Source organism: Oryzias latipes, chromosome 24, assembly GCF_002234675.1.
Source record: "Oryzias latipes chromosome 24, ASM223467v1".
Lineage (NCBI taxonomy): Eukaryota > Metazoa > Chordata > Actinopteri > Beloniformes > Adrianichthyidae > Oryzias > Oryzias latipes.
This window is the reverse complement of record NC_019882.2, coordinates 14,814,036-14,940,205: the sequence shown is the minus strand read 5'-3', so window position 1 is coordinate 14,940,205 and position 126,170 is coordinate 14,814,036. Positions and strand designations below refer to the sequence as shown.

Here is a 126,170-nt window from a genome sequence, read left to right as displayed (position 1 = left end):
TAAATAATCTTCGAACAGCATGTGGGTTTAAGTGGAAAGCATTAGCAGGGGGGCACTGGAGGCAAAGTCAGATGAGGCAAAGGACATGCGGTTGAGAGACTTCTGCAAGAGGGGGAACCACCTGACTTGGCAAAAGTTAGATACCCCATACTACATTTGTTTATACCGTACTGCCCCCCTGTGGCCATGGGGTAAATGCTTTAAAATCAAAAAGATTTTGTCATTTTTATTTTGTTGTCCTTATAAAAAAGGTGTGGATGTAATGTACCAGAGTGCATCAGAGATGATAACATCTGATGATCTCGCAGGTGTTCTTTCACCTCTTAAGGCAAGCAGCTGTCAGGGAGGAAGAACGGGCGGCTGAAGATAAAGCAGGTTTGATTGAGTACCTGGTTGACACTGTGAGTCATTTACAGTTACTGTACGTGACACTTTTCACACATAACTGCTTGAGCTGGCCCAAATGTTCCCTGACACTGCAACACAGGGGGGGGGGGGGGGGGACTTCTGTGTCACCACTTTGACAAGTAGTTCCTTTCTTCACTACATACAAAGCCTTAACTGTGCTCACAATAGAGAAAATGAACAGCTGCTGCCATGTCTGCAGCAGAAGAAAGCTGCAAAAGTCAGCGAGGACCCACTGTGGGTGTGGGCACCCGAACACAGTTGGAGGTAGGTCTACAGGTGTGCACCTGCTGCTGGAAAGGCAGACCTTGGCCTCACCGGGTCTATTCAACAGGTGCTTCATGCATCCTGAACTCAGTGGCAGGGGCAGGAATTCATTAAAACTGAGATAAAGATTTCCCCCTATCTCAATGTGAAAAAGAAACAAGATTTAGGTTTCTCCACTTTCACCTCCAGCTGTGCGAAACACAGAAATGTGACACCCTCGTCTTTATGAAGCCTTGCGCAACAGGTGGATGCGTCTACATGCTTCCAAACGGGAGAAAAAGGCCCACATTAATTTCAGCTCCATTAGACAAAACTGTGCAGAGACTCCAGAGTTAATGTTTAGACGCATTATGCTTGCTGAGATACACGCAGCAGGCGGGGGCGCCGGGCTGAAGGTCAGCCCCTCGCGTCTGTGCCAAATGACATGGATTTGAAGACCGGTGGTGTGGGGTGGGCAGGAGCGAGGGGGGGGGGGGTTCTTCTACAGGGCTAAAGATCCTAAACAGCTGGCCGATCGAACACATGTGCTGTTGTGTGACCTTTTCAAACATGTCCTGTGTGATATTTCCAAGCATTTCCAAATGACACAGTCCAAGTCCCACCAGCTGACTAAGTCAATAATGCAGGTCGGCTGATTGCAGCGTGTCCAAGGTATTATTTGAGCTGTTGCCATGCAGAGTTGGAATGTCATATTGATTTCAAGTCAGCTCTTTCTCAGTTAATAAAGTAAGAGAAGTGAAGAAAAAAACATTTTCCCAATACTAGTAATTTTTATGGTTATGAAATATTAAAAATATAGTGTGCTGTTTAAGGAAGTGAACTTTTCTGTTGCATACTAGTGCCATCGTTTAGTACCATTTAAACGTTGCTACTTTTTAAAGAAAACTAAGTAATTAGGTATACCAACCACTAGTTTATCAAAATATAATTTTAGGAGCACCTCCTCTGAAGGTTATTTTGAAATAAAAATCAATTCCAGCGGATTTAATGTTAGTTTTATTTGAACTTTTGCTCAATTTAGTTGCACTGAAACTGAAATTATATGCTGGAAATGAAGTGATGTATTTTCCTCAGCTATCTCCTCCTTGGCTTTCTCAGCCGTCGTTTTCAACTGCCAGTTGGAGAAATAATCTCCTGTTTTTGATACACCAGGGTAGCTGGGAGGTCAAGTGCAGATAGTGTCTGGATGTCATTTTCCCAATACCCTGAAGAAGTTGGGTGTTTCCTAGTTTTGTGGTAGAAGTTTCCAAATGTCATTATTTATTGGTCATACATAGAAAGTCTAGTGTCTATTTATTTATTTTATTACCGCCAAACTTCTGTAGAAGCCGCTTTTATGTAGGTTTAAGACTTCACTGCAAAATTTTATTGTTGTTTCTGGTTTATAAGCAAGCAGGACACCTTAAGGAGAAAATCCCAAAACATGAAGCCGTGTTGGACTTTCCTGGCAGCCAGATATACACGTACAGCTTTTATTACCCACAATGAATGATAATAGCCTTGTTTTTCAATAGCATTAAATTACCCCGCACATGGGTACAAACCCTGGTGCAGTAGTGTGTCATGAAAAGTACTAAACCAGATAAAACAAAAAAATGACATGAAGAGCTGCAGAACATTTCTCAAAGAGAGTATTGGATGACGCTTTTTAATTTCCATCTCCTGGATCTTTTTTGGTGTCAGGAAGGAACAATTCTGAATGAATAGGAGTAGGACCAGGTGCTCAGGTCACTTTAATCCTTTGTCACTGTCAGGCTCTAATTTCGGTGACATCAATTTGTCCACACATCCATTATCTCTGCCTACTTTGTCCTGGTTGGGGTCCCTGGGGGGTGCTGGAACCTATCCTGCCTGTCTTTGGGCAAAGGAAGGAACTTCCGGATGGAAGTCACAGGGCTGCGCATTCACTCTCACAAGCTCCAATAAACAATTTATCAAACCAAATGCAGCTTTGGCTCTTATCTTACTAGACCTACTGGAGGTTTTGATGGCAAATCATGGCATCAGTCTATCTCTACTGTCAGAGATTGGCATACCAGTCATGACGTATGCATTAAACGTCACTAGATATCATAAGGTATTATGGCAAGAAGAAGTATGTACAGCCATCTCTACTGTGAGATTGTCCAAGCAAGGTGCTGGAGCAGCTTCTGTCTGCACTTTAAATTATCTCCTTAAAACTTTTCTTGTAACTCTACGACGGACTTGTTTTAACTGTGTTGACATCACACTTCTGAGAGCAGACCACCAGCTTTCAAGCAGCTACAACGCTAGTTTATGCAATATTGACCGGAACAATCCCTGATGAGAAAAAAAAAATAAATAGAAATAAAATCCAGTAACTGCAAGGTGCTTTAAAATTTTCCTCTGACCATTGCTATATCAAAAGGAGCAGCTTTTTAACTCTATGTTGACTTTGGGGAACTAAAGTCCTCATCGTCAGGCAGACCAGAGTTTAGATACATTTCCGCAATAGACATATTAAAACTGGATGGTATATTCTAAAGTCATCCTTTGGATTTTGCTAGGAGACAAAAAAAGTGACTGGAGTTTACTCTGAAAACAGCAATTTTAGCTAAATGAGCTTCAATGAAACCAAAACAACATATTTGAACCCCCTTGAGCCATCATAAACAGTGAATATAGTAATATACATCAAAAGAGATCATTGACTTTAAATACATGTCTGACATGTCATACAAAGTCTGACTTTCTAACTTGGGAATTAAAGGAAAATTGCTCCTTTTTGCAACCTGGAGCTGCATACTCACTAGACGGGTCACATTTGGCAACGAAGGATGGGGGCTTGGTTTTCACATTTAGCCAACTAAATAAACACTACAAGGAAGCTACTCTGACATTTGAACTCTTGTGTCTCTAATTTCTACTGTATGGATTTTCTTTTACACTTAAACATCCTCCCATTTCCAAAAAGTATTTTTATCCTTTTTAACCGTCTCCATATCTGGTCTTTCCTTGCTAATTACCTACACATTTTCTGTCCAGAGAAAGATGAAGGTAATGGTTTTTTTTTCCCCAGATATTGCATTATTTCCCTGTCATGTCACTTAGTGTTAAACACTATAGAAAAAAAGGACCCATGCAACTTAGCAAAAAACCCAGTTCGTGAGGGAGACGCAGGCACGTCACATGGATATTTCTTTTTTTACCCCCCCAAATTCAGTAGATTGCGATAGGAGCCCATTAGCTTAATTGATACATGTGCACTAATTGCGTGTTTTCTAGCATAAAACTGACTGTAAATGAGGAAATTAGACAGAGTGTAGTTTAGAGGAACAGCTAGAGAGGTGGAGGTTTGCTCTGGAAAGAAGAGGTATGAAGGTCAGTCGTACTAAGACAGAATACATGTGTCTGAACGAGAGGGATCAAGGTAGAAGCGTTAGGTTACAGGGGACTGAGGTGAAGAAGGTGCAGGAGTTTAAGTACTTGGGGTCAACAGTTCAGTGTGATGGGGATTGTGGAAAAGAGGTGAAGAGGCGAGTGCAGGCAGGTTGGAGCGGTTGGAGGAAAGTGTCAGGAGTGTTGTGTGACAGAAGAGTGTCAGCAAGACTCAAAGGAAAGGTGTACAAGACAGTGGTGAGACCAGCTCTGCTCTATGGGTTAGAGACGGTAGCAGTGAGACAGAGACAAGAGGCTGAGATGGAGGTAGCGGAGATGAAGATGTTGAGGTTCTCCTTAGGAGTGACCAGGTTAGACAGGATAAGGAACGAGTACATCAGAGGGACGGCTCATGTTGCCTGTGTCAGCGACAAAGTCAGAGAAGCCAGACTGAGATGGTTTGGACATGTTCAGAGGAGGGATAGTGGATATATTGGTAGAAGGATGTTGGAGATGGAGCTGCCTGGCAGGAGGGCAAGAGGACGGCCAAAGAGGAGATACATGGATGTCTTAACAGAGGACATGAAGTTGGCTAATGTTAGGGTAGAAGATGTCCATGATAGAGTGAGGTGGAAAAGGATGATTCGCTGTGGCGACCCCTGATGGGAAAAGCCGAAAGAGAAAGAAAGAAGAAGAGACAGAGTGTAGTTTGTGAGAGCACTAATGCGTCATGTGCACACCCCGTGCATGCAGCATGTGTGTGCGTGCGGTCAGTAAAGAGCAAGTGCACGCACCTTAGTGTGTCGCAAGTACACCACAAAACAGCATGACCCATGCTTCATAAGGGCAGGCAACTTCCATTTCCTTACAATTTTTTTTTATTCAAATTTGTTTCAAACATGGTGAAAATCATAATACAATCAATACGAAACAAACTTAAGGATGAGAACAATAATATTTATAATAACAATGATACAGACATGTTTGCTGGCAGAAGCTAAGCTTATTGAAACTTACGACTTCACTAACCACACAGACGATAATCGTACATTCCATTTTCATGACGTACCTTAAGGTGACCATACGAGCCCTGGTCTGGGACCAGGGGCCGCTCTCTGACCCAAGGTGGTCTTGGTTTGTTTCCAATCGGACTGAGCTTCGGTTCGCTCTGAGATTCCTCAGTCTCAATGTGCTGCGTGCTCTTGGCGAAACAGCTGAACCAAACAACCACCGTAGCCGGACTTCACGTCGTGTGAACAAAGTAAGAACCTAGCAACCATGATGATAAGACACAGCAACTCATTGAAATGTGGTTGGATGTATGCAGCCTCATTAAAACATTTGCTTTTAACATGATACTCAATGCTTCTCACTGTTATCCCGAGGATCTCTATTATTCACTTATCAGGGTACCTTTTTAGCCTTCTTAAAGGTTTTTCAATCGTAACCTTGGTTAAGACCATTTTCATCTGTCCACCCAAAAACCACATCAAATCAAAGCTAATGACTAAGTGTACACGTTAATAAAATTGTCATTGCAAATACCATCTTGTGGCCAGTTTATCAAAATACTCAATCACAACAACTGACAAGAGCTATGGATAAGCAGACAAACAAACAGTCAGAGATGACAATCATGAAGGCTGAGGAATCCTGCTACAGAAAAAAGGAGAAGGTCCAAATGCTGATAGACACAAACAAAAATAGACAGAAAATCATGCACACACATACTCAGACCAGAGTAAAGGTTACGAGAAGCACAGTTGACCGACATGCCTCTATTTTTATTGACCTACCCTTACAGGTCTTTTTTTTTCTTTTGGGAATTCATCCGGACAAAGTTTTCTTCAGCACCATGCTGTTTGTTGGGCTTTACCCCTCTAAATAGAGCTGTTATCGGAAGCAGGTCATGTTACTCAAGAAACTGCTGCTGTGCAAATGCTTATCAGATATCTGCAGGAGATCTGGCAAGCCTGTTTAAACCTTGCCACATACACACTTGAAAATCTTTTTTATACAAACATACATTTTGCCTGAGGACTCCACCTGCTCTTTCCAGTTCTCAACAGCCATTCTTTGTGAAACCATCTTCAGCCAAATCCTGCTGCTGTGTTGGCTGTGCTCGGCTCCAGCCACAGAAACTAAAGATGGGTTTTGTTCTGTTGCCCAGAAAGGCATTAGAATCTGAGGAGGGAACTTCAGACAGTGTGGTTACTGAGGGAATGGAATGACCACACACACTCTTGCAGATGTAAAACAGTCTGGAGGAGAGTGTTCGGACTAGCATGTGTGGTCCTGGATGTGGAGATGGATCTATAAAGACAGGAGAAACGTATGACAGAGAAAAAATGTTTTAGCACTTCAGCAGTGACTTTGTCAAATTTGAAAAACATTTAAATAGAAGGAAATTAGTTTAAAGGTGAAGCATGAGATCATAATACAGTGTGTGTGTGTGTGTGTGTGAGTGCACAGGAGAGAAAGCACTTTTGGCCACAGTCTCTTACTTGTTGACCCACACAAGCTGCCAGTGGGAAGGCAGCTGACATATTGGCCAGTTGCCATGCAAACTCTACAGCTCAGCAACGTGCTGCCTGCCTCGTACACAGCAGCGTCATGGAAACAGTTACCAGGCGCCCCTGTTTCTCCTGAGTCAACAGCAGCCACTGGTGGACGGTCCAGACATTCATTCATAAAAAATAGCATCCACGGGGGGAGTCACACATACAGTTTGGTAGAATCAGACAGGAAATGCGAAAGTCTAAAACTCCAGTGAGGCATGAAGGAATGAGTCACTATTCTCACTTCCTTTATATGACATAATAAGTTCTGCATTTACTCAGAGTTTGCATGGTCCCCTGCAGAGATATGCATTTTTTTGGATTCCAGCTGAAATAACAGGGTATCAAAAGTGTCAGAAAGACATTTTCTGCTGTTCTGCGAAACAGAACAGATCAACCCCTACCAGCAAAAGCCAGATCAATCAGCAGCCTTTTGGATTCAAGGAGGAGCTAAATCAAACAGACAATCGTTGGTGTGCACATTTTCTGCTTGTCAGGTCACAGAGTCCAACAGAGGACAAGTGCGTGTAACCAAACCAATGCGGCGAGGAGAGGGGGTGTCTGGTCATCTGCAAACACAAGAGCGAGTAAAACTAGAAGAGAAAAAAGGATGTCAAGGCCACGCAGTGGGAGGCCTTTAGTGAGAAATTCCTGTTAACGTCAGTTAGACTTTCCAACTTTGCTTAAATTGCAATGGGATATCTTGCCTGGACTTGAAGTAAGCTAAGCAGACAGGAAGTGAGAAATCAGTGATCCATAAAAGATAAATATTACCCAACTTCAATTGTAAAATCGAAGTGCCACGTATTTCAGAAGAAACCTGCATTAATGGAACAACTGGTGGAAACAGTAAGATTAAGCGTCATTGACAATGGTTTGGGCAAACAAGAAAAAAACAGAAAAAAAAGTTTTTCTTTTTTTCTTACTAATTGCGGCGCCTTCCGTCCGTGAAACCCGGGTTCGACTCCAGGCTGCTCCCTGTTCCCTTCTCTACCTCTGCCGGTTCCAAGCCCGGTTAGAGAAGGTTGCGTCAGGAAGGGCATCCGGCGTAAAACATTGCCAAATTTACCATGCGACTTGTTCGCTGTGGCGATCCCTGATGGGAGAAGCCGAAAGTGGAAGAAGAATTTCAGTAGAAAATAGTCTATTTTGATTCAATAACATTTGGGAAATGTTAACACCCTACCCTTTATGTTGTGTTATAATCATAGTAACCTAAGTTTTTACTATATAAGGAAGCAAATTATTATTAATATCATTTTTATTCTTATTTTTTATCTTAGAACAGAGGTCTATCCACTATAGCCACACATTTTAGTATTGTCATAGACAACCCCTTCAATCAGTTACAAAAACGTCTTCAAAAACCAAAAACTTGATGAACACTAGACCTTTTTTTTCTCCTCAGGACAGTCAAGTCAAAAACTGGACCTTTCAAAGTAAAAATAGGGACAAAAATTCAAACAAATCCTCAGCTTTGTAGTGGGTGACTTTTAAACATTAAAAGCTACAAGATCTTATTTTAGAATTTTTTTCATCTAAGTCTGGTTTAATGAAACGGTTTTTACCTCAAAAACATTTCTATTTTCAGTTCCATGTCAGAATGGCTGGTCTTTAAATCTTTCAAAAGTGTTTTGATGATGTTGCAAAAGAGATTTATAAGAGTTTTGATGTTAAAAGTCCATTATTTGTTTTTAATAAGTGTAATTTCTGGAAACTTGCAAGCATAGTGATATTAATGTGAACTCTGAACACATCCTCTGGTTTGTTTTACAACTTTAATACATGCTTGACACAGGTCAAGTCAGTGACTTGTATAATAGAGAAGGTGGGTAGAAAATCAGGTATTTGCATACAGAGTGATAATTTATCAAGTCTTGTTTCTTTCATTGAGGTCAAATAATAGTTGCAATTTGCTGTAGTCCCCTTTTACCAGTCCTTCCATTATTTTTTACAATCAGAAATAGAAATACATAATATGATGTTACATTTAAAGTAAATGCATGTTTGTATATATTTACAGTGATGCACAAAGCTGTGACAGCATCATATGTACAGTTTTATCTTGGGCATGTTAAAGATAATTAAATGCACTTGGATTCCACCAGAGGCTCTGGGTTCAAAGTGGATCAAAACAATACGATGAATGGAGTGGGATGGGATTACAGAGTGCAACAGCCTTCGTGCATTGGATCAGATTATGGGGTGGTAATGGAATGACCTGGCAGCATCACAGGGCGATGATTTCACTCCGGAGGAGTCGAGATGCAGTGACATACTGTCTGCTTCTCTTGGAACGAGTTCCCGTGGCCTCAGACCGATACTTTCCCTGCAAAACTGCAGATGTCATGACATTGTCCCCTTTCTGTTTTGCTGCCGCTGCAAACTGTTTTTTTTTTATTTGCAGTTTCCTGTATATAATATAATTTCCTGTATATAATGCCTGGGATGCAGGCATTTATAAATGTCTGCATCCCAGCTGCCCCAGTGCAGCTATAAGTCCTCAAAAACCTTTTTATCTGCATTGGATTTTGGAGGCGCAAGGCAGGGAGTGTGACTAGCAGCGTGACAAAACTAAAAGGGGGAGCTGAAGGAGGGGTAGGTCAGCAGATCCGAGTTAGGGGTGTTGGTGCGCCACAAAGACGTGGCAACTGCGCCTCTCTGCAGCTGTGGGCCTACGTGAGCATCGGCAGGAACGCTCTCCTCACCCCTCCCTTATCCGCTCCCTTGCTTTCTCTCACCCCCCCCCCCCCCCCTCTCTTTGCTCATTTGCACCTTCTCATAGACTTTTGAGGTTCCCCTCCTTCCCCTGCCCAAATCCTCCATGCACTGTTCTCTCATTATCTCGGTCATAACTCCCCTCACTCTTCTCCCATGACACGCTGCCAAGCGGTGCAGACCAGGACAGGGAGAGGTGTGTTGTATGCGGCCAGCAAACGGATATCTGAGCCGACTGAAAGGAGAAGAGAAGAAGGCAAAGATCTCCTTTCCCACACAGCCGATCTGGCCTGAAGTGAACTAGAAGAGACATGCACGTATGCATGCCCCAAAGCTAACTCCCTTTTGCATACATGTGTCTGCAAGCCGCACACTTGTACACCAGCGTGTGAAGAGTTTGGGCAAACAGTGGGCTTTAAGGCCAAGGTCAGAGGTGACGTGCAGAAGGTGGGAGGAGGACGAGGAGAAAAAAGGGAGGAGTGAAAACGAAGAGGCAGAATGAATACAATGAAAACGATGAAGAAATCAAGGACAAATTAAAACAAAAAAGGTTTGCAATAATGTAATGCACGATGATAAAACATAGGTCAGATAAAGCAGTGAACTGAATGAGCCGATTGTGCTTTTGCTCATGAGCAGGTGCATTTCTTTTTTCTTTTTTTTTTGCTAGTGAATGAATCTGTAGTTGTTACTGGACAGTTTAAAGGCCAGTGCTGCCCTCTACTGGTAAAGAAAAAGTCTGGAAAAAATGAAACACGAGGTTGATTTTTTGAAATGTTGGAAAGAATAAATAACACGTGAAGCCACCTGGAGACGTAAAGTCTCCACACCAAAAATAAAACTCCCGATGGCATTCACTTATACATGACTGTAATGGTTCCATTACTGCTTTTCAAAGGAAGAAACATCCACTGTCAGCCATAATAAATACAAACTCAAGAACCAGACGCTGTGGATGCCTTCACGTGTTTATATTGGCTGAATTTTCTTCATTTTTCTCGATTTTTTTTGGGTTTTGCACCAGAACATCTGCTACTATCTCACCAAGCTGAATACTAAATCAACCATATTAAATTTGAGTTTGAAGAAAATGTTTTGAAGATCAAAAAAAAAAACAAAGCAAAGTGACTGCAAGTAATGTTGCTTACTGTATATCAAACAAAAAATGGCTGAATTAAAGCTACAACAAAAAAAAAAAAAAATTTAATTTTAAGTAAAGGACTTTATGAAATGTTTACATAGTGATCAACTTTTGCTAAATATAAGGATTAAAAACTGGAACAATAAAAGTGATGTCAGAGCAGTACGATCATCTGAAAGAATGGGTTTTTCTGTAAGGCTCTTTTATGTCACATTATATAAAATCAACAGCCTAAATCTAATAAAAGATTTGGAAAAAATTGTCATAACTAGGTTTAATTGACAACTTAGTATTTCTTTGAATTGTAGTCAAAGAAAGAAAAGTTTTCGTTTTTTTCATTTATCATCTTTGTGTTATGTAAGAGAAAATCTCTGATACAGGAACATCGTACACAGATCATTGTCGTGTTTATTGAATTAGACTGTCTGCAGAAACAGAATCCAAAAGTTGTCAAAATTTCAATTTGTTTTTTGCTTTTTAGTGATGAAATCCTATTATTTTTCAGCAAAAAGTTATAAGGGCTGCAATATCATAATAGAAAAAGCTCAAATCAGCTTACCCCAGACAACAGGCAGCTGATATTACTTAAAACATTGTAACTTATAACAAAATAGAATAGACATTAGTATGTATTATATATTGCATTACAAAACGCAGCAACATTTGTCACAAAATACTGACGCCTGATTACATTTCACATTATTTATTTTAAAAAAGTGAGGGCTGTTGAGTCCCAATCCTGAGTTAAGATTAACTGTAAACACAAGAACTAAAAAAAAAAAATCAAAAGTACTTCTGTGTAAAAATAATTCATAATTTATAAAAAAGAATTTACAGAAAGTGAGAAAAAAAAAAGCATTTGAAAGTGCTCAGATCTCATTTTCTTTCAGCGAGCAGGAGAAAAAAACCTCCACTTGATTTGGAAGATGCTAAATCATGGAAAGTAAAGATCTTTCAAAGGAAAACATAAGGAATAAAGTTCTCCTCAGCAACTCTGTGGGCTTCCTGGCCTCTACGGAGGTGGTTGAGGTTTGTTCTTGCAGGTGCAGAGACATACCACATGACCACACCTGTGGGGTTTACCGACACCACAAAATCAGTGGAGTCTTTCAGGGAGGCCATCTTGCCTGTGAAGACATCAATGATCTACAGAGGAGCAAATAAAAAAAGATTAAACGGATATATGAGGCAACTTGGGTGGAGCTGTTGGGCTTTTAGAGACACACCTTGTAGCTGCCTGTGGTGAAGTTGAGCTGGCGCAGGGAGGACGTGTAGCGGTAGGGCATGTCAGTACGCCTGCTGAAGAATACCAACGCACTAGCATTGTTGGACAAGGGGCGCCAGAACACCTCGATACCACTTTTCTCCTGCAATTCGGTTATTTTAAAAACATGTTTTATCTCAACCAACCAAAAAAAGATCCAAATAAAAATGTCCTACCTTTAAAATGCGTCTTCCCGGCATGCCCATGGCGTCCTGGTTGATGCCAATGGCGATTTTGTTCTGCAGGATGCTCCGAGCTCCACTGCTGATGGTGCGAAGGTCATTGGACATGAAAAGAGGAGCGGCCATGATTGACCAGAGCGCCATTTGAGAACGAGACTGGTCCAAGCTGAGACCAAAGTCACCAATGATGAGCTGGGGTGGGAGGATAAAGCCTGTAATTAATACACTACATATTTAGCTTTGGAGTTTAAAAAAAAAAACTCAAAGGAAACTGCTATTTGTTTTGTTTAATTTGTTGGTTGGAGAGCTGATCCAAACCATATCAGGGTCGTTCCACCTCCCAGGTCCCGCTGCAGGTTGCAGGGCATCCTGGTTATCAAAGAACCAGTCTATGATGTTCAGCACACTGTCCCAAGAGTCCTGGATATCGTCATAGTTACGCCACAGGTTGCAGATCTCCCCAAGTTGAGTATAATTTACCTGAAAACATCAATTTGACACTGAATTTGAAGTTCAGGTAATCATCCCACATGTAACACACGCAAAAACTCTTTTTGTTTGTTAGTAATAAAATTACCTTTGGTGGGAGTCCGCCACGATAGGCAGGCCAACTGCAGGAGTAGCCAATGGGACGGCCCGTGGCATTTAAAGCCTTGGACATGAGGGGGTAACCTGCCAGAGCCAGAATGCATTTACAATCAAATAAACTTCTAAAACAGGAACCGAGCTCCCCTAAGACCTCCATACCCTGCTCCTGCTCGGTGGCGTTGGAGTAACAGCCGTCAAATTTAAACATATCCACCTCCCAGTCAGCAATGGTCTGTGCGTCGATTTCAATTTTGTCCAGCGTGGTGCCGGGATACCCCCCGCACGTGTGGGTGCCCATGTCCCCATAGATGCCCAGCTTCAGACCTCTGTCATGCATGTAGCGAGCCAGCTTACGGATTCCCCCTGGAAACCTGGGGGTGGTGAAAAGCAGTTTTGTGCAAACCTTAATTTCCCTGCAGGTTTTAGTTTTTATTTTTGGGATTGGAAAAGCAATTTGTAGTGCAGCAGCAGGTTGGTATATCTATTCAATGCCACTTCACAGCTAATTCAGAGGTTATCAGGTTTGTGCTGAGGCTGCACCCAAGTTAACTGGAGAGCAGTTACTGATTGATCTGGTTTGTTTGTCATATGACTGACAGATTAGATCTGCACACCACAGCCAAACATCTTCTGGTTGATGTATCTCTAGGTGGCACTCATCCTACCTCTTGGGGTCAGGCTGCAGCCGCCCATTCTCATCTCTCTCCATGGAGGACCAGCAGTCATCTATGTTGACGTAAACATAGCCAAGCTCCCTCCAGCCGTCCTCTGAGAGTCTGTCTGCCATATCCATGAACAGATTTTCACTGGGAAAAGGAAAGGAGTGATTGGCAGAGATCAAAGCCCCGTTTATCACAGTAGAATACAGTGATTACGACTGTTTTGGGAGTGAATTTGGAAGAATTGGCTTGCCTGATGCAGTTCTTGGGGTCATTTTGACAATCGATGTCGCAGCGGAACCGTTCCCAGGCTAACCAGCCCATGGGAGGCGTTCTCATCAGTCCATTGTTGAGGGCGAGGGTGGATCCACAAAGTGCACAGGCAAACAGAAGCAGGGAAAAATGCATTTCTGCGGAGAAGACAACAAAAACAGGTGTTAATGATCACAAACAATACTAACACTATAAAAAGCTTCATGAAGTGAATGTAAATATTGTATTTTATCATTTAGGAAGGAGGTAAGTAAGTACTTTAAATACACAGGGAATGGCAGTTTTGCCAGCAAGATGTCTATGAAATATTTTCCAATTTTTGATTTCTGCCTGTCCGGATCTAATGTTTAAAGAAGACATGACACGTTTGTCTAACCTCCTGATTCTCACCTGACAGGGTGTGACTGACTGAGCTGCGAGCAAAAACAACCTGCCAGGTTAGTCAACTCAGTCTACTCTGAGCCAACTCACTGGGCCAACTCAAAACGTGTAAAGCTGTCCAATATAAAGTTCTAATAACATAGTTATAACTTAAGGCAAATGTAAGGATCATGCGTTAATACGTGCATGAGTATTTCCTAGGAATCAAATGAAAAAAAAGTTTTTTTTTCGTAAAGTACTTACTTACCTAAAATGAATGTTCGTTCAAAGAACAAAGGAGAAAACACAAATGTTGTCCTTCTTCAGTCTGAGTCTCTTGGCGCCGTTTTTTACTCAAAAGTCTGCATTCAGTCCTCACAGACAGACAAACAGTAAAGAAAAGCAACAAACTCAGGCAAAACCAGGACTAATACAGGAAGTGGATGTCATGTGCTTCGGGAGAGAAGTCAGGTGACCACGGAACAGGAAACCACGAAAACGGAAGTGAAATTGAAAACTACGCATTTCAACATAAGAGCATATGCACATAAATATTAAGTTACGACACTAAGAACAAACATAGTAGTTCTATCATTAAATGAAGACACACCATGAAATAAAAATATACACGTATATGCTAAGGGGTTTCATATAATTTATATATAATTCATAGTTCATATTATTCTCCTTAACAAAAGTGAAAAATTTCCACAATTTTTTATTACTATATTACTAACATTTTTTACCATTTTTATTACTTTTGATGAAATAAAATGTAAACAAATCTACTTTTGAAATATATTAAAAAATGGTTTGGTTTTTAAAAAATTACTTTTATCAATATAAAACTTGCCTAGGGTTATTAATATGGTAAATACTAAATAATTTTCCCTCTAATTTCACCAGAACGGAGAAGGGACTCATCTGATTGGTTCATTCATGCGAACTTTATTGTGACATCACAAAACTTGAGGCGGAGCTTCCAGGCCGGCTCACTGCTGCACAGAAGTAATATGGCAGAATCAAACCTGGGTAAGATGAGAACATATTTATGAGATGTAGCAACCTGGCAGAAACACCATAAAATGGAATAGCTGAGCTTTTTAAAAGTCAGATCTCAGTTACTAATGTCTAAAACTGGTATTGGGAGGTGAATGATAGTTTGGAGACAGAACTGCTGAAGATGTGGAGCAGAATACATGCAGAACATGAATGGAGAGGTGTGTTTGCAGGGTTTCATAGGCAGACACAGTTGTTAATGAAGCTGAGACGGTCTGTTGAAATGTTTGCTGTTCTTAGGCTTTTTTTGACACACTTCCTGGGTTTGGGTTTCAGCTCGGAGGTGCTTTCATTTTGTTCTTAAAGGGACAGGAGCAGGTTTACACATGAATGAACCCAAGTGTTGGAAGAAAAAAAGCTTTTAAAAGGTCAAATCCTTTTGTCATTTTCAAAAAGGTCCACTACATATAGCAGCAAACAAGCTCACATTAAGCATTTATAATCAGTATAATAATCACAAGTCTCAGTGCTGTATTTTCAATACATGCAACCCTATAACAAATCTATTACTTTAATGTCTATTCGGATTCTATCCATTTAAATCATTTTTTAAGAGAAGTAAAAAGTGAATTTTCCAAAAAAGTGCTTTATTTTAAAGGTATAATAGCTTTTATGTCAAAAAATACTTAAAGGAAAAGTAAGAAATCTGACTCAAAAAAGAAAAAAGACATGGAAAAATAGATTTATGACTTATTGTTGATGTCACAGGGTTTTTCACGCAGGGAAATTTGTCAAAGGAAATGCTCAAAGGGGCAGTTTGATAACAGTAAGAACTTTTTATGTAAAATCTCTATAAGATAAGAAAGTGTAAGATCCCAAATTATGAACACAGATTAGGAATAAAATAAAGTGGCTTTGCTCACTTTTTTAAAGACCCACTCAGATGAAAACTGTGTTTTTGGTGTGTTTAACATCCTCCTGTGGCATTTTTCTAAAAAATGGAGGACAAAAAGAAAATTTAACATATAAAATTGTATTTCTATTTCTTTATTCAATTGATTCTAAATCAGGAGCAGACAAAAAGCAAATGCTGTTTGAAAAAGAACTTAATTGTTACGTAGAAAATATGATGGGCGGGGCCACAAGATCCCTGTTTCCCACCATTCTGATGCCTCCCCTTATAGACAACTAAATCCAGAAACGTCTTTGTTTTCCTCAACTGAGCAGGCATCTGGATCTGGATCAAAACTGTACGACTGGATAGCTCCAAGGTTACTCACCATTTTTGCTGTACCAATATTGTCAGGTTGCGGGTGTGAGGGGCTGTAAGCTAGCGGGAGAGCATGTAAACTGATAGCTCTCAGCAACTCAGAGGTAAATTTGTAATGAACTCCTAAGACTCTACAGAAACTATGTTCTAGTTAATGACAGCATAATCATTATTAAAAGAACGCTTTTAAAATAGCTCCAAAATTGATCGGTGTGGGTCTTTAAAGGCTGAGTTTTGTAGCCACTATAATAGACTAATGGAATGTTTTTTACTGAACTTAAAGAGTCGTAACTCAGAATGCTTTATTTCTTTTCTTTAGGAGTTTTTAAGCTGCTGGAGACCGTCCTCCGCAGCGCCGCTGCTGGGTTTGCGTTTGGAGAAGCCGCCTCGTTTGCTGTGGAGTCCTCTCTGATGAAGGATGTCCTGCTGAAGACAGCCGCTCGAGCTGCTGCACGTGCCGGCTCCACTGGGGTCACGGTGGTGACGGCGTGCCTCGTCTTCACCTCAGCACTGTTGTCGCTCGGAGCTGGTTTCCTGCTTGCTGCCGCGGTGATGAAGCTGATGCTCAAAGCAGGACTGGGGTCACCTTGGTTGACCGAAGCCACAGCTGGGGCCTCGGTGGTGGCAGGCGCTGTCACCACTGGAGTTCTGGTTGGAGTACTTCCACCGTGGATCTACATTGCAGGCCAAGGTGCTTTGGTTCTTTTCATCTACTCATGCTCCAATGTCAATGACATGACCATAGCTCTGCTGATAATCTTTACCACTCTGTACCTCAGTGTTGTCTATGGACAAATGGGCGCCATACTTGGACTTTTCTTTCTGATCCTGACCATTGGAGCCCTCTACGCTCTCAGAAAGACCATAACAAGCAGTGTAGCGCAAGCACCCAATACAGGCAGCAAATTATTGGAGCGAATATTTTTCTATTGTGTTTTTGTGGGAATTCTTGGGTTTTCTGTGGGTTTAGGGACAGGCAAAGCAGGAGACGGGTTGGAAACAGAGGTGGTGTTGATGCTAAATTCAGTCCTCTGGGTGGCTTTCCTGTCGGCGGGGTTGCTGGGAGCTGGCCTGGGAACGGTGGCCATGGTTGGACTGGGAACGGAGGTGGCTGGAAAGATCTCTATTGCAGCTAGTGTGACAATATCATTGGCTTTAAGAGCCATTCTGGAGAGCCCTCTAAAACCCAGAAGTGCCACAGCAGCAGCTTTAGGGGCAGCAGCTGCTGCAGGGGTGTCACTCGGCGCAGCAAGTGTTGCAGCAAAGCAGACATTTGATTCCAGAAACTCTACTTTAATCATTCTGGGTTCTGTCGTGGCTGGGACACTCGTAGCTCTTAAAGGGGTTGCATTAAAAACAACTTTGTTGACAGCATCAGATCTTGTGACGGTGGCGCTCATTGCAGTAGCAGCATTTTCTCTTGGCGCAACAAAAAGTCCGTTCCACACCAAGGTGAATCTGCAAAGGGGCCACCTGACAGGGACGGAGCTAATTAAAGGAATTGGCATGGAGACGGTCACCGCAGCAGCAGCCCCCATCGGTGCTGGGGCGCTCGGCGCCGCAGCGTTAGGCACCGCAGCTCTGGGGACACTGGGGACCATCGGGGTTCTGGTGGCTATAACCCTGGCTCTGGGAAGCGCTCTGAGTGGGATGATCGGAAAAGCAGAAACATCGAACAGCCACAGAGACTGATTATTGACCAGAACTTGAGATTTTTGAAGTTTAGTGCCAAAAAGCACACCAGGACTTTTATGAGGCCATGTTCCTCTGATGTACACTAAAGGTTGAAACTTGGGTGTATATATATATATATATGTATATGTTTGTGTTTGTGTGTGTCATATTGAAATAAAAAAAAAATAAAAAAAAATGAACCTTACTCTTTTGCTTTTGTCTGATCTTCATCACTTTTTTCCCAGTTGGGCAGCAGAGGATCTGTTGCTTCCAGAAGGAAGGGGTGGGTGTGGGAGGAGACAGATTTGCTCCTGAAACCTGATTCTATTTTGCAGATCTTGATGTAATTTAAAGCAGTGTACATAGGAGTATGAGGCGCTCTGTTCGGATAAATGGATGATGGGCCTCCAGGCTGCCATGGTGCCGGGTTAAACTTCAGCTGCAAGGAAAAGTCGGACTATTTGAGATGTTTAAACGCTATAGGAATTAGGCTTGAGCAAGGTAAGAGGAGTTTCATGAAGGTGTGTCTCTTCCTCAACTCCGTTTTGATCCAAATGCCCAGTTATGGCCATCATTGCGCATCTTCCATGGATTTTGGGGATTTCTGCGCCTTTGGATTATCTTAACCTGAGCAGCTTTCCTTGAGCACTCTGCATGCCACTGGACCGGGTACCCACATCAGACACGGACCCGTCCACAGAATGCTCCGTGGAGTATTCCGTGCGGGTGCCCGGCGCTGCGGGTCATGACCCGCGTCGGAGCCGTGAGGTGGCAGTGATCCGGTCCAGATGCTGCCGCTGCCTGCCGCTCTCTGTGTCCCTCACCTTTACGCCGGAGTCACTGGAGAGACTTTACCAGAGCTACTTTCGGCGACAGAGGGAGGAGAACCTGCTGGTGCTGGTGGCGTTTGCGGCTCTGTTCAACGCCTTCGTCGTCGTCATGTGCGCGGTGGTGTACACGCGGGACAAGCTGGTGATGCTGCTGGTGGCGGCGGCGGGGCTGCTGATGGACGTGGCGCTGTACCTGCTGTGCCGGTTCCGCAGACTGCCCGCGTCCCCCGTGGCGCGTGGAGCGGTGCCGTACGCGCTGTGGATGATGGTCACCATCCACGTCCTGTGTTACATGGGCCTGAACTACCAGCGCTTCTCTGGAGCCAGTGACTCCGTGGGCTGGCAGGCTTTCTTCAGCTTCTCCAGTTTCCTGACTCTGCCGCTCAACCTGGTGCCCCTCGTCCTCCTGACGACGCTCTCCTGCGGGGTCCACACCTTGGTGCTGGGGGTGACTGTGGCCCAAACCTTTCAAGACCACCTGCAGGGGCCCATGCTTGTCAGACAGGTAGTACAAAAAAACTTTCTACAAACATTTAAGGCAAGGCAAGTTTATTTGTATAACACCATTCGCACACAAAGTGCTTCACAAAACAGGAAAATGCATTAATAACACAATAAATATCCGAGCAAAGTTTAAAAACATAAATCTTTGCACTGATATGATTTATCAGATATGATTATGTTCTGAAATTGTTCAATTTTTAGGTTCACCATTGTAATAGAACATTTCTGTTAAATAAAGTCAAACTAATCTGAAGAAGTTTACTTTTTTGAGGTAACCGCTATATTATAATATTATAATAGCAATATTAATAACATATTTTATCTTTCGACGTATTATTTATCATATATTCTTGTGTTGTGTCTTAGTTTTTTTAGTTTTTTATTTTTTTACTATTTTTTTAATATACAGTAATTTTACAAATTCACTACAGGTTGCTTTAAAACATTATTTAACTTTTTCTTCATAATCATAAATAAATTCTGAATGTCATTTGGCAATAGTTGGTTATATAGTTTATATAAATATAACAGTTTGATATTTCAGACAATCCATGTAGTTTTAATAATTTGGACTTTTTAAAAGTTTATCATTATAGTGTCCTAAAAAGTATCCTACTTTTAAGTCGTGTTAGTTTCTAACATAAATGTATGTGTTGTGTTTACTTATCTATATATGTATTTGATAAATATATACATTATAAAATAAATATATATTTAATTCAATTTCTATTTTTTTAATATTAAAAAATTGATTTTGAATGTTCTTATCTGTTTTTGCTTAATTGTGCCTTGCTTTTAGATTTGGGAGGCAACGTTGGTTGTTCTAAGATTTTTCACGTTTATGTTTTTATATTTTACTGATAAAAAAAAGAAACAAAGGTAGTAATCAAAAAAAAGCAAAAGCAAAAAAGGAGCATGTCACATTTATTTAGCAAAATGACATCAAAATTTGTGCACTTTACATGTTTTTCTTCCTCATTATTATGCATAGCAGAAAAAGGAGTGTAAACATTGTTTAATATGGTTAAAAATTTCCATGCCCCTCCATCAGCTGACTTATGTATGCGGGTATTACAGAAAGAAACTATTTCTCCTCCCTCCAGCTCCTTGCTAATGTGATGCTATACGTTGGAGCCACCTTAGTGGGCGTGATGTCCTTCTACATGGCAGACAGGAAGTACAGGACAGCCTTTTTAGAAGCTCGTCAGTCTCTGCAGGTCAAACTTACCCTGGAGGAGCAGAGTACTCAACAGGTAAAGAAGGAAGGCACACGCCCCTGCTTCAAGAAATAGAACAACAGATTCTTTCATTCTGGGCAAACACTCTTCTGCCCTAAAACAAATATATATCAGGCATGTGGAACACATGCGCTACACTATTAAACCATGTTTTGCTCTGCTTAGAGATAACAGGGCAATTAGGGAGACTGTGGTTTTCCCCACAGTGGCTGCCATCAGGGAACTTGTAAGAAAAAAAAGTCATAACCTACATTTAACATTTTTCCAAACATTTCAGAAGCATGTTTTCTGGTGATTGTGTAATTATGTACTTACAACACAGACTTTTTGATAAATTTAGAAAAGGCTATATGAAAGCTGACCATATTTGAAAGATGTGACTGTTTCCCCCATGGTGGTTGATTTCGTGCTGCCAAAGTAAAGACAGGAAATTGTTTAAAGATAAAAAAAGCAACTCAATGATAATGTAAAAAAAGCTATAAAAAAATAAGCGAGCAGCTAAGGAAATCCAGAAAAAACCTTTGAAAAAGGAGTCTAATTAATTTGACAGATTTTCGTTTAAGACCCACTGGAGGATGCCGAAATGGAGTACAGTAATGGAATGTCCTCATTGTCTGACTGTTTAAACAGGAGGAACTTTTGCTGTCCATCCTTCCCAAACACATTGCTGATGAAATGCTGCAAGGCATGAAGAATCAGGCCGATCAGACAGACGTCCAGCAGCAGCAGCAGTTTAACACCATGTACATGTACCGCCATGAAAACGTCAGGTCAGACTCAAAAGAAGTTTCTCCTTTTTTAATCCAAAAGAGGTTTCTTTACACACATCTGTTTGGTCCACAGCATCCTCTTCGCAGACATTGTAGGCTTCACCCAGTTATCGTCTACCTGTAGTGCCCAAGAGCTGGTTAAGTTGCTCAATGAACTCTTTGCCCGCTTTGACAAACTGGCAGCTGTGAGTATTAAAAATGAGTTTTTGTCTCTGTCTTTCTGTTACTGGGCTATACTGCATTGCTTTACATCAGGGATGGGCAAACCTTTTGACTGGTAGGCCACAAAGGGTTCTAAAACTTGACAGAAGACCCGGGCCAGGAGCCGGACGTGACGTGTTTTAGTAATCCACCTCATAAGGGAAAGAAATAACATGACATCTACACAAAAACATGCTTTTCTTTTGATTAAAAATTAATATATAAACAGAACAGTTTTGAATATTTATTTCGAAACTGTGACTTTTGCTCCCATTTTAGTGCCAATTGCACCACTGGGTTGATGTCCCTCAGGGAAAACACAAACTTAGTGAAATGCTGCGTTCACGTGGTGTTAAAATGATCGGAAAAACGACTTTCTGATTTGTAAAAAACACGCATGAACGTCAGAAAAACAACAAACAAAACAAAAAAATCTTCCAAAATCTCTCGGCACCTGCAGGTCAATTTATTTGGAGAGGACCATTTGTGGGTAGATGCCAGAATTACAGGAGAAATAAAACATTAAAAAGGATCATCAATATAAGTTTGGTTTTGGTGGACCGCATATGGTTGTAGTTTGAGTTGTAGTTTTTGTTTAATTGATTAGATAAATTAAAAAATTAGATAAATTAAACACAATTACACAAAAGCTTATAAAACCCTTTCCATGGGTTACAAAATATTGAAAAAGCTTTTAAATTTAAATGTAGAAAACGAACTTGCAAATTCAAAAGAATTTCAGTAAACTAAGAACTAATAGAAAAAACATAGTCCAAGGGTTAAAATGTTAACAACATCAGACGGGATAAGATTAAGAGTAAAATCTAAGCAGTGAAATGCATGAATATGGAATTTGTTTTGAGTGCAAATATCACATGAACACAAATTTCCGATTTATTGAACGTTTGTTTAAAATAATAAAAAAATCAGTTTTTGTATTTAGGAAATATATCTAAAAACACTGACAGATCTCAGAACAACTTCATTAAAAAATTCCAAAGTACTTTATTTTAGCAAATGATTTTAATCTTAACAAGTTAATGCCATCCATCAAGTTTTATAGTATTATTGATTATTATGATTGAGCTGATCCCAGCTTTCATCACAGAGTCACAACGTCATCTCAGAAAATCTTTGGGAGGAGAAGCTGATTGGAATCTCCTCCATCTAAAATACTTGGTAACATTTTCACACATGACATCACACACAAGCTAATTTAGTCATCTATTATAAATGACAGAAGCATCTTCCAAGAAAAAATGAAAAAATATTTTATAATATTTTCTCCCAGTTTGGGTGCATAAAAAAAGACGTATTTCATAAGGTTGTGTAAAACTGCAAATAAGGATTTGACTGTTTTTATTTACAATTCGATCCAAACCTTTTGGACACTAAACTGCAAACTCAGGCTTCATTTTTTAATTTCATTTTGTCTTGTTGTATCAGCAATACCATCAGCTGAGGATTAAGATTCTTGGAGATTGTTACTACTGTATCTGCGGCCTTCCTGACTTCAGAGAAGACCACGCCGTTTGCTCGATAATGATGGGCCTAGCAATGGTGGAAGCCATCTCGTGAGTAACTATTTAATATTCATACCGCATAAGTAAATTGGGTGCAAGAAAAACCAAGAAAGATATAACATTAGCTCAAAGTTTGCATGAAATTATTGCTGTTATTGTGGATATCAAAGCAATTTATTTAAACTTTATGAAACTAATTAATTTCATTTCTTAATAAAACCTGTACTTAACTGCAACTTTATTTATAAAGCACATTTTAAATATAAACACATTAAACACAGCAAGGAAAGTAAAGTCTAATATGTAATATTAGACTATGTAATCTAATATTACATAAATTATAAAATAAAGAAGTAATTTAAAGAACTGCAGCATGAAAAGTTAAGATTTTTAGGAGCTGATTTAAAATCATAAAGAGAATATCCAAAAAGGCAGCTGGTTTCAGAGTAAAATAGGTCTAAAGGCTCCACTGCCAGAACAAGAATTCTGGCAGTGAAGAATTTTATATTTCTTCTGTAATGGTCAGAAATCCACACTGAGACCATGTTAGGAGAGATGTGAATCACAACAGAAAGGAGGAGGCACACCGGTTCACCAGGAAAAATCTTAAGTAAAGGAAATGTACGAAATCAAATATGAGGGCTTATAAGAGAATGAAGTTTAGGAAAATTTTAACACAACATGAAATAAAAAGGGTCTCCACATTTTGTATTTTGTGCAGGTACGTTCGTGAAATGACAAAAACGGATGTGGACATGCGCGTGGGTGTTCACACAGGCACCGTGCTCGGTGGAGTGCTCGGGCAGAAGCGCTGGCAGTTTGATGTCTGGTCCACAGACGTCACCGTGGCCAACAAGATGGAGTCCGGTGGAATTCCGGGGTATGGAGCAATATCAGCGCTTTGTTTTTGGTTGCACCTTTCTTGGGTTTTGTTTGAAGAAAATCTCTGTGCCGTACAAGGAGAGTACATATCTCCCAAAGCACCAAGGACAGCCTGCACGGGGAGTTTGAGGTGGAGCCGGGGAGCGGTGGGGAGAGGTGTGAGTATCTGCTGGAGAAAGGGATCGAGACATACTTGGTTCTTGTGCCAAAACAGACAGAACAAGGACTTAAGAGAGAGGTAAGAGTTTTATATCCCCTTCAAATACTACGAAAAATATGGATTTCCACAGTTGACCCTGGTTTTCTTCTGTTAGACACTAGACAATGTGGGCAGCAGGAATTCAAACCAGCTGATCAACACGAAAGCCACCCAGGGAAACACAAGCTCTCTCCAATTAGTGCCAACTGCTTCCAAACAGGAGGTGAATCATAACAAAACAGATTATCTGTCAAAAATCTAAACACACCAATACAATATTTACCCACCCAACACTCAAAATCCTGTAAAAATGGCGCATTATTGTCTATTTTTTCATGGCTCACTTCAGAGGAACAAGATGATTGAGGAACAAGCGATCAATAGACGGCTGCAGCAGGAGCTCCTGGACAGAGAGTCTCAGCAAATGTAGGAGAAGACAAAAGCAAAGCTTACACTTTGAAATTATCCAACTTTTACTCTGAATCATAAAGTGTAGACATGAATATTTTTGATTGCTAAAGGATTTAAATTTGGGATTATTCAAATAGTTTTTTAAATGAGTTTTTTTTTGGGCTTGATCTTAATATTTTGTGGATATTTATATATTTATATTTGCAGAGTATATAATAGATAAAGAAAGAGTATGTGGTGCATGTAAATGCAAAACAAAGGTCCTCCTCAAATCAGCCCTTTTTGACTGCGGGCACTTCTTGAAACACTGTTTGTATGTTTGTTTTTGACAGAATGAAGGATCATAAAATCAACCCCGTTTCTCTCTGTTTTGTGGACAAGAAGCTAGAGGAGCACTACTCCTCAGAGAAGGAGAAGCGAAGTGGAGCGGCCTTCTCCTGCTGCATCATAGTGCTCTTTTTCATCACGGCAATGGAGGTGTTTATAGATCCACTGTGAGTGAACGCTTCATATTTACTAGATCACCACCATCTCAACATTCAGATGAAAGTGGATTTCTTTCATAGCACTCCATGATCCTGGATCTGTTTAAGCAAAACAATTGTTTGCTTGTGTTTTTGCAGGCTTGTTGTGAATTATGTGACTCTAGCTATTGGAGAGGTGTTGTTACTAACCCTCACACTGTGCTCCCTTGCTGCCATCTTCCCCAGGGTGAGTGAATGGAAGAAAATTTTGATTGAATTCATTGGGATTTCTTTTACTGTGATAAGCCTGTGCTTTCATAGCATGGTCATTATTATTTAGCGATTTTACATTTTCAGAGAAAATTTAAAAAAAAAACTTTTCATGTTTATAATAACTAATTTATGTCACAGATGTTCTCCAAACGACTGGTTTCCTTCTCAATGTGGATCGATCGCACCAGGTGGGCAAGAAACACATGGGCCATGGCGGCCATATTTGTTTTAACCATGGCGGTGATCGCTGACATGGTAGGACTTCACACATATAGCACATTTGGTCATTTTTTTCTTATCCTATCCATGTTTATGTCAAAACAAAAAAGTGTTAAACTCCAGCTTTCTGGAAAACCTGTTCTGAGTGATGCAGATCATTTTAGCTTTTTTTAATTTATTTTTTTACAATTGTTTTCTTTCTAGAAACTCTGTTTGGGGTGATGCGTGTCATTTTGGTCTTTTTTATTTATCTTTTTTTAGCAATTGTTTGCCTTTGGCTTTCCATTAGAGTGTTTCCACTTTGTGCGCGTCAGACTGTTGCTGTCTTTTATGCGTCTGACTGCATGCTCCCAGCGGGGTCCATTAGTCTGCCTTGATGGTGCTGGCTCAACCTCTCAGGAGCAACCTGCTACACACACTGATGGCTTTGAGGCATTTGAGGATACACAGTGAAGATTGATGCCATTTAAACAAGACTGCCATATATGTACAAATAAAGAAAGAAAGAAATGAAATGTAAAAAAGAAAAGCTGTAAGCAGCTTGTTACTGCTGACATCAACCCCTACAGTCTAAAACAGTCTGAGCAAATTAGGAGTCAATACTGATTTTATGAAAAGATGCTTTGTCTAGTGGCAACTTGTTGTATAGACTAATAACATTTACAACATTTGAATAAATAGATAGATAGATAGATAGATAGATAGATAGATAGATAGATAGATAGATAGATAGATAGATAGATAGATAGATAGATAGATAGATAGATAGATAGATAGATAGATAGATAGATAGATAGATAGATAGATAGATAGATAGATAGATCGATCGATCGATCGATCGATCGATCGATCGATCGATCGATCGATCGATAGATAGATAGATAGATAGAACTAACAAATATTTGTTTGGATGTGAGGTCGGATAAAGGCGTAAGCAAGAGGGGGCAATGCCCACCCCAAAACCATGACACCCGTAATCGATTTTTGTGACCCCCCTAAATTTAAATTTAGAAAAATATTTCAACTAAAATTGTCAGAATGCTCTCTGCTGATTAGAGGATGCATAAGGAGGGTGTGGCCAGCCATTTCACCAGCTTGTAATGGTGCTACAATGCCTTCAGTTGAGCTCAGACACTGTTTTGTTGTGATGGGCAGATACATTTTCATGAGGCTTTGAAGCCTTTCAACCAATTGGTTACTCAATATCATTTTGAAGCTTCAGCTGGTCTAACAGGACATCTACTGGATGCACAAAATATAAATTGGTATGAATTTGAAGTAGAAAGCCTCTGAATAAAACTGTCAAGATAAAGAAGTATTAAATCATGTATGTTGTGGTGATGATAGTATTCTGTGTATATATACTGCCAGCATGGACAATTTAGAATATTGGAATTGATTTCTTTTATTTGTAGACCAAATAACTGATATTCTTTTCCTCACTTCCTGCTTGACATTGCAGTTAAGCTGTGTGCCGTCATCACTGCGGGTCTTCAACAGCACCATGGGCCCTGTGCTGGAGTCACTTGGTGACAATGGCTGTGCAGAAAATCCCAAATACTACAGCTTCATGGCTGTGATGTCACTCATTGCAACAGCCATGCTGGTACAGGTCAGCCACATAATCAAACTGGGTCTCATGATGCTTGTAGTCACAGCAGCTGGGGCTGTTAACATCTACAGCTGGAAGGACATATTTGATCTTTATGACTACATACAGTTTGCTTCTTACGGGTAAGGTTTGGTTTAAGGTGAACAATTAATTGTATCTTCAGATTATTGTTGCTTTATTTTGACAACACTGCTGTGTTTGTGTTCCAGAACATCCATGGTGCCGTCCAAATACCTAATGACTGTAATGATTATTGTCATGATGATCAGCTTTTATTTCTTTGCTCGTCATGTGAGTGACAGTTGAATTTAACATTTAACTGAGCTGCAGCTAAAAACAAGAAAGCCAACCTTCTTTTTGACTCTGTGCCTGCAGCTGGAGCATCAGTCCAGGAAACTGTTTCTTTGGAAGATTGGCGTGCACGACCAGAAGGAGAAAGTGCTTGAAATAAGGCGCTGGAATGAAGCGCTGGTCACCAACATGCTGCCAGAGCATGTGGCCAAACATTTCCTGGGCACAAAAAAGAGAGATGAGGTATTTAGGAGTTTGTGGCAAGTTCATCACTATTTTTTTGTGCATTATTTTAAAAACTGAAGTCTCAAATGAGCCAGGGGGCATGTTTTGAGCAGTTATGTCCTTTGAGGGCTACATAACTATTGGTAATAAACAAAAATAACAGATTAAAAAATATTTCAAATGGGTTCCAATTTTTCTTTTCATGCTCAAATGTAATTCAATTCTTTTAGAACTCAGAAGTCAAGGTGAATCTTTTTTTTGAGACCACTCTTGTTTTCTCCTTTAAATCAGTTAAAATCGTATTACATATTATTTTTTGTTCTAAATAGTAAATATAAATCATTTCAGTAACTCAGCAGAAAAACAGTTATTACGCTTGAACATGATGCTTTTATTTTGGAATTACTACAACATTTAAAGAATTAGTTTTCACCAAACAGCACTCTTTTATTTTGAAAATGTTATGAAGTCTCTCTTCCTTCAACTTTACATTCTTCTCTCTCATAAAATTCTTGTCATTTGCTTTATAGCTACACCCTGGTGTGACGCTCACCCTTTACTTGTAGAAAGTTCTGTTTTTGTTTCGTTTTTGTCGCTGTCCAGCTGATCACATAAACTGGCTATTAATTATAGTATAGGTAAAAAAAATTTTTAAACAATTCAATTCTGTTTTATTTATATAGCCCAATATTACAACAACGGGCTTTACTAATTGTACAAAACATAAAATCAGTTATAAAGTACAACAGCTGATTGCTAAACTAAACTAAACAGACTGGGCATCCCTCCCCTTAGACCCACCTTCTCAAGGGGAGTAAAAGAAATAAGTTACTTCAAGGGTTAAAATTTATTTTGGTTTTTAAATCAAGTTACTGTCCCTTGATTTTTTGTTAATTAATTTTTCTTTTTCATTATTTAACATGAATAAAATCAATTCAAGATCAATCTCAAGTTTTACTAATTCGTAACGTAATTGTGCCACCTTGTGGTCCTTTTTATTAACACAGCTGAAGAATTTCTTGACCTTACGTCAAAACAAGTTTCAATATTAATTATGCCTTTTTTTATTTGCAGGAGCTGTACAGTCAGTCCTATGATGAAACAGGTGTTATGTTTGCTTCTATCCCCAACTTCTCTGATTTCTACACTGAGGAGGGCATCAACAATGGAGGCATTGAGTGTCTTCGGATTCTCAATGAGATCATCTCAGACTTTGACAGTGTGGGTTCAGACGTCACAGTCTGTCAAATGCACATATGTGTAACTCTCGTGTTACATCTTAATTTAAACGGTCAACAAATGTAATCAGCATAATTCTTTTTTCTTTTTTTTTTAGTTGTTGGACAGAGATGAGTTCCAGTGCATCACTAAGATCAAGACAATAGGAAGCACTTACATGGCTGCTTCTGGACTTACACCAGGGAGTAACACCAATGGATACAGCAACTGCAAGGTGAGATCACATGAAAATTGTCTGTGCTGTTTCATAATATCAGGACTTGGTGAAATCTAAAAGTGTCACTCTGTTTTTCCAAAGTCAGAGAACCGGTCACTAACGGAACGCTGGCAGCATCTGGCTGACCTGGCAGACTTTGCCCTGGCAATGAAAGTCACCCTTGATAACCTCAACAAACAGTCCTTCAACAACTTTATGCTTCGGATTGGTCAGCAAAAGCCTGCTCGTGCCTTAAGGCTTTTATGTTTGCCTCTATTTACATCTCCTTTTTTATCCCTTTAGGTATGAATAAAGGAGCAGTTCTTGCTGGAGTTATTGGAGCGCGTAAACCTCATTATGACATCTGGGGCAACACGGTCAATGTGGCCAGCAGAATGGAGTCGACTGGAGTTATGGGAAACATCCAGGTGCTTATGCACTTATGCACAGTTTTGCTGACTCAACATTACTGAACACTTTGTACTTTAAGACTCCCTCCTCAGTTTTAGAATCTCAGTTTTAAAATGTTGTTTTCCTCTTTATCCTAAGGTGGTGGAGGACTGCTTTGACATCTTGAAAGAGTACGGTTTCCGCTTCATCAGAAGAGGCCCCATATTTGTGAAAGGCAAAGGAGAGCTACTTACCTTTTTTATGAAAGGAAAAGACAAGCCCAGTGTGACAACTGCTCTTCCACACCAAGTTGAAACCTTTTCCTGATTATTGGAAGCTTGATTAAAACACATAACTACCTATGGAAAATAATGTTTTATCATTCATTATTCCATAAATGAGACTTTTTAAAACTTTTTTTACGTATGCTAAATTTATAAAAGAGAGCTAACTAATCAAAAAATGTTATTTGATAATCAGGCAAAACTGAATTCTATACCAACACCTAGGAATAAATTCTTACTGGGCTATATAAAGCTATATATCATTAAGTTATATAGCTCTTCCCCAGATCTCTATTGTTTAAATTTTAATGTATTGTTTTCTAAGAGTACATGCTATAGAATAAAATCCTTTTCCAAATATCTTTAAAGAAATATTGTTGCAGTAGAAACAGACTAGTTACACGGAAATAAGGTTGTCAATAGATTTGTTACATTTCAGAAAGCTTCAATCTTTTAAGCAAAAACTTTGCCTACTTCTATTTAACTTTTTTTAAAGCTGTTTTTTGTAAAAAGAATATTTATAAAAATTATGTATAGTGATATGGAATTTGACTGTGTTAATTAAAAAAATAAGAATCCTTTTGCCTAAGGTGATTTTTTTTGTACAATTTGTATCCAGATTTAGACATCTTTTTAATTAAAAAGAGATTTAAATGACATAGCAAATATTATCATTCGATAAAATGACAACATTTTCTTGTAAAGGTTTAAAAAACAAGTATTTAGTTTTGGATTATTAGATGTCTCTTTTTCAGTAGAGGGTATACAGAAGTCCTTCACTTTTACATTTCCATCTGCATTGTTAACACGTTTTCTTAGTTGTTTTTCATATAAATAAATGTGCTTCAGACAAACACACAAGATAAACTTCATCAATCAAGAGACTATGAACAATAAAGAATGTCCAATTTTATGTTTTTATGTGAGGTGTTAATTGTCCACTTATTTATTATTATTTGTTTTTTATTTATTTTTAAAGGAGTATATGGTTAATGGTTCCCATGCGCCACCCACGGATTATGGCTCTACCCGGAAGCTTGATAGTGTAGGAATTTCCGGTTACGTCAGAGCGTCAGGACTCCATTAGAGTTGCAGCTGTTTGTAGAGAAACATCAACAAAACACGGTAACTGACAGGTCGCTCCGTGCTCGACAACAAGGCCTCAAGTCTGGAAGGATAACTTTCATTTCCCACCCGGAGCTCCGCCGTATTCTAACCACGGCCGCTCTCGGTGAGGAAACTCTGGCCTCCGCTTCCTCCTCCTCCGACTCGGACACCGGCGGAGCGTCGCCGCCCCCGCGGAAGAAGCACCGAGCCTCGGCGGCGGAGGGAGTAGGAGAGCCCGGGGCTTCAACAGTTTTAACAGGCCTCTCTGGAGTTGTCTTGGGACTTGCTACTCACTCTCAAACCACGTCGGCCATCCAGTTTAACCGAAGTGTTGTCAATAATCTCAGCAGCATGCAGTCAAACGGGGCAGGACAAGGACAAGAATCTTCAGAACTACCCTGCCTCAATAGCGCACAAAACGGAGAATCGTCCTCGGCTGGTGGAACCCACTCCAATGGGCTTCTGTCCAACACAGACAACGGCAACAACAGTGTCGGTACCAGTAATGGCTCTTCAGTTGGGCCCTGTGTCGGGACTTCGACTGCCTCGATGGCGTTAAACTCGGAGGTTGGCTCGTTGAAAAAGAAGAAACGACTGTCGCAGGCGGAGGAAGATGTCATACGATTAATAGGGCAACATCTCCACGGACTGGGGCTCAAGTAAGTTTATCCGGTGTGCTACTTGACAAAAATATTCTGTAGACATTTTTTCTTGAAGTTAGGCAAATCATCGACAACAGTTTTTGAGGTTACGAGGAACTATGCAAGCGCAACTAGTAAGAAAAAAAAAGAGCTATGAGAGCGCTTGACATACACAAACATGGGGGATGGGGTTGTAAGTTAGCCTGTCAGCTCGGCATTTGGTAAAAAGAAGGGGTCCATCTTGCACAATAACAGTTAGCCTGGGTGCTAACGGCAATAGCCTGCGCCGAGTTCGGACCTGAAACGTTCGTGCTCGCATAAAACAGCTTTCAGAGTGTCAATGTTCTGCTAATTTACCACCAAATAAAGTTTGTTTGGGGACCCAAACGCCATGTTGTGTTGACAAAGATACACATTTTGCCCTGAATAAAAGGCATTACATCATCCAGCTTTAGCAGCGTTTATTCACCCAGCAGGACAAGATCTATTAACTTGTTAGGCTTCTGTAGCAATATAAAGTTAAAACTATTAGAATTAATGGACTAGATTAGTCGGTTTGTACTGTAGATCATTTTTAGTTTAGGGTATTTGCGCTAAACTAGAATGCTGCGGGGGATTATTTATTTAGGTTATTAGGTGTACAGCTAATTTAAATCCAAACGAATTTGTGTTTTTCCAGTTTATAACTTTGTAAAATTAGACAGTTTAATTTGGAACCTCTTTAAAAGAAGCATGTAATATCTCAAAACAGTAATAACCGAGATGCTAACGAAAACGAGTCAGGTTGTTCAGATGTGTTGTTTTCCGCAAAAGCGATTTTATTCGTCATATATTTAGGTTGATGCATCAAGCGGGTTAGCAGGTTTATGTTTGATGTCTTTACGTCAGTGTCGCGGTCTGGAAGCGACCTGACAACCCACGATATAGCGACATGTGTGGATCTTTTAGATGGCGTTTGCTGCAAGACATCCCGTCGGTGCTCCGAGCAGCATTTTGTTCCTGATGTGAGCAGAATCGGTCGGTTTTCATGGCGGCTGAGGAAGGAATGCGCTCTCACCAGCTGTTTTAGATGGAAAGGCTGTGCTGGAATCTAATTATAGCATAGTGGGATTTGTGTCCTCGTCTTCTTTAAAATGGATGTGGTAGTTTCTGTAACTGCTGTCATGATCAGGTTCTAGGAAAGCTGATAAATCAGCCATTGCCACGCATCAATGAGGGATACTGCTCTTTACAGCGGCGGGGGGGGGGGGGGTGCTTACAAGTTGCCTTGCCTGAAGCTTAGGAAACGCAAGATAAGCCTGTGTAGCAGTCAGTTGGATGAGAGGCTCAACACAGAGCTGCTGCGCCACTTCATTGATACCTGAGCATGATGTCATCATGCTGAAGGTGTCACCCCCACCCCCATCTGCAGACTTGATTTCATTATCTTGCACACACACACATGCGTATCTCAGCAGGCATATTTTTTGGCGGAATATGTTTAGCTGAGAAGATATTTGGCATGCCTATGCTTTACACGCAGACGTAGTGGGTGATGTCAACTGCAGAGACTTCAGTCTACAGGAAAAATAAAACCTGTATGGGGGTCCACTCCTTTAGCAGATCATGAGATATCTACTTATTATTAAGACTTTTAAGGTGCTGTTTTGTCATTTTAAGGCTTTACAAATCCCTGACTTCCTGGTCTGTAGCCCCAGCGGTAATATTTTGTGTAAATGAAGAAAAGTGTGATGTCATTTAAAAATATACCCTTAAGATATAATTGTATCCTGTCTTTTAAGCCTTCACATCATATTAGGGAAGCTGAGGTACCAGCTGGGCAATTCTCTCTCTCTCTCTCTTTTTTTTTGTACGTTTTCTAATGTTGGAACATCATCACAGCTTGGTTTGACATTGTTTTGCTCCCTGTTTGTTTGTCCACAGTCAGACAGTTGATCTGCTGATGCAGGAATCGGGGTGCAGACTGGAACACCCGTCCGCTACCAAGTTCCGCAACCATGTCATGGAGGGGGAGTGGGAAAAGGTTGGTCAGGTTTAACGCAAGCAGGCACTTCAATTGTGTAATTTTTTTAACCCAACCATATCAAATAAAACAATTTAGTTTGGTCGTTACAAAGAATATCAACTTCTGCTGACCAAAGATTTCACCAGAGGTCAAATCTGATCCGAGGAGATCTGCAACAACATAAACAAATTTCATGCAGTCATCTCTCTTTGTAAATTGTGTTTCTGTGTGCATTGTGTCAATTGTCTCTGATTATAAAGGTCAATTTTGTGGTCGCTGACTATTTTATTAATGTCTACTTGGTTTTGGAATTTTATATTTGGCTTAGATCTTTTCAAAAATGCATCTTCTAGCTTGATGAATCAACAATGGGACATGTTTATCTAGTGATGGTGATTTTTCAGGTCATTTTGGATTACACTGCATTGTTGAGGGATCATAGCATTTTCACCTGGCTCATACCAATGTTTGAGGTGCTTCTTACATTATCACAGCTCTGATAGCAGCATGCTGTTGATTTTAATAAATTTAGGTAGCTGTTGTTTTCCTCTTCAGGCTTCCTCTGTTGTTTTGAATTTAGCTGTAGCTACGTGCAAAAGACGTCATTTTTAGCAGTCTGCGTTTTTTCACAAAATGGTTTTGCAGCTATAAACGTAGTAGTTGGGTCTTAATTATCTTCAACTTCTTGAGGCATCTAATTCTTGACATATTTTGCCTGCAATAGCTAATAAGATCAGGGTTTAGTCCATCATTTGAAGTCGAGTGGAAGTTTAGATTGTTGTTGTTTTTTTTTACTCTATATTAAATCTGTTTTTTAACATTAATAAACCTGGAAAAGTCTTGTTTTTTTGAATAATGAATTTATTATGTCTGAATAACTAATTGTAATATTTTTCTCCCCTTGTGTGCATGCATGAAAAGTGCTGAGCTCACACATCATGCCTCTTTTGTTTCTGTCCAGGCTGAGAATGATCTCAACGAGCTGAGAGCACTGATGCATTCTCCCAACGCTATTGTGGTGAGCTCACTTTGCTGTATCCTGAAGCGGACTGAATGACTGGACTGTCACTTTGTCGGCTCAGCTGCTGCTTCCAGAAGTTCGCTGTTATAAAGCAAGCTCGCAGAAATCGGAGCTATTCTAGATCCAACATTTTACAATACTCGAGGTTAAACACAGTTTAAACATTTAAAAAAAAATGGTTTGATGAAATTCACAGTTGTTTAAAATGCTTTTATAATTAACTGCTCATATTTTTAATGCTATTTCTAGTTAACAATGAATACTTTATATTCATTCTTTTATGAAGGGTTCACTAGTCTCGGGTAATGGTTCACTTTCAGCGGGTTTTTACCCCAAACTGGTCACTTTACCCGTTACTACTGTATGATGACAACACAGTTGACCTTTATCCCACATGGTGGAAGCCTTTGAAACTGGCTGTGTGAGTGTTTTCTTTGTAAACGCGGGTGTGTGACTTCTGCAATCATTGTGTTACAGTTAAAACTCTTTTTCTGGCTCTTCTTCGGTTTGAGCTGCATAGCTGAGATAAGACTTCAAGCCTCAAATGTTTCTGGTGGCGTTCAGTATTTGTCAAAACACACAAAATTTCCCCCTGAGTAATAGCGATAATGGAAGTCGTTTTGGCTGCCGTTTAAGTAAGTTTGAGTGCTGATTATAGAATCCTATTCCATCATTTTTGGATCCTTAGTAAAATTGGACCAAATATAATTATTGATGCCTTATGTGAAATATCTTGTAAGAAAGCAACCATTAATGAATTATAACCTCTTTTTTATTTTTCCCCTCAGCGTATGAAGTTCCTGTTGTTGCAGCAGAAGTACCTGGAGTATCTGGAGGATGGCAAAGTCCTGGAGGCTTTGCAGGTTCTCAGGGGAGAGCTGACTCCACTCAAATACAACACAGATCGCATCCATGTACTCAGCGGGTATTTTCTCCTTTTATTCTGCCTTTTTTTTTTTTTTTTTGCTTGTTGTTTTTTTTAAACCACACCCATCTGATGACACGCACCAATCAGCTGCCCGATACTCCTTTGATGCTTCCTGGTTTATAATGACAAGCTTCAGGGGCATAATGTTGTTTGTCTTACTACATTATTGATGTGTTTTTTACTTTTCCTAATTGTCCTTCTTCCCTGCAGATATCTGATGTGCAGCCATGCTGAGGATCTTAGAGCCAAGGCAGAGTGGGAGGGAAAGGGTACCGCCTCCCGCTGTCGGCTGTTAGACAAGCTCCAGAGTGAGTGTCACCACTCGGTGGAACCGGCAGGACAACACAACTTGAAGCACAATCTAACTTGCAGACGTGAGCTTGTTCACATTTGGGGGCTTATTTCTGTTTCTTCCTTTTTGTTTATGGCAGCATACCTGCCGCCCTCTGTGATGTTGCCCCCAAGGCGACTCCATACCCTATTAAAGCAAGCTGTGGAGCTCCAGAGGGACCGCTGCCTTTATCATAACACCAAGATGGATAACAGCCTGGACTCTGTCTCTCTTCTGCTTGATCATGTCTGCAGCAGGTGATGAAAAACAGTAACTCTGCTGTCTTGATGAACACATACAAGTTTTCATCTGCAGGACATCTGATGTCCTGCAGTGTCTGGTTGCTTCCAGGAGCCTCATTAAAGTCTTTCTTTTTTTTGTCATTTTCACAGGAAGCAGTTCCCCTGTTACACCCAACAGATTCTGACAGAGCACTGTAACGAAGTTTGGTTCTGCAAATTCTCAAACGACGGCACCAAACTAGCGACAGGCTCCAAAGACACCACGGTCATAATCTGGCAAGTTGACATGGTGAGTAAAGATCAAGGCTGCACATGTCTGTTGGATTTTTTTTATTCAGAGAAGAACGCTGAAAGGCTGACGGCACACGCTGATGGAAGGACACACAATAGAAAAGGCATCATATCTTTTCCTAAACTTTCATTAATGTATAACAAAATTAACAGTTTTTATAATCAAATGCTGAAAAACTTTCAAACTTATGAATATTAGATAAAAAAATTCCAAACTAAGTTTGTAAAAAAGGCTATAGCACATTTTTCAAAATTGCAATCATTCCAGTCTAACTGATAACCCCTTTAAATCAGAAAGGCTCTCCTACTCATAAACAAGGTTCAGATCTCATTCCCTTTATTTCTCATTTTGTAGAGAAGACAACCATATACATTCCTTTTTATTAGATTTGCCTAAAAAAGTCAGATATGGACAATATTCTTTTTTTGTTGTTTTTTTGTTCTGGACTTTTTATCCAAACACCCCTGAAAGATTGGAAAATTGACAGATGCGTTTGATTTTAGTAAGATAAACAGACTAGATGCTGGAGCCAATTTTTCCACTTTTTGTTCTTTCACTGATACTTTCATTTGGAATATTCTGAGGGGAATGTTTTTGTTTCTACAGAGACCCAACAGATAAGGAACAGATGAGAATAGCTTCACAGTAAAATGAATCTGCCTGACATGTGATGTTCAATCAAGACGATAGAAACAGTATTTTTTTCTTCTTCTACTTTTAATGTCACATTTTGGAGGCGTACTAATTTTTTGTTGAATTGTCCAAAGCAAGTCTGTCTATTGTTTTAGCATCCTCACACTGAGGACACTAGCAGGTCTTTGTCATGCTTCGATTCAATTCTTGTCTTATTTTTGTGTGTGCAGGAGAGCCATCAGCTGAAGCTGCTGCGAACTCTGGAAGGCCACGCGTACGGAGTCTCCTACTTAGCCTGGAGTCCTGACGACACCTACCTGATAGCCTGTGGACCGGATGACTGCTCTGAGCTCTGGCTCTGGAATATTCAGGTAACGCGGACGCAGAAGAACGTCTGAGGACACAGCTGAGGGATTTCTTCTCTGTAGCAATATTTTCCAAAATGGCAAATTCAGATTGGTGTTAGTGCATTTTATACATTGCTGGTTGTGAGGTGACCTGTGTGAATAAACTTCCATCACTTTAACTTTAACATGTAAACAGTTTAGGAAGTGTATCATGCTGTGATCTACTCAGTGTTCATTAACAATCAGGATCAATGCAGGGTTGTTGATATGAAGAGAAAGCTGCCATCATAATTTATTTACTAAACCAAATTTAACCTAACATTGTTGATTAAACTACATTATGGAGAAGCTCACCTTTTAATATTTGCAAAAAGTGCTCTATTAATTCTTGTGTACTCAATGACCTCTTCTATTCACCTATCCAGTCCCGACCTGCTCCTTTCCTTTTACTCCTCCCTCCCCGTCTCTTAATGTGTCTGCTGGCTGAATCCCATCCCCCTGTTCTTGTTTGCTCATCTGTTTTTCTGCTGCCTTCTTCAATGCCTTTGTTCGCCAGACGGGGGAGCTGCGCACCAAAATGTCGCAGTCCCATGAAGACAGTCTGACCAGCGTGGCCTGGAATCCTGACGGCAAACGATTCGTCACCGGAGGACAAAGAGGACAGTTTTATCAGTGTGTAAGTGGATTTTAAGTTGTATGTTTATTTTAGGCTTAATACTTAGTTTTATTTGTGTTTGGTATTTACCTTTGCGAATAGGAACCTAAGTAAATGATATTTTTTCAAATTTAAACAGCAGAGCATAGATTATGTTTTATCTGTCTGTGTTGTCAGGATCTTGACGGGAACTTATTAGACTCTTGGGAAGGGGTGAGAGTGCAGTGCCTGTGGTGCCTGGGCGATGGCAGGACAGTGTTGGCCTCAGACACCCACCAGCGAATCCGAGGGTACAACTTTGAGGACCTCACAGACAGAAACATGTACGTGTCTGCTTATCAAGCTTTTGTGCAACAAGGCTAATATGAAATTATTTAGAAGATTCGCACAATTTAGTCTTATAAATTGAAAATTACAGTTTACAGACCCACTCTGATCATCCTTTGATCTAATCTAACAGCAGCTTCAGTGGTCTTTTAATGATGGTTGTCGTTTTTAGAGATAATTTAAAAAACTTGTGTTGTTTTCTAGGACATAGTTTCTGCAGAGTGGCAGTAGTTCATTTGAAATCTTTTTTATTTGATTTGATTTGAAATGGTATATTTCAAGCAATTAAATAAGAATAATACACAAAAACAATACAATCATCAGTTATACATTCATACAATAACTAATCTACTTCCCATCATCCCACTCTCTCCCACTATCTTAATATCTTTCACACCCCTAATCTAACCATATCAGTGCAACAAAATGGTGAGGAACATTTGAGCCATCCAGACATATAGTTTTGATCCAGATTCCAGCTCAGACGAGAAGAACAAAGACGTACATGGATCTATTTGTCTATAAGTGAATGCATCAGAATGGAGTGGAGCAGGAGGCCCCGTGGCCTGCCGTTGTAGGTTCTAGGCCCAAACTATGATGTTTTTCTAATGGCATTTTTTCCATCTGCTGCTGATTCACACCGAAATGAATGAAGACAAAATCAGAAATACAATTTTAAGCTCCATTATCTTCATACATCTCCTCCATCACGAGAAAAATGACGCAAGAACATCTTAAAAAAACAAAAAAATTGATTTTCATCAGAGTGGGTCTTTAATGTTTTTTATCAAAATTGGGGTTTGTTGGGAAAAATAAAATGCTTTTTTTCCTGCTTAATGCTGAAATGTTTCTAAACAATCTTTCTGCTAACAATCCAGATATTTTCCCTCAAAAATGCATTTCTTATCAGCTGCCAAACTTTGCTATAAAATGCACAAATCCCTGATGGACTGTGTTGTTTATATCTCACTTGCAGAGTTCAAGAGGACCACCCTATCATGTCCTTTACTGTTTCAAAGAATGGTAGATTAGCTTTGTTAAATGTAGCAACTCAGGTAAACCTTTGTTTGTTCTCTTATCCACAATACATTTTATTAATAAAGCATAATACCTGGAAGAAAAAAAGGTATGTTTGAGTAGATGTGGATCATTTTATTGTGACATTTTGTAGGGAGTGCACCTGTGGGATCTTCAAGACCGGGTGCTGGTGAGAAAGTACCAGGGTGTGACCCAGGGCTTCTACACCATCCACTCCTGCTTCGGAGGACACAATGAAGACTTCATCGCCAGTGGAAGTGAAGGTTAAACACCCCAAAAATACATTTTCCTTGGATGGAGGCATCTTTATGAAATTAAAGCACATAGAATACTAGGAAAAGTTGTATTTCTGCATCTACTCTGATACATTCCTGTTCCATTCACATTCTGTCTTCCTCAGACCACAAAGTGTACATCTGGCATAGGCGTGGAGAACTCCCCATTGCAGAGCTCACAGGTCATACGCGCACAGTTAACTGCGTGAGCTGGAACCCAGCCGTCCCTGGACTCATGGCTTCAGCCTCAGATGACGGCACCGTGCGTATCTGGGGTCCCGCCCCCTTTCAAGACTCACAAGAGGCAGATGGACCCCATGGTAAACTTCTTCCTCTATATCTACAGTCCAGAAGTTTGATTTTACTTTGTAAAATGTTATTTTGTGGCAGATAAGTTACACTGTTTTACAAACTACAAGTGTCCCATCCGATTAACAAGATCGGAAATGGGGTCCAATCACATGGTCTCATCTGAAACTGGGTTTTGCATCCCAATCAGTGATTGGATATATATTTTATTTTCATTATTATGATCAGCCCTAAATATTTCAAGCTTATTAATACAGATAAATGCCATGAGTCCAGTTAGATCACAACATTTTATTGCCATAAACCGGGACGAATTTGAGCAGGAGACGCACACAAACAGTTCAGTAAAGTTAGCAAGATATTCACAGACTTGTGCTCAGGCACGCTTCTATAAAACGTTAAAACTGATGGCCAGTGTCTATATCAGTTTATCTGAATTACAAATGCATTTCACAAAGAAAAAAAGTTACATTTTTGGTCTCAAATTAGAATAAAATTGAAATACGGCGGCCATGGGACCGTCTACAAAGTGCAAGCTTTGGGAAGAAGTGATTTAAAGAAACTCAGTAATGTCTTAAAAAAAAATCAGTAGTTCCATTGACATAAGCTAGTCCTGAATACTCATCATCATATTCATGCAAAAAAAAAAATCATCATTCATTTTAAAAAATTTCTAATAGAGATATGAATCACATCTGTTTCTCACAGTACTAATTATCAACTATTTTTACTAGTTAGCTATATGTTTCTAGTTAATAGTTTCACTATTCTACTTGATTGTTCAGGCTTCTTTACAGACATTTAACTGTTAAAAGATAAAAAAAAAGGTCAAAAAATACCTGATCAGGATTTCCCTTTTAGAAACTGTAACATATAACATATATATACAACATATATATCTAAGATCTAGAAATAAAACATCTACTTGGAGAGAAAATCTCATTCTTTTCTTTTATTTAGCGACACGTGTCTTTTTTTTCTCCACAGAAAATTGCAGTAACATGGACAGTTGATGGTCAGTAACAGCCGGCATCTTTCTTTGACAACAATCCAAGAATCCCAAGACGAAATTTACAAAGGAATCAGAAGCGAAGAATAGCGAGCAGCGGCCACCAACAACACAAGAGCAATCAAAAGCAAGAAGAAAATGGTTTAAGTGGCCACGGGGGGAAGAAAAAAAAACACGGAGAGGGACATCCTGGATATTTCAAATCCTTTTCAAAAGTTTGATCCCGGCTGGAAGTTGGAAAAAAAATTCAAAAAATAAAAACAAAAAGAAACAGCCAGTACCGGTGGGATCCTCCAGAGGTGAGCTGTCAGCTGCTCTTTCCTTCCAACTGTTCCGTCCTCCCCCATTTCACGGCGTGGCCAGCAGCCATGCCAGGTCCTCGCATGTTTCCCAGGAAGCCCGCTTCTACCTTGAGCATGGAGCACATGGACGTTCCTGTGAAGCATCCAGACCGACAGTGCAGACCAGCCATCTTCTCATTGGACTAAATCTGTCTGCTCGTCTCTCACGCCGAGCGTCTAGTTTCTCATGGACGTGGGTGGGCTGTTGTTGGGGGAGGATGGTGCACAGAGAGATATAGCAACTCTTTTGTATGTATGTTTTCCACTCCCCCCGTTTCTTGCTATATTCTTCATATTCTGTCGTTTGGACAAAGGCGGAAAAGTCCACCTCACCAACACTGACTGACCAGCTGACAATGAACAGGAAAAAAAAGAGGCTATGCTAAATGTGTGAATTTTTTTTATGATAGTCATAGCGTTTATTCTCAATTAAAAGGGGAATCTTAGCTCAAGAAGTGCCCACGGAAAGCTTTAGCGTGAAAATTCAGCGTTTTGTTTCTCAACATTAGAAAGAGAGCCTTTTTATTCCTTAATTTAACGTCCAACAGAGACGGTCGCTCTAAGATTTTCGAGGTGACGGCAATCCCTGTCGCGCTAGCTGCAGCACAACTCCCATGACATCAGAGAGCTTCACGGGCCACATATCAGCCGGGACGGGGGGCGCACACATGGTTGACGAAGATCTCAAAGTTTGTTCCAACCTTCAAAACACGCTGCTGTCCCTGTTGTGTGAGTGGGTTTGCTCCAGCGAACTGATCTTTTGGTGCAGATTCTGTTGGTGTGTGTGTATTTTTTCTTTTTTTTTTTTTGTATGTTTGCGTGTTGAAATTCACACCAGCAGAAAAGCCCTCCCCTCCCCATAAATTCCCCAGAGTTTATTCCCATCTTGAAAATGTAAAGAGGATTTTAAAGCAATTCTGAGTTATCCAAAGCCCCAAAGGGACCTCCCTCCGTGGAACAAAGAATACTTGATAGCCATTTTTTCTTTTTTAGATTGGGGGCTTTAATTTTACATTAGAATGTTGTTTTTTTTCTGCCTTTAACCATTCACCATTTAAATGGCTCTGGATTACTGGCACAAGATATCCTGGAACAAGAACATATTTGATATTTGACTGAGGCTGAAAAAGGAACTGTGAAGTGTTACTTGCAAAAGGTCATTTCATAAGAAAAGTGAACGATTGTAATTGATTAGTGGAGAAAATGTTCAAATGAAGCAGCAACAATCTGAACCGCGCTCCGATCGCACAACGACAAAGTATTGCAATCCTCAAAACAGAAGAAAACCCAAACTGCCTTCCATTCTTTTTTTTATACATATATATATATATATATATATATATAGTTGCACACAGAATCCAAACTGCACTTTGAGTAGGTCTCATCTCTCTGCTCACACAGCAATGGCATAACACCTCATGGTCGCCCCACCTGCTATCTATACGGCGTAGAAGGTTTCACAGGTTGACAACAGCGGGTTGCATAAGGACTCGAGCCTTTAGCCGTGCTCCTGTTCACTCTGTAAGAGGGTGACTGACCTTCAGGCTAGCATTTTTAAGGCTTTATCACATTTGGAGCCTAAAGAGAGAATTCAGCATTAATGCCTCCTTTGCTCTTCAGCCAAGTTCCCCAGTGGTCATTGTACCATTCAGAGCTCCCTCTCCCTCTTTCTGGGCTGTAATGACAATTTGCTACAGACCAATTTACAGTAAAATGTTTCAAAACCGTGCTTTTCTGTCTGTTTTTATTGCTTTTTTTTTGTTACTTAATGTTTTTGTTCACATTATACCTTTTTTTTTTTTTTTTTTTTTTTTTGGTTGAACTCTGTCCCTGTATGATCATATTAAAATATAACCAGACATTTGGAGTCCTCCTTTTTTGTAAGTATAGTAACCATTCATAGCTTTCTTTTACATAAAAATATTTATATCTTTTGTTTGTGATTAATATTCTGTTTCATTTATCTGCCGCCACTATTGAAAACGAATATGCACAGTAACACCCATAACCGGTGAGCAAGAGGAGGGTCATAGGACACGTGTTACATACAATCGATTCAGGTTCTAGCATCCAGCCCTCGCCTTTAAAGAGTTTCCTTCTTGTGAAAATCTGCTTGATTGCATGTCTGTGTGATTAACTGGTATTCTGTTCGGTGTGCCATTGTAAACTGGCAGTTGCTACTTCTGTAACCCTTAGAAATGCCAAATCACTCGAGGCACACAGTGGTGTTTTATGTAGAATTTATTTTATTTTTTATGTCATAGTCTGATATTCACACTTTGGAAACCTCTTAATTCCTGGACTGTAGGATGGACACTCCTCTTCCATGCCATGCAAAAAAAAAATATAAATAAATAAACCTAAGGGGGGGAAAAACATGCACACTAAAAACCCGGAAAAATGTTTCAGTTCAATTTATCACTTGATGGTGGCAAATGCTATGTCTGTATGCAACCTGGTGTCTTCTCTGTTCTGAGTTTACCGAGGGATTCGTTTCTGATTTAACTATGTCTTATTTCTCTGAGGTCACATGCTGGGTAGGTATTTGGAGGGGAATACTAAGAGCTTACTGTAGCATCTTTAGGTTCCTTCGGCTTGGGGGGGGGTCGGGGATGATGTTTTGGGGTTTGCGTTCAATGTCTTATTTGCAAAAGTGATTGTACTGTTTTGTATTGTCGTGTAGGAAAAAGTGTTATGTATGCATATTTTCAATAAAGCATTCAGGGTTTTAAAAAAAAAAAGCCCATGAGATTGTGATGAGGTTGGAGTCTCTGCTGGACCAGGTTCTGGAAAGCCCAAAAAAAATGTAACTTTTAAAATGTCTCCAATCCTCTAAACTGACCTTGACTCTACTGACAAAACAGAAGAGGTTGTCTTTAAAAACTTTTATTCTAAATATTTCTATTTCCAATCAAAGTGATCATGGAGAATAATAAATACAGATATATTATCTAACTATTGTGAACAATTTTAATATTTTTTTTCTTTTTTTTTAGAAGTGTACATTTGACAATTACAAGTACAAAAGACCCACCTCAAACAAAAAAACAAAACAAAAACTGCTCTTTTCTTTTAATTATTTGTTGTTTTTAAATTGCTCCTAAAGCTGAAAAATAAAGAATTACAAGTCCTTTATTTCACATTTAACTTTTTATGTTTTGTTGTTGGAAAAAGTAGTTTAAGATTTTTTTAAGTAATAACATTTTATACTAAAATGAGAACACTGTTGTGTAAGTGAAACATCTTTCTTGAAAAAAACTTTACATTAATTTATATAAGGTAAAATATATAATAAAATAACAAATAGTCTTTTTATATTTTCTGCTAGAAATGTGTTCACATGATAAATGTATCTTCATGTAAATTACTATTGATGAAATTTTTTTTTAATTCTCTGAACAACTTTAAAATAATGCATATCTTCTTACATACCTGTAAGTAGAACATATATTAAAAAATTAAACGAATACATATTTAGATTTTGTGATTTGCAATAGTCTAAAAACTACAGGGATAACATGTAAAACATGGCAATACAAGCAAAGTTTATTTATGTGGCACTATTCTCAGAGAAAAATGCCAAAGAGTTCAACAACTCAGGTCAAAAACTGCATAAAAAAACAACAAATTTTAAGCAATAAACATAAAAATTATCAAATCTTAAGAACATGAAACTCAAATTTGGCTAAAAGCTGTATGAAATAAAATGGTTATAAAGTATTAGGGTGGTCTTACATGTTCCATAACATCGTAATAACTAAAGAAATTATTAACATGAATCTCACCTAGTAAGATAATTATTAAACTATTAAAAGAAAAAAATAACAAATCACTGTACTCTACTTTAAAATGAATTAATTTTACAAGATGTTTGAAATAAATGAACTAAACTAATGGCTTGCAATATGGTAGAGAATGCTTAGATTTAGAAGTCTAAAAATAACGAAAAGATCCATCTCTCTCAATGGAGTTGATTTATTTAAAAAAAAAATCTCCCGAGTAGCAGAATACCCCAAATTTTGAAAATCAAATCAGCAATTTTTTAAAATGTCCCTGATTCTTTGTGACTTGTGATTACATCTTGAAATTTGTTGGAATTATAGATAAATATGATTTAAAGGATGGGCATTATTTTATCATTTTTATTGCTTCCTTAGATTTTCGCTTTTTTTTACTACTTTACAATTGGTGTATAATATTTTAGTAAGAAATACGAGAAAAGAAATGAAAAGAAGTACCCGAACTTGTTTGTTTTGATTCTCCTGAGGTGGGCGGGGCGACGCCGTGACGTCGCGTCCTCTCTCCTCCGTTCCGCTGCCCCGCCCTCGCCTGCTTTTACTCACCGAACGTCGTCTTTAGCCGAAGCCGAACACAGAGCTCCTCGACTGCCGGTGCTACACCGGCTGAGATCAAACGGCAGTCATGGCGGCGCCCTTAGCCCATTTCGACGAGGACTGGCAGGACTTCAACGAATTCCAGCCTTCGTCGGACTCTAACGAACAGCTGGACCAGCTGAATTCGAATGTCGGTGACCCGTCAGGCCTCGACGATTTCTCGGACTTGGACAACTGTTTCTCCGGAGAGATCTGCAGCTTCAAGTCGATGGAGGACCTCGTTCACGATTTCGACGAAAAGCTGACAGATTGCTTCCGAAACTTTAACACCACAACGGAAAACATAGCTCCAGTCAACCCTATAACGGAGGAAAACTTCCTGAAAGACGACGAGTGAGTTTGAGTTCTATGCGGCTTTTATTTCTGCCAACTTTTAATGGCACTGCTGCTCTGGTTCGAGGCGGTTTAGCCTCCGGTGCCTAGCATCCCCTTCATCTGTGTTAGCTTAGCTAGCTTCAATCAGTGTTGTGCAAAGTTTGGGTAGTAGATCAATGTTTATCCCTGAAAACTGTTGCGGTGCTTTCGAAAACCGTAAACGATTTTTTTTTTCATCTAAATATCTACATATTTATTTACTTCGTTGCAATTGACCAACTATCGTCTTGTTGTCGTGTTAAAATTGTGGCTCAGTCTTTAAATTGCCACGTTACCGATTTTTTATAGCATTTTTGTTAATTACAATTCACAGAATCCCAAGTTTTGCACAAATGTTTTACGAGTATTCTTGCTCAAATCATATGAACAAAACAGATTTCTTTTAAAATTGTTTATTATTATTATCATTATTTATTTATTTTTAATCCAAGTACTGCTTTTAATAGGTTACGTCTTACTAAGGAAATGTTCTGGCATCTCAGCTGGAAATCATAGCAGGAGCCGCGTGCCTGTTTTCAGCCAATCAGAGTAGACTTTGTTTTAACACTTCACTTGTTAGCCTTTAATTTCATCACGTGATCTCTAGGAACGTAGATTAAAATCCAAATATATAATCAAAATTATTTTAACTACATATTTAACCAGCACTGAAATGGAAAATGTTGCCTCCCCTCTGTTTTTTCTTTAATAAACATAACATTATTTAGGAAATGCATCCTTTGTTTCACCGTTGTTTTATGCACAAATCTTTCACCATTATTTACACTCATTTCAAACATGTTTTTATCAGCTAACAAATATATTCACTGAAACATGGTTTTTAGAAAATATTTTTTCAGTATTTTAGTTAATTTTAGTATTGAGTTGTTTTCATAATTGCTTAAATTACTGTCATTTTTTGAGTTTTCGTCAAAAAAACGTTCTCCAGGTAATGTCAGCTGCCAACTAGGTCTCTATAATCTATTCCTACTATCCAACCAGTTTGAGGCAAGTTGTTAATCAAAAGACCTGTATCATTATAAAGTAATTTCACAATGAAATAAATCGGTACGGGACTTCCCATGAATTCTTGTTTGTTTACACTTGATTATCTTGCAAGAAATACAAGGACTCTTGAAAACTTCACCTGTACTGTTCAGTATTCAGGTGTAGTCCACTGGTTGAAGTTTTAAAGTTTAAAGTTTAAAATGAGCCAATATTGACTGAATCCAATCGTTAAAATTAATCTTTACAGCCCTGCTGATTGTGTCTTTTAAGGATGTTTAATTAACTTTTAAGTACATTTTAACCTGCCTTTTTTAAGATACGTATTGTACACCTATTTACAAAAGTCAACAAGTAAACATGTAACCCAACCTAAAATTATCGGTGCAGAAATATTCCCAAATGCAATTTGGTGCTTAATTTTTTTAAATACATGTAATCGATTACAAGAAAAACACCAAAAACACAATTTTCATCAGAGTGGGTCTTTAAAAACTTGCTTATTTTCTGGTTATCTTCATTCTAACCTATCAGTTTAGTGACTTTATTGTCTGTCGCCCCAAAAACATTCTCTTTAGAATGAGAAGGTTGAGCAGACACGATGAAGGCTGCTAAAAACCAAAGGCAGCACACAGAGGGCAATAATTGGACGGCTGCCCGGTGAAGCCTGAAGACCTGTGCCAGGCTCAGGGAAGCACTTTTCTTTGTAGGACGTGTCCCGCCTCCTAACAAGTCATCAAGAAAGATCAGAGCTGAGAGGCGCTGCAGGACGACATGGGATGAAACCAGGATGTGCGTTTAGTGAGTTCCAGTCATAGTGGGTCAGAAAAGACGAGGAAGTTGTGTAATCATGCGTGCGATTTATAGATAAACACGAAAAACGCGCACAAACTGTAAGGGACGAGTGATTGTGGAGATGGGGTTGTGCTGCGATCACGTGTCTGAGACGCTGTTGAGGCTCGGGGCACAAACAGCCTTTGCTATTTTAAAGCGGCCCGACTGCTCGCCAAGCAGAACGTGATGACTTCAGGGAGAAACATGCGTGTTATATAAACCTCTGCTCGTACATGTGTGTGTGTGTATGGGAGCAAGAGAAGGGCTGTGATCTGTTGGAGCCAATGTGACACATGGGTTCACAGCATCCACCCTGTCACAGCCAAAAGTACATCTACTGAGTTAAAAGCCACTAAGTAGCAAATATTTTTACACTAAACTTGGTTTTACTGTCATCTATTGGCTCTGAAGAGCGTTCACGTTTGAGGAGGAAGATGTTGGACTTGAAGAAGAAGTGATCTGAACAGCTCATGCTGTGTCACGCTGCAAAGAGAAGGACATGTTTCCTCTTTTTTTGTTTGTGTGTGTATTTACTCTGTGTTGTCTCACTGCTGTGCGTTTCAGGGTGTGGAACGCTCTGACCAACAACTACGGCAACGTGATGCCTGTGGACTGGAAGACTTCCTACACTCGTACCCTACACCTTCCATCGCTCAAGCTCACGCAGAACGAGGTATCACATGCTGGATCACGTTTCAAGCAGGTCCTCAAAGTTATGAAAAACAAAGAGCTATAACTTTTAATCCTTTCTTTTTAGTAGAAACAGACAAAAATATGCCAGAAAATAGTTTTGTTTTTTGGCCTTCATCCTTCTGAGCAATTAACTCCTCAACAGGAATTTTCATGCAAGACAACAATATATAAAAAGACGAAAAGCCTCTTAGTGTGTTTTGTGTAAGAATAATTTTAAAATGATGCTTTGAATTTGTGCCTTTTGTCTAAAAAATCTGCTTTTTCTTTGGCCAGAAGTTGGATAATCAGTCGTTGGATCCGTCTGATGATGATGACGAGGAGCTGAGGGAACAGCTGGACATGCACTCCATCATCGTCTCCTGCATCAACGACGAGCCGCTCTTAACCGCAGACCAGGTCAGCCGCATTCAAGTTTCGCTATTGTAGTTTTTGGAGAAATATTTGAACGTAATTATGGTTACTTTTTTGAATTTACGCACAAATAAGGCTTTCTATCAACATTTTCTGAATGAATAAAAACTACATTTATATTGTAAACCACCCAAAAAATTTTTAAAGATCACAAAAGTCTTTAATTGGCATGTTTGAAGTTTTTCCAAACAGAGAAATGTCACACATTGTGTTAACATATGAAAACTGGTTTAAATCAGCTGAGAATAGACACCTGCAGCACCCCAGTGAGCATTTTGTTTTTGTTTTTTTCAGGTAATAGAGGAGATTGAAGAGATGATGCAGGAATCTCCAGACCCTGACGATGATGAGAGCCCCTCCCAGTCCGACTTGTCCATGCTCTCTCAGGACCTCCAGGGTTTGAAGCGGTCCGGCTCCAGCTCGAGCTACGAGGAACGTCAGTAATCCGGCATCCTGTTGGAATTTTGCTTCCGTTCCCCTTTTATCTCAGTCATAAGCGTGAATTTCACAGACATGTGAGGCGATTATGTAACACACGATATATGGCCCCAGATTAATGTGCACCGAAGCCATTCATGTGTGTTAAATGTGTTTTGGTGAATCATTTTTAACGTGTAGCTGAACCATTCCGGCATTCTTAGTAAACGTAAAAAGTGTTAACATCATTTGATCTTCTAAACTTCCTAACATCCCCTGAAGAACATGTGCTTCTGTGGTTGCAGGGCTGCGGCAGATGTCCATGTCAGAGCTCTCCCAGACTCTGGAGGAGGTGGAGACGGCCATTCGCCGCTACAGCGAGGAGCTGATCCAAGCCCTGGCACTGCGGGATGAGCTGGATTTTGAGAAGGAGGTTACTTTCCTCTTTCCTTTCTAACAGCCACATTTTATTTTTCTGTCATCTGCTTCACTGTGAGGATTTTGTGAAGTGCCAAAAATCAGATCCTCACGTGGATTTAAATGAGGTTTTCTTCCCCTGCAGGTTAAAAACAGCTTTATTTCGCTGCTGATTGACGTGCAGAACAGGCAGAAAGAACATCGTGAGCTGCGGCGAAAGAAGAAGAAAGTCAAAAGTGCATCTCTGTCGGGGCCAAACGGTCAGAGAGCAGCCAGCACGCATGTTCCCGGCACGGTTAGTCCATAGTCACACTCTGAAAACCTCTGCATGGTTTTTTTATAGCGATGCTTCATAAAATAGGCTAAGGAAACCTCTTCACACAGATCCAAGGAAAGTCTGAACGTTCGTTTGGGCTCCACAAAGCTGATTTTCTTTTACAGAAAGCTCTTCAACTGTCGGCAAACGTTCTTCTGCTCCTTCCTTTCGCTCTTTGTAGCTCCTCACTCTGGAGGGACTCTCCAATGTCATTCAAAACGGCTTCCGTCAAACTTTTGGCCACACAGGAGGGGACAAACAGGTGCCCCTGCTCCTTCTTTCACAGCTGATTCTTTTTTTATTCTTTTGTGTTTTTCCCATCGGCATGTTTATTTGCACTCCCCCTGCCATCACCGTTTTCTGGTGCCAGTTTTCCTTTGCCCTATTTTATTCATTCTGTTCTTTTTTGGCCTTATTCTGGTTTTCCCTCTTTTCTTTGAAACATTTCACTGACTTTTTTTTTTTTCAGCACAGCATTGTTCAGCTGCGACTTTTATTTTGGAGCTTCAACTTCATTCTGTTTTTGTTTTGAACCCAAAGTGGTGATGTTTGATTTCTAATTTCACGTCAAAAAATGTTATTCGTCAATTAACCAGCAGAGGGAGACAAACATCCTCACTGCTGCTTACTCAACATTTTGTGCATCTTGCACCCATTTTCCTTTCAGTACCTGACAACCGTAATCCCTTATGAAAAGAAAGCTGGCTCCCCTTGTGTAGAAGACCTTCAGATCCTCACAAAAAGTCAGTATATCCATGGAAACACACAAAAAATGTTTCCAAATGTTTCTCCTTTGCTGAGCATTCATTTGTTTTCTCCATACAGTCCTCCATGCCATGAGGGATGACAGTGACAAAGTTCCTGCTCTGCTCACAGACTACATCCTCAAAGGTAAACATTCACACCTTTCATGACCTTTTTGACCTCTTTATGTTATTTGCCCCCAAAACTGTCGATTGTTATTTAGGTTTATGATCTGCCATCACAAATTCTCAAAGTATTAGTTTTTTAATCCCAAACTGGTGAGCCTGGACTCTTTGTTAACATGTGCCTCCCTTGTCTCTCACCTGTGCTGCACTGTCCTTTGGGTAGCTCTGGTATGAGAGCAGTGGAACCTGGAGGTTTGTGAGATTAAACACAGATCCTTCACCTTCAGCTCTGTACCTCACACCCCCCTGCTCTTTTCTTCCTCTCTTAAACAGCCCCCCCCTCCGCCCTAGCGCCGCATTCGCATCCAAACTTGCTTAGAAGTCGCCAGCTTCTCACCCGTAGCTCCTGTTTCCTCCTCACTCAAAACACTCTGTCGTCTTTTAGTCGCCCTTCCATCGGCCACCGCTCTCCTTTAAGCTCCACAAGTCCTCAAAGCTCTTGTTTATTTCCCACGGCTGGTTTTTGTCTCCACAGTTCTTTGTCCGACGTAAAGTGGAAGTCCAGTGTTTCCAGAGTCGTCCATCCAGAAGAGGATGATTCAAGTCCTTCCTCTCTTCCTCCCCGATAGACTGGTTATTTTAAGCAGTTTGTTCTCTCTGCAATCCTTTGTTCTTACTTTTTCTACTTGTTTCTTTTTTGTTTTGTTTTTAATCTTGGCTGTAAGGTGACCTGCCAATAATCAGTGTTAGTCCAGACACCTTACTTCCTGTTCCTTTCAGGTGCTTTTGTATGTGAAGGATCAGGGAAACGACGAGGTGTTTCCCTTTTTCCAATCAGGGGGATGTCGTCCAATCTCTCTGTTTTTGTTCAATTAACATTCGTTTGTGTACGATTTTTCTTTTCTTTTTTTTAACGTTTCATTCTTAAACAAATCCTAGCATCCTGGCATTATTTCAGATTTTCACTTTCTGTCATGAAATCCTGCTTAATTGCACATTTTCAGTCTGGAAACTTTTAAGGACGTAACTGTAACTGAATTTAGTTTTTTTTTTTTTTCTGTTTTTTGTTTTGGTTTGTCCTCCATTTTGGCTAAAACTCATTTGTTTAAAAATGAAATATTTTCTACTCAATTGGGAGAAATTGCACAGCTGTGAATCCATTTGTCTTTTTTGCTATTTTTTAAAAAAAAGGGACAGAACAGAGCATATTTTTAAAAGAAAAGGGTTTATAGAAAGGTATTTTGTAATTGCTGTTTATAGACTCCCGAGTCCTCTCATAGTTCCCCCAACTCCTCTTTTTAGTTGCAGCCAAACATTTGGTTTTGTTGTTGACTTAATTAAGTAGTTTAGGTCTAGATTAAAAGCTCCATGATAGGTTTTAGATTGCAGTGGTTTGAAACGTATGGTAGCACTTTACTCTGTCAATGATCTGGTTTTGTGGTTGTGAGAAAATCCTGTTAGGAGCCTCAGCCTGCGGAGAATCATGCAGCGGTTTCCTTTATTAGGAGAAGTGGCTGTGAGCGTTAGCACCGCCATAGAGGGGCCCTTTCAGTTTTTACCAGACAATAAAACAAAGATGTTGAGGTCAATTGAATTGGTGCTGCAGCGATGAAATGTTTCTTTTTTATGTCCAAGGTTTGAAAAAACAAAAAGAAAACGGTTGTCTTTCCTGATTTTGGTCAACCGAGGACGTAAAGACCCACTCTGATCAACCTTTGACCTCTTGTCAAGGCGTTCTCTGTGGTCGTTTAATTAGGATTAAGCCATTTTAGAGGAAATAAATACCCGTGTTGTTTTCTAGGACAGAGTTTTTGCAGGAATTCATTTGAAATTTTACCCTCCCCGTTTGCTGAGAGCTCTCTGTTTACACTTTCTCCCGCCAGCTTACAGCCCCTCACACCCCCCAACCCAGTATTACCGGAGCGTCATAAAAATATCCAGCAGTATCTAGTCTTCTCGCCCAGCGTATTTTCTATCAATTGTGACCTTTTTAAAACTTTCAGACTGCATTTTTATTCTCCTCCTAATTCACAACAATTTTGAATCAAACAAGTCTCAGAAATGCACCTTGAAGCTTAATTTAGTTTATATATGTCTTCCAGCATGAGCGAAATGCCACAAGAACATGTTAAAAACAGCATTTTCATCAGAGTGGGTCTTCAAACCTTTTTTTTTTTTTAGGATTAAGTCTGAATTCTTTCATTCTTTTTCTGTGCGCGAGGCGTTTATTTATTCTGCGCAGCAACCCCCCCCCCCCCCCCCCACCAGAAAAAGAGATGGAAGAGAGGCTGCCTGTAATGGCAGAGTTTCCCTTTCTGACCATGAGCCCCCACACAGGGAAACCTTCAGATCTCTAGCTGCTCCAGCCATCAGATCCCTCAGGTACAGACGGCAGATCTTTGACTCTTTCTTCATCCGTGCAAAGACGTATTGTCATCGCCTTGGCCAGAATTATAAATAAAATGAATATTTAAATGCTTTGAAGTTGTAGTTGGCTGGATGGGGCTGCAGCATCTGCTCAATGAAAGGGAACTAAAGTTGATGATGGGACTTATTTTCTTAAAAAAGGATTTTTCTTGATTCTGCACAGAGGGAAGCTGACATATCAGTGGTCCATTTATAGTTTCTGAATGAGAACCACAGCTCACAGTGCTATATAGAAATATATATGAAAACAATGAGGGGACAGCAGGGCCTGCATGCACTTTACTGCTGCGAGCCGGTTTCCCAGAATTCCTTTGTAAACAGACATTTTGTTAAGACACTACAGAAAGCCTAGGATTCAGTTTAGTTTGGTTCAAATCTGATGATGCTGCAGACATCTATGGCAATACTGTTGATGAGGATTTTCTAATCCGCCTCTCTTGGCAAACATATCAGTGCAACTCAAATGACAGATTTATACTTATATGTCTTTGAAAAAGAACAAAAAAAACAAAGCAAGAGGCTGCCTTTCTAAATGTGTACGTTCATGACCTCTTAATGCAAAGGTAATCCCTCAGTCTGAGGGTTTATGTTTACTGTTTCCTGTGGATTTGCAGTATATTAATTTATTATGTAAATGTTTTGTAACCATGGCTGTTAAAGTGTTTTACATTGCACCTCATTTAAAATAAAAAGAGTACATGTTCGGATCTGTGTGGCATTTTTTTTTTATCAATCCATTCAGTTTAAGACTGTTAGAGCATTGATTTTATTAAAATAAACTCTCAGTGATCTGAAGTTGGGCTCCAAGTTTGGTTTTTGTGTCTGATTTTCCATTTTTCCCCTTAAAAAATCTTAGGTTTCCTGTTTATACAAATTTAATCTGAAGTACGTAAGGATGAAAAAAACATTTTCACTGTGGATTAAATGACGTTTGCATGGATTTGGTTTGTGTTTCAGGTCAGTGTTTCACCTACATTCACAGGGAACGCAGTCAGTCGCCACGAGTGAAGAAAAAACCTGTGATTCTGTAAAGAATTCTGAATTTAATCTCGAGAGCATTGGTGATGTTCCTAGAACAGTAAAAGAAATCAAACAAAAATTACAAGATTGAAGTAAATCTGGAGAATCGAGTCACAATTCTGAGACAACACCTCAGAATTTTGAAAAGAAAATTTAGAATTATGAGAATAAAGGTTGAAATGTTATAATTACACAATAAAAATCACTTCTGGGAGTTTTTGTATTCTAGATTTACTCCCAGAAATTTTGTTCTTTTTTTCAATGATCCTGATGCATCTTTGCAAATATTCAGGATTTTGTAAAACAAAAACAGTTTGTTTGTTTTTTTATGTTGACACGAAAAAACAATTAAAATTGACCCCTCGCCATTTAATCTCCACCTCTAGATGAACTCTTCAGGGTGTGATCCAACAGGTGAGAGCTTGTGAATTCTGTTTCCATTTTTGGAAAGGTCATGAACTTTGTCATCTATGTTGGTTATACATAAGATAACGACATCTCGCTTAACCCTTGTGCTATCCTAGGCACTTTAATGTTGGGAGTTGGGTCACCTAGACCCACTAGACAGTGCTCTGAACCTTTTTTCTTCAATGATTTGTGATCTTCACTGGTGTCCATGGATTACATGAAATCTTTCCACCTTTATCCACCTTTGTCATGGTAGGGAGAACACGTCAATGTAAGGGTGGGGTCATCTAAGATAGCACAAGAGTTAAAGAGCTGTTCTTGATTTTGTGACAGTGATCCAAATACTAACAGAATTCCACTTGTGGTTGAAGATCCCATTTTCTTCTCGCTCTTTGCATCAGTTTCAGTGTCTGATATGCATCTCGTTTTTCTTCCCACCCTTCACTGCTTCCCTGTCCAGCTGCATAGATGCTGTAAAAGCCAACATCTGTATGAAAAATGTTCAAGCTGTTTAAATCCAGGTGTGCCGTCCGGGTCACAGGTTGGTGTCGTTGAACATGGTATGCTCCTTTCTCACAGTGCTGAAGCCTTTGATGGTTTCAACGAATTCCTCATCATCCATGAACTAAGAAGGAGAAGAAAGATCAGAGCCATAACTGATGTCCATATCGTCCTACGTGGATCTCACCATCCCGCTGTCGTGGCCGGAAATGTTTGGGTCCCACACATCGTCCTCCAGCGACTTCCCGTCCATCAGCTGGCTGATGCTGCGCCTCAGGGAGGTCCCGCTGACGATGCTCAGTGGCTGAGGAACCTCGTCTTCAGGGTCACACTTTGCTTCCAGGACTTCCTGCAGGCGGGGGCGGAGGGGGGTGGGGTGGGGGCACACGCAGGAAGCATCACAGTCCCACTCTCCAAAGAATGTGACTCACTGGCGTTTTACCTCTATCTTCATGGTGAAGCCTTTGAGAGTCACGCTGGAGGAGAAGCCCGTCGTGTCGGGGACGGTGTCAAACTAAAAACAAAAAAAGGGAAGAATTTGCATGACTAGATATTCAGAAATTACTACTATAGTTAATTCTGCTTAACTGGGGCTCTGTGTGCAGAGAGGAAACTCAAATATTAGCGTGAGGTTAAATTCAATTTAAAGTTTAAAGATCTGAAAATATTAAAAATAAAATTGTTGAGGAAAAAGCCGCTCACCCTACCAAGACAGAGTTGCTGGGAGGATAAACAGCCATTGGGCTCCTCTTATGCATGGCCGCCAGAGGAGGTCTTTCACGAGGCATGTGAGGTTTGCTCAGAGCCTGCAAAGACACCAAAGTTTCTCCTCTGAGTTTTACTTTCCTGAGCAGTTTCTGCAACCATTAAGTCACCTAATTCAGGGCCTAATTCAGGGCCATGCACGAACAACGAACGTGCATGGCCCTGAATTAGGTGACTTAATGGTTGCAGAAACTGTTCAGTCACACTTACATAAACGTCGGTGACAGCAGTGGAACTGCGGACATGCTGGGAGGGCAAAAGGGGAAAACCACACAGCTGAGGTTTTGCGTTTGACTCTCCGCTTGCTGGTTCACTCTCAGCATGTGCCACAGCGCCCCTATGTTGCTGCAACTGGTGGCTTCCTTTAGAGCCGCAAGGGTTTGTGGGAATAGTGGTGTGTTGTAGGAATCCCACTGCTGCCACCAATGTTGCTTAGTTGCAAACAAAACCAGTACCTCACAGTGACTTCTACTTCTTTGTTCAAAATTTCATCCTTTCTGGGGCCTTTTAATTTTTTGGTTTGTTACACCGCCTAGTGGTTGAATTGGTTTGGAAGTTTGTTTGGTTCTGAAAACATCACCTTTATACTACTTATAATAAACAACAATCAACGTTAACCAAAAAAGGCTGAAGCATCATGCTGATCAAAGCCCATCCAATAAAAAAAAAAAATAATAATAAAATTCACACACAAACAAAAATTAACATCAAGTTGACAAATTGGCCACAAACGTAAAATCAAAAACATCTAACCAAATACATATTCAAATAAATACATATATCGTTTTACCAGTATCCATCAGTTATTTGACATTTTAACAGTATCCTAATTTTTTATCCAAACAGTTGCAACTTTTTGTTCCAAAAACAGAAGGATGTCTCCATTTTACTTTGCATTATTAAAACACAAAATTACTTCTAAAATTATAATGTTCCTCTTGTCTTTTAAAAAACGACCTCTTAAGGTCAAACAACATTTAAAGGCACAAATTAAAATGTCCCATATCCACAAATATGAAAGTCTTTGGTTTTTTAAATAGTGCATTTGTAGACTCACATTTATCTATCTCTCTAAATGCTCTTTTTTGAAGCTTGATTATAGGATTGATATTTGTTTTGTGGATATTTCCCTAGATTTCACTACAATACTGGACGTATGGAGGATTTAAGGTTGATTCAAGTTGGTTTTGTGGATGATACTATAGTTTAGATGTTCAACATTTGGTTCCCACTGTCAGGGTTCTGACTTTTTCCTTAATAAAGAGAAGAATCACACAGGAGATGAGAACTTTTGCTAGACTTCTGCAGAAGGAGAATCGGTCTGTGACAGCGCAAACTGTCACAGAGGAGTTCTGCCTTCCCAGTGTATCCAGTCTGGTTTTATTGGTGGCCGGGTTTGATAACATAAAAGTAGGTCATTCAGTCAAGCAGTACAGGAACATCATATTCTTGTATAATCAGAACTTTTCAGGTCATTGTTTTCTTACTGAAAGATAGAACTTAGACAATCATATCATGGTGATAATAGCGTGTAAGCAAATGATAATTACATAACCCTAACACCCACCTAAACTGATGGGCCATTGAAACTCAGAGTAATTTTGTTTCATGACAACTTTAAATTTCTATCCCGTTAAAATGAAGTTTGTTGATTTAATTTGCTTTATTTGTTCCAAAAACACAAGATTTTTCTTTTCTTTTCGTTTAAATGAACTTGTTCATCTTAAAGTGGTGTTTAACCCTTGTGCTATCTTAGATGACCCCACCCTTACATTGACGTGTTTTCCCAACCATGACAAAGGTGGATAAAGGTGGAAAGATTTCATGTAATCCATAGACAACAGTGAAGATCAAAAATCATTGAAGAAAAAAGGTTCAGCGCACCGCACTGTCTAGTGGGTCTAGATGACCCAACGCCCAATGGTAAAGTGCCTAGGATAGCACAAGGGTTACATGTTACCAACTCCCTTTGTATTTCTAAAATGAATTAAATAATGCATAAGCCTGAACAACATGAATTCATATCAGATGTAAAAATGACAAACTGATAAATTTGTAATGACAAATAGTTTTGTTGTTGTTGTTTTTAATGGTGTTGGAGCACTTTTCCCTTACCTTATGGAGCACCACACCCAACACAACAGCCAGCAGCAGCAGGGCAATGCCTGCCAGAACAACGATGAACCACAGCTCCTGCACCAGCCGCCCGTCTCCCTGTCCTCCCTCTGTCTGATCAACGCCACCTCCTCCGCCAGGAGTGGTGGAGCCCACCGAATCTGGATGAAACATTGGGATTAAAATGTCTTCACCACAGCAGACCTGCAAGTTGGCGATTGCAGCAGAATCTGTTTATTTTCAAGATTTATTAGATAAGAAAATATCCAAATTATGATTGCGAGGGGCCAAATGATTTGACAGGTTCAAATCATTTTTGACTTGAAAAATACTTAAAATATCATTTTAAAGGAACACAAACCAAACTAATTAAGTTGTAACAAATAATCAAAGATATTTACTTGTTGAAAAGGTTTTTATAATGGACATGAAGAAACATAACACACTAAAAACATTCACATGTGCTTCAGTGAACCCATGGGAATATTTGATGGAATTTTGTACAGTTTTTTTGCCAATTTATTTTCCAAAAACTGTAGGAATAAGTCCCTAAAATTATGGTTTACTGCCGTGAGAGTATTGCTTTGCAAGTCAAGTTATGCATGTATAGGTTTTCACTGGGTTTTTCTGATACTTTTTCCTCTTGATGTGCAGCTGGATGTTTGTGGACATAAAGAGAAACAACTTTGTGAGGTGTCCACTCAAACCTTGTGGTTTTTTGTTGATGTGTGCACAATGTGGGACTGAAAGATGAGGACATGCGTCTTTGGAGGAGATGGCATTGAAACTGGAGACATGCTTTCTTCCATGGCCTGGTTTCTAGGCTTTAGATATGCCACCAGTGTCGAGCGTCGGACACGTCTTAGGATTTATTTATACTCCTAATTAATGGTTGTAAATGTATAGAAGAGTCTAAAAATGCTGTACAGACACATTTTGGTCCTAAAAAGTCTCCAAAAGAAGGAACTCACCAGTGCTGAGGTCCGTCTTTCGGCTTGCAGAGGCTTCTGGCAGCCCCACCCCCCAGACTCAAAAGACCCAAAAGGCTAAAAGCCCGCTGAGTGTTTAGGATCCCTCCTGTCGACCCATCAGCAAGTTCCACCTGAAGCCTTTACTAACCAATTGGGTTGATTTGCAGTCACACAGGTAAGTACAGGTGTGAAAAGAATTGTTTGGAAATCTGTCTTTTTCTCCATCTGCTGATCTGTAGGAAGTGCAGGGAACTTTATGAAAGGGCCTCAACAACCTCCATGTGCAATCCTCTGAAACACCCGACAGACAGCCTTTGCTTTTCCTCAGCAGCGCCATGGTAACAGTGGGGTGTCAGGTTTCGGTTACCTGGGGAGCCTTGGTTGTAGAATATCAGCTCCTGACTCTGCAGACTTGTAACATCAGTGTTGGAAAACTGTGGATCCATTTCTTTTGTACATTAAAGCTTGTTGCACTATTTAATGGTGCAATGAAAGAATATCAAGAAGGCATGACATTGCAAATGATGAACATTTGGAAAAACAGTTGCTCTATTTCCTACTGAAATCCTCTTGCCTTAATTGACATGAATGCAGAATAAAGCACCATTTGGAAAAAGCAATCCCATCCCTGGTACTGTTTCACTCTCAACCACATGGTGGCGCTAAGCAGCAGCTTTTTGTCACGTATGTCCTTCTGAATGAGACTTCAGACAATGGTCATAGAGAAAAGCAGTCCTGCACTGCAATCCTCAGTGCATCGGCACAGGTTTCCTGGGTTTACGTTTCTTTATTGGATGATCAGATGTGACCATGTGATGAAGGAGAACTTCATTCTCAGTTGACTGGTAGTGCAAACTTTCTATTCGCTTAACAGAGACATTTGTTTTTGTGATCCATGTGAAGCTCAAGAGCTGCCAAAATCCAAGATCCCCCAAAATTTTCAAATTAGGCATTATCCCCTTTAATATGGATTAATCCTAATCTCAGTGTAGTATCCTATACATGGCCTATTTCAGTTTTTCTTTACTCATTTTCAATCTGTCTGAAATGTTTCATGCACTTTTTAAATCCACTTTGCTGTCTTCAAATTCATTTTTGTGAACAAAAGAAAATCAGTAAAAATAAGTGAAATTTAAATTCAAATTTAACTTTATTTATATGGCACGTTTCCTGCTAAAAACATATCAAAGTGCTTTACATAATAAAGTAACTAATAGTTGTATAGTAGTAATAATAGTAGTAGAAATAAGACAAAATGCCTTTAAAATTTTCGAACCGTTTTTTTTCTTTAAGATTTATCACCAGGATACATGGGTTTGCACACAACTGCAATTAAAAATGACGAATGAAGATAATGACCTAGCTGATAAGCCAGATCTTAGCTCAAACTTCTAAAATCCTTATTATTTTTATGCTTAATTTAACTCCACCACACATTTTTATTAGTTTTTATTTTTACAGGTTTCATCAAAGTGACTCAAGCTCCAGATGCTTCCATATTTTTACAGATTGCTGCCCTCAAGTGGTAGGAGAGTGCTATTACATGATAAAAAGCAATTGGATAAAAAAAATCCTTCTATACTTGCAGCAGTTATTAGCTGGATCATGTTTCTTTTTTTGCCATGTCTTAATGTAACGTTTTCATTTTATAATTAAATCCTAAAAACTCAAATTTAATTCATTTTTTTAAAAACAAAAAGCACAATATTATAGCTTCATGACATGGTGCCTTATCCTACTGGAAGTAACACCAGAAGATGGTTTACTGTGGTCATAAAGGGATGGACATGGTCATTAACAACACTCAGGTAGAATTTGATGTTGTTAAGATGCTCAATTATACTAACGGGCCCAAAATGTGCCAAGAAAGTATCCCCCACACCATGACACCACCACCACCAGCCTGCACTGTTGATACAAGGCAGGACGGATCCATGCTTTTATGTTGTTGATGCCACATTCTGACCCTACCTTCTGAATGTTGCAGCAGAAACAGAAACTCATCAGACCAAGCTTTTTTAATCTTTTAATGTCTAATTTTAGTGAGTCGGTGTGAATTGTTGCCTCAGTTTCCTGTTCTTAGATGACAGGAATTCCTGTTGTCTTTCTATCAGCTGGAGCTAGTCTGGCTATTCTCCTCTGACCTCTGGTATCAACAAATCATTTCTGGTCACAGAACTGCAGCTCACTGGATAATTTCTCTTTCTGGACCATTATCTGTATAAACCCTAGAGATGGTTGTGGGTGAAAATCCCAGTAGACCAGCAGTTTCTGAAATACTCAGACCAGCCCATCTGGCACAAAAAAACCATTTCACATCCAAAGTCACTTTCACCTTTCCTTCTCCTTCTGAGGCTCGGTTTGAACTGCAGCAGTCGTCTTGACCATCTAAATGCCTAAATTGCCATGTGATTGGCTGATTAAAAATTTGTGTTAACGAGCAGTTGGACATATATTTGTATAGAGATATGTGTGTACAATTCTATATATTTAAACTATTTTTTTCCTTTACTAAAGAGCCTTTCAATTTTCAGAGATGACAACTAAACTAAAATGACTCAAGTCTTTAAAAGTGCAGTCGTTGGTCAACAGTCCCCCCCCCCCCCCCCCCATTTAGTCCCTGTTGTACAATTTATATATTTCTTTTTTTTGTTAGAGAGGCTCTACTCCATTTAATATCCTAATCAGCATTCATACCTTGGCACAACGATTCTGGAAAATGCTTTTTTTATTGAGGAAGTGATCTCACCCTTGAGTGCCAGAATCAGCCTTTTTTACAGCCCATCTCCTTCAGACCTCATCCATCACCGTGGTGTCTGAGCAGCGCAGCCGCCAGACACACACTAACTCATTTAAGGAGGCGGCGTATCACTCAACAATGCTAATTCGCTTACGGACGGCAGGCGTGATGAAAATTCTCCAGCTTCCTCCGAATCCCTTTGCATTCTCGGTTGCTTTGAACCTCAGATGAAAGCTGTTTGGCTACAAAAACATGCTGTGTTCACTCATATTTGTTTTTGTTGACAGCCATGTGCAGAGTTACAACCTTCATGTAATCTTTTCACATAAAAACAACCAAAAATATTTAATTAAATGCACTCTTTAGTATTCAGTTACTAGTACAGTTGGTAAAACAGGCGGAAGGTTCCAAGTTTCTGGAGTTAAGTTGGTGTCTTTCTTAGGGCAGGGACAGAATTTGAAAGGATTCTTCCAAACTCACGTTTCTTTTCTTTTTCTTTTTCAGATTTTGTCCAAATTGACTTAATTTCAGTCCCATATTTCAGTGGATCACTTCATATTTACTTCTGGAATAAACCAATAAACAATAAAGAAAAAAAATCCCAGATGGATCTGGACAGTTTCGCAGGATCCCAAACCATCACTCTTCTGCTGCCATGCTTGACAACAGGATCTCATTGCGCTGGAAAAGGATTCAGATAATAAAGCTAAACATTATCCCAGGGAATTTCAGAAAATCTCCCTCTTGTTTTTATCTTTTTTGTGGTAGACGGGTCTCTCCTGATGGGTTGGAAAGGTGTGCGCTGTCGCCTCACAGCGAGAAGGCCTTGGTTCAAATCCTCCTTGAGCCCTCTCTGTGTGGAGTTCTTGTGCACATAAGGGTACTCTGTCTTCCTCCCAATGTCCAGAAGCAGGCCTCTGATCTGGTGATCCTGAGGTGTACATGTGTGTCTGTGGCCCTGCAACAGACTGGCGACCTGTTTAGGGGGTCCCCCGCCACTAGGCTCCATGACACATCGCCAAGCAAACTATTGACGTTCAGCCTTTTTTTTTGTTTTTAAATGAGACCATCAAGAGTTTGAATATTTAACATCTCTTTGGGTGTTTTTTCCCCCACAGCTTTAAGAGCAGCAGCTTCGTTTATGAAGATTTCTGCTTCATAACCAATAGTTTTATGAAGATACTTGGTTTTGCACACGTTTTCTTTTTAATTTGGATTTTCTTCTTCATCTATTTCCTATTTTTCCAAATGAACAAAGGCAATAAAAATGTGTTTTTTGCAGACAACAGACAAAAAAAAAGTAGATGCTAAATGCCTCTTGGAATCACCTTTGCGCACCACCAGATTTTTCAAACATAATTCTTTCTCCTGTGTACATACAGCCATGACATGCAGGTTGCATGAAGAACGGGGGACAGATCGATAAACACACAATGCACTCAGGTCCACCTGCTCCAAATAGAACGTATCAAATGTTTCAGCCGCTTGTAGAGGAAGACGAGTGCAGACTTTGTCACTATAAATAGTGAACCAGACGGGGAGTTTTGTTTCTTGCTGGATCAGTGTGACAAAGCGATGAGTCGGACGCCTCCATCCAGCGCTCTCCGGGGTTACTGCTCCACTTCATTATACTGTGGATGTTAATTAGAAATCTCCATTCTGCTGGACTCCTACGGCCTAAATGCACCATAAAGGGCTCTGCGTTGTACAATGTTGCCCTGGGCAGAGTCGGCTGCAGACCAAATTGAGGAAGACACTTGGGTGTTACCAGCTTTTGGCATTAAGGGGATCATATTTATTGCCCAAAAAACAAAAATACAAATAAATCAACCTGAGAATAAAACAGAATGGCTCTTCCAGACAAAACACCTCTGTTGGCATAAGACATGATGCATATACTGTACAGCAACACTTCTATTTCAACTACCATATTGCTGATGGATCCAGAAACAAGCAGATTAGACTGTGCTCCTTAAAGGAGCAACGCACTCAGATTACCGCCAAATTTAATCCCTTCATGGAGACAAAACACAAATTTCAAGACTCGTCACACAAAAACACACCGACAGTTCAACATCACCCAGTTCTCCCAAATTTTATGGCTAAAAAGCAAAGAAAAAAAGTGCACAGATTTGACCCTACACTGAGATTTCTACCATTAAGAAGAAAAAAAAACTCTCTAATCCAAGATATACATATACATACTTACTGTATATATTGCAGCTTTTTTACATTAAGTCAGAAAAGTCTTCTTCATTTCAAGATCTAATGTGGCGGGGAAGCTAGTGTAAAAAAAAAAAAGAAAACCATATCACCTGTTACAAATCCTAAAAACAAAAAAACTCACTTCAATTTCTCCAGTTTTAAATAAATACCTGTTGTCAGACATTTGCATCCCTTTTCCCTGAAGTTCTCTTTAAATCTTAGATTTATAGCTTCAATTGTTTTTTGTCATTAACCACAGCAAAAAAAAAAAAAAATGTATATGTATTAGTAGACATTTGCTGGTTTTATTCCCTCAAATCTCTCTACTCTTTGGCAAAAAGAGCAACCTTTTCTATACAGAAAAAGGACTGAAACGGACCAAATGCTGAAGCTACTCTGGATGCACTAAAATGACAGCTTTTGAGATGAGCGATCCGCGAGGATCTTCAAGTATCAGCCCCTTCCTTTTGAAAGCAGAAACTACGTTTTGGCATATGAGGGTGAATATCTGTAGAAGGCGCTTCTCCTGCTCGTCCGTTTGTCTTCACCTCCTCTACGGACTTTCATGGGAAGGGTGAGAGCTATAAAAATAGTTCTGCAACTGCAAATTCAGACATAATGTTGAAATGCTAGCTGAAAATGGACGAATTCTAACACCCTCATCCCCTCCCCCCCATGTCGTCACCTCTTAGGACAAAGCTGATTGGCTGTCTGTGTTTAGGCTTTGGCCTCCAGGAGTTCGAGGAATAGTTTGTGCATGGGAACACGGCCGTCCTGTTTAATGCTGCAGAAGTGCTGGACGGCTCGGGCGGCCGTCTGACGCAGGAGAGGAAGGGTCATGATGACCTTGCCGGTGCGCCGCGGGTCCTCCGGATGGTGGGTGAACTCGTAGTCCTGTAGAGCCCCGTGGAGCTCATCCTGGAGTCTCTGCACCGCCTCGGTGTCCTCGATCTGCATGGAGTCTGCAGAAAAAGTTGAACTAATTAACAGAGTGAAATATTTTCTAAAACCATACCGTCTGTGCAGGTGCCTTACCCGAGTTGGCGAGCGCGATGGCTTTGAGAACCACAAACTCCTCCTTCTCCAGTCCTATGCTCTTGTATTTCTTCACCAGCTGCAGAATGGCGTTGTTGAGGTCCAGCAGCCCGGCCAGCTTGGACTGCTCCTCGTCCATGATGTAGTCGTCCGCGTACACCAGCTTGTCTTCGAAAGCCAGCGAGCGAAACACCACCCGAAGGATCAAAATCTCCATCCAGCCGCTTTGCAGGAGACTCATCTGGTCCGCGAGAGAGAGAGAGGCGAAGCCTGGAGAGAAGAAGTTCCCCCAACAGAAAAGACAGGTTTCAGTATTAAGATCAGTCAACAAAATGTAACTCACAAATGTTCAGGACATTTAGGTTTAAGGAGGAAAAAGTAGTCATTTTAAATCCAAAGGAGATTATTTTCTGATCTCAAAGCCACATTTCAGAACACAAATTCACAAAGAGAATTGAAAGCAAAAACAAAGCTACCTTTTAAAAACACCTTAAAGTCCAGTTCCAATCATCTTTTAAACTACTTTCAAAGTGTGTCTTTTAATCAGGATTATGCCCTTTTTAGCCAAAATCTAAAGAGTTTCTGACATCTTAAGACGAATAAACTCTTTTTTTTTCTTCTGTCATTTTAGCCGTAGGTTTTAAAAGTTTATTAAATAAGGTAAGTCTGTTTTGATTTAGAGATCCATGAAGCAAAATCCACCCATAGATTTTGTTTGAAACTTTCAAATTCTCTCTCTCCCATTCTCAAAATGAAATAAAAAGAAAGTATATTCTCAAGTGCGATAAAAGGAGAATTTTTTTACATTATTATCTTCTGTTCATTACGTCTGTGCTCACATAAACCCATAAAAATTAGTATACTATATAAATGAGGCTGCAGCAGAATGATGTTTGTGAAACGGCCTCACAGCAAAGGAATCATTAGAGGACAGAACTAATGGAAATGAAACACCTCTCCAGGAGCCCCATCTACTCTGATTGACAATTATACTCCACACGGGTATGATTAAACCCGCCAACTACCCCCACATGCACACACTCACACATCTCTTGTGATTAAACAGGCGGTATTGTATTTTTTTTTAGACCATCAGCGATCGCCATCAGAATCCAGCATTTTTACAGCCTCCGCAGCGGCGCCAGTGGGCATCAATTTTAGACCCCCAATTGATTAGGAACGCCGTCGGTGGACAATTTCATTGTCCGATTGGGATCGGTATTGTGAAGCAGGGCCATCGATCAGGAGTTTGATGACATCTAAAGCTATTTATTCCCAAAAGCAACACAATGAAAATCTTAAATAAGAAAAAAGAAAAGTAAATGACAACAAAATAATAAAATAATTGAAAAGAAAAAAGGAGACTGACATGCTTTGATCATTAATGTATGTCTTGTCTGATTATGCAATGTAATTTATGTCAACCCCATGATGAAAACATGTTTTTTTTCCCTTCTAGCGACACATTAAAAAGGCTGCTGCATATTCACTAGACAAGTCTGTAGAAAACCAACGCAGTTCATCCCATGTCAGTGCAGCAGTCACCCTACAGTCGCCATCAACACATACTTGACAGCCAAGTTGCAGCACAGATTTTAAAAAAAATAACCAAAACAAAGAGGGCAGTTGGTCTTTAGCCAGCTCATCTGCCAGTCTGCCTTTCAGACTTCAGACCACATCACTGTCAATCAGACTGATGGGAGCCGGCACTGAGGAGGGGGCGCGGGCAGGACAGTAGCCCCGTCACACTCACCTCCCCTTGGGCAAAGAACTCAGATGGCCCGGGACATTTCGCCCAGGACCCTGGTTCTCGCTGCATAAGGGGCAGTGTGTTCTGCCACTCATCCAGAGCTGATGTGACATCGCCATTACGCTGCCAGGAAAGGCCACCCTTTTTTTTATGCCTCTTTTCCTGTGGCTGCCTGCTGTATCCATCTTCCCCATTTGTTCAATTGCCCTCTTCTTCTATTTTTTCAAACAACGCTAGTTTCTTTAGCTATTAATTTATTTTTCATTAATTATGACTTTTCTTCATCCAACATCGTTTTTTGTTAACTACCCTATACTAAAAGGGTAATCAAATCAAGTAATTAAGTTTCATATTCAAATAAATTTGTTACACCAAAAGGGCTGCAATTCTGCAGAATATTAAAAAGGATAATAATTTCTTCATCCGAGCTGGCATCTGGCTCGTAGCTGTACGGCTGGATAGCTGTAAGCTAGTGGGAGAGAGTGTAAACACATTGTTGATGGGAAGTGGGGGCGGGCTTACAGTCTTGCCCATGACTCAGATGGGGAATTTCTGATGACTTTCTGCAGAAACTATATCCTAGAAAACAACACAGGTTTTTTTGGTTTTGGCTAAAAACAGCATAGTTGTAATTAAAAGACAGCTGGGAACAATTTGAAAATAGATCAGAAGATGATCGGAGTGGGACTTTTAAAAAATAACATTTTATTCCAGTGGCCGAATTTGAAATGATAAAAATGTAATATTTGAGCCTTCGAGATTTTTGACATCAGTCATTTGCCCCAAATCTGACCCATCTTCTAAAAAGGTAGTCTGATATTGGATGAAATGTGTTCATGTACTGGCAGCTCTTTATAACTTTAAAATGTGATAAAACGTTTTTTTTTCCACTTGAATCAGCTGGTGCCCTAAAGACGACAGCAAGCTGCTTCAGCTTCTGGTTGGACTCGTTTGGATTCACTCATCTACAACTCAAAAAAAAAGATTTCTCAGAATGCACAGAACTGCTGACAAGCATTTCCAACCATGAATCACTGGAGAAACGGTGTAGAAACTACAGTGTTAAGCAAAGATCTCCTTATTTCTGTGTGCACTCATTAACTTCTGTAACAGATACGTTATAAAACACTAAAAATTATATGTAATAATTCTTCTTTTTTTCTTCTTGGTTGCCAAACACATCTGCTGCATCTTCCAGAGTTTCATGTATTTTGGGTGACATATCCGAGGCTTGAGTCAAATGCGTTTGACATGTAGATAAAAACATGGCCGCCTCTTCCCCTTAGGTGGGTATCTGCTGCCGCCCTTCATCCCCCAGCTACAGCCTCCGCTGGCAAAGGCCTACAAAAATACAGCCGTCAGTCGCGCTCCATCTGTCCTGACAGTAGTTAGCCAAAATCCGGGGAAAATGGAACGACAGTATCGGCCCCGGGGTGTGGAGAGGGAGGAGGAGGCGGGTTTTCTTATAAAACAGAGCAATAGAAATGCTGATGAGGGACAAAAAGACAACATTACACATGGATCCACTCTGGAGGAAGAAACGCCGGGCCCAATATAGCAGGGGGATTCGAGAACACGCAGCCGTTCTCTGTTTGTTTTGTAAGCAGATCAGAAGCAAGACATCAACAAAAAGCCCAGGTGTTTCCCAGGTGATGTTTTGGGTGTGAATAATAACCGATAAAGCAGTCAGAGGAAAAGAGATGACTAGAAGAATGGAAACCAAGGGAGGAGATGTTGTCTCAACTGTGCAGGCCATGGCTCCAGACAGTAAATGATGATTCATGAGCTTAATGGTTTATTTACAGTTTTCCTGCAGCATTGGAAACTAAAGTAGACTCTAAAAGCAGTTAAAAAAATTTTTCCTATAGTTCAAGCAAAATAAGCATAAACTTAAATTTCGACCCATAAGCTTAAATTTGGGGAATTTTTAAAGACAAAACGGCACTAAATGAAGCGACACTCCGATGAAAAGTGTGTTTTTAGTGGTTTTAACATGTTTTTACATGTTTTTACTTGATACTTAAAAAATGTTTTTTAATATTTCTTTATCAAACTTATTGTGAATAAGAAGTAGGCAAAAAAATGACATCTAAAAAAGATTTTGTTTGTGAAGTAGAAAATATGCTGGGAGAGCCATAAGCTTCCTCCTCCATGGGAAGGGGAAGGGGGGCGGGGTTGCTCTTTTCTTTAAAAGTCCTAGAAAACGACACTCGTTTCTGGTTTTGGCTAAAAACGGCATAATCATAAATAAAGGACCAATGGCAACGCTTTGAAAATAGATGAGAAGATAATTGGAGTGGGACTTAAGTTAAAGTTTGCCATGCTAAGGTTGAAATGTTGCTTCTAAAATAAAAATAAAAAATCCTAACTATATACAAACTAGCTTAAAAAAAAGCATTTTCAATAAGCGGCCCCAGTTGGACATGTTGGCACATAGCAATGCAGCCACGAAGCATCTTCATAGTCTGATCTTGTTCTCCTCCTCATCCAAGGAGGATCAAAGCCTCCCAAGATCTGATCTGCACTCTGATCTCACAGCAGGACAGCTGCAGCCCAGAACACAAACGACCACCTCCACGAGACCTCCAGTCCTCCAGTAGATGTCTGAACACCTTTCGGTCAGCAAGGGCACGCCGTTTAGGGGGCACTCACAAATACAGAGAATGATTGACAGATAACACAGTGAAGCTTAAACGCTCCTACTCTCCCCGCCCCCTCCTGAGTTGGCAGATAGCGCCCTGGCAGCCACATTTCAGAGCAATCCCTGTGATCTGATTAGAGACTTATCTAATGTGTGTGTAGTGACGTGTTTAAAGCTGAGTGAGCAAGAAAGGCCTGAATCTTACCTGGGATGTGTTTGGCCCAGCCGATGTTGACCACCAGCTCCCTGTCGGCCAGGTCGCATAGCGTGGTCAGAGCCTTGATGTCGCTCTCCGCTACCATTGGGTCCGGCATGGCGAAGATGGCCTCCGGCTCAGCGACCAGCAGCAGAGATACCACTTTGTTCTCAACCACGCCACCAGCAGAGACTGAGGAGGAGTTTATCACAAAAAAAAATCTTTATTAGATTGTTAAAGACTTATTCAAATGAGGTCTGACATCAAAGAATCAAAAAATTAAAAATCATAGTTTTTAGACCAAATAAACTGAGACAGTCTAGCTACAACAGAGCTTTATAAAGCCCAGATGTACCCATCGACAGCCTAAGGAAGGGTCATATGAACTTCTCATTTTCTCTGGTCGTGAAGAATTTTGTGGTCATCTTTAAATCAAAAATCAGTGCTGCTAGTAGAATTGAGTTAAACTTAAAATCCAACTTTCCAAAACTGATGTTCTATCAATAGAATACAAAATGTGTTTTTGGAACTGAACCTGTGTGATTTTCTGTAAATTTAGATTGAAACTGAAGATGTCAAGGCTTGTCAAGGCTAAAAGGCTTTCAAGAAACTCAGACTTCACAGATGTGGTTCTCTCACATGTTTTTTTCTGCGGGAGGGGGTTCTGGGAGTGCAGATACAGGCTGTTCTCTGCATCTATTCTTCTCTTATACTTTTGTCGTCCTCCTCGAACCCGGTCCAGGCGCACACCTGCAAAAAAAAAAAAAAAAAAGCAAATCGTGGAATTTTTTTAAATTTGATTTGGTCATTTGGTAACTGCTTCTTTAAAAACTGAGACTCTGTGAATGGCAAGAAAAAATTAAGGAAGTGACAGTGAGTGCCATGAAAAATTCCATCCATCCATCCATCTTCCTCCGCTTATCCGGAACCGGGTCATGGGGGCAGCAGTCTAGGCAAAGAAGCCCAGACTTCCCATCGGGTCCCATTTTTACAGTCCTAAGTATGACTTGTCCATGGATTTGAATTCACAACCTTTCAGTCTCAGGGCGGACACTCTACAACAAGGCCACTGAGTTGGCAATGTCTCAATAACAAAAGAGTGCTTGACTAGATTTGGAAGCTGCAACAGAGGTTGGTTTGACAGGTCTTTTTTTTTTTTTGACCTTTTTGGTGTTGCAGAAGGTAAATTTGAACTTCTGAGACTGATAAAAATTGAGTCTCTTGGCCAAGCAAAAGTGGTGACAAAACAGGCAGATATGCATCGGTATATTCATTTGGATTTGTCTAACTGCTTCCTGTCCCTCCATTACTGTAGTTGCTAAGCTGCCCATTTCGTGCAACAGATGCTATAGTGCTTTTTGGATTTGTCACTTTTCAAGTCAAGGTTTCTTTTTATTCAGCCACTTATAGGAGTTTTCCTCTCCACAGTCACCCTTTGTTTGCACAGTACAGGCAACATGGCCTTACTGGAAATATCTGAACTCAATTTGACTCAAGCAATGGTGGTACCAGTAAATACATTTCAGTTTGATATTTCTTGCTTTATGTATAGCACCTTAAGACAAACTCTGTTGTGATATGACAATTCATGAATGAATTGATATGAATTTATTGTCCTGTCATCTCATTGGAAAGGCGGGAAAAGTTGTGTGTCATCAGCATAGAAAATTTTAAGTATCTCATTAGTAGTGGACATTGATCCACCTAAGTCGGTCACCAGTCAGCAAAAGTGCCACGTGTTAAACTCGGTAAGCCATCAGGACATTGTCCACTCATCAGCCCACATGTACCGTCGATGCCAAGGAGACTGGACAGAACAGTCTAATGTTTGCATGGCAGCATACATCCTGTAACACGACACCAAGTTGACTGTAGCGCCCCCGGTGACAAAAGATCTTTTTAACCACCACTAGAACCACCCTGTCACCATGGCGATGAAGACTTAAGCGCAATCGTTCTTGCATGTATCTATGGAGAAGATGGTTACTGAAATGAGAGACTGATTATTATGTGGGGTTCAAAGGCAAACTGGAAGTTGGTCACGAATGAAAAGGAGAAGCTTCATCCAGGAAGTTACTTAAGAATCCTCCAGTAGTGGTGTTTCGTTACTTGGTCTGTCCAGTGTAAATAGTCATAGTGGGCCTGAAATAGATCTATAATGGCATCTGTGAAAGCCACACCGAGGGTATTATTTCCCCTCTTGACACCTCCAAGTAACACGACATCCCTATAAGCATGAAGCATGCCCGTCTTCTGACTGATATTTATGGAAGGTATGCACCAATACCAGTGAATGACAACACGACAATTAACACACAAAAATTAATCTCATGTGTCAAATGTGAGGGTTTTATCAGTTAGTTCCCTGTTGTTATTTTGCAAAGCTGTTAATTTACTTTATAGCGTTGAGATAATGCCAATATAACCTTAAAAAGGATGTGCCAGATGATCAAGTGATTTTTCTTCTGAGCTAAAAAGGAAGACAAAATGAAGAACAAATAAATTGTTCAGCTTTTGACCATCAGAAACAAAAGAGTGACAGGATTCTACAGGACAAAAAAAAGTTTTCCATTTAACTTTTCATTTTTCAAACTGTCATGATGTTCTTTTCTATGTCAGACAAAAGTTAACAGTAGAAAAATTTAAAAGTGACTTGAGAGTTTTAAGAATTGTTTTTATTTTTTCTGTTATCTAAACTGATACCTCCGGTTATCTCAGTTTTACCTCTGTTTTCTTTGGACTATAATCGTTCTTCAATCTTTCCCAGAATACTATCAGATCTTACTTCTTAGAGGAACAAAAAAATAAAAAAAGTATTTGAAGAGCATAATAAAAAAATAAAATTCAAATAAACAAAAGGCACGCAAGGGGTGCCGCCTATTTCAATATTTGTTCTTTAGAGTTGAAATGTAAAAATTAAATTCTGGTATCCATAAAATGAAAAAAAAATTAAACAGAAACAAAGGTTGTTGTTTTTTTTAGGTGCATTTGTGTTTACTGGCTTGATATCAGTATCAGGAGCGAGTGTAACGTTTCACAGTGGAATGTGCCAACAACCAAAAGGCCCAAAATAGCTTTGCTGGATAACAAAACAGATACCCACACTTCCTCACTGTTCTTCCACACAGCCCATCAAAATTCAATAAACACCAACAGCTCAGAGACAGATTTATTTTTTGCCTCCTTTGTAACTCCATCATCTTCTGAGAGATGTTCGCGCCAGGAGCTTGGAAGCTTCTCCGGTGATCTAGTTTATCCCGTTTTCGAGGAGGGGCCGCGTCTTCATCTGTCTCCACTGCCGCTCTGTGTACACCATAAACAGTCTCACACTTCTCAGATACTGCGATAAATGTACAGGAAGCTGGCCTCCGCCTGCAACTCAGTGGTTGTAACTAATGCCCAACTAATGAAAAGGATGTGGAAAGTTGGCCGCAGGAAGTGCAAGCGGTCACCATGTCCAGTTGCAATGCTTATTTCAGACCGCAGATTAAGCCGGGTGATTAACACACAGGAGGGCTCGGAACTTTAAGAAAGATTGCGTTTGAAAAGAGCTTTCGCAGAAGCACTTTCAATCTTTAAGGCATTCAAAAAAAGAAAGAAACATCAATAAAAAGGTATATTCATATTTTGAAATCTGCTTTTAGAATATTCCTCATATTTCCATATATTTTTACTCAAAAAAAGTGACATGAACTGTGGAAATGGCCCCTAAACAGGGCTTAATCAAATCCTTGCCTGGGGTCTATATGTCTTTGGGCTGTGCATTTAATATGACTGTGACTCTCCCCGTTAAACCTCACGGCTCCCTCCGTCTGACTTTACTGCGGCCTCTCCGAGGAAGAGGGGCATTACGAGGCACGGTGAAGCGCGTTACGAGGGCGCTTACGACGGGAGTTACGAGGGGCAGTTCGCGTTTCACGGAGGTCCTGGAATCCCACCAGGCATCTGGAGGAATTTACGAGGGAGGAGGCGAAGAAAAGAGGGCTGAAAAAGAAGGGTGGTTGAAAGGCAGAAAGGGATGATGTTGATGCCTGTAACCTATTAAAAAGGTAGCCGATTTCAAAAGAAGGACAAACACACACACACACACACACATATACACACATTCAGGGAAAACATGAGGTATAATGATTGACGGGTTTAAAACACCGATACACGCAAACATGTGTAAACAAGTTGTAATTCTGTGTACCTATAACACACGCGACTGCAGTAAGAAGAAACTGGAGGTGACATTAAAAGGTTATGACACGTCACAGAAACCATTTTTTATGCATTTTCCGTAAGCTCTTATTAATTTTACAAATAAAGAAAATCCTTTAGAGAAACTCCAACATGGAACAACAGCATTAATTCTGGAAGAGAAGTTCAAACAAGTTCATTTATAGGAGTGATAGGCATTCGACAGAATAAACAGAGGTCACCGCTTTTGTCAAAGCCTCCGTTTTACCAAGCAGAAATTTTATTAATCAAGTCACGCACGCATTTAAAAGCAAAGGTTTTACAGCTAAATCAATAAAGCAATGAAGCCTCGGGGCTTCGTTCCAGAAGTTAGAGAAGACGCCTAAAATCTCACAACCTTATGTAATAAAAAAAATAGGCGCAGGTTCACAAAGTCATGTGAAAACATTTAATAAATCCTAGACTTTTAAACGTTTCTGTTGGAATAACAAGCACTTCCGATAAGGTGTGGACATTTTGTGGCTGAAAAGTTTGATGTCAGTCAGATTATTAGGAAATTGACTGATTTAAAGCAAGATAGTAGGTTATAGTACAATCATTTATGCTCAGATTTGACTGAAACCTGCCAGTAGGAACTAGAAATACATAGAAAAGACCAGAATTTGAGTGTCAAAACCCACTGTGCTATCAAATTGCTTTTAATAATCTTTCTCCTTGGAGAATTTGTGGATTTGTTTGTCTTCTACGCCTCTAATCTCTAAACATAAACTAGCAAAACAAAAAAATACAAATCGGTTTTAAAATGTTCTCAAATAGATCTGCTGCAAGCAAACATTGACGGTATCCGAGAACCGGACTGAATGAGTGTGACGTCACCCACAGAAAACGACTTATGTTTGGCTCCAACCAAATAAAGTCAATTTCAGTCGCCTTTTCGTGGTACAGACGCCGCCATGTTAGAGCCAGACGGCGCTGATCGGTCCGAGCCATTGTTTCTATGTCAACCAGTCTCGCTGATCAGTAGTGAGCATGTTGGAAGTCCAAACCCTTTCCACACAAAATATGTCAATTAAACTGATTGGCCAGTTTATAATTTGAATAACTTTTTCATCTTCTGCTGTTTTATCCCTTTCGGGGTCACGGGGATGCTGGAGCCTATCCCGGCCACTTGTGGGCGAAGGCAGGGGACATCCTGGACAGGTCGCCAGTCTGTCACAGGGTAGAGTGTCCACAATCATACAACCACACACACACACACTCTCTCACATTCACACTTAGGGACAATTTAGGTTGACCAATTAACCTAGGAAGCATGTTTTTGGACGGTGGGAGGAAGCTGGAGTCCCTGGAGAAAACCCACGCATGCACAGGGAGAACATGCAGACTCCACACAGAAAGGGTCCCCCACTGATGTTCTAGTCAAGGTCACCCAGCCGGGACTTGAACCGGGGCCTTCTTGCTGTGAGGCAGCCCAATTTGAATAACTTGCAAAAAAGAAAAAATATCATGAAAAAAATGAGCAAGAACATATTCAGGTTGCAGAGCAAGAATGGTTATTCTGATTGAGTAATAGCTGTTTATTTCTAAATAGAAGTCTATGGGATTTTTGGCTTCTTGGAGCCAGGATGTAATGAGATGGAATGAGAGTTCTCAAATAAAGTCAATGCTAGCAAATGATACCTGACATTTTGCCTTTATTTTCAAAAACAACAAACTTCTATCCCGTAAACATATTTTCCCTCTTCAACTGACTAATGAGTTGTTTCATGACACCATGACCTCTTAATAGGGTTTTTTTTTAAACTCCTCTTGGAGTCTAACCTGCAGAAGTGAAGGAAGCATAAGCAAAGATGGTACGCTGGTGAAATAAACTCTGTGACCTTTGACTCTGACTTGTTAAAGCCAATCCTGAGAAAAAGTAAATGCTTAACCTTTAACAACTGCAGTTTTATCTGCTCAACCTCCCTGCTATCGTCTGTTGGCCACGCGCGCACGCCATCGGCGGGCAGTACAGTAAGATGGAGGTAATGCTTTCCTTTCATAGTCACTTCTAAATCTGGACAACAATATGTCAGCGGGCAGCTGGCACGCGCTCCGGACTAAAGCAGCACCTGACTGCCGTCTGTGGCATGTGCAGCATGGCCTTTCAAATATCTGACAAGTTTATTTCTTTTGAAAAATGTTGGAAAATGTAGTAGCCATTCCTTTTTTTGAACTTTTATTTAAAAAATAAAATAAAACAACTGATAAATTCAGAGAACTGTGAGACCAAGACCTGGCTGAAAGCCAACTTTCATGCTGCAAAATAGTCTTCATGCTAACCCCGTTACCGCACTTGCTGCTGAAGTGTTGCCAAGACCCCCCTCCTCTTTTTAAACTGGCAAACAACCAGAAACTATTTTTGAGGATCACTGGTGAAGCAGCGACCATCACAGCTGAGCGGTTAGCGGCTCTGTTACCATTGTTCCTCTGTTTACTGCACATACATCACAGAGGCGCGACGGGCTTGAAGTTTAACTGCCAGCCGCTTCCAGAGTTACAGTATGAACCATCACCGGTTTATTAAGCGAGACACGACAGCGGTAATTATTGCAGTTTCACAACAAAGAAAGCTGCCGTCAGGCTCGACTTCCCTCTGTACACCTGATTTACCCCAGAAGCTCAAAGCGAATATTTTACGAAGGTCTGACCGAGATTTCCAGAGTAAAACTCACCCTCTCTGAGCATGCCCACTGCCAGACATTTCACAAATCGACAGGCCTGGCACGATTTCCTCCTCCTTTTGGTGATTTCACATTCATTAGATGCTGGGCAGCTGTATTCAATGTTACCTGGAAAAGAAAAAGAAAAAAGAGCTTCTGAGGGACTGCTTTAGGGAAGGAACAATAAAGTTTACAGCTTTACTGTGAAAGAAACTAATTTTATTATCTCAAACATTATATTTAACAAAAGTCTGACTCATTAAATGAAATTTCTTATGAGATAGTCACAGGAATATTGAACCATCTTGCTGGCAAACTCCCATTTGCCATAGTGAATTTGTAGACTGCTTCCATCTGAAATTCAAGCCGTTTTTGTTAGCAAAACGTTCCTAAAAGCGGATTGAGTTTGGAATCCTAATATTGGATGAATTGCCGGAACTAACGAGCTAAAGTTGCTTGTTAAGCCCGGTGGCAGTCAGCCAGTTCCAGGTGCTCTTAGCAGGCACCTTTGACCGGAAACAGGAAGAATCTGATGAGCCAGACATCAGATAGCTCTGTCCTATGTGAAAGCTGCTCAAGTCTGCCCTTTGAACCGATTCAAAGAAGCCAGCTACTAGAGGTCTTAACAAGACGCAGTCCATCAGTTCTTTGGCTTGGAAAGAGAGCCGACAAGGAGTGAGCCAATCCATTTAAAACACCCACACTGGAGACTAGCAGCTTTCAGGGCAGAAGTCAAAGTACATGCAGTACATTCTCCACTAAGCGCCACATCTATTTAGTGGCTCTAAAACCTAAACTTTTACATGTTGAATGTATACACGATGTGCTGTCAGATAAACCACCTATCAGCTGTTTGCCAACAGATCTTTATTTAAAGCCTGTCTGCAGTTTGGAAGGCAGGAGGCGGAAGCTCTGAACCAACCGATCAGGGCTTATTTATACCAAAACAGGGGCTGCATGCTGCTTGTAAAACTGGTTTACGTGAGGAAGGAAGGCGTTATCCGCTGTGCACGGCCAACTAAAAAAAAAAACATCTTCTCGCAGCTGGAAGTGTGTGCTTGCATCTTTCTTACCCTGAATGGTCCTCTTGAAGAAGGCCTTGCAGGCCTCACAGGAGGCCACACCGTAGTGGTACCCTGAGGCCACATCCCCGCACACCAGACACAGCCGTTTGGCCACCGAGCCCAGTATGAACTCACACTTGACTTGGCCTTCCTCCTCCCCACACCTCCTGAACACGAAGAAGCAACGTATGAGGGAATGTGCACGAAATACATTCACTGAAAAAGTGAAAGACAGGTGTTGCATGACTTTGGCATTACCTGTTGGATCCTCCGTTGCTGGCCAAGGCTGTGGCGTGACCCTGGAGGCCCGGCGAGTCCAAACCATTGCTATGAGCGAGGTTCTTGAGGGGGCCGTAGCTAGAGTTGGTGTCCGAGGAAGAGCTCCCCGGACTCGGCTGGGGCGGGCTAACGTCCCCCTGAGAGCTCGGGGTGGGGCTGGAAGGTTCCAGCTTTATAGAGGGGTGACAGGCGGGGTCCAGGCCCCTCACTGACATTCTGTTCAGATGCCTGAAGAAAAAGGAGTGGAAAGATAAAGTTAGAAGATAAATTTAATGCCCAGAAAAAAGAATTTAGGGAAGTCGAAAAGCCTTTTAGAGAAGAGGGAAGGACTTCGACACCGCATCTACATCCCCTCCGTCCTTTTTTTGATTGGCTTAATACCTTATTAACACCTTAACACCTTTACTATCCTTAAATCAGTTACTTATACAGAATCCTCCACTTTTCCATGTCCACATTAGTCTATTTGTCCATCAAGCCAGCATCGTCTGAATCGGCCGTTTGAGTCCTCCCCACATATGCAAACATGCGTCTATTACTCGACTTTGTTTTCAAAGAAGGCGATTGCTTAAACAAACGTAGGCAAATGGCCAAACTAGCGACCACTGCCTTGTTTTTTTAGCCTTTTGTTGTCTTTCTTCTAATCATCGCTCAAGAGCGGTCAAAACTGAAGCCCACAACTGTTTTTAAACAACAGTTAGGGAGAAGTTGTTGGGGAAAAAGCAGACCCAAAAAAGTAAAAAAGTATTACTGTTTTTTTATAGTGTGCTGAAGGAAATACTGAGTCATGGCGGATGCAAGAGTGGGAGGAAAAAAAGAAAAAAAGTGTAAAAATTGGCTTCTTTTAGTTAATTGTAGATCAAAATGGGTTTGAAAGGATGTGGAACAATAACTGCATTTTATTTCAATAGCATTTATGGGTTCTGAGAAAATAATGATGCTCTTTTTGTGATGTTTCGCTTTTGTGCTCTTTCGTTCTTACCCAATAAAACAGGCTTTAGACATAAATCTGTATATTGGTTCTCGGAAAATAACTGGTTTTTAGGAGTGTTTCTGAGACTGTGTGCTTATTTAAGCTATCAATTTATCTTTACATGAAAAGCATACAAAAAAAATACATTTGAATCCATATCTGGAGGCTTTTTGAACAAGTTGCAAAATAACCCATTTTAAAGTGATATGCTTATCTCTTAACATTTATTCTTTGTACCGTTTAGACCATTTAAATCTCTTAAAAAATAAAAATCTGTGATTTTTCTTTGCCTTAAGACCCAAGAGATTTTAAAACAGACTTAACATTTGCTTTATCTTTTATGATTTAATTGCACATATTTGATTTTGTGCAAATATTAGAACAGAGATAGATTACCTTGGAGAATGATAAGAAATCCACTAGGATACTTTGTTTTAACAAAAAGCGTTAAAAAATAAGGCTACACCATAAAGTAAAACATGTTTTTATTATTTAAAATCAAATTTATGAAGACATTTAAGAAATTGTTCATTTATGTGTTTAATTATGTACATTACTGGGGATTTTATTATTCTAGGAGAATTTCTATTGTTTAACATTCCAAAAAATGTATCTAAAACGTTAAATAAAAGATTTAATGAGTGGCTTTAAGAACAAAATTGTTATTTTTTTGTGTTTTAATAATGAAATGTTAGCTCCAAAATTGAACAAAATACCAGCATGTCAAAGTTTCTGTTATTATTTATATAAGAAAGTGAATGCAACCGACACATTGTCACCAAACTTCCACATGCTATCATTGTGACTCTGGACTTTCAAGAAGGAGACGCTTGAACACCACCTCCCCCTTCTCCACACACGCTACACCAGACAAACACGGCAAAACTCTCCTACACACGTGCTCACAGACCCATTTGAGAGAATGCGCCGTCATAAACACCCCAACACATGCAAGCGTGCATCTGTGCCCAGAGCGGCTCGGCTGTTCCCCGTCCATCACATGCACACGCAAGTGCACAGCATCCAGGCGTCTGTTCCACTCCACCCTTGTTCTGCTGGGGGGGTGGTGGTGGTGGTAGATGATGTTTGACTTGGTTCGTTTCCTGCCATGTAAAGCAGTTTGCCCATCATAAGTTATTTGGTAGGCAAAAAGACTGGTATGTTCTAACCACCCACTGAGTAAACCATAGCCACGCACTGATGACCCCTCTACAAAGCCACAAAGACGCATGCAGGGATGCACTCTTAAAAAAACTGCAACCGCTTTTAGCCGAGCAACCACATCAATAAATATTTTATTAAATGTTTGCCAATCTAAAGTATGTTTAAGTCCCACTCTGATCATCTTTTGATCCATCTTGCGAGTGTTCCCAGCAATCTTTTAAGTGTGATTATGCTGTGTCATAATAGTTTCTGCAGAGCGACAGTAGTTCATTTGAATTTAACCTCTGGGTTGCCGGTTGGATTACCATAGAGCAACCCCACCCCCCTTTCCCCTCCCCACTGCTGAGAGCTCTCTGTGTAAGCGCTCTGCTTGCTTACAGCCCCTCAAACCCCCAACCTAACACTACCGATGCAACAAAAATGGCGATGATTCTTGAGCTATCCAGCAGTGCAGTACAGTTCTGATCCAGATTCCAGCTCGAACCAGGAAAACCAAAACATACACGGATCTATTAGTCTGCAAGTAAAAACATCAGCATGGAGCAGAGCAGGACGCTTGTGGCCCTCCCAACATATTTACCAAATCAACTGTTTTTTCTCCTGATACATGATTTGAATCAATTATTACTGTGAAGCACCATTTCATGCTTTGTTTGTTTCATAAATGTCCTCCGTCATCAAAAAAATGCCATAATAGCATGTTAAAAACGCAATATTCCTCACGTCTTTAGTCGGCAGAAATTTTTATTTTTTTCATGTGTTTGACACTTTGGCAAATTGGGACTTTTTTCTGCCTCTGGAGGCTTTGTAGTTTCAATCTGAAATCCTTAGTCAGCCTGCTAATGTCATATCCCATACACCCACAGATGAATAGAGGGACTTTCAGATTGCTCATTGAAGAGAGGGAAGGACATCTTCCTTTTATTTTTATTTCTAATCAAGCAGCAGTTAGCAATTTCATTTTAACATTTTAACATTAACGATCTAGAGAGGACCAAATACCGGCCATAAATCTTCACTCAGCCTAATATGATCTCAAATGATTACTCTTTCTGGAAAAAATATTGCATGTCGAAATCATTCTTGTGTCCTAATAACTCACAAGAACAATCGGATCTCATTTGGCCGCTCCCCACCGCCACACGTCCAAGCTCCCTCTTTGAAGACTGCAAAAACAGCACTGCTGACACACTCAGGTTTCCTTTTTCAAGTGTCTCACTGGCTATCCATCACAGGTGTCCATACTGCCCAGTCAAGTCTCTGACAGGTACAGGCTAAGATGGACTTTACACTTTCTATTTGTAATGAGGAGAGGTGGGGCTAAAACTGTCTTCTTTTTTTTTTTTTTACTTTTATGAATTGGCAGTGCAGTAAGGTAATCTGATTTGACGATGCTTATCAACTGCAGCGCATAAGAGCCCATCAAAAGACCGTCAGGTGGTTCAAGTTCATCCAACAAATCTAACAGCACCTTGGCAACACGGGATAAACAGAAAAAAAGAGGAGGAAAAGAAGAAAAGGAGCAAAAAAAGACATTGAAAGGGGGAGTGGCAGAAAGAAAAGGGGCTGTCCTGTGGCTCATTAAACCTTGGAGGGAGGGGGTTGCTGGGGAGGCAAGAGGGGCACTTTCTTTCTTTATGTGAGCAAAGTCGTAACGGAGCCTGCAAATGTAAAAGGAAGTGGGTGATAAAAGAAGAAAGAAACGAGCAAATCATAAAAAGGCTAAAAGTGAGCGGGGTCAGACAGACTTCTATTTTTCTGCCAGTGATGAGCAGGTATTGGGGGGGCATTAGCCAACTTGTGAGAGGCAGATGAAATGCTCCCACCTCTGACCCGCAGGCTCTGCATGGACATGGATAGCATGCCACACGTGGGGATCATCTGCAGCCTTCATCGCCCTCTCTCCAATTACTTATCTCCCTACTTGTGTCACAAGCAATCAGCCGACCAGCGTGTCCACACGTCTGCCAGTCTCCCTCAGTCTGTCTCCTAATTGTCTTTATCTTCTGCTGTTGGGAAAGGTTAATTTCAAACGTGAGATGCTCAGCGAGATGTCTTTTCCCACTGATTATGCCACAGCTGATAAAAGCACAGGGGTGATGATAATCAAACTAACAAGGCCTAAACTTTTTTTTTTTTTACGTCTTCTTGTTATGATTAAAGACGAGCAATCAAAAAGTGAGAGCTGCAAGCAATCAAACAGCTGTCCTGCACAGCATCTGAATCCCAGGCGTTCAGGTTTCCGTTGTTTGGGAGTCTGTGTGGGAAGATTTACCAGCTTTGGGTTAACTCTTACCACCAATACTGCTAATAAACAATCACACAAAACAACAAAAACCTGCTTAAAAAAAACTATTGTTTTTATTCACAAGGATCTAAATTTTATCTAAATATAAATTATGTATATTTTATTAAAAATAGACCAAATGGACATGTTTAAAGCAATAATGGTGTAATTGTTGTAGATTTCTTATTTTTAAAAAAAAGCTGAATTGTTTTATAAAAGTGATTTTCTGTATTTTCTGAAGGAAACTTGGGATGCTCCACAGACACCCAAACGCAGCATTCAGCTCCACGAACTTTCCCAACATTTGTTTGACCAGGCAAATATGAGCTGTCAGAGAAATACTTACTCTATGTCAGAGTGGCAGCTGAAGCACTCTGGAAGGTACAGGTCGACTAAATCCATGAGTGATATCCCAGCATGCCCCGAAGACGAGGACCAGCTCCGTTTGTTTCTGTCCGTTCCCCTTTTTGACCGTTTGCTCCGCTCTCAGCTATGAACAACAGCGCTTCTACTTGTGCTTGTTATTCTGCTGTTAAACTCTACGTCTCCATCTAGTCCTGTGTCCACCGCTGCGTCACCGCGTTCATCCTCTACCTCTACTCGCGCTCGACCGGCCGGCTGTGAGAACAGTCACCCTGACTGACGCTAGGTGAATGAGTCGGACCTCTGATGCGCAAGCCACACCATTTGAATGACCCTCCCTCCCCCCTCCGTCAAACACCCGACGCTGATTGGTCCACCCCTCAGCCAATGAGATCCACCAGTGGACCAACGAGGTGATGCGGAGCGATTAGCTGATAAAGCTGGAACTATAAACAGTAAACACAGCCGCAAAAGCTAGGAAATTCATGATTGACGGAGTATTTACACAAGCAAAGTATACATAAAAAATATACTCAAACTGGAGCACCCAAAGATTATGCAAAAAACTTTAATATATTGCAGATTTAACCCAATTTTTGGTTTTAAATCAATCTCCCATCATGCATCAGCATTGAAGGCTAAACAGATAGGTGCACCAAAACTACTATAGTAAAATTAAAAATATTAGTAAATATTTTTGAGTACACATCACTGTCACCCACCTATGTTTGTTTGTTTGTTTTTGGGTTTTTTTTGGTTGTTGTAAAAACACTTCTGTATTTGCGCGGAGCATGGATTTGTTAGGATGAGCAGAGATGAGGTGTGGGTTTAGTACATGGTATGTTGTTTCCATCAAAATGATGGAAGATAATCAAGACATACTGGTGTTTTATTTATTTAACCTTTATTTACCCAGGAATTGTCCTGTTGAGATTAAGAATCTCTTTTCAAGGGAGTCCTGGCTAGTGGGAAACAATAAATTAAATTCACAATAAAATGTCAACATTAAAAACATAAAATAAATAAAAATTAGAGCTTATGTAAAACAGGAACGAAGTTACTTTGAAAATGCATTCATTTAGCAAACATCATAAGATGATTTGCAAATATGCATTTCTACAACAGAAAAAGAAGTGACTTAATACCATTTCTATTCTTTGTTTTTTTTAGTTAGGATAATCTACTGTACATTTTTGGTTTACCAATAAAAATGAATTCCTGTATGTCAAGAGGCTGGAACAATTGTGAAAAAAAGAAAATGTTATCATATCAATGTTATTCACATTTTGGAGTCGGTTGAGTCCTTTTGAAATGAAATGAAATGACTTTAAAAAAGCAATATGACGAAAATACGTATTTTTGTTGCTTTGTTTCTGTTTAAGTATCTCATTGTTTTCTGTTGTTTCCTCACATTTTGCATCTAAGTCTTTTTTAACTATTCAGACTTTATTCAGATAATTAATTGGGGATACTCTATTGAGTCAAGTAGCCACCATAACACCTCCACTTGTCATTTTTTCCTTACATTTAGTTAAGTTTGGTTACACTTGTTTCAGCTTTATTACGTATTAATTTTTATTACCTAAATTATCTATTAATCCCTCTGATATTCCACAAGCGGGACTTTAATGGTTCAGATTTATACTTTATTTAAAAGCCTACTTAAAGACAACTTTACAGTATCTGGAACATATCTAACATTTTTCTGTGCTTGCAATGTATTATTATCTGATCAAGTTGGAAAACAGTATCATTGATAAACACAGGCAACACCGTCACTGTGACCCCTCAAGAGCGTGAAAATACTACATAAGTCCTGCCGTGTTTCCTTTGCAACATAAAAAGGAAATTCCAGACATATGGACATCCACACCATGATACACATTACCTCAAATTGTGCTTAAGAATTAAGTGACTTACCTCCTGGTGCTGTGCTTTTATCTGAGATAATCAGCCTTGGCTGTGGGCCCAACGTGATGCTTTGTGCCTTTCACTCACAAAGCTCACGTGCAAACAAAATGAGGAGTGGAGTAAGTACCCAAAGGTTAACAGGTACAATAATAAGTGATTGGTCAAATTTAAGGAAGAAGAAAATGGATAACAATATATAGCAAGTACCTAAACATAGATGTTTTTCAAGTAATTTTAGACAACCGGCCAATATTAGTTGCTCAAATGAAGAAAATGTGTTAAAAATACACATATGCCCATAAAATGTTGTTTAAGTGATTTGTGCATTTGCAGAATGAGTCCCATCCGCACTCTGACAACTATTTTGAACGTTGAGGAACGAGTGAAAATTTGCTTATTTGTAATGCTCTGGATCAAATTTAAATCTTAATTGTTCACCTGAAAGTCCAAATCAAATGAACAGGACTGCATGTTTTGCCAGGCATAAATCCTTGACATTGGTATGGATTAGGTCCATTAAGGGGAGTCCAAAACTCAACCCATACTTTCATATACATTGCAATGAAGATACCATCTCACTGCATAAAAATGGCATGAATCCTGATGTCCCTTTAAATTGTCTGGTTTTAGAATGTTCTCTTTAAGTAGTGAGGATATTTTACAGAAGAGCCCAAATCATGATACTGCCGCCACCACAATTTTCATATGGAGACACGGCCTTTAAGCTTCAGAGTGTCTTCTCCTGTTTGTATCATCCCATCTCTACCTCTGATCATCCTGATGTCGTGCTCTGAGCTCACCCCTGCTGAACCAATCTCTACTGCAATGAAATTACCTGTGCTAATCTGCGGACGAGATAAAGGCCGGACTGCATAGAGTGCCCTTTATCTTGTTACGCACCGCATGAAAACTCTGCAAGCTGAAACTGTGACTGCATCACGGCGGTCCCCAGCAGACCGCACACCTGCAAAAACTAGAAAATGTGGCAAACTTTGAAAAAACGTGGAGACTTCTGTTACAGCTCATCCAAAACCAAGAACACTAAGGTCAAGTTTAAAAAGAAAACTTTTCTATTTTAAAGACAAGACGCTGAATTTGACATAGACACAGACTTTCACCACTAATCAGCATTTTTGACTCAAACTGGCTAATGTGAAGGACCTGCATTAAACTTCAGGGAAATAACAAAATGATCGCCCTCCTGCTCATTTATCTTTCCTCAACATTTGACAGGAGTTAAATGCATTTTGGGCACAGAAGTGCTTCGTCTGGAAACTCTTGTATTTAATTACTTTCCCATCACTGGACTCAGGATCAAATCCTTTTGGTTCAGATCGCTCGATGGATTACATATATCTTCAGATAACAAAGAAATAAAATAGTAAATCATTATTCATTATACAGGACTAACAGTTTTAAATCTATTTATTGTTTTTGGTGTTTATCTCAGTGAATAAGCAACAATTAAATACATTTAAATGAGAAAAAAAACACTTAGCTTGGTTAAAAATCAAAGCGGATTTGCAGAAAATTGCTCATTTGCAACCTAAAGTGTGGCACTTTTTGTAAACAAGAAAATTTCAGCTGCTTATATCTTTCTTACAGAAAGAGCTAAAGAAAATCCAGCAGTGTTATGCATAATATTATACAGAAAAAACATCAAATGTATGCTTAAATTTGAAGTAATTGTGTAAAAACTAACCTTTGATCGATAAATAGAAAATGCCAGTTTAATTTAAATGTTTTTAAGAAAAATTAGAAGAGGAAAAATCTAGCAAGCAAAATAATAGTTTGCTTTTTGTAAATACTTGTCTGCCTTAAATATACAACAAAAATAACTAAATCATTGCAGCTGAATGACATCTAAATCCATAGTTATGGGTTTGCTTGTTTTTATTTTTTATCTACACGAACAAAAGAAAAGAAAATCCAGGACTGACAATAAAAAGACAAACAAGAGCAGAAATAAAACCAAACACATGTGGCTGCAGTTCATTAAAAACATTTCTACAGCCAACTGAAGACGAGACTCACAATCACATTTTAACAGAGACTCTGGCTGGAACCGAGGACCCAGCTGCAATCTATCCACCCCCTGCATCAGAAGCATACATTAAGAAGAAGTAGAAGTATGAGGGAAACAGGCACAAAATAAGAGTTGTCCCTAAACTCAAAGCTACCAAATCTCAGCCTGAAGGGACATCCGCCGTACCGACTTCCAGAACCGGACAGTCACTTGGCGACTCCAACCCCTCCACGCACATTAGCTTTAACGTCAGAACTCGTGAGTGTAATCTGCTTAGTTTATATCTGACCCTTGGCTATCCATCAATTACGGAGACAGTGAGAAAGACCATTGGCTCTGTGTGCAAACACGATTGTCTCGCTGCACCAACATAGCACCTCTCAGGCGTGCTTTCTGAAAGGCGGGAGACATGGAAATGACGCCAGACAAAGGAATACGTCTTTTACTTTTTTGTATTTTGCTAAGGGAATGTAGAGATTATCTTACATCTATATGGACTGGATGGAAATGGCACACAAAATCACTGACTGATGGCTACTCGGAGTGGGATCAGTTTCCCATCGATCTGTGGCACACTGCATAGGGATCAGAGGTCACACACAGATGCACACAAGCGCAACAGAAACCTTAGAAACCCCTCGGGTGATGCTTAAAGCGGCACAAGCATAGAGATGTCACTTAGGCCTGCCTGGACCTTCTGCTGCACCTCAAATGCTTTTCTTTTATCTCAATATCCTACAGTCCCACCTTGGAGGGAGTGAGTAACTGCTCGGAAACAGGAAGGCTTTCAGGCATACCGGATTTCCTTTGGACCAATTAAAGCTCCGTCTGTTAATATTGGATACTGGCCGCATGAGGAGAAGCTGAATGAACCTTGAGTGGATTGCCACCTAGTGGAGGAACATCTCTCACGTTCACACTTTGCTTCAAAACAATAAGTCTGCATTAAAGACCCAAATGGAAACCTGTTTTACTGTTTCTCTGGCATCAGGCCACTTTGAAGCTTGGCAACTTCCTAAGGTGATTAGTCTATGTAACCAAGCTTTTGCTAACACTATTATATGGATTACCACAACAAATACCCTTCATATTCTCAACAAGCACAATTGGATCAACTGGTCATGTCTTGGTCATCCTTTAGGCTCTAAAAGCATTCTGCACCGCATGATGCGGCGAGAAAAGAGGACATCTGTTGTCTCTTTTCATTTAGCCTTTAGCAGCTTACAGTGTAAACATCAACACGGGAATATTGCAGCATTCTAGAAGCAGCTCATCCTCCGATACCTCTACTCGCAATTCCTTTGAGCTTTTGTATCATTCGTTTCACTCCCAAAGTTTGTTCATCAGATCTTTAGATAGGTGCCAATGAGGTTCTTACAGCCAAATGTAATGACATTTACTTTAATATCAGACTTATCACTTTAAAACTCAAGTGTTATAGAGAAAACCTGTTAACAGAACTATTTCCAATTCACTACTTTTGGCCCAAACTCTTAGATATGGAGGAACCTGATCAATATGAAAACATATTCCTGGAAGTTTATTCTGAGTATCCAAAGATCAGTTGACTGTGGCACAAAAGAGATGACTAAAAAAGGGATCAGATGCATTACCCTAAAATAAAATAAAAGTTTAGTATTTTTGTTTCCACCTGTGAGGAAAATTCCTCTTAGATGTTCAAACAACAAAGCCGCCATTTGGGGATTTTTTTGTTGTTGCCATTTTTACGAAATTTTGTTTTTCTTTTTGCCATTTCTTAAATCAAATAATTAATTTAAGAATCGCTTTTGTCAACAGTCCACTTAAATCCACAGAACTGCGTGTTCTGGACTTCCATTTGAACCATATTTTAATGCACATCTGCATCAAGCAGACAGATTTATGCATCCAACTTTAAGAAAAGCTCCCTTGCGATACAAATAAGATGTAAACTGTTAGGCGTCTACACATGGATTTGACAGCTGTAATCATTCACTATTCTGTTTTTGAGGAAAATGCTTTCATTGTCATTTCCTCATACGAAATAAGACAGTGTAGTTCAGTCAGTGCCTGTACTAAAAAAAGCTTTTCAACCCGTAGAGTTTCTGTATGAACTGTTTTAAATGAAAAACATAACAGCAGTGAGAAATGGAAATCTCAGAGTCTTTGGTTCGCTTTCTTTTTTTGTCTTTTGCAAGACGTTAGTTCAATTTTTTTGGTTTAGTGTAGTTTCTCTCATCATATTCCTATTTCGGTTATATTTGGATGTATTGTTTTCCCCCGAATTCCCCTTTTAACAAAGTTCTTTGGTTTTGTTAAAAAAAAAACCTTAGCCAAATGAGGCAAATTAGTGTGTGTAATTATTTTGTATAAATTGAATACTTACAAGAAAGATAGGAACAAAAATTAAAGAAATTCATATTGATTTTTTAATATCAAACAATTAAATCATGAACACAATTTTGCTTTTTCTTATCTTTAGTGTTACTCAACAACTTTAACATTTTAATTTTATTTTAGTCATACACATATATGTCAGGTCAAATTAAACTATTCATATCTCATAAAGGATTAGTGGTGTGCACTTCAAAAACTTATGTAAAAACATATATTGATGTAGGACATTTTTTGTCCTTGATGTTTTAGAGAAAAGTACCTAAAAGTTTTAAGAAAATCAAGCTAAAGAAAATCATCCAATTATTATAAAACAACTTAAATAAAATTAGAAAAGAAAAAAGACAAAAATGAAAACAATAAGGAGTAATAGTGAGATTGAAATAAAGATTTAATAATAACATGTATTTTAATGTATTAATGTTTCAGTTTCCTTTGGAAATAATTTTTAATTGAGCAAAACTAAATAAAAAAAATAAGTCAGAATAAAAAAAAATCAAAGACAATCTGGTATGAAATACTTTTTTTTTGTTCTGCATTTTTAGTTGCCAATTTTATGACTTATTTTCTGCCCTCACTTGGTTCATTTACAACTTCACTCCCTCTACTTTAATAAATTCTTTTTCTTTTTCGTTCATCGTTTGATTTGGTTCTAAAATTCAATATTGTAAAACTTCCTGCCACCAGTGGGGCATAGACAGCCGTTGACCCCTCCCTCCCTTCTTATAAACTGGGACCTGGCTACCAGACCTGTCCCAGGTGAGGAGTCACTGATGCGGGCCCCACACACACTAAAAACTCACTTTTTGGAGTCAGCACTACACACTCACAACACTGATGTCAGCGTGAAAAAAATAAATAAAAAGAAAACATCATGAGCTCATCATATCACTTTTATCTCCACAGGTGGAAAATTTTGCCTGCTGGCAACGAGTCAGCATGTCTGCATTGTGTTTGCTTTTTTTTAAATTAAAAAAATCCACTGTGGCTAAATGTTTTAAGCCACTAGGTTTACCTTTACCTGTGCATCTGACTAAGAGATAATCTTTAGCAGCTCCACAGGTGAGCCACTCTTTACCTTGACCTTAGGCCAAACATCCGCCATCTACAGTATTTCCCTTCTGTTTCATTCTTCACATATGTGCTGCTAACTGATCCTTCCTTCTTCATGCTGCCAATCACACAAATGGTTTGCAAGATTTAACAGCCATACTTTCATTCTCTCCTGGGGTGTTATTTTTTCATGGTGACCCCACCTTCTGGCCATCCCTTCACCCAGTCAGCCGGCTCAGTCCAGTCCACTGCTGCCCATGGCAGAGTACACCAGTCCAAATGTAATTTTCTGCTAGATTAAACCTGATAATGACCCACTTTGGAGGGTTGCCATAAATGAAAGCTTCCAATTATAAATGCAAACCTATTGATTTGTCAACTGAGGTTGAGGCGGGGGATCTGGACAAATGTTAAGTGATGTTTACTGACATCTTTATCCATGACGCAAACGCACAGATGTAAAGATGAGAAGTGAAAAGGCTGGACTGCTTGTAAAGCATTTCATAAGAAATGCTAAAGGAACGAAAAGCCAGAAAAAGACCAGTTCACCTGGCATCAAAGTAGCCCCTCATCTGCAGGCACACATACACACACATTTACCCTCAAAGTGGACTGTTTCCAAGCAGACCGGAGCACATAACACAAAGGTTCATTCGCTGTATTTCAAAAGAAAAGTCTGCACCTACTTTAGTCCTAATGCTTTTGCTCAGTACTCACTGTCAGTTTCATCCACTGACTGGCCGATCCTCCGCTCTAAAGCTGCATTCAGTCAGTCAGTCTCAAGGACAAACGCTCCAGATCGGCTCCCCTCCGGTCTGTGTAGCTCAGCGATGCAGCAGCGCACACACAAACTCACCAACACGCACACCAACTGCCCTCTCCCTCTTTCTCTCCTCTCAGCATCTCACTCTGATCCAGTGCTGAGTTTACCTGCCCGGCCCGCTCACAGGGGAGTCCTGGGAGAGCGTGTCAGACAGAAAGTGCATCTAAGAGAATGAGTCTGTCTTGGGGTTTTGAAGAGGGGAGGCGTCGAGCTGAGGACACAGAGCGCTCCTGTATTCCCATAGATACAGGGGAGGGTTTTCTATCGCAGCCTTGAAAAAAGATGTGGGAGAAGGAAGGAAAAGATCCATGCGTCATATTCCAGCAACGTTGAGTCAGCATGTGAATGTGATGTATTGTGAGAGCTGGAAATACTTTTGTGGGACAACTTTTATGAGCAGTTATTATAAAACCACCGTCTATCCAAACAGCTGAGAGCACGGATTCTCAGGCAACGGCATCGGGGGACTTCTAGTGTGAGTTTGGTGTCAAATATCCAGAACAGGATACTGTCACACCTCTGTTGTGGTTTAAAAACTAAACACAAACCACTGAATCCTGATGGGAGACCCAAAAAGTGTAAAAATCAAAGCTACTGTTAAACACGGCAGAGGTACAATTATGATGTGGGAATGTTGTGGGTTTTTTTTTTAAATCAAGCAGGCTTGAAGATTTAACAAAACCAGAATTGTAAATTAAAAAACTAATAAAACTTTAAATCCGAAGTGAAAATTGAAATAAGAAAACAAGATTTATACACAAATACGAAATACATTTTCTTGTAAAAATCTCAGGGGAAGTAACCGAGGGGGGTCGATTTCAGTTTTATTTCAAAAGGGGTTTACAAAACATTTTTTGGTTCAAAGTGGAGAATTGTGCATGGACTGAGGAGAAAAGGAAAGCACAACAAAAATAGAAGGAAAATGCATTAAAATGACATTAATCTTCATTTACCTCACTTAGACCTCACACTTCCTTATTACACTGAAAAACAAAAAAACAATATCCATTGCACAAAATATCATTTTAGATGATGAATGGATGCTCTACCAAATGAAAAATACAACTGATTAGTATTTAAATAACCTCTGAAGATGGGAAACGTGCTAAGATTACAGTAAAATAGTCATTGTTGCTTTTTAAAGTGATCTTTGGTTCAACATTATTTCTAAAGAAATACCATTCAGGGGGATGAAATCACGCTGCCATGCAGAAATCTTCAGATCTTAAGGTTTCGTATGGTCCATGATGCTGAACAAAGTTGTTTCAAACCCAGAATTGACCGATTTCGCTTTGTTCTGCTGAGTTATATTTGTCCCTAGATGACATTCTGGTTTTATAAAGCAAACGGGGCTCTTTAAAAGTTAAACTCTTCAAAAAAAAATGATTTTTTTTTTCTATTCAAAATTTCCATTAAAATACTTTATAAAATCAAGTCAAATGGAGTCATCTCCATTGGCGTGGTTATTATAACTTATACAGAGTAGAAAATGCGAGCAGAAGAGTGGGAGTTGCTTTTGTGAACCTCAGCAGAAACCTGCAGCAGCTGCACATGCTTGTGTTGCCAAATGAAGCACAGACAGTAGTTTAACTTAGTTTTCCTTTCTTTTTTTGAACTGGTAAAACAGTCCACTCTATTATTTCAAGAATAAAAAAGAATTACCATTCAGAAAAACCCACTCACTTTCGTGCAGAGCCCCCACACTCGAACCTTTGATTCCAAAACTGTTGTGCAATAACCATTTCTTGTGAACTAGTTGATTCTAGCTAACTTTTCTCTCATCACAGGTCAACTGCTCTTGTTTCACTGTGCCAGTTTTTGGACAAGCAACACTAGCAAGTGAGGTAAGTGTTTTGTAGCAACAATGTCACTATTTTTCTCCAACATGGAGATCTAGCAAAAGGTAACTAAATCATGTTTCAATTTCAGTGTCCAATAATCGCCTCCAACAGACCAGCAGTCTCTGTGTCAATCACTGGATTTCTTTTTTTGTTTTAGTTTCCCCAATATGGGAAAGTTTGTCTTTGATATCAGAAGCTCTTGGAACACCAAGTCTTTCTTCTTATGGTGTCTGGAAACCCTCAAATCCTCGTTGTGAGAACTTGATTTGGGTCCTTTTCTTATTTGATGATTTGTTCAGGCCAAGAGAAGGAGTGGCGTTGAGTCCTGGGGAGGTCAGTTGAAACCTAAACCCGCCCTTTTGGGTCTCTGAGTAGCTCGGACGGGCTCTGTGATGCCGCCTCCCTCCGGACCGAGGCCCATGCCGGGGTTCCATCCCATGCTCTGCAACATGCGGTTCCCCATGTTTGTGTCTGGAATGGGAGGAGCGTTCTCCCCGACGACACCTGGAAAAGAGGCGTGGCCTTTAAACACATGAGTCTAACTGGGATTTTTGTAAAAGCTAAACAGCACTAAACGGCACATTTGTCTGTTACATTCCCTCTAACAACCGCTAGAGGGCACTGCATCTGTGTTTGCTAGTTACAGGAATGCAGAAGAAGCAGCACCACTCAGTCTGATCAGCAGGTTGAGTCCAAAGTCCACTTATTTCCCTTATTTTACCTTTTTATTTCTTTTTTCCTATCAGTTAACTTATTTCATTCCTAATTTTGCATTATACTTACAGTAACAAATTAATTACAATAAGAGTTTAATTTTGTAGTACTGTTAAGTGTGGGTTATAAACTATAACCAGTGTTTCACTTGAAGTCTACTAGATTTGTCAAAGCTGTAAAACAAATTTTAAAAAAGGTAAAACACATTGAAGATAAAGGCCAGAAAAACAGTTGGAGGTTTTAACTTCAGTCCTTAAAATCAAATGTCATGAAAAAAGCTACAAACTCATTTTAAAAAAAACAAGAAAGCCAAGCTGTTAGGTTTAATCTCTGTGAAACTGAAATAGGTCACAAACATTTCCTGGAACTCAAGGAAATTGTGTCACCTTGTGGCAAAAGGGTTTAAAAAAAAAATCATTTTGATTGTTTTGGTTTCTTAAAATAAAAGTAAAAATGTATTTGGAAACTTTGGGTAGACGTTATTCATCTACACTGCCTGACCGTTTTAAAGTATAAAAAAAAAGATATAAGTGGATAATAACTGAATGATTTTTTTTTAATGAAAAGACTTAACATCATTTTCCGTATTTGGCATTCTGTCGGAGTCCAAATGCGACCGTGAAAGCCACATTAACAGTCCATTAACAGACGTCCATAGAAAGAGAGCGCACTGGCGTCTGTCTGGAACAATGGTCATTTCATCCTCTCTGTTCCTGGAAGTTCCTGTTGGTCACAGAGCCCAACCAATTAGTGTTTTTAATCCCCTCTTTTTTTGTAACTAGTGCGGGGAAAAGCTGCTCACTGCACGAGCTGTGACAGCTCAGGACTAAGATTTCCTGCCATCCACGGCAGAGTATGGCGGCCATGTTTCGAGTGACCCCTGGGTAAAGGAGAGTGTTTTGTTTTAACCCTTCAGTAACCATTTAAGTGCAACCCCAGATGTTTTTGTCGATGTCCTTTGAGTTTAGGAGACAGAAGGTGGGGAGGACAGCAGGCAGTGGCTCCCCCTGAACCACAGTGTGTGTGTGTGTGTGTGTGTGTGTGTGTGTGTGTGTGTGTGTGTGTGTTTGTGAGCCAAAAATACAATAAAAGGGTCAGTTTGCAAGAAGTGCCAGATGGTGGTTAGATTTTGCAAGGTGCGCATCCAATACCTGGGGGGGCAGTGGAACCGAGGGGGGCTGCCTTTCGCCTCCGTTTCACGTCTCCTGTGCAGAGGGAGCCCAGGTGCCCACTGGTCTGCCTGTAAGTTGAGGCGGCCGACACCAGAAAATAAAATACATAACACATGCGATTGTTTCTGAGAGTGTTGTTATTCCTCATCGACTGTTTTCACCTGCTCGCCGTTTTTACCGAACAGCTCCTCCGATGGCCTCTGTCTGTCCGCGCGTCCCAGTGCAACTGAAGTGGCAGAGAGGGAAAGGCAGGACAACAACTTGATGCCTGAAGCACTTAACAGGCAACCCTTGTGATAAAAGGGCGAGCACACGGGGCCGTTGTAGGAGTTCAGTTGCCTTAATGCTGTCAGAGGGAAAAAAAACAGGGCTCACCTGGCCGTGGTCTCTCCTGGAGGCGGAGCTAAACCAAGGCCTGTTAGGGAGAAAAATGCATATATTTATAGGTTGAAGCCAAACTACCGACATAACTGCGTTCTGCAGATAAATAAAAATGCTCTTCATTTGTTTTATTTTGCAAGCACGTCACTAATCTGATTACACCATTTACCACAACTGTTCATGAAATACCAAGACAGCGTTTACTCTTTCTAAAGTAGTAGGTAAAGGGGTATTTTGAGATACAAGGGGGGAACTCACTCGTGGGAGTCTTGCGTTTGTCTGCCAAGTCTTTCATTGAACCCATGGCTGGAGCTTCCCTGCAGCCCTGCCTCAGGGCCTTGCTGGTTTCCATGGAGACGGCTCAACCTTGCCTGAAATCCTAAAAACAAAGATAAAGTCATTTCATTTCTTAAAACATTTAAGAGTCAAAACAGTCTGAGATTTAAAAAAAGAGCCAAATTTATTATTAATTTATTTAATAGGCGATGAGACAGTGTAACTGCTTAACTGCATAACGGATGTTTTGACAGTTTTTCTGCATCACTTCTCTAAAATGTTGCTGAACAAAACCTCTTTTACGAGGGTTTGAACACTGTTGCCCCCTTCTGGTCATTAGTGAAGCTGCAAGTGAATGCATTGACATTTAAAAGATCTCCACATTTCTGGAAAATGAAGGCCAACAGTCCAATCTGAGCTCACCTCTCTGTGACCCCGGGGTCAGGAGTGGAAATGACCCGGTCAGAATGCTGTTAAAGACGGGGTCAGCGAGATCCAGCTCCTCCGACGCCGTCTCCCTTTCCCACCAGGGGACCACTCCGGCTATCCCACATGCGCCACCAGGACCGGAACCAGAACCCGGATCCCCTTCGCAGAACCAGTCACTCTGTTCATCATCCCCTGCAACAAAATGCAGAGCTCAATATGGGAAATGAATGAAGAAAACTCAAGAAAATGATTCAGAACTGTTTGTCAGAAAAGTACTTCTTAAAGCCTAAACAGGCTTCAATGATGCAACACTGCTTCCTATTGCTACTGTAAACACATTTAAAGGACTAACCTTGCCTTCCCTCATCATTAGTGTAAAGGCCACCATCACTGCTGTTGCTGACACTGCTGGTTTCACTAAAAAAAAAAAAAAGAATATATAATCAAATTAAGTTAGATGACGTTTACAGAGAAAACGTATAGACCAATCAAAATACAGAAAATAAAGTTGGTAAAGAACATCATCTAATGATAAAAACAAACAAATCTGACAAAAAAGAATCATTAAAATAGATAAAAGCTGAGAACAACATTATAATACTCTATAGAAATTGATGCCAAAACATTTACCAGCTTTTTATGAGGCAGAATTTTTGAGAAACAAAACCTGAGTTTTTTTCTGTGATACTGAGCTCTCCTTACTTGTATGTCTCACCTGTATCCTAACTGTAAAACTTAAATGGAGTCATAGAGATAAAGTCAAAACACTAACCACCTGTCACTCATGTCCTCATCTGAGCCTTTTTGCTCCTCAAGCTCCATCTTGTCCTTAGATCCTTCGGTCGGAGATGAGATGGGGTCTTCACTCTCAACCACCACCCCTTCATCCGCCGCCTCCAGACCCACTTTGTGTGCCACCAGTTTCCTTTTTTTAACATGGTTCTTCCCCCCTCCTGACCCCATCAGGACCCCTCCGCACAGCTCCATGGAGCCCCTCCCCTGACCTGAACCCAGCCGTTGCGACCTCCCGCCAACGTATGCTTTTGGGACTGGCGGAGGGCCCAGTACAATGGAGGACGGGTGCTCCTGTTCGGCGGGCGGGTCGACGGCCATTCGTTTGACTTTACGCCGCCGCCTGAGGCTGCGCGTGCCTTCTGCTGAGCCCAGAACGGCAAGGTCGTCGGGCCAGAGCGGACGCTTGCTGCGGCCCAGATCGGTAACGTGGGGCGGACGTCTCTTGGGGCCGAGCTGCTCATCAGAGTCGCTGTTGTCACGGGCGTGGCTATTGGCACCAGATACGCCCCCTGTGCCGGCACGGTAGTCCTGAAACAAATACTGTTTGATCAACAACATTCAACTAACCTCTGATGTGAATATTTAGGTTAAAAGCAACAAAAAGTTCATGCTGTGGGTCCTAGACAGCTCTTCATCCTCACCTTATGTTCCTCCACGCTGGACTCTGAACCTTCGCTGAGGTGACCCGTCTCCCACGGTGGATGCGGGTTGTCAGACCGCCGCTTCCGGCCCCTCCGCTTCCGAGCCTGTCTCTTCAGCAGGCAGCCCACCGACAGGCCGTGATCTCCACCATCACCGAGACCGCCGCGTGCCGCTTGTTCGGAGCTCTCCTCCAGCGCTGACACCAGGTCATGGACCAGCTCATCCATTGTCCGGCGAAAGTGCCTAAAAACCAAGGAAATAACCGTTAACAAACAGTTATCTATGATCACATTCAACATTTGAAGGCTCAAATACATATTTTAAAGGTTAATGTGACAAATATTGATAAGTATATTTTAATTCGGACATTAACTTTAAAAGAAATTTTTTTCTATTTTACCCCTCCAGTGTGGCTCTCTGGCTAAAGAAAAAAATAAAATAAAATTAAGTATATGTTACTTAATTAGCACTCATTTAATTTAGATAAATTAGGTTTATAAATTCATGGCTGAGGTGCACCTAGAAATAAGATGAACTATGTCAATGTTTATGCATCTGCTAACATCAAGAAGCCTTGTTTGCTCTACACTTCCACCAGAATCCACAGACTTTAAATACTAAGCAAAACTTTGATAAAACATGTTATCACATTAAGCATATTACATTATTCTGCACAGCAATAGTAAGCAAGCGTACAGAGGAGAGCTGCTAAAATGTGTGTATTCTTTATATACTTTTTTTTTACTGGATATAACAAATATAACAAATGTAAAAAGAGGTCATACAAGCCGTCAAAAAAAGTGACACATTTTGAAAAACGAATGCTAGTTTTTCCTTATATTTCTGTTTCTATTCATGCCATAAAAAGAAATATAATTTCCATTTATTATTTCAAAAAACAATGTAACAACTTCAAACGTTTCTAAAAGAGTCAAATAAGACTTTGCGGCTCCTACTAGGTTCTGGGGGGTATTCCAGGAAGCATGTTTAAACTAGCCTGACTTTGAGCCTGAACTCTGGCTGAAATCCGCCTGAACTTGCTTACTCTGGGTATGTCGGTTCCAAAAGACCGGATATGAGTTGGCGTAATTACGCTCGACTTGGTAACCCTGGGTTAACGCACGGTACATAAAGACATTCTCAATAGATCGCCGATTTCTGGAGTCACCATGGAAACGCGTGGAGAAAAAAAAAGAAAGCGCGACACTTGAGACGGAAGTGAGACGGAGTCTGAGATTTTAATGACGGCGGTTAAAAATTATAAGTCCATCAAAAAAGTAACACGGCTGAAAAATAATTTAAATAATTTAGTTAAATTTATTCAAACTCAATAATTGTTTATACAACTCAAATTTACGTATTTATCTAACTAAATGTCACATTACTCCATTAATCTTTTTTCCATCTTAATTACTTATATTTCTTGAACTTTCATATGTCTAAGTTTGAGCCGGCAGATATGCTCATTTTTATAACAATAAAAAGAACGGAAAAAAATGCACGGAGTGCAAAATTCATCACAGAATATTTCATCACTGTCATGACAAGTCTGTGTGGTAGAAGTGCTATATAAACTTATCATCCTTTACTTTACTCTCACTCATGGTGCAGAGACGTAAGCATAGTAGGACAAAATAGCTCGGCCAAACACGGTGAAACACAGTAAAACAGCTATACAACTAAACACATTTTGTAAAAAAACCACACTTAAACCCAAATCCGTCCAGACAGGCAAAGGGAATGATATCCCAGAATCCCTTGCGGTGCCAATCTAACAGCAGCATCAAAGTTACACCTACTTAATTGAATTAATTTGAACGAAAGGAAAATAACTGTCTGAAAACTACGTGTAATTTTTAACAAAAAAATTTCTAACAAAAAAAAGGATTTATCTTAACTGAAGCAAATAATAACGTTAGATCAAAGTAAAAAAGTTTATCTTTCCAACATCCATATGTGGTCTTATCACCCTCTCATGGTGGAAAAAGTATTATCTGAGCTTTTTCATCCACTAAATCATCTTCAAATGGACACGCCATGCTGCTTCACCTCTCTGTAAACAAACTAACCTTCAACTAAACCTGCTCCCAACCAGGTTATGTTCAAAGCATGAGTTGCTATGGCAACTTGACGTACCCTGAAACATACCTCCATTTCTGGAACCGAAAGCTGAGGTTATCAACTTTCTTAGCCTCAAACTTATCGTGGGAGCTAGCATAACCTGCTTTCTGGAATACCCCCCTGATCAGTAAGAATAAGGCCCAAACGACACATATAAAGAAACACAAACATTTGTCATGTAGAAATACTCCTTTGGGTCCATTGAAATCTTTTTCCCCAACTCACCCAAATCCATTCCCACACAAATTAAATTAATATTCATATATATTTAAAGATATATATCACTGTTTGTTTATGTTTTGTGTATCAATTCTATTTTTGTTGTTAAACTCTCTTAAGTTTGGACATAGTTTTAGGTGTAACTGGATCTAATCCACAGTCTTCCTCTATTAGTGGCTAATTATGTGCAGAATAAAGTTCATGACGTTGTGAGAAGACTGTTTAGATTGGAAAATGAAAGAAGGAATCCAGAACCAGCAGAAAGCAGCTAACAAACATGTAAACAATGACAACTGCAACACTTCTCCAACATTTATAACTTATATTTGTCGAAGATGAGTTTAAAAAAAAAGTCATGCACAATATGCACATTCCAGAATACTTACAGTTTCAAATCTACAAGTGAAATAATCCCAAACCCTGGGTTGTGTTTTTCCACCCTCCTCTCGTTTCTTCCATTAAAGTTAGCTAATTAAGCAGGTAGCTCGTTATGCTAACATATCTTCCTGGTTCGCTCCACTTCAGCAGCAACACGCACAATCACTGCATCTTGAAAACCACTGCACCACAAACCGTTTTCGGTTTTTGTGCTACTCAAGTTTCCAGTAATGTCGCAGACAAATAAAAAACAAAACAAAAACAACCGCCAGACATTCAAAAGAGCTTAGCTAATAGCCTGTAAGCACAGCTAGCTTCCTCCCTCCTGCTGTCGCCGGCTGTTTGTTTCACGTGAGTTCAGTGGACGTGAGCAGTGTGTTACATTTATTTATCCAAAAGAACCACCTACCAGCCAGTTCCCGCTTTCTCGATGGGTTTTAAGTTAGCTGCACGGAACATTAAAGCCGCCAAATGCCGGGTATGTTCAACCAGAAACGAATAAACAGAGGAACGTCGAGGGCATCATCTTGATACAAAAGCTAACTGTCAGTTAGCCGGATCAATATAAAATACGAGAGGACAGCGGGAGGAACCACGTTGTGTTCAGGCGCTGCTGGAAATGTGGCTACTTACACGGGAGCGTTTGACCTTGTTGTCATAAATAAATAAATACAATATCTTTGAGAGAAAAACAACTTGTTAGTGCTCTTAAAGGGATTGCAAATTTATTTTAATTAGTTAAATTCTTTCCCCCCCCATATAATGGCTGTATAATTTAACCTTCAAGTTTTTTTTGTATCTATTTGAGTTGGAGAAACTGAACCATTTTTATTTTATTTGTTGATTACAATAGATAAACCAAGCAGGAAAAGTTTCAATTTGAAAAAAATAGTTTTTCTTTGGATTTTTAAATTTCAAAATGGGTCAATTACAGCCAGGACATTACAGGAAGGTTAAAGTTATTAACCATTTTAATGTTAAATTCTTTTATATATGTCCTCCACCATGAGAAAACATTTTCATTAGTGGCTTTTTAAGTGTTTTTACATTTCCCAACACATGGGGGCAGTGTTGTTCGACATCAAGGCCAATGGTCTCACTGTGGATCTTTTGTTTTGTTTTGTTGTTGGTATTTTTTAAAAAGGGTTACGTGTGGCATGTAAAGTAAAGTTGTTCTTTGAAGACTCATTTGTTAGCAGCTAACCCATTTTACTCAACAGCTAGGCTTGTCTGAATGTCAGAAATGTGACCTCTGGGGTCACTGGCGCCTTTACAGCGACAACCCGTCACAGTCTCTATTAAGTAATGGGAAAGTTACAGATTAAAAACACTGCTGAGAACGCACGAGTGACGCACCGACATAGTTTGTAGTCTGACTGACGTGTGATCACATAGTCTTTGGGAGTCCCGGTTAGAACAACATTCTGTCAAACAATCCCTGTTGGTGTCATGTCCTCAAATGCCAAGGAAGTCAGAGGTCCTGGTGGTGTAACGGCTGCCCAAGGCCCACTCAGGTTTCTAACAGGGGGTCCAGGTAAATTTAGTAAGATGTTTTGCACTTGCACTTGACGGTCAGACACTTGCTGCAGTCAGAGAGCAGAGACCCGTCCATGAGCAGCTCGGTCTTGTGGGGGATTTTGCGTAACTTTTAAGAGGCTAGCCATCCGTTGCCGGGTTGAATGGAATAATGACATCAACCGGGGATGAAGAGGAGTTTGATGAGGCTGCTCAGCAGTACTCCACTGACACCACCTGGAGCTGGGTAAACTGATTTATTTATTGTGTCAGCATGTGAAAGGATCACACACACAAAAAAAGCCCTCTTGTGCGTTTCCGCCTGTGTCTTGTGAGCTCATATGAGTTTAAACACAAACTACATCAAACAAATTAGCATTTTAAAGTCCCAAAACTGGTTCTGAGAGGAGGGAGAGGAAGGCGTGGAGGGTGCAACCAAGACATGTAAATAATCTTCAGGCAAGAAGAAAGCAAATAAAATGCAAAGCAAATTCATTTTTGAACCATAAAAGCTAAAAAAGAAGTAATTTAGAAGTAAAAAAAAAACCAACAACCTCAAACAAGACTTTTTTTCTTTTAATTCTGGAATGCTTGCTAGTTCATTCTGAACAAGTTTTTTCTTTGATTTCTTTAAGCATTTATTTATTAAAGTGTCGTGACCTTCTGGTTATGACAGCACACCAAATAGAACAACTTGCCCTGGTTGGGTCATAAGAGCTGACGTCCAAGAGATGAATTAGCATTGATCATTTTGCACTGCATCTTTTGATCAAGGCCACAATCCTCGACAGGTTCGTTTACATGGAGAAAAGAGAGAGAGAACACTAGATATGAATTGTTTTATTTTTAAAATGAAAATGATAACTGTTTGGGTATATTTGTGAAAAATATGTCAAAATGACTTTATATTTTTGGAGTGGTATTTATCACACTGTTGTTGTTTTTTTTATAAATCCACTTAAGAGGCACATTCTGGAACCCAACACAGGTCAATGAAATATGAAAATGCCATATGTTGCTTTTGTGTCATCAGCACATGGATTGAGTTCTTCCAGACAAGCCTTGTTCTTAGAAACATGTCAGCTGCATGGCTCATATATTTTTAGAGGAGACACAGACACAGCAATGCAGACTAATGTGAAGTTAGCTTGTGTCCAATGAAGTTACAGAAATCACTGGAACTTTGCTTAATTATTACATGTATATATATATATATATATATACAGATATAATTTTTGAAAGATTAAAAACAGGTAGAAGTTATTGCTCAGATGTATTCAGACAGTGAAAAAAACCACAGTACAGTGGCACCTTCTTGTATATAAAAAGATAAATCACAGACTTTAAACTGTAAAAACATCTTGATAGCAAAAATAAATTCTCTCCTGTTTTAGTTTTGCACTTGTACAACCGGAAAAAAAATTATACTTAATCATTATTTCAAATATTGATCACCTACAGTATATTATCATATTATCATCAACACACTGACTTAAACGTATATTTTGAAACTAGTAATAAGAGGAACAAACTCATAAATCAACACATTTATTACTCACAAAGCATCCACAAGATGCAGTGTGAGTTGACAGCTTTATGAGACTAAATTCCCACACAAGAAACTGCTACGTAAATGAATCACATTGAATTACTAAGCAGTCTTGTGACCTTTTTGACACATCAAGTTTATTACTTAAAAATGGGTTATAGCACCTCCATTCATCCTGTCTACATTAACAGGATTTACAGGTTTCATAATGGAAAGAAAAAATTACAAAAACTATGACAGTAGAAGCTTTTTTTGGTCTGAAAAAAAAAAAAAAAAAAAAACTTGTTAACCACAACTCATTTCTGGTCTAGCCCACCAAGCCAGTGTCACGTGAATGAAAACCATAATATTCTATAAATGCTGGTGTTTCTGAGCCTGGAGCAAAACTGTAGGATCTGGTTTAACAAGCGCCAGTGTACCAACTTTCTGGATTTAGGGAAAAAAAAAAAAAAAAAAAAAAAAAAAGAAAAAAAAAACTTTCTGGATTACCGAGCCCTAGAAATAACATTCAAATTAAAAACAAAAACAAAATGTCCCCTCAAATTGATATTTTGTGGCCATGAATTAGCATTTTGTGACCACAAAACAGTATTTTACGGTGAAAAAGTTAACATTTTGTTCACCTCAAGCAAGTATTTTGTGCACAGATATTAGTATTTTGTGCTTGCAACTTAGCATTTTGCCGCTGAATTTAGTATTTTGTTGGTTCAAATTGGCATTTTATTGGCAATTTGTGGGGAAAATTTAGTATTTTCTAGGAACAAATTAGCATTATGTGGGCTCTAATAAGCATTTTATTGGCATTTTGTAAACAAAGAGTATTTTGTGTGCAAAATGCATTATTTTGTCAATCAATCAATATTTATTTATATAGTGCTTTAACATCCAGACATCCAAAGTGCTGCACAAGTATAAATACACTAAAACAATAGGTAAAATTCAAAGAAACACAGTAAAACTATAACAATAAAAACATCAATAAAGGAAAACACTAAAAAAGCTGCCTAATTATCATTCTCTGTGGTGTTAAAAGCTAATGTAAAAAGATGAGTTTTTAACAGAGATTTAAAATCATTTAAGGATCTGGCAGACCTCACTGACAGGGGGAGACGATTTCAGAGTTTAGGAGCAGCCACTGAAAACGCTCTGTCCCCCTTGGTCACAAGTCGAGTCTTTGGAACCACTGAGAGCATCTGGTCTACAGATCGCAGAGCTCTACGAGGACGATGGCTCTGCAGGAGCTCAGAAAGATAAGGAGGTGCCAGACAATGTAAACATTTAAAAACCAAGAGTAAGATTTTGAAATCAATTCTAAAAGAATTGTGGCCACAAAAAAACTGTATTTTGTGGACACAGATTAGTATTTCGCGGGCGTTGGGCACAAATTTGCATTTTGTGGTGAAATGTTAGCATTTTTTGTGTGCATAAATTTCTATTTATTGTGCACAAATTACTTTTTTGTTCACCCAAATTGGTATTTTGCAGAAAGAAATTAATAGTAGGATATATTAATTTTTGCACCCAAAACTCCAATGTATGGACACAAAATATTAATTTGTGGTAACAACACATTATTATTATTATACCTTCTTTACATCCAGGTTATCATCTCAAGTCATATCTGAGCGATTTTAACAAGAACTCTACATTTTATGTTTTAACTCAACTCAGGTGACATCTGTGGGATTGTTGGCATACGAAGTGTTATGAGCAAACACTGGCAAAAACTAAAAAGTAAATATGTGTCTCATTAGAGCCCGAGCACTGAAACCGCGAACGCAACCACATCCTCAGCTGTCGAAACGGCCAACATCGGCTGTGCCGCGAGGAAGCGCTGTGATTGGTCAGAAACATCACCTCACTGCGGGTCTCATTGACTGACGTAGCTCTGTTCTGTTAAATTGTTAAAACATTCAATAAAGTAATTTTCGTTTTAATTTGAACCGTGGTTACATGTATAATCTACTTTTTCATAAACGCACACATTACATTTGAGATATTTAATACCTGTTTATATCTTTGACCGTTGCAGAGATCGATGAGTTTGGCCCTATCCCAACTGTACGCTGATTGGTCAATTGGCAAACGTCATCATTACGTCATAGCTTTGGCGGAGTCAGGATCGAGATGCGCGTACTTTTCTTTGAGTTTTATACGTTTTGCTTCGCGGACAGAGAACAGGGCTGAACACCACACTGTAATGCAGCCGCTATATGTTATATTCCGTCGCTGACAGAACGCTCATGTGCTCGTAAAGGCTGCCAGATTAACAAAGATTATACCAGGTATGTGTCTCTTTAAATGTGTAACCTTTGGGGTTGAACGTGTTTGATCTTGCAGAGTCTCTGCGAGTATTGCTATGTCTTATGGGTAATTTAGTAAATATGACTAAGCTATTTACATATATACAGCGTATTTGCTACTTCTTCTTTAAATGTTCCTTTTGGGGAGCTTGTTTACATACTCATGATTTTTGTTTCATTTAAATAGGTTTTATTTTAAAATTAAGAACAAGAGACAGACATATCAAAGGCTTATTCTTTACATTTTTTGCTTATCAGAATAAAATGACATAAAGCTCAGTACAAAAACAGACCAGTGTGAAGATAGTTTTTTTATCATTTATTTGCCAAAACTTAAAGATGAAAAATAATTTTCAGAGCACACTTTTAATTGACTGAATTAAGTGTAACCACTGCCTTCTGCACCAACAAGTTTGGTAAACTGTAAATGCATCACAGATGTTGAGTTTGGATGCAAATTGCTGTAAATAAAGCTAGAGACTATTTGTTTCCCCATACAGTGCCAGCTCTCATTTTCAAAACTAAGAGATGCTAATTTTGTTATTGAGAAATTCTTCCCCTTTTTGAAGTCTGCAGGACATGTGACGGTTTATTTTCGGATGAAGCTACATTAATTCTTCTGCCTAAAAAAATTAGCTTTGATTCAAGCAATGCAGTAACCCAAATCCTGAATGGAAAATTCTGTCAATAATTAAGTAACTTAAAACTAATTTATATTTCATGTGAGAATCTGCTTGTTGGTGTAGTATCTGCAGGACGAGAATGGAGTAATCTGTTTTTTTTTTTTAGTGAGCAACCAACATCCCCAAGGCAGAAGTTGGGGCTTATGTTGTTTGTTTTGTTTCCTTCCAGTTATCTGTTGTCCTGCAGTCATTTAAAGGGACATACAGTAATTAAGGTCTTTGTGGTTTCACCTCTAAAATAGTCATTTGATTTACTCAGTTTCATATATTATCAAGCATTAAAAGTTAAAATGCAACTTAGTGCCAATTTTTGTACAAGAACCAGTTAATTCTGTAACTGTGGCACTTTTTTTTTTAGATGGGAGGTCAACACTGTGCAGAAATTGTATAGAAAAACAACACAGTGCTGTCTGAGTGGTTTTATGTAGAAAAAAGGTTTGTTGTGCGTTGAATACTTGGTGTTCTCAGTTTGAATGTGCTCGTTGTGTAACAGTACCTCTCAACTTGTCTGGCGTTCTAAATGACATGACGCTGAGGTTTAGCCCAGCTATTAAAAGACATGGAAGGCTGTGATATGACTGTCACTTGAGAGGTGCGGACCGCTCTAACTTTGACCGTTCTTTGAGCTCTGGTGTCTTGACAGGAAAATGGATGGATCCAGTTTCCAGGCTTGTAGAACAGACGATAGGAAGGTGGAAGAGAAAAAAACATCCCACTTCATATAGGCCTTCGTTGCTGATGTGAAACTAAACCCCACTTCCTCTTGAGCTCTTGCAGATTCTGGTTTTTTAGTTTCAAATGTGCTCACTGTAAATGATCCTCTGTATCCCAACCAGACCCGCCAAACCATGAACTACGTGGGCCAGCTGGCAGGCCAGGTGTTTGTTCAGGTCAAAGAGCTGTACCGAGGTCTGAATCCTGCAACCCTGTCCGGCTGCATCGACGTCATCGTCGTGAAACAGCCTGATGGCTCTTTGCAGTGCTCACCCTTCCATGTTCGCTTCGGCAAAATGGGCGTTCTCCGTTCCAAGGAGAAAGTGGTAAGGAGATAAATCCTCCAGTTGATGCTTTGTGTTTGTTCTTTCCTCACGCCTCTCCTCCTTCTTCTTTCTGCTAGGTGGACATGGAAATAAATGGAGATCCTGTGGATCTGCACATGAAGCTCGGAGACAACGGAGAAGCTTTTTTTGTGCAGGAAACAGAAGGTGATCAGGTAAAAAACAGGAGCACGACTTATTCTGTTGGAGAGACACCAGATACCAAACTGTTTGTGAACAGGTTTTAATAAAAAAATACATATAAACATTGTTGAAAAAAAGACTATTAAAAAAATGCTTTCTTAGTTTATGAGTTCCTTGAGGGAATCCATGTTTGAACTGCATGCATTATACAAATCGAAACTCCTCTGCCTGGCTCTTATTGAAAAACAATCACTATGCAGTTGTTCTTGTTGGAACTAGGTCAAGCCAAATCCAGATATGACACAGCAGCCTGGAATATTTCTCTTTTGTTTTGTGTTTTTCAAACAGTTTCTGGTGTCGTACAGCATGAGAGACATTTCAAAGATGTGTCATTAAACATGACAAACCTTTACAGAGAATTTGCTCTTGGGTATGTAATTAGTGAATCTGGTCTGTCCTCATTAAAACATAAATAATATGTATTTTCTTAATTTAAAAAGTAAGAAAACGTCGGAGACATTTCCTGTTTCTTGTTTTTCCCTCTTTTGAAAATTCAAGTTAAAGTTGCCAGTTGAAAAAGCCAAACCTCTACAATAATGAAATGTGGTGTTTACTTCCCATCTGCACACAGCAGAGTGTAAGAAGCAGGCAGTAGGGCTGGCTCTGACTAAAGACCTGGGTGATTTATTTTTTCTCAAAGTGGTGTCAGATTCCCAGACTTGGAGGAGAAAAAGGGGAAGCACTACTGTGTGTCTAAAAATCCTTTTATTGAAACTGAGTTATTACTGACAGACCACAGTAGAGGAGGCCCCACTTCAGTTGCTCTTCCTTTTTTTTTTTTTTTTCCAAAAATCATGAGGGGACTTTCCCATAAAACATTATTCTTTCCTGAAAGTGAATTTTTATGATGTTTTCTTATTGAAAATGGTATCCTAATACTTAGAATCAAGTTCTTTATAGCTGCTTTAGTAAGATTGTCCAGTACAAGTTCAGTACAGTAAAAGTACATGTTATAACAAAGAGAATCAATATGTGATGAAAACTGCTTTTCTTGCATCAGAAAAATGTTAGATCTTTGCTTAGCAACATACTATAAACAGACTTTTTTATGTCGTTTTTTAAATTGAACATTAAAAATCAAACTTTTTTATCTGTTTTACTTTTTTTTTACCGAATAGGAGATTGTTCCATCCTACTTGGCTACCTCACCCATCTTATCCGACGGGCCCATTCTTAAGAGCTCCTCCTCGAAAAACTCTGGGCCACCGATTCAAACCCTGGGCTCCATGGGAAGCAATGCAGAGAACAGTAGCATGAAGAAGAGGAGGAAGAGGAGGAGGAAGTGTCGGGCAGACAGTACAAGGAGGGAAGGCAGCGGGGACTATTCTGCAGATGAAGACATGTTTGCCATTGACATCAGCTCAGATGAGAGCACGGAAAAGGAGAACAGGTGACAAAAAAAAGGAAAAGAGGGTTCAAAGATTTGTATTCAGTCCTTCGCACTGATCATTCTTTTTGAGGGTTATCCCCACATGTTTTTTTTTTGGTCCAGATAACGTGGAGCAGAAAAAGATACAAATTATAAACTGAAAGATGCTTTTTTTTTGTTTTGTGTGTTTGCAGATCTTCATCCCGAGATGTCCTGAGAGAGGAGACAACTGCTGCTTCAAGCAGCTGTTCTTTCAAACAGAATGGGGTCTACACTCGATCAGATGGGGAGTGGAGCCCCTTTAACAGGTGCATACAGGTGTAGTCTATGCACATTACACAGATCATTTCTAATGTCACCCATTGGATTCTGCAGGGTAAAAGTGAAGCCCATAGTGGGGCAAGCAGGGCTGACGGAAGTTTATTCCGTCTACCCTCAACAGTGTGGGTCTCTCAACTCAACTAAAGCTTCTTTTGGGTCATCTGCTTGTCAATAAACAAAAACATCCCCCTAAAATGCTCACATTTCTTTAGAATGGCTTATTTTTTTAAAAAGTGCAAAAGGGGAACCACATCACAGCAGTTCTGGCTTCCCTACACTGGCTGCCTGCTCATTTTAGAGTTCATTTGATGATTATTTTCTTTGTTTTCAAATCTTTGAGTGGTCTCTTTCCTTACACTCCAGCCAGGTCAGCTGATCAGCTTCTCCTTGAGGTTTGAAAAGATTTGCCTCTAAACATTAGACCATCCTCTTAAAACTCAACTAAAAACTCATTTTTGTAGTCAAGCATCTGGTCCAACATAAGATTTTGCTCTGCTTCTACGTTTAAGTGTTTTTATTCACTCTATTAATTGTTTTTAACATTTTATGTGATCTAAACTTTTAATGAACAGCACTTTGTTCGCATTTTAGTTTGTTAAAAGTGATTTTTCAATAAAGGTATTTAATTATGTATTAGTTCTACATTTAAAAATGCTCCAGAGCTTTTGGAATCACCTCCAATCTGGGGTTCCAACTCATGCTTAGAAGCACAAAAACTAGTGCTTCTAAGCATGAAACTTTTTAGTGTGTCTTAAAGTTCTGATCTGAATTGACTAACAGCTCCCCCAATCTACGCCTTCCAGCTTTTTGTCAAAAAGTGCTTTTAAGTTTGTATACACAAGACTGGTGACCCCCAGGATGCAAAGACTCAGGACTGGGTCTGGGTAAAACAGTTTATTCCACAGCTTGCATGCTGGTTTTCCTTTAGACAGATGGAGGTGCAGAGTTGGGACTGCCACCACGTGATGCAGTCGCAGCAGATTTGAATCTGGAAATTGAAGCAGGCATCAAAGATATTGCAGTAGACCAAATATAAAGTAAAAATAAATAAAAATACAAAAACCCAACTGAGGATCAGCTGAGTCTATAATCCAAAAAAGGGGAATATGGAATGCAGTCGAGAATTAAACTCTGTTTAAAAAACAGATGAGCACAGGTGAAGAGATGGAAAGTTTTTCTAGAGGAAGAACTGTATATGTGTTTATTATTGGTGTATTATCTGATGTTTTAACATGGAGGTCAATGGGAAATTGCTCCCCTTTGCTACCACCAGCCGTCTTTGGAGGACCTGTAGCATTTGATGCTGGTTGAAAGTGGAGGCTTTATGTGGTAACATTTAAATGATCTGGGCAAACGTGTAACTTTCCCCTCTCCTCTCTTTCAGCCCCAGTAGCTCTCGCCCCACATCTCCTAAGAGTGACTCTGAATTAATCACCAACTCAGCTGACAGTCAGAACCCAGCCATGCACTGGGCATGGGGAGAGCTTCCTCAAGCTGCCACGGTATACAGAAGAGATTTAGGGTTTACTGAAACAACAAAGACTTTTCATGTTTTGAGACACTAAAATGTTCTGCCCTCCGTTTCTTTAGCCTTTCTTCCTTCCGCTGAAATCCGATCCTCCTGCAGTTTGTCCCGTTTCCATCCCCGTATCAGAGAACACCCACTTCCGTGTGATTCTGCCAGAGGTGTCTTTAGGGCAGTGTGGGGGCTGCTGTCAAAGACCAGCTCTTCAGCAGCAATGTGAAAAGAGCACAGTCAAAGAGGAGGAAGTTGTGGTCACAGCAGGAAATGAGCCGGAATCAGTGAGGATGGAGGCTCAGGCGGTATCTTCAGAGACAGCCAGTGGTTTAGTGACAGCCGACGCAGAGGAAACAGCGTCTCTTATACCTGGCAAGGTAGACTCTCCATCCAAGAAAAAAGGTAGATTGCACTTTTTTTAGTACATTTTCCCAAAAAGTTCCAGAGCTTCTCAGTTTTTGTTCTCAGATATCCAAGTGATGGGGCAGTTATAGTCCTAATCCCAAAGTTTTTTTTAATGGCATTTTTTCATCTGCTCCTGATTCACAATGATTTGATTAAAGGAATACTCAGAAATGCCATTTTGAAGTTATTTTTTCTTTAATTTATGTCCTCCATCATCAGAAAAATGCCACTAGAATATGTTAACAACACCCAAAACACCATTTTCATTCAATTTGTTTGATTGGCAGACAAAAGGAGCCGCCATCTTGGCTCTGATGGAATATACCTGGATGACATCACAGAGCTGGAACCGGAAGTAGCTGCCCTTTATTTTCCCAAGAGGTGCGTGAACAAACAGACGGAGGGAGAAGTGGTGCCTTCTGAGGTTTTTTATGGTCCGTCCCTAATGCCTCTTTTAAACGGCCCGGCAGTGACAGCGGTTCTACCATGAGAAGCATCTCTGACCCGGGGCTTCGCAGCAACAGCCTGTCACCACAGTCGCTGAGCTCTGGAGGAGACAGCGGAGTGGACAGCTACACTGACCCCACGTCTGACCTGACATCCGTCAGTATCTCTCTCTGTGGGGGGCTCACCAACAGCAAGGAGATCACCAAAGGTGCTCCACTTTGTGCCACCTCAGAGATGCCCCTGAAGGGACAACTATAATGCTGTCTGTGTTTTTGCTTTTCCAGAGCAGTTTGAAGAGAAGATTATCTCCTATCAACAGTTCTTGGAAAATCCGAGCATCATTGACGACCCCAATCTGGTTGTGAGGATTGGAACAAAGTAAGGCATGTTCATTTCACTCGTACTTTGTTTCTTGCAAGTGACGAAAATAAATTTGTCTCGTAGGTACTTTAACTGGAGCACTGCGGCTCCACTTGTGCTGGCTCTGCAGGCCTTCCAGAAACCCCTGCCAAAGGTAAAAGAAGAGTGCACATGCAGCTCACAGAGAAATGACTCAGGGTTGTATTTCATGACTATCACGCCCTCTTCAGAACAAACCTGGAACTGCTTCTTTGTGTGTCTTAGCAAGAATTTCACTTCACCTTTCTATGCTCTCTTCTTCTGGTTCTCCATCATTTCTTTTACTCCATCCATCAGTCTTCTTGCCTCACTTATTTTCACTCGTCCTTGGAGTTCCTGTTTTGTTGTCTGACTGGTGTCCTGGGATACAGTTCTGTATGTCTGAGAGCTGGCTTTCACTTCCTTCCTTGTGTTTCGACTTCCCCCATCAATGCTTTCTCTCACTCCGTCAGCTTGTTTTCTCCATGTCAGCTGAAGACGCCGTGTTTCCCCTTGTTGATTTGTTCTCTAGCTTGTTTCCTTTTTAATTTTATTTCGTTGTGTATGCTGGGCTTGTGCGTGCTCCCCATTTAGGCTGCAGTGGAAAAAATCATGAAGGAGAAGATGCCCAAAAAAGGAGGGAGGTGGTGGTTCTCGTGGAGGGGCAGAAACAACACCACTCAAGCAGTAGGTCCCTTTAGTCCCATTCTTAGGGCTCACTGTTATTATGAAATGACTCAATAAATTAACAATGTTCTGCTTTTAGGATTCAAAGGATGGCAATGGGGCCTGCAGCTCTGCAGAGCAAGCAGGGAAAACTAAAAACAGGTGATCAGAAAGTTCCTCACCTGAAGCAATTTTTTTTATATGTGCAATTAAACATTTAATGCAATGTACCAGGCATAAAGAAGAGACATCATCCAGCGATGAAGACCTCCTTGCAGCCAAGCAGAACCTTCCCATCGTGCAATCGGAACCAGGGCTCCCTTTAGGAGGCGTGTCTTACAAAAAAACACTCCGGCTCACATCAGAGCAGCTGGTGAGGCGTCCAAAAAGCTAACCTTCTCTCTGTCTTTGTATGCTGTTTTTTTTTTTTAAAGTTGTCTGCAGATGTGTTTTCATGGATTTCTCTCTGCCATGCGTCGTTGCAGCACTCATTACAGTTACAGGATGGCCCAAATGATGTTGTTTTTAGTGTGACCACTCAGTACCAGGGAACCTGCCGCTGCCAGGGAACGATTTACCTCTGGAACTGGGATGACAAAATAATCATCTCTGACATCGATGGAACCATCACCAGGTATCTGAGTTCTTGGAAGTTGATCAAAACATTTGACAAGGAAGAGAAGGGTCAAAGGCAACAACTCGATTAGCCTAAATGAAGTTTTCTGGGTAGGAGATAAACTATTGTTGTCATTTCATTTGGCTAATTCATTCATTTAATTCCACCTAAAAGAACCACTTTAAAGAAAATTGTGTTTTTGGTGTTTCTAACATCTCCTTCTGGCATTTTTCTGATGATGGACATACTGTATATAAAGAAAATTACGTTTAAAATTGAGGTTCTGAGTGTTTTTGTTCAAATCGTTGTGAATTAGTAGCAGATAAAAAAACGTGTGATTTAAAAAAATATGCCAGGTGGGCCACAAGCTCCCTGCTCCGTTCCATTCTGATGCATCCGCTTGTAGACGACTACATCAATGTATGTCTTAGTTTTCTTCATCCAAGCTGGCTTGTGGTTTAAAACTGTATGGCTGGATAGCTCCAGTATTGCATTGGTAATGTTAGGTTGGGGGTATGAGGGGCTATAAGGTAACAAGAGGGCGTGTGAACGGCTCTCAGTTTTGGGTGACTGGAAGGGGGTGTGGACTTGCTCCTCGCCAACAGTCCCGCCCACAACTCGGAGGTGAATTTCGTATAAACTACTGCCGCTCTGCAGAAACTATGTCCTAGAAATGGACACAGTTTTTTTTTTTTTTATTAACTAAAAACTGCATAGTCGTAAACAAAAGACCACAGGAAACATTTAGAAAATAAATCAAAAGATGATCAAAGTACTAATTATTATGAATTTAGATACTAAATGTAAACAGTCAACTATTGTAAAGTCTCTCTGAGGCTGAAACATGACCACTATGTTTGTCTCCAGGTCGGATACGCTGGGTCACATTCTGCCCACACTGGGGAAAGACTGGACACACCAGGGAATAGCACACCTCTACCACAAAGTTAGCCAGTAAGCGTAGATTCATAATCATTTAAGTTTGGGTCTTTTTGGTTAAAATTCACATTGAAAGGCATTGATGTCCAGTTTTCTTCCTGTCTGCCATCAGAAATGGCTACAAGTTCCTGTACTGTTCAGCTCGAGCAATAGGCATGGCTGACATGACCAGAGGTTACCTAAACTGGGTCAACGAGAGGGGCACCATGCTTCCTATGGGTCCCGTCCTCCTGAGTCCCAGCAGCCTTTTTTCAGCTCTGCATCGGTATTTTAAACAAACGTTTGCTTTAGTTTATTTTATTTTTTTTGAAAGATACCCATTAAAATCTGTGAAAAAGAAAAAGTTTGTGTAAAAAGTGAGACAGAATTGCTTGCTTTCATTTGACAGGGAGGTTATAGAGAAAAAGCCAGAGAAATTTAAGGTGGAGTGTCTGACCGACATCAAGAACCTCTTCTACCCAAACACACAGCCTTTCTATGCTGCATTCGGCAACAGACCAACGGTACAAACGCATATCTTCAAATCCCTCACACAGTTGAATTGGAAGTTATACGTAAATCAAGTATGCAACATTTGTATGTAAATTTATGCAAAATCATTCATTCCTCAGGACGTATACTCCTACAAAGAAGTAGGTGTACCGCTAAACAGGATTTTTACAGTGAACCCTAAAGGAGAGCTGGTGCAGGAACACGCTAAGACCAACATTTCATCGTGAGTTCCTTTATTGTTTAATTCCATTTTTTGCCGATTCTTTGGAGTTGTTATCATCACTCCTGCTATTTGTGTCTCTTCGATCCAGGTATGCCCGTCTGGGAGAAGTGGTTGACCACGTCTTTCCTCCCGAGATGCAGTCCACCTCCTCAGACTTTCCCTGCTGGGACACTTTCAGCCACTTTACTTTCTGGAGGGAGCAGCTCCCTCCAGTGGACCATCAGGATTCAACCCCTCAGCAGACTTCTGCTCAGCAGCTGCAGATGAGCGGACAGTGATGTGTGTCACATTGCTGTGAATTCTTAGAGAAAACTGAGCACTTTGTACACAGCAAAATCAACTTAGTATCTGCTGTGAATAGTCTTAAGGCACAAGATGCGTATAAATGCACATTTCTTCAAGGATCGTGTGACTAGATGTATATTCAGGCAGCTTGGCAGATACTTTTAGAGGGAGAGTTTGCAATATTCTCTATTTATGTAGCTAGTTATTATTTTCAAAAACCCCAATATGCTAATATTTTCTTATTGTGAACTGTTTGAGGAAGATGCAACTTGCAGATTATACAGATTCCTGTGCGAATTCCAATTTTTTTGTGTGAGATTATTTAAAGTGTTTTGGTAAATGTGAGAAATATAACCTATTGGACTGTTTCATGAAAAACAGGGAGGTGGAAGCTGTTTCCAGCTTTAATAAGTCTGAAAAAAAAATCCTCAGAAAGTAGTATTATCTGTGCAAAAACTGCTAAATAAATTTTTCATCTTTTTGTCAAAAGGCAAGTGTTAAGAATGTATTTTAGCTTAGATTTGTGTGGCTCCCATCATATTGATAATCATAAGCTAAATATCAGAAAAGGTATTTTTATTATAAGTAGTAATTTCACTGCCAGTATGAGGTCACATTGAGCGTGGAAGCATGTCTAAAGTGTCAAGAACGGTATCTGTTTTTGTTGTTTTATGACCTCAATGCTGCAGTAAAGTAAAAAAAAAAGTTTTTAGCAGAAGTTTTAGTCTTTCTATGAAAGAATCAAAACTACTGAAAGTTTGTTTTTTTGCCTCAACTGTAAATCAGACCTGCTGTTGTTTCCTCTTTGACTCTTGGGGTGAAGTGGAGGCTTACAACTAAGTAAAGCAACTTTGCTGTTGTGCTCTGCATTGTCTGACCTTTTCTTAATTTTTGCTAACATTTCTGTTTTCAGCTTAACAAAGCATAATTTTACGATGCATGCTAAAAAAAAACTAATCATGGTATAACTTCTTGTCCTGTATTGCTGATTTTAATATTCCTGCATGCAGGCGTTCTACACTAAAATGAAGACACTGTGCAAGCCTGCACTGGTTGTAAAGTCATAAAAACATGATGACTAAGTACAAGACAAAGTGTTCTGATAAAAATATTTCTAAATCACATTCATTTTCAAGTGATTAATCACATTAATCACTTGAAAAGCAGATCAACACTATTATGTTGTCATGGGAAGCTGCAAATTATTTAACAAAGACTTTTGCTCTGCATCATTCGTTGACCTTTAAACCTTAATGTCCCGTTAAATAAATAAAAAAAGATTCTGTGCAATCACAATTTTTTTCAAAAGTGGAAATACTAACGTTAAATCTGCCTAAAGGCCACTTTTCCTGTAGATGCTTTAGAAAAATATAAATATATGCTTTACCTTTTTTTCAACTATATAAGTTGCTCTGTTCATTTATCTTTAAACCATTTTTATGACAATGCTTGGAATCCATCTATTTTGTAAAACCTCAGCTTCTTTCTTTAACAGATATATTTTTGACTATACTAAACAACAATTCCACTATGAATCTATAACTGTTCTAAAAACCAAGTGGCGATTTTTGTCATTTTTTACTGCAAAAATCCCCAAGATTATATCAAATTATTGTTGTGTTTCATAGCAAAAGATTAAACATGCAGAGATAAAATAAAAATATAAAAACCCACAATTAAGCCAACTACATCGTCAAAGAAATGTGGAATTTGTCCCAAAAAAAATCAGGCAAAGCTCCACTCTAGTTACAACTCAAATTCTGTGATCTTCATGTAAAAATGCAGATAATGCAGCAAACTGAGTGGGATTTCATCAGAGATGGTGAATGTATAAACTTTAACATTTTATAAAACCTCTCAAAACTGCATGGTCCCAAATTGTTCATAATTAAACAAACAAATATGACCTTGTTCAATCAACCAATAAATCTTGGCCCAACTGTGCGGTTTTGGTTATAAATTTTCGGGTAAATGGCTTTGGGGGGGGGGTAGGCATCATTTGGGCGGTTTTAGGGTTGGTTCGGTGGGGTGTTTATGTCTTTTATTTTGAAAAATGAACGGAGTCCAGTTAGTCCAGTAGGGGAAAACAGCTGTGTATTATTGATTCTCCTGATCCCATTATTTTATATATACCGATGTATTCTGTATTTTCACAGCACACTTAAAAGTCTTAAATTTTCTCCAAAACGTACAGTGCACCCTATGGTGCGGTGCGGCTAGGGTGTTGTTGCATGACTTCTGTAAAGAGGACATAGGAGAGGACAGCATGAGAAAGGTAAGGAGGTAAGTGAGGACGTGAAAGAAGACAACCCCCTAAATAGTACAAAATTGCAGGTATGTGCATTAAGCTGAACAACATCGTTTTGGAAACCCTGAAAATGCTGCAAATAGACATGCTTATGAAGCACAGTCTAAACTGAATGCCATCAGCTACGCGGAGGAACATGGGAATCCAGCAGCTGCCAGAGAATTCAAGATGAATAAAACCATGGTTCGCCAGTGAATGGCAATGGCACTTCAAGGCGTGCAAGACCTTCGCTTCAAGAAAGCTCCTCCATGGTGTGGTCCACACGATCCCGCTCAATTGCTCTTAAACTAGCAAAAACTAAGTCGTTGATGTTTGCATCTTCTACAGCAGACAGATTGTTTGTCTCTATCTAACCAGCTAATGTCAGCATGCTGATCATGGCGGATGTCGCTGAAATATGTTATCTTTCTAACAAACTGCAAAGCGGGTATCTAGGCATAAGAAATCAGCCAATGTGCGTTTAGATCCCACCCACTTTTACTGATTGACAGAGAGACTTATTCTGCAGAAAAAGCTCTTTGTGAAATAAATACTTCATTCTGAAAAACAGCACTGGGAAACAAAAACAGAGCTACTTGGGAAAATATGGATTTTGAAATCCGAGTTTGTGAAAAAAGTCATAGAATTATAATGATATGATAGCGAACTGGGGCTTAGCCCCGCCTTCAGCCATTGGGGAAGTGGGAAATCATGGGTGAAAACAATGAGTGAGAGGGCTGGAAGCAGAAGTGACCTCCATGCTGTTTGGTTGCTTATGTGTGTTCGTATAAACGGGCGTTGATGATAAAAAGGAGATTTTCCTTCTCCACCTGCTTCTTCCTCTCTGAGGCTGTCCGGGGTCGTGTGGTGAATGGGACAGAGACAGCTCTCCAATGCAGCCAGTTAAGCAGCAGCCCAACTATAGTGACGTACTAGCTGGGTCGTTACAATATTAAACATGATTAAAAATGAATAGTTTAAATTGCTGTTTTAAAATAATGAACAGGTGTTTAAAGCAATATGAAATTTATTTAATAAGAGAATTACTCCTTTTGAAATCCGTGTGAAGATTTTTTTTATTTTTTTTTACAATTTTATATATATATATATATATATATATATATATATATATATATATATATATATATATATATGTATATATATATATATGTATATATATATATATATATATATATATAGGTTAATTTTGTGATTGCACAAGGTCATTTATTTTTTAATTATGAACAATTTGGGACCCCATAGCAAACTCTGTCAACGTAGACAAAAAAATTTAATAAATAAATAAGTAGACATGTAAATAAATAAATAAATAAATAAATAAGTTGACATGTGTTTAATGACCATATACTGTCCGTTAAATTGGACTTTTGGCCCACAGAAAATCCTGCATTTCAGTGCCAAAGTTCCTCAAGAGCGAATAGCTGCATAGCTTGGGGGAGGAGTTACCGAAACGGAGCGAGCTGATTGGTCTGGCGTGCTGGATCCTGCGTAGAGGTCCAACGCGACAAGGAAAGGAATAAAAGCGAAAGTTGGAGAAGATTGGCAACAAAGTTTGAAAGGATCTCGTAAACAATGACTAATATGGTAAGACGTTCAGTTTATTCTGAAACCCTTTCCTGCTCGTGTTTAACTCTTGTTGCCTCCTTGTTTGACGCTGTCATTACCCTTTAAAACGTAACGGTGTCATAAAGTCACCTAGTAATATATTTGCTTCAAAACTAGCTCAACTTTTGATTTTCTTTTCTTTCTTTCTTTTTCTGTAGAAAACAGGTGAGTGCCCCATTTCTGAGCCCCGTACAGCACTTAAAGCTGCAGAAACTTTGACCTACTTTTCTGCGCTTCTCAGTACTCACTTGTTGCTTAATGGGCGCTATTAAGGTCATAGTACAATTTTAAACCTCCACTATTCAGTTTACCAGTAGATAACGTAGAACAAGATTTTTATTTTATTCTATGACAGATAAAGCTTGTCCTAGTTTAATGTCTGTAATATTTTGAAATATAAATACATTTAAAAAGTTTTTTAATTGTCTTTTAAATGAAGAATGAAATTATAATATTGCACAAAAGCTTAGTAAAAGTAAAGAGTCATTCATTTCAAAGCAAATTTTTTGATTTGAAATTGGTGAAATGATGCACCAACTTTGTTTTTGCATTTATAATGTAAAATAACACAGTGTTCTTACTTTTTTACCCCAGATCTTTAAAGCAATAAATCTTTTCTGGTGTATAAATAAACACTTTTCACTCGTATTTTCAGTTTCCAAAGTGATCTATCCTATGTTTTTGGCTCCATGCACACATTCTGAGTCTTTCAGTTTCACTTTAAAAAGCCAAACTCAAAAACTTTTTTTTTAAGGCACATTTCCTATTTTTCAGCATAGAGATTTCACCAAAGTCGGGCTTAACGATGATGAAGAGGAGCTACTGGATATCCTGGAGGAGAGAAGGCGCAGCAGTGATCTCAGCTTTGCCTTCAGGACCTTCAGCCCCCAGCCGTACAAAGCAGCCCCGCCTTGCTCCACCGTGGAGCTCAATCGAGTTGTGTCGGAGTCCCAGTTTCTGCGCTATGTGACCAAAGAAGTGAGACCTACTGAAAATGTAGGAAAGGCTTCCTGACTGAAACATTACCAGAAATGAATCTCACATTTTCTCCAGGTTGCCGTGGAGAAGCAATTATCTGTGGAAGAAGTGCAGCAAGAGGCTCGGGGCATTTTGGGGGAAATGTCTCAGAACCTGCAGCTGGGGTTTATCAGGCTGATGGCTTACATCTTTAACAAAGTGTTTAAGAGACTCTACAGCGCCATCTTTGTCAACATGGAGGGACTCAACAGGGTATATGATCCAATTAAAGACCCACTCAGTTCATCTTTTAAAATATTTTTAAAGCGTTCCCATGGCTCTTTTAATTATGATTATGCCATTTTCAGCCAAAAAAGAAAACCTGTGTCATTTTTCTTGGATGTAGTTTCTGCAGAGTGGCAGGAGTTCATTAGAAATTTACCTCTGAGTAGTAGGCGGAACTGCTGGTGTGGAGTTACCCCGCCCCAACTTCCCATCATTAATTTATTTACACTTTCTTCTGCTAGTTTACAGCTCTTCACACCCCCAACCTAACATTAATAACCAATAACACAATTTTCATCGGAGTGGGTCTTTAATCTCATGTTTGCTTGTTCATCATTTGAGTTTAATTACTTTTTTGCTGCATTTTTAATTTTTTTTGTACATTTTCTGTGGGTTAAGCTTCATCACGCGACTCAGGAGAATCCTGTGATCCTGATGCCCAATCACAGAAGCTACATGGACTTCTTGGTTATCTCCTACATCTTATTCATCCATGACATCCCCATCCCTGTTATCGCTGCAGGAATCCGCAAGTATCTTTGAATTAGAGCACAGCAGAGTCGTCAGAAAGGTCAAAGCAAGGACTCTCATTTCCCGTCTCCTCCTTCTCCACGGTGAAGCTCTTGCAGGGATGAAGATTGTAGGAGAGATTCTGCGACGTTCAGGGGCGTTCTTTATCCGACGTGCCATCGGCTCTGACAAACTCTACTGGGCGGTGCTGTCGGAATATGTCAGAACCCTTGTCAGGGTATGGAACATAGAGATCCTGGCAGGTTCTGTTTCAGGAGAAAACACTAACCGGTTCCTGTATTTTTGTATAGAAAGGATTTGCTCCTCTAGAGTTTTTCGTAGAAGGTTTCAGAAGTCGCACACTGAAGTCTCTTTCACCAAAGCTTGGTGAGCTCTCATCGTTTTTTCCCCTCATAAATGTATGACATACTATATCTCCTTGTTTGTATTTTTCATGCATTCCCATAATTACTCACCAGGGGGCAGCATAGAAACAGCATTTAATATGTCAAAACAAATGTGAATTTCTTCATTCATCAAACAAATCTGGCCTCACTAGTCTGATTTTTTATCTGTTTACCTGACCAATAATTTTCTCACACAGCAGTAGAAGTTCTAGGCGCTGCTGTGTCCATCTCCTCCACAGTATCTGTATTTGTCTGCAGGGATGATGCACATGGTGCTGGAGCCCTTCTTTAAAGGAGAGGTGTTTGACATCACATTACTGCCCATCAGTATTAGCTATGACCGCGTGTTGGAAGAGTCGCTGCTGGCACACGAGTTACTGGGTGTCCCCAAGCCCAAGGAAAGCACCATGGTACGTTCTGCTTATTTTATGGGCTTTAAACAATGTTCTTCTACAGCCTGATTTCTCCAACATTAGTCATAGGGCCAATAATTAAAAACCAGTTGTAAACAGATTTTAATTATTTTTTTGTCAAAATCCTAAAACCTTCCTTGTTTTCTCTGATATAGTTTCTGCAGAGCAGCGGTAATTCGTTAGAAATTCGCCTCTGAATTGTAGGCAGGACCGTTGGCATGCAGTAAGCCCTGCCCCCACTTCCCATCACCCATCTGTTTACGCGCTCTCCTGTTAACTTACGGCAACTCCAACCCACCACAATCTACCGACAGAAATGCTGAGCAATATTGGGGCAATCCATCCGTACAGTTTTGATCCAGATTCCAGCTCGGATGGGGAAAACAAAGACGTACATGAATCTATTTGTCTGCAAGTGGATGCATCAGAATGGAGCTGAGCAGGGAGCTTGTGGCCTGCCGATTGCAGCTTTACTTCACAACTACAGGATTTTTTTTTAAACTTTTTTCTTTTCTTTTCTTTGCCGGCTCCTGATTCGCCATGATTTGGATAAAGAAACACTCAGAAATGCAATTTTTCTCTTAAGATTCTATTTTTATGTCGTCCATAATGCCACAAGAACATGTTAAAAACACCAGACACAATTTAAATCCTTAAGATTTGTCCACAGCTTGGCAGGAATATGCAATAAAACATACAACCAGCTCATTTTAGGGTTTATTTTATTGTGGCGAGCTCCATAAAAATAGAAAACATTAGATAAAAACTAAATTCATTAATAAAAATCTCCAAATATACTACATTATTTCTGTAAGGAGTAATTGTTGTTTTGACTGCAGTTAATGGGAAGAGTCGTGGCTCGTAAATGGGATGTTTTCAGTGCTGAACAAACTCTCTTTCTCCCTGCAGGGTTTGCTGAAGGCCAGCAGAGTTCTCAGTGAGAAATACGGCAGCATGCATGTCAACTTTGGCCGTCCTCTGTCTGTGCGGCAGCTCTGTGAGGGGAGGATAAATCGCTACCAGTACAACCTCACACCAAGGTAAAGTACAGAAAAAACTAAAACAGAGTGCTTTTGTAAAGATCTGCAATACTAGATTTACTCAAAGATGGAGGTTAATATTCTTTCAATCAATATATTTTTAACGTTACTAAAGCAAGGTGTCTCAAATGTTTTTTTCCACAGAGATCTCCCAGAAAAGTCCACCGCAGAAGCCCAGGCCTGTGCGAGCTGGCTAGCCCATCTGGTGGTTCGGAAACAGGAAGAGGGCTCTCAAATCAGCCCCTGGTCTCTGATGTGTGGCCTGTTGCTGCAGGTTCCCACTCGAGTTCTGACAGAAGAGGGTTTGCCGTGGCATCAGCTTACAGAAAAGACACTCTGGCTCAGGAAGCTGGCGCTGGACTTTGGGGCTCGACTCAACTGGCCTGGTGTGTAATTTTATGAATCCATCATCAAGATTGTCTTTCTAAAGATGGTTGTTTCATTAAGCTGCTTTTTCAGATATCTTGGATGACCAGTAGGTGGCGCCTTCTAAGAGATTCAGACAGAGTAAATGTAAAGCTGTGTCTCGAGTGCTTTTCTGTCAGTCAAAATGTTACTGTCACACCTCGAGTAAGTAGGAAGACCTTTGACCTGGTCTGGGATAGATCAGACAGATTAGAGGAATGTGAGCTGGCACAAGTGATCACATTCACTTAGGAGATGTTCGGTGGATTAATGCACTCTAAGTTACTTATCCTAAGAAGACTCCAGCAGAAATGTCTGACTTTACCAGTTTCTAATGGAAATGAAAAAAATCCTGTCCATCAGTAGAAATAAGTAAGAGAAAGGTTTTGCAGATGGAGTCCCGGACTCAGATGTGATGTCATCCAGCGCCGAGCTCCATCGCAGCATTGTTCAGCGTAAAGCGGGCTGCGTCTTCCTGGTTCAGGAGGACGAGCCCAGCAGGAAATATCCAGGCAGCCCAGAGGAAGGCATGATGCGGACGGCCGCTGCAGCGCTGATGCTGGCGTCCTATAGGAATCAATGCTTGCATGTGTTTGTGCGTCCAGCACTGGTTGCTACGGCGATACACATTACCAAATGCACACAAAGAGGTTAGAGCTCGCCACAATTTGTTAGCAAATTGGAGAATTTTCTGATTTGGCTTCAATTGATTCTGAGATTTTGTTTACAGATGAGCTCTTCGCCTTCTTCTCCTTCCTGCAGGATGTTTTTTCCCATGAATTCATCTTCATCCCTGGCGAGTCGTTACAGGTAACCCCTTCAGTTAATGTTAGAGAGTCGAAACAACACCTGATAAAGTTCCTAACAACTGTGCTTTGCTGCTTCATTCTTTTTGATTTGCATTTCGTTTATTAGGACTTTGAGGAAGCCTGCAGTCTCTTGAAGAAATGTGGCGCAGTCCACATCAGCCAACAGGAAGTGACTGTTGCACAGGGAGGGATGGAGGTGCTGTCTTTTCTGCAGGAGCTGCTTAAACCTTTCATCGACTCTTACCAGGTCTTTTATCTTTTGTTTGTGATTTCTGTTTTATGAGTCATCAATTGTGTGGCTTAAAAAATTTTCCCAGCATCCATGTCTGAAAATTTAGTTCCCCAAAAAGGAAAAATACTGCTAAACTTTATGGGTTTATTGTATTATTCAATGTTTTTGACCTGATTTTTTGTTATTCTTGTAAATTCAGTTAGAATTTAACTGAAGAAATGGTTAAGAATCTTTTTTTTTTTTTTTACTTTTCAGAAAAAACCTCAACAAAAGCTTTTCCTACTTTTAAATTCAAACCTTTTCATCTCCCAGCATTTTAAAAAACACAATTTCAACCTTTCTTTCTTTCTTTATAGTCTCTTTGTATCAAACAAAACACACATCACCAAAAAATCTACCACTCAATTCCAAACAGATGTATTAGGAATGAAAAAAAAAAGAATGTTAGGTTGTGCTAAAAGGAAATGTAACACTATATATCCAATTCCTTAATATTTTATACACATTTCTAAGACACTTATTTCATTAGCATGATCCATACTTTCCTTAGAAAGCCGTTATATAGAACTTGGTTCATGTTTTCTGCCTTGTAAAGAGGCAGTAGAAGGGCTTCCATAAAATATCGAAAAAACACTTGGCAAGAAAAGTTTAGCTTATTTTCTAAACTTAATGGTGAACTTTATAATCGTATTTTTTTAATGGCTTTTTGTTCCATTGAAAGAATACAAAAAAGGTTAAAAATGATCTCTTTATAATAAAGTTATAACATCTCAAGAATGTGTGAATCAAATTTGAGAGAGTGGGTGGTTTTATTTTTCCAGCCATGTCAATATTGACATGCTAACAATTCACTCAACGTATTATAATTGGTAATATCTATCTCATAAAAAGGATTTAGCAAAAAAATCAAACATCTGAATTCCCAAATTTTCTGTCAATTCTCAGATGCAGCAGGGTTAAGGTCTATGTACCCTATTAGATCAATATACTCACTGCACTGTCAGCTCTTCTCTAGTCCTCGTAGTGTATTGTTTAATTCAACATGCAATAAAAAAGTAAGACTTTTTAATCAGGGGTTTCATGTTCAGCTGGTGTTCGGGTACCTGTGCGAGGCTGAGAGTGTTATCCTCAAAGAAAAAGAGTTTCTTCCTGCTGTGAGAGGCCTGGCTGCAAAACTCCTCCTCTCAGGTAAAACGTGTTTCCATGCTTGTCTGACCTTTAGTCTCAGCAACTAAACTGCTTGTTTTATCACCGAATTTCTGCTTTTGGCAGCTGAGCTCCACACGTATGAAGCCCTTTCGTCAGACTTACAGAAGAATGTTTTATCTGCTTTGCGGAGGCTGGAGGCTTTGACCAAGTTATCATCGTAAGTAAAAAACAGAATTTGTCTTTTGTTTTTGGTCACCTTAGTTCATTAAACAGTTTGAATCTTTGTTTCACATTAGGTCCGTGAGCAATGAATTCAAAGTGAACAAATCAGCAGTGAAAAGAATTACTGACATGCTCTGTAAGTTTGTGTACAAAATAAAAAAGACAACATGTGTTTAGTGTTGTCTGTGTCAATAAAGTATTTTTTTCTTTTTCTCCCACTGTAGCCGGGAAAATCCCTCCATGGAATACTCAGGCTTTACCAGACGCAAGACTTTAGTCTAATTTGGAACAAATCCGCCGTCGGCGTGAGCGTACGGCCACCTCTTCATCCATTCATCTCCTCACTCTGTTGTCGCTGCATGCCATGCTGCACTCTGCAGAACAAGTACTGTGTTGTAAGGTTCAGAGGTCAGGATAAATCTGACTACCACTCGCTTCTCAGCCATCACAATTTTAACAGAACTTAAGTGGGAAATATAAAATTCGAGCACGCATCTGGCTGTTCAGGGGTTCGAATCCCAAACTTGACCGTCATCTAACCCCATATTTCCTTAAATTGTAAAATCCTTGCGGCTTGTGGCTTTGGATAAAAGCATCTGTGAAAAATGTAGTGTTGCCAAATCAGTTCATTTTGTCATTCAAATAGGAATAAACGGAAAAAAGTTGTATGATCCTTTTAAGATGTGAAACCAGTAAGAAAATAAAAACAAAATACAGATGAGATAAATAAAAATGTTTGGGGGAAAAAGCTGGCTTCATAAAAAAGTTAAATTTAAATGTAACAAATACTTTTTTTATGGCAAACTACTTGATATTTAATTTCATCTGAAAATGCTTGTCTTCTACTTGAAGACATTTGTTTACATACTAATTTCCAAAATAAAAGTATGTTTTAATCAATTGGACTTGAAAAAAATTAGAAATGTATTAATTTTAGCATCTTGATAAATAATCACAATAATCTGTATCATTTGTTAAATAAAAAACCTTTCAATTTTTCCTATTGTTTCACAGTTATATTCATTTTTTACTCTGCATATTACCTATAATGTTAAAGTTTAATTTTGTTAATATTTAACATTTTCTGATGGTTTTGTGAATGAATGCATTTTAAACTTTCCTTTTATTAGTTCTCTTAGAGAAATATGATCGTATTTGACTTTAAATCATGTTTAATGAGTCAATAATCCTTAAGCATTACCAGATTTGTTTCAGACTTTTATTTGAATTTCTTCTACAGTTTCATAAATGTAAAATCTGTGTAACAAAATGCACC

General features: G+C 39.7%; 9 protein-coding genes and 1 long non-coding RNA gene across 26 annotated transcripts; 5 read left to right on the top strand and 5 right to left on the bottom strand.

The window, feature by feature from the left end:
• Positions 1 to 10,813: 10,813 nt before the first annotated feature.
• On the bottom strand, positions 10,814 to 14,204 carry naga (alpha-N-acetylgalactosaminidase). Its single transcript, XM_004083716.4, has 9 exons — positions 14,023 to 14,204; positions 13,375 to 13,531; positions 13,128 to 13,268; positions 12,622 to 12,833; positions 12,452 to 12,546; positions 12,193 to 12,354; positions 11,869 to 12,066; positions 11,655 to 11,795; positions 10,814 to 11,574 (listed from the first exon to the last, which is right to left on the bottom strand). Exons 2-9 carry the CDS (start codon positions 13,527 to 13,529, stop codon positions 11,383 to 11,385), a joined length of 1,296 nt encoding a protein of 431 aa, XP_004083764.1. The 5' UTR covers positions 13,530 to 13,531; positions 14,023 to 14,204; the 3' UTR covers positions 10,814 to 11,382.
• Positions 14,205 to 14,683: 479 nt separating this feature from the next.
• On the top strand, positions 14,684 to 30,007 carry LOC101167167 (adenylate cyclase type 3). The gene is made up of 21 exons (XM_004083842.4): positions 14,684 to 14,786; positions 16,343 to 19,032; positions 20,135 to 20,284; positions 20,900 to 21,039; positions 21,113 to 21,224; positions 22,687 to 22,814; positions 23,485 to 23,643; positions 23,724 to 23,883; positions 23,960 to 24,067; positions 24,194 to 24,270; positions 24,588 to 24,749; positions 24,879 to 24,966; positions 25,131 to 25,247; positions 26,674 to 26,945; positions 27,033 to 27,114; positions 27,199 to 27,357; positions 28,414 to 28,560; positions 28,676 to 28,792; positions 28,877 to 29,003; positions 29,078 to 29,202; positions 29,324 to 30,007. The coding sequence occupies exons 2-21, from the start codon at positions 18,352 to 18,354 to the stop codon at positions 29,489 to 29,491; spliced, it is 3,279 nt and encodes a 1,092-aa protein (XP_004083890.1). The 5' UTR covers positions 14,684 to 14,786; positions 16,343 to 18,351; the 3' UTR covers positions 29,492 to 30,007.
• On the bottom strand, positions 23,708 to 28,847 carry LOC110017722. Its single transcript, XR_002293220.1, has 3 exons — positions 28,736 to 28,847; positions 27,174 to 27,333; positions 23,708 to 23,814 (listed from the first exon to the last, which is right to left on the bottom strand). It is a non-coding gene; the product is annotated as an uncharacterized LOC110017722 (long non-coding RNA).
• A 458-nt stretch (positions 30,008 to 30,465) lies between the features above and the next one.
• On the top strand, positions 30,466 to 43,698 carry LOC101155246 (WD repeat-containing protein 26). The gene is made up of 14 exons (XM_004083715.4): positions 30,466 to 31,214; positions 33,120 to 33,219; positions 34,163 to 34,219; positions 35,011 to 35,147; positions 35,361 to 35,458; positions 35,582 to 35,738; positions 35,874 to 36,012; positions 36,879 to 37,019; positions 37,552 to 37,671; positions 37,828 to 37,973; positions 38,954 to 39,032; positions 39,149 to 39,278; positions 39,416 to 39,610; positions 40,587 to 43,698. Exons 1-14 carry the CDS (start codon positions 30,907 to 30,909, stop codon positions 40,610 to 40,612), a joined length of 1,833 nt encoding a protein of 610 aa, XP_004083763.1. The 5' UTR covers positions 30,466 to 30,906; the 3' UTR covers positions 40,613 to 43,698.
• A 1,568-nt stretch (positions 43,699 to 45,266) lies between these two features.
• On the top strand, positions 45,267 to 53,790 carry fez2 (fasciculation and elongation protein zeta 2). Of its 8 annotated transcripts, XM_011491822.3 has the most exons (11): positions 45,270 to 45,676; positions 48,101 to 48,209; positions 48,503 to 48,625; positions 48,935 to 49,076; positions 49,363 to 49,490; positions 49,620 to 49,769; positions 49,972 to 50,052; positions 50,458 to 50,533; positions 50,616 to 50,681; positions 50,883 to 50,911; positions 51,195 to 53,790. In XM_011491822.3, exons 1-10 carry the CDS (start codon positions 45,372 to 45,374, stop codon positions 50,891 to 50,893), a joined length of 1,191 nt encoding a protein of 396 aa, XP_011490124.1. In that variant the 5' UTR covers positions 45,270 to 45,371; the 3' UTR covers positions 50,894 to 50,911; positions 51,195 to 53,790. The 8 variants fall into 8 exon arrangements, 6 of the variants coding, with proteins under 6 accessions (XP_011490124.1, XP_011490122.1, XP_023808852.1 ...); XR_002293166.2 differs by having other exon boundaries at positions 50,616 to 50,911; XM_011491820.3 differs by lacking the exon at positions 50,883 to 50,911.
• A 14-nt stretch (positions 53,791 to 53,804) lies between these two features.
• Positions 53,805 to 59,130, bottom strand: LOC101166679 (usherin-like). Of its 2 annotated transcripts, XM_011491814.3 has the most exons (6): positions 58,867 to 59,130; positions 57,896 to 58,056; positions 55,723 to 55,821; positions 55,458 to 55,529; positions 55,203 to 55,364; positions 53,805 to 55,139 (listed from the first exon to the last, which is right to left on the bottom strand). In XM_011491814.3, exons 3-6 carry the CDS (start codon positions 55,801 to 55,803, stop codon positions 55,050 to 55,052), a joined length of 405 nt encoding a protein of 134 aa, XP_011490116.1. In that variant the 5' UTR covers positions 55,804 to 55,821; positions 57,896 to 58,056; positions 58,867 to 59,130; the 3' UTR covers positions 53,805 to 55,049. The 2 variants fall into 2 exon arrangements, with proteins under 2 accessions (XP_011490116.1, XP_023808853.1); XM_023953085.1 differs by lacking the exons at positions 57,896 to 58,056; positions 58,867 to 59,130 and adding an exon at positions 55,991 to 56,375.
• Positions 59,131 to 63,368: 4,238 nt separating this feature from the next.
• On the bottom strand, positions 63,369 to 90,841 carry errg2 (estrogen-related receptor gamma type 2). 4 transcript variants are annotated; one of them, XM_023952693.1, is made up of 8 exons: positions 90,741 to 90,841; positions 77,640 to 77,888; positions 77,391 to 77,548; positions 76,330 to 76,446; positions 70,073 to 70,183; positions 69,443 to 69,625; positions 64,847 to 65,116; positions 63,369 to 64,773 (listed from the first exon to the last, which is right to left on the bottom strand). In XM_023952693.1, exons 1-8 carry the CDS (start codon positions 90,794 to 90,796, stop codon positions 64,529 to 64,531), a joined length of 1,389 nt encoding a protein of 462 aa, XP_023808461.1. In that variant the 5' UTR covers positions 90,797 to 90,841; the 3' UTR covers positions 63,369 to 64,528. The 4 variants fall into 4 exon arrangements, with proteins under 4 accessions (XP_023808461.1, XP_023808462.1, XP_023808460.1 ...); XM_023952694.1 differs by lacking the exon at positions 90,741 to 90,841 and adding an exon at positions 90,528 to 90,667; XM_023952692.1 differs by lacking the exon at positions 90,741 to 90,841 and adding an exon at positions 82,431 to 82,759.
• A 599-nt stretch (positions 90,842 to 91,440) lies between these two features.
• Positions 91,441 to 100,209, bottom strand: gpatch2 (G-patch domain containing 2). Of its 3 annotated transcripts, none has more exons than XM_011491812.3 (10): positions 100,011 to 100,209; positions 96,883 to 97,126; positions 96,219 to 96,769; positions 95,799 to 95,863; positions 95,441 to 95,638; positions 95,000 to 95,120; positions 94,736 to 94,775; positions 94,522 to 94,586; positions 94,340 to 94,428; positions 91,441 to 92,978 (listed from the first exon to the last, which is right to left on the bottom strand). In XM_011491812.3, exons 1-10 carry the CDS (start codon positions 100,058 to 100,060, stop codon positions 92,809 to 92,811), a joined length of 1,593 nt encoding a protein of 530 aa, XP_011490114.1. In that variant the 5' UTR covers positions 100,061 to 100,209; the 3' UTR covers positions 91,441 to 92,808. The 3 variants fall into 3 exon arrangements, with proteins under 3 accessions (XP_011490114.1, XP_004083762.1, XP_011490115.1); XM_004083714.4 differs by having other exon boundaries at positions 96,222 to 96,769; XM_011491813.3 differs by lacking the exon at positions 100,011 to 100,209 and adding an exon at positions 99,610 to 99,939.
• Positions 100,210 to 101,170: 961 nt separating this feature from the next.
• Positions 101,171 to 115,419, top strand: lpin1 (lipin 1). Of its 3 annotated transcripts, none has more exons than XM_011491811.3 (20): positions 101,172 to 101,363; positions 106,488 to 106,691; positions 106,769 to 106,864; positions 108,011 to 108,282; positions 108,456 to 108,569; positions 109,967 to 110,084; positions 110,173 to 110,503; positions 110,794 to 110,887; positions 110,977 to 111,161; positions 111,238 to 111,331; positions 111,398 to 111,467; positions 111,926 to 112,018; positions 112,098 to 112,159; positions 112,232 to 112,370; positions 112,483 to 112,631; positions 113,481 to 113,567; positions 113,665 to 113,817; positions 113,941 to 114,055; positions 114,164 to 114,267; positions 114,356 to 115,419. In XM_011491811.3, exons 1-20 carry the CDS (start codon positions 101,289 to 101,291, stop codon positions 114,543 to 114,545), a joined length of 2,745 nt encoding a protein of 914 aa, XP_011490113.1. In that variant the 5' UTR covers positions 101,172 to 101,288; the 3' UTR covers positions 114,546 to 115,419. The 3 variants fall into 3 exon arrangements, 2 of the variants coding, with proteins under 2 accessions (XP_011490113.1, XP_004083887.1); XM_004083839.3 differs by lacking the exon at positions 101,172 to 101,363 and adding an exon at positions 104,261 to 104,950; XR_002293209.2 differs by lacking the exons at positions 114,164 to 114,267; positions 114,356 to 115,419 and having other exon boundaries at positions 101,171 to 101,363; positions 113,643 to 113,817; positions 113,941 to 113,952.
• Positions 115,420 to 118,308: 2,889 nt separating this feature from the next.
• LOC101166180 (dihydroxyacetone phosphate acyltransferase) lies at positions 118,309 to 125,893 on the top strand. 2 transcript variants are annotated; one of them, XM_004083838.3, is made up of 16 exons: positions 118,313 to 118,444; positions 119,240 to 119,443; positions 119,519 to 119,695; positions 120,107 to 120,236; positions 120,328 to 120,455; positions 120,529 to 120,604; positions 120,883 to 121,034; positions 121,947 to 122,077; positions 122,222 to 122,463; positions 122,875 to 123,132; positions 123,213 to 123,292; positions 123,398 to 123,538; positions 124,612 to 124,711; positions 124,796 to 124,889; positions 124,969 to 125,030; positions 125,119 to 125,893. In XM_004083838.3, exons 1-16 carry the CDS (start codon positions 118,433 to 118,435, stop codon positions 125,169 to 125,171), a joined length of 2,040 nt encoding a protein of 679 aa, XP_004083886.2. In that variant the 5' UTR covers positions 118,313 to 118,432; the 3' UTR covers positions 125,172 to 125,893. The 2 variants fall into 2 exon arrangements, with proteins under 2 accessions (XP_020570204.1, XP_004083886.2); XM_020714545.2 differs by lacking the exons at positions 124,612 to 124,711; positions 124,796 to 124,889; positions 124,969 to 125,030; positions 125,119 to 125,893 and adding an exon at positions 123,779 to 124,605 and having other exon boundaries at positions 118,309 to 118,444.
• Positions 125,894 to 126,170: the final 277 nt, after the last annotated feature.

What these genes read in the sequence shown, in the direction of transcription:
- fez2 (XM_023953083.1), top strand. Translation starts at nt 45,372, where the DNA reads ATGGCGGCGCCCTTAGCCCATTTCGACGAGGACTGGCAGGACTTCAAC. An exon ending in AACTTCCTGAAAGACGACGA is followed by an intron (nt 45,677 to 48,100) that starts GTGAGTTTGAGT and finishes TGTGCGTTTCAG; the next exon opens with GGTGTGGAACGCTCTGACCA. An exon ending in CAGCTCGAGCTACGAGGAAC is followed by an intron (nt 49,077 to 49,362) that starts GTCAGTAATCCG and finishes CTGTGGTTGCAG; the next exon opens with GGCTGCGGCAGATGTCCATG.
- lpin1 (XM_011491811.3), top strand. Translation starts at nt 101,289, where the DNA reads ATGACATCAACCGGGGATGAAGAGGAGTTTGATGAGGCTGCTCAGCAG. An exon ending in GCCCTTTATTTTCCCAAGAG is followed by an intron (nt 110,888 to 110,976) that starts GTGCGTGAACAA and finishes ACGGCCCGGCAG; the next exon opens with TGACAGCGGTTCTACCATGA. An exon ending in CATTCGGCAACAGACCAACG is followed by an intron (nt 114,056 to 114,163) that starts GTACAAACGCAT and finishes TTCATTCCTCAG; the next exon opens with GACGTATACTCCTACAAAGA.
- LOC101166180 (XM_004083838.3), top strand. An exon ending in ATGTCAGAACCCTTGTCAGG is followed by an intron (nt 120,456 to 120,528) that starts GTATGGAACATA and finishes ATTTTTGTATAG; the next exon opens with AAAGGATTTGCTCCTCTAGA. An exon ending in TCCCTGGCGAGTCGTTACAG is followed by an intron (nt 123,293 to 123,397) that starts GTAACCCCTTCA and finishes TTCGTTTATTAG; the next exon opens with GACTTTGAGGAAGCCTGCAG.
- LOC101155246 (XM_004083715.4), top strand. Translation starts at nt 30,907, where the DNA reads ATGCAGTCAAACGGGGCAGGACAAGGACAAGAATCTTCAGAACTACCC. An exon ending in GCTGTTAGACAAGCTCCAGA is followed by an intron (nt 35,459 to 35,581) that starts GTGAGTGTCACC and finishes TGTTTATGGCAG; the next exon opens with CATACCTGCCGCCCTCTGTG. An exon ending in TCTGGCTCTGGAATATTCAG is followed by an intron (nt 37,020 to 37,551) that starts GTAACGCGGACG and finishes TTTGTTCGCCAG; the next exon opens with ACGGGGGAGCTGCGCACCAA.
- naga (XM_004083716.4), bottom strand. Translation starts at nt 13,529, where the DNA reads ATGCATTTTTCCCTGCTTCTGTTTGCCTGTGCACTTTGTGGATCCACC. An exon ending in CGCCACCGAGCAGGAGCAGG is followed by an intron (nt 12,547 to 12,621) that starts GTATGGAGGTCT and finishes TGGCTCTGGCAG; the next exon opens with GTTACCCCCTCATGTCCAAG. An exon ending in TCACCACAGGCAGCTACAAG is followed by an intron (nt 11,575 to 11,654) that starts GTGTGTCTCTAA and finishes GCTCCTCTGTAG; the next exon opens with ATCATTGATGTCTTCACAGG.
- LOC101167167 (XM_004083842.4), top strand. Translation starts at nt 18,352, where the DNA reads ATGCCACTGGACCGGGTACCCACATCAGACACGGACCCGTCCACAGAA. An exon ending in GAGTCCGGTGGAATTCCGGG is followed by an intron (nt 23,644 to 23,723) that starts GTATGGAGCAAT and finishes GTGCCGTACAAG; the next exon opens with GAGAGTACATATCTCCCAAA. An exon ending in GAGGTGTTTATAGATCCACT is followed by an intron (nt 24,750 to 24,878) that starts GTGAGTGAACGC and finishes GTGTTTTTGCAG; the next exon opens with GCTTGTTGTGAATTATGTGA.
- gpatch2 (XM_011491812.3), bottom strand. Translation starts at nt 100,060, where the DNA reads ATGTTCCGTGCAGCTAACTTAAAACCCATCGAGAAAGCGGGAACTGGC. An exon ending in TAATGATGAGGGAAGGCAAG is followed by an intron (nt 95,639 to 95,798) that starts GTTAGTCCTTTA and finishes ATTTTGTTGCAG; the next exon opens with GGGATGATGAACAGAGTGAC. An exon ending in CCAGGAGAGACCACGGCCAG is followed by an intron (nt 94,587 to 94,735) that starts GTGAGCCCTGTT and finishes CTGCCACTTCAG; the next exon opens with TTGCACTGGGACGCGCGGAC.
- errg2 (XM_023952693.1), bottom strand. Translation starts at nt 90,796, where the DNA reads ATGCACTTTCTGTCTGACACGCTCTCCCAGGACTCCCCTGTGAGCGGG. An exon ending in AGTGGGCATGCTCAGAGAGG is followed by an intron (nt 70,184 to 76,329) that starts GTGAGTTTTACT and finishes TTTTTTTTGCAG; the next exon opens with GTGTGCGCCTGGACCGGGTT. An exon ending in CATCGCGCTCGCCAACTCGG is followed by an intron (nt 64,774 to 64,846) that starts GTAAGGCACCTG and finishes CTTTTTCTGCAG; the next exon opens with ACTCCATGCAGATCGAGGAC.
- LOC101166679 (XM_011491814.3), bottom strand. Translation starts at nt 55,803, where the DNA reads ATGCCTCGTGAAAGACCTCCTCTGGCGGCCATGCATAAGAGGAGCCCA. An exon ending in CTCCCAGCAACTCTGTCTTG is followed by an intron (nt 55,530 to 55,722) that starts GTAGGGTGAGCG and finishes TTTTGTTTTTAG; the next exon opens with TTTGACACCGTCCCCGACAC. An exon ending in GCTTCACCATGAAGATAGAG is followed by an intron (nt 55,365 to 55,457) that starts GTAAAACGCCAG and finishes CCCCGCCTGCAG; the next exon opens with GAAGTCCTGGAAGCAAAGTG.